The sequence below is a fragment of the Motacilla alba genome, chromosome 20 (assembly GCF_015832195.1).
Source record: "Motacilla alba alba isolate MOTALB_02 chromosome 20, Motacilla_alba_V1.0_pri, whole genome shotgun sequence".
In the NCBI taxonomy this organism is placed as follows: Eukaryota; Metazoa; Chordata; class Aves; order Passeriformes; family Motacillidae; genus Motacilla; species Motacilla alba.
In genome coordinates this window covers 3401858-3513361 of record NC_052035.1, presented here as the reverse complement: position 1 = coordinate 3513361, position 111504 = coordinate 3401858, and the positions used below count along the sequence as shown (strand labels likewise).

General features: G+C 50.3%; 3 protein-coding genes across 6 annotated transcripts; 1 reads left to right on the top strand and 2 right to left on the bottom strand.

Moving 5' to 3' along the window:
* Positions 1-9666: 9666 nt before the first annotated feature.
* Positions 9667-37477, top strand: MYH7B (myosin heavy chain 7B). Of its 4 annotated transcripts, XM_038158579.1 has the most exons (43): positions 9667-9786; positions 10516-10670; positions 11401-11504; positions 13159-13302; positions 13383-13539; positions 13640-13667; positions 14567-14663; positions 15523-15546; positions 17218-17310; positions 18030-18093; positions 18193-18291; positions 19256-19359; positions 20200-20338; positions 21409-21527; positions 22276-22425; positions 22757-22927; positions 23608-23787; positions 23872-24004; positions 24449-24525; positions 26091-26178; positions 26451-26568; positions 27098-27221; positions 27584-27720; positions 28114-28369; positions 28878-29120; positions 29496-29672; positions 30021-30166; positions 30696-30786; positions 31353-31742; positions 32128-32254; positions 32560-32678; positions 32879-33075; positions 33646-33995; positions 34485-34609; positions 34873-34988; positions 35114-35306; positions 35383-35586; positions 35688-35813; positions 35925-36095; positions 36376-36480; positions 36780-36875; positions 37027-37164; positions 37367-37477. In XM_038158579.1, exons 2-43 carry the CDS (start codon positions 10574-10576, stop codon positions 37370-37372), a joined length of 5823 nt encoding a protein of 1940 aa, XP_038014507.1. In that variant the 5' UTR covers positions 9667-9786; positions 10516-10573; the 3' UTR covers positions 37373-37477. The 4 variants fall into 4 exon arrangements, with proteins under 4 accessions (XP_038014507.1, XP_038014508.1, XP_038014509.1 ...); XM_038158580.1 differs by lacking the exons at positions 9667-9786; positions 10516-10670; positions 11401-11504 and adding an exon at positions 11527-11867; XM_038158581.1 differs by lacking the exons at positions 9667-9786; positions 10516-10670; positions 11401-11504; ... (1 more) ...; positions 14567-14663; positions 15523-15546 and having other exon boundaries at positions 13430-13539.
* Positions 37478-37802: 325 nt separating this feature from the next.
* Positions 37803-73602, bottom strand: LOC119710059 (transient receptor potential cation channel subfamily C member 4 associated protein). The gene is made up of 19 exons (XM_038158583.1): positions 73446-73602; positions 62651-62779; positions 62278-62394; positions 59831-59888; positions 58809-58864; positions 57155-57283; positions 55874-56075; positions 54197-54385; positions 53007-53149; positions 48697-48828; positions 47939-47997; positions 45839-45940; positions 44431-44514; positions 44042-44132; positions 43211-43351; positions 41989-42097; positions 41675-41787; positions 41251-41457; positions 37803-40328 (listed from the first exon to the last, which is right to left on the bottom strand). Exons 1-19 carry the CDS (start codon positions 73575-73577, stop codon positions 40191-40193), a joined length of 2331 nt encoding a protein of 776 aa, XP_038014511.1. The 5' UTR covers positions 73578-73602; the 3' UTR covers positions 37803-40190.
* Positions 73603-74648: 1046 nt separating this feature from the next.
* Positions 74649-84310, bottom strand: LOC119710060 (ER degradation-enhancing alpha-mannosidase-like protein 2). Its single transcript, XM_038158584.1, has 11 exons — positions 84094-84310; positions 83916-84026; positions 83804-83843; positions 83337-83442; positions 82137-82262; positions 81043-81254; positions 79764-79905; positions 79356-79480; positions 78530-78674; positions 77368-77489; positions 74649-76467 (listed from the first exon to the last, which is right to left on the bottom strand). The coding sequence occupies exons 1-11, from the start codon at positions 84210-84212 to the stop codon at positions 75976-75978; spliced, it is 1740 nt and encodes a 579-aa protein (XP_038014512.1). The 5' UTR covers positions 84213-84310; the 3' UTR covers positions 74649-75975.
* Between the last annotated feature and the right edge of the window lie 27194 nt (positions 84311-111504).

Below are 111504 nucleotides of genomic sequence, written 5' to 3'. Positions count from 1 at the left end.
GGAGGCTCCGGGGGCTCGGCCCGGCAGCGCTGGAGGCTCCGCGGCTGCCGCAGCCCTGCCGGCCCTGCCCGCCCGCTGCGCTGCCGCTGCCTCCCCGCAGCCCCGCGGAGCCTTCGCCGCTGGGAGCGGAGCCCGGGCCGCGCTGCCGGCGCCCTCCTGCCTCGGCCGCTCCGCTCCACGGCCCCTGCCCGGCCCGGCCCGGCCGCTCCGCCTGCGGATCCACAGCCGGGCCAGCCCCGCGCCTCCGGCTGCCGCAGCACCAAAGCCCTGCTGCTCCCGCTGCTCCGCTCCCACCCCGCCGGGCACTCGGCCCGCAGCTTCCACAGGGTTTGCTGTTTCCTTAGTAAGACTTTACAAATACCCTGTGCCTGCCCCACCGTGAGAGAGAGAGTAAGCAGGACCCTCATTGACTCTGCTCAGCTCGATAGCTTTTGGAATGGTGTTTTGAAACCATTGATGGCTGATGAGGAGATGCGTGTGTGATGCTTGAGTGTAGCCAACAGAACCAGCCTGACATCTGCATCTTTGGACTTCAGTTTTTACCAGTGCAGCTTTGGAAGTGGGATGAGTAAATTCACATATGATGCTCAGATCCAGCAGTCACAAAATTGAGAGATTTTAGATTATTTAACTGACTCTAGAGTGCTGCCATTGGATACTTATTTTTTTCTGTCTGCTCTACCAGCAGGGATTAGCTCAGACATTTCCTGCTGTCAGGGGGGTGTCTGCTCTCTAATCCAATCTCCTGCTCCAGTGGGAGCATTCCTAGAACAAGAACTGAGCAGCCATGGCTTTATTAACCCCACCTTGAGAATCTCCCAGGGTGAAGATCTCCCCATCCCCTGCGTGACCCTGTCCAGAGCTATGGGATGTGTCACTTGCCTACCTGTGAGTCCTTTCCTGATGTGACCACTGGCTTGCTGGTGACCTTGGGCCAGTGACTTTAACCTTTGCATCAGCTGTCCTGAGTGCTGCTGTTAGGCAGCAGCAAAAGCAGCACCAAGTCTGTCACTGCGCTAGTGCCAAGCCCCACAGCATCAGTGCTAAGCCTCACAGAAAGCCCTTTGCCCCAAACCTGTCTGTACAGGAGGGTTCCTGACCCACCCGACCTGCAGAGAGGCTGTGGGTGGGTTGAGGACAACACCCTGGGTAGGAAGGGAAAATCTCAGGAGGGCACTTTGAAGTGGGATGAACTAAGAGGAGGATGAGGAGGCAGCCCTGACCCTGGGATGTGCCTCCAGCAAGTTGGACAATGCCTGTTGTTACATTTGCCTTTGGTCACCCTCCACAGAGAGTTCATCACTGTGGGACAGGCTGGGACATGATTGGCTCTTTATCCTGCTTCCTGTGCCAGGAGTTGTCCAGGTCATTTTGAGCCTTTTAGCTCTGTTCTTTGGGATCTGTCACCAAAATGAAGCTCTGTAGTTACAGCTCTCCTGGGAGGTCGGAGCAGAGCCATGAAAATGCTCCAAGGGCTGGAGCCCCTCTGCTCTGGAGCCAGGCTGGGAGGGATGGGGGTGTTCAGACTGGAGAGGAGAAGGCTCTGGGGAGACCTCAGAGCCCCTTCCAGTGCCTAAAGGGGCTCCAAGAGGGCTGGAGAGGGATTTTGGACAAGGTGATGGAGTGACAAAACCAGAGCAATGAGCTTCCCACTGCCAGAGGGCAGGGTTGGGTGGGATATTAGGAAGAAATTCTACTCTGTGAGGGTGGTGAGGCCCTGGCACAGAGTGCTCCATCCCTGGAAGTGTTCCAGGCCAGATTGGACAGGGCTTGGAGCAACCTGGTCTAGTGGAAGGGACATGGACATGGATATGGAAGCGACAGGGACATGGAATGAGGTGAACTTGTAGGTCCCTCCCAATCCAAATAGTTTTGTGATTCTACAAGCACGCACCCTGTTTGTTTTCGGGGCAGAGAATCCTACTCTTTCCTCTCTACTGCCCCATCCATCAGTAACTGTGGATTCACACCTTAATTAATGCAGATCCAGGCTGTGGATTTGGCAGCTGGTAATCCAGTCTTATCTCACTGGAAAACTGCCCTGGGTGAGAATCCAGTTTAGACCCCACCAGAAGTGAGGAACAAATTTTAATGAGGGTGCAGAAAGACAAAGTTTTCTCAAACAGAAGCACTTCCCTTCTCAATCCTCATTTCAGGGTCCTCCATCTCCCCAACCTAATGTTTGCTCTGAGAAAGAGCATAAAAAGCCTCGATTTCTAAGCAAAACATTGCAGAAATAATCCCAAGTTCATTGCAAAAAGCTTGGGAAAAAAGCTCTTGCCCTTTCCTTGGGAGTTCCTGGAATTAATGTACCCTGCTCAGAATAGGAGAAGTATTTTATAGAGAGCTATGACTTGCATTTTCTGTCGTGTTTTCCCAATTGATTCTGGAGAATGAGATTTTTTTCAGAGTAATCCAGTAGCCCGGGGAGGATCTGTACATGCAGATTGCTCATAATCTCTGCTACAGGGTCAGAGAGCTGCAATGCAGCTCAGAGGAGGTCGAATCATAAAAAAATATGGCAGACATGGTAAGTATTTGGCATGTTCCATCCAACAAAAGATGAACAACAGCAACTGGGCCATTATCTTTATTTGCTAAAAATAGAGTCCCGCAAAGTTTAAAGAAAAGCATTTTATATTTGTAAACCTCTCCTCTCCCTGTTAAAGAGCCTTCAAAGATGGGCTTTGTGGCTTTGCGCTGTCGCATCCCCTTTCAAAGGCTGCCCTGCGCTCAGACAATTGAAACTCGAGACAGCCTCAGCCACAGCGGGGTGGGGGAATGAATAGCTGTGCCGTGACCCTGCTGCCCTCCCTCAGCCGAGCCTGACACGAGAATGGCAGCTCTGCAGCAGGTACATCCCCGGGCAGTCGCATCCCGCCCCGCGGTGCCCGCGGCACACCCCAGCTCCCCGGCCGTGCCCGAGGGCACCGGCAGAGCCACCAGAGAGGCAGCAGCTCGCTTGCCCGCAGCAGTGCCGAGCTTTGCACGGGCATTTGATACCCTGCAGCTGCCGGTGGGTGCAGAGCCGGGCGCTGGCTGCCCCTCCACGCCTCCAAGGAGCTGCTCATCCCTCGCACACTCGCTTCCCTGGTACCCTGTAATGAGGAAAAAAAACCCAAAGCCACTTTGGGTTCTCCTTTGCATTTCCAGCTGCAGAGAAACCAATTTAGCCCAGTCTGAGGTTTTGGGCAGCTCTGTTTTACCTCAGGGTATTTGGGCATCAGTGCAGAAAGTGCTTGCAATAGAGCAGCCCAAAGGCACGGCGGGAGGAGACGCTGTGATGCCCAGCACCAGACCCTCAAGACAGAACAATAGGGCTATTTTCATGCAAGAGAGTTCAAAGATCTCCTCGGGGAGCCAAACCTCTTGCTGGCCCATCATCCACTAGAAAATCAAGACACTATGGAACCCTGGCTTCTCTGCGGGATAAGCACCAGCTTCAGTCAGGGTGTGACAGAAATCTGGTGTCTCTAAGGCTGTATTTCTACACAAAACGCTGTGGTAAAGCCAGCAATCCTCCTCTCCCCCACGTGGGGCTATTGTTTGAAGTGCAGAACAATTGAAGGGTGCTCTCATGGGCTAAAGATAGAACGGCAGCTGGTGCTGTCCCTTCCCCTGTAACTGAGAATAAAACAATGCCCGAGTATTGTCTGCATTGCTGGAGCGGTGACATTGGACTCTCTGCCAAGGAGCATCTAAAAGATCAATGAAACCCGGGTTTATTTATAAGTGGGTAGTGTCATTTCTTCCCCAAATTAATTTCACTTCCTTGGCTTTTCCACCAGACCCTTCTGTGCCGTGAAGTGGCCGTGGGGTGAGGTATAAATAGCCGGAGCCTGGCTGCCAGAGGGGCAGCAGAGCCAGGGGTAGCAAATGGAGCTGCCGTGCCAGGCTGCACCTTGCTCCCCTGAGCTGTGCCCAAACCTCCACAGCACCAGGATGGGGACCAGCCACGGGTGAGGATCCCCTTCTGCCAGCAGGGAGCTGGTCCCTGCAGGCACAGCCCCAGTGCAGGGACCCAGCAGCTGGTCCTGGGCCCAGATCCCCACCAACACCAGCCCTCACTGCCTTGGGGAGCTTCTGTAATATCCCGAGCTGGAAGGGACACACTGGGTTCGTCAAAGCCCACCCCTGGCCCTGCACAGACCCCCCAACAGCCCCACCCTGGGCATCCCTGGCAGCGCTGTCCCAACGCTCCTGGAGCTCTGGCAGCCTCGGGGCCGTGCCCATTCCCTGGGGAGCCTGGGCAGTGCCAGCACCCTCTGGGCAAGAACCTTTCCCTGCTCTCCAGCCTGACCCTCCCTGGCACAGCTCCAGCCTGTCCTGTCCCTGGTCACAGAGCAGAGATCAGAGCCTGCCCCTCCACTGTCGCTCAGGAGGGACTTACAGACTTCTAGGGAGGGTTATTTCACTTACCAGCTGCTGGATTATGATTTTTTTCTGATTAAGGTTTTTTTTCTGGATGTTGGATTATGTTTTTTTTTTTTTCCCCATAACCAACAACAAGCCACCAAGCGGGGGGGAGCACGGACTCTGTGTGTGTGTGCGCATGTGTGTGTGTGTGTGTGTGCCGTGTGTGTGTGTGTGACACATGTGTGTGTGTGACACGTGTGTGTGAGAGACGTGTGTGTGTGTGTGTCACACGTCTGTGTGTGACACGTGTGTGTATGTGTGAGACCCGTGTGTGTGAGACCCATGTGTGTGTGTGACACATGTGTGTGTGACACGTGTGTGTGTGACACGTGTGTGTGTGTGAGACCCATGTGTGTGTGACATGTGTGCGTGTGTGACATGTGTGTGTGACACATGTGTGTGTGTGAGACACGTGTGTGTGACATGTGTGCGTGTGTGACATGTGTGTGTCACACGTGTGTGTGTGACACGTGTGTGTGTGTGTGTGTGTGTGTGTCACATGTCTGTGTGTGACATGTGTGTGTATGTGTGAGACCCGTGTGTGTGAGACCCATGTGTGTGTGTGACACATGTGTGTGTGACACATGTGTGTGTGTGACACGTGTGTGTGTGTGAGACCCATGTGTGTGTGAGACCCATGTGTGTGTGAGACACGTGTGTGTGACATGTGTGCGTGTGTGACATGTGTGCGTGACACGTGTGTGTGTGACACGTGTGTGTGTGTGTGTGTGTGTGTGTGTGTGTGTGTGTGTGTGTGTCCAGCTCAGCTGCTGTGCTGGGATGCTCAGGAAAACCCTGAGCCCAAAGCCATGGGACAGAGCCTTGTTTAGGGACAGGGGATGGTTTATAGAGGAAAGCAGTCCAGACTAGAGACTGGATACCTGGAACCAGACATTCACTGGGTTTTGACACAGAAAAGCCCATCTTGGCTGATGTGCCATAGTGAGGTGAGAAGTTCTGCTGTCGTGATGTGAGGACATGCAGGAATATTCCTCCCTCCTGGGTCTTGAGAAAGGTCCAAGCTGAGCAGATCCCATAAAGAGTTCCCACGCCGGTTGCCACTCCACTTTGAACAATTGTCCTCTGCCATGAGATGGACTGAGCTCAAGCTCATGTGAGGGTTGATGATCCAGAGCCGTGGGAAGGCTTCCCATGGAGAGAGGGAGAGGGTGCAAGAGGGATGGAGATAGCAGGGGGCTGGGATGGGATCATCCCAGGAACTGGTTGTGTGGGCTTGGTGTGTATGTGCAGGACAAAACCCACCCAACCTCCTCCAAAAATCTCCCAAATCTGCTCCCAGATCTCACAGCAGATGAAAACTGGTGCACAACCAGAGCAGCTGGGCCACTGCAGGGGCACACTGTGCCTGCCCACAGAATGTTGGAACTGCAGCCCAGCTCTGGTTCTGATCAGCCTCTGCCCCTCCCTTGCAGCCTCCAAGGCAGCTGCTGGTCGTGATTTCCAAAGGCTGCGGTGTTCCAGGGTCTGTCCTGGCAGGCCAGCTGCAATTAAGGTGCTCTTAAGTATTCAGATGAACAGGGCAAGATTCTCTTTGTTTTGAAGTGCATTGCCAAAACCCCACTGGAGGCTCACACATTCCTGTAATTTTGCAGTGTTCAGTACAACCTTCATTCCTACAAGATGCTTTATCATGGCAATCCCCAAAAGAAAACCTCCAGAACCTCAAAGCTGGAAAATTCAAGGCCAACAAAGAAAATCCCTCCAATTATCCCAGTCTCCAGACCTCACTCTCTCCATGCCTGCATGTGACCTTGCTTGCTATCTCTATACAATAATTCCTCGTGCCATGTCTCTTTCTCATTCCTGATACTCATTTTGGAGGCTCCCTATGTGGAGGGTCAGCCACCAACATGCCTGTGCTGCCCAGGGCAAGGTGGGAACCACTGCAGGAAGGTGCTCACGGCAGCAGCAGCTTTGTGTGTGTGTGTGTTCATGAAGGGCTGGAGAGGCAGCACTGCCAGCCAAAGGACAGCCAGCTCAGGATGGGTCCAGCACTGTCCCCAGGGTGGGACATCCAGGCAGTACCCATGGTGGGAAGAGCTGTGAGATGAGGGGATCCAATGCCAACCCCATCCTGAATCCCACAGGAGCACGTTGCCTTTGGGATGCCAGCAGCAGCATTGCTGCTGCCCGCATCTCCTGCTCACTTTGAGGGGGCTGTGCTGGGCTGGTGGCTGCTGTCTCTGTCACCCTGGTGGGACAGGGCTGGGGGGGCTCAGGGGTTTGCCTTGGAGGGGGCCTTGCACGGCAGGCTGAGCTGGAGGGATGTGACCAGTCTGGCAGCACTGGCCTGTCACCTCCTGCAAGCAGACATTCCCACTCCATGGAAATATGCCTGAAATAGCCCCTCTGCAGATTGTCTTTATCTAATCAGCCGCCTTTGCACCCCCCAGTGCATTTCAGGGAGCTGATAGTGGGGATATGTTAAGTGTGGAAACCTCTAGCGAGCTGCCCGACACGGAGAGTAATTCTCCTTCCTGCCACTTATCAGGAAACATTCCTCCTGGGGGTCAGGGAGCAGCCAGGGGATTTCTCTGGAGAGGGTGGCGGAGCCCCTGGCACCCTCCTGGCTCTCCAGGGCTGGGTAGGAGCTGGTCTGACCACAAAATGTTCACTGAAGGGCTAAAGGGGCAGCTCTGCTGTCTGGTGCTGGTGGTGTCCTGTCCCACAGGGAGAGGCTTGTCCAGTCCTCGGGGGCTTGGCTGAGGAGCCCCCTCCTTTTCCATCATGTCATGGGGCACCAACACCAAGCACAGAGCCCAGGGGGAAGAGCAGAGGTGTCTCAGTGGTCGGGGGAGATGATCTCACTGCTGAGGGTGGGCATGCAGGGCTGGGGGGCCATTTGGGCAGGCTGTTCTCTGGGCAAGAGCCACCTAAAGAAAACTCCCCTCTGCTCAGGCTGAAACCGTGAGTTCCTCATTGTGCCCATGGGATTTTTTGGGAGGTCCATAGGATCCTACTGCCCTGTCCCACCTGCCTGAGCAGGGCACAGCTCAGGCCTTGCCAGGCATACAAGCATGAGCTTGCCACCATCCAGAAAAACCACATCACAAACACCAGCGCCAAAACCTGGAGGAAGAAGCCTTCAGCAGCTGTTGGAGTGACCAATTCACATTTCCCCTTCTACAGATCTGCTTGGCCTTTGATAGACCCTGCTGGAACCTCTTCAAAGAGGGAGAGGAACCAGGGTGAACAGAAGGAACTGCAGGAGGAATCTCCGAAAATAAAATCGCTTTAAAGAGAAGGCAGGGGAGGGGATGAGCAGAGTGTGGGGCGAGTACATGCCCTGAGAAGAATGTGTGAGGCTGGGCCAGCTGGTGGGTCTGGGCCAAGGGCTCATCCCACTACCGGGGCGCTTGTGGCAAAGGTACTTGGCACAGGATCCACCAAAGCCTCGGGTCCCTCCAGGGAGTGGGTGGAAACCTGACTCTGAGCCCAGGACGGAGAGGCAGAAGACCACCAGGGTAACATCAGAGGGCTCTGTGGTCCCCCAGAGCCTGTGGCTCTTCAGGACACTGGAACTCTGCCATCTTGGCAAGATTGAGCATGCCATGGTCAAGAGGGACCTCAAGATTGGTGTCCCCATGGTCTCCCCTGGGGGTTTGCAGCAGATGTGTTGGTGGAGTCCAGCTCTGCACCAGCTGCTCACAAATCCAGATGAGGATCTGCACTCCTGAACACTAACCTGCTGAGGAGTGCTCACATGGGACATGGGGATGGGGCCCCGCACCCTGTTTTATCCTGATGTACCCAAAGGCCTTGTTCACACTACAGATTCCCCTCCATGGGAGCATTTCAGTTCTTGGGGGAGTCTGGCACCATGCAAAGCACTGACATTGCTGCCAGTGAAGGCAACATCTACCCATCCCTGAGCCCAGCCACCCTCCCTGCTGGGGCTCAGCCCACAGAGGATGTCTCGACAGTCCTCCTCTGTGTCTGGAGGTTTTCTCAAACTCTTGTTTCATGTCCTTACTTGCTATACTATTGTAACTTTTTCTACCTTCAGACTTTACAGCTGTAGCTGATTCTCTGCTCTTTCTGTTTCTAAAGCCTGCTTTTCCAGCTTTCTGAAATCTTACCTTTACTATTTCCCACATTCCTCCACCCCATGAATCTCCCAGACTTCTCTCCAAAGCAGGGTGGGAGGGCAGGGACCTTTCTGTTGGGGGGTGCAGAGAGGATGGCACTGGGAAGCCAGACTGGGGGGTGTAGCAGAAAACCTGTGCGCTGGATGGAAAGACTGACTGTGGCTGGGGCTCGGGTTCAGGGCACGTGCTGGGGCTGCAAAAATCTCTCTGCAGCCTCGGCTGTGTGCCCAGGCTGAAGCCACATGCCCAAAGCAGCCTCTGGTGCTGCTATTCTGGCTGTGACAGAGCCTGTGCCACATCCAGCCTGGGCACAGCACTGCACAGCTGATCCTTAACCACTCCCTGCCTCAGTTTCCCCCACTGTCAGGAGGCTACAGCAGCCCCAAGTTACTCTGGGGTGTGAGAGGAGCTGACTGGGGAATATCAAACCCTGCAGCCATGGGCCCTGGTTCTCCAGGGTAGAAACCTCAGTGCACTTTGGATGCCAGCAGCTACGTGGCTTTTCCTTGAGCTGGCACAGCCCCAGGGTGTCCTGTTCCCATCTTGGGCAGCCCATGGTGGTTGTGTGTGGATGGAGGTGTGCTCCAGGCTGCGATCACCGTGCTGCACACAGCTCTTCTGGGTGCTGTCTGGGTAAAATGGTGTGCAGGAAACCCAGCAACCTCTCTGCTGAGAGATTATGAACTTGGCCTAGCCACAAAACCAGCTCCCATGCCAAGGTGAGGAGTTCAGGGAGCAGAACCTGGAGATCAAGCTCCAGGGTCCTTCCCCTTCCAGACAGTCTGTCTGGGAGAAGCTAAACCAGAGCTGAGCGAGTAGTTGAGATGTTCCAGCTGGAAAAGCCAGCAGCCACACACATCCCACCAAGCAGCAGCTCTCCTGGCATGGTGGGAGGCAGGAGCAACAGGCTTGAGTGCTCAGGTGCAGGAGGAACTGGCAGAGCTCTCATTCCTCAGCTCCCCACTGCAGCAGGCAGAGCAGGCTGGGAGGGCTGTGCTGCCTTCCCAAGCTGCAGTCTCTCACTCTGCCTTTGTACTCGCCTGACAATACAGGAATAAAAATAACCAGGCTGCATTTGCAGAGAGATAAAAGTGAAGTTTGCCTTTTGTGTCTGTCCGGGCAGTGGGACAGCAGCACCAATGGAGCTGTGTGGACATGACACATGGGAATTTCTGACATATCTTTTCCCACTCTGACCTTGACAGACACAATAAAAAGGGGCTTTGCAGCATGCACAGAGCCACTCAGTCCTAGCACCAAGGTCAGTAATACAGAGCATGTCTGTGTGCACGCGTGTCCCCTGTACTAACCCGCTTCACCCCTGCAGGGTGGCTGATCCCAGAGGACAGGGGCTGGCTCTGCTGGCACAGGGGAGGGTGGGACAGACCTGGATCATGAGCATTTTTGCTGAGGACTGTGTGTTTTGCCAAGTTGTGGCTCCATCCGTGATGGCAGCGGCGTTCCAGAGCTCTGCAGGGTGGCGTTGCATTAGATGGATATTAGGAAGCACAGTCATAAAAGTGCTTTTCCAAGCAGCTGCCACACCAGCCTTCTAGAAGGGTCTTCCCAGGGATATTACACCCAGACTTGATTTCATCTTGCTGCAGTATCGCTCGGCAGAGCAGCCCTGGGTCTTTGTGCAGGGCACCAGGGCTCCAGCGGGTCTGAAGAGCTGGGATAGGTTTTAGCAGAGCTTATCAAGGAAAGGGGTGTTATTGACAATCTCACCTAAAGCGGGAATGTGGATTTGGATAACAAAGTGATTCCGGCTCACCCAGCTGGGACTTCCAGTGCGGGGATGACAGCATCAGAAGGGAAAGTATCAGTAATTTTCTCATTAATATAATTTTTATCAGCTAGCATTGTTGTCGCTGTCTTCTCTCACTCCCTAAAATCAAAAGCTAGTTTGGTGACCGTGCCACTCGTGGTTCCCAATCCAGCGGCGGGCGCTTTCCCCATGCACTGACCTCTCATCCTTCCCTCCTTTCAGCGCTGAGGTGTCTTTCACTCTTCCTTTGCTGCTGCCAAGTCTCCCTCAGACGGACAAGATGTCTCTGCTGGACATGAGCGAGTTTGGGGAGGCTGCTCCGTACCTCCGGAAAAGCTACACGGAGCAGCTGAAGCTTCAGACCATCCCATTCGATGGTAAGAGCCCTGGGCTGCCGAGTCCCCGAGCCTGCCCCTGTGCCCTGGCTCTCTCAGGAGTCCTCCTGCCCTTCTCCCTGTGCTGTTCCTCAAGGCATCACAGGCACTGCAGAGCTCCCCCAGCACCCTGGAGGGTGAGAAGTTCTCACAAGTGAGAAAAGCAGGTTTTTGACTTTCCTGTGGTTTGCTGAGGTGTGGGTGGAGGTGATCCTTCATCTCCCCGACCCTGAGGGAAAGGAGGGCTGGGGGACTGGTGTCAAAGCCACTCTTTCATTTTGGAGGTGTCCTCTCTGTCCCAGCCACCCTGCTCTTCCATGGCTTGCCACGCTCAGGATCCAGGGCCCAACTTGCTCCTTGCAGTTTGGCAGAAGAGTTTTGCTTCCTCACACTGTCTCTTCTCATGACGGTCTGAGTGCAGGCACACATGAGGCAGCAGATTTCTGTCAGGCTAGAAGCTGACCCCATCAAAGTAAAAAGCTTCCAGACATGAAGAAGGCAAAGAAATACCAGCTGCTATGACCAAGAACATAGGAAGGAATAACCACTGTCCTTCCACATTATCAAAATGCATTTATGTGGCTTTCAGTTGACAGTTTCATGTGGTCTCCCACATTACAACCTGTATTGTGTCTCCCTTTCCTTTCCTTTCCTTTCCTTTCCTTTCCTTTCCTTTCCTTTCCTTTCCTTTCCTTTCCTTTCCTTTCCTTTCCTTTCCCCATGTCTCCTCCAGGAAAGAAGCGAGCTTGGATCCCAGATGAGAAAGAAGCCTATATCGAAGTGGAAATAAAAGAAAGCTCTGGTGGCAAAGTCACTGTGGAAACCAAAGATAAGGAAGTAAGCAAATACCTTTCCTTTTCCAAGGGAGAGCAAGTGTGTGTGGAGGGGGATACGTGTGACAGGATCACGTCTGAAGCCGTGAGCTCTTGCTGATAACCCTGTCCCGCTGATCAGTCGCGCCCCGGGGGGACACACACGGCACTGTCAGCACACGTAGGCCAGTTCCTTGCCAAGAGTGGCACCAGTTCAGCATCTCCCACCGAGGGGCTGCTGTCACAGCCCTGTGGGTGTCCTGCGGGACACACCGAGGGCACGGTGGGGCTGGCCCAGCACAGCTCCTGGATGGGGGAGCACCCCCCCAGCACAGCCCTTTGTGATGCTGAACCAGTGCCCGGCTCATCCCGGAGCCTGAAGCAACAGGTAAGGGGCCAACTGGCCAATTCCTGCTCCTTTTAGCCCAGGTTTGCAGTGGGGTGAGCTGTTGGGAGGACAGGCTATGACGGCCGAGAGGCTCCAGCTTTCCGTGGCAAAACAAGCAAGGACCAGCTGGTATTTGTCAAGATAATATCCAGTGCAATTAGCTGCAAATGAGCTTAATTAATATTCCTTTCTTCACTATGGAAGTCTCATGACTCTGCAACTTCACTGCAGAGCACACTGGTATGAAACTGGGGAAAAGAACAAGGACCTCACCAGGCGGTAGATGACAGACTTTATTATTTCCATTTCTTCTCTAGTCAGAATAGTACTAAAAACAGTTTGTGCCTGCTAAATGTGAAAAAAGATATATGTAATTGTCTTTGAAAATTGTCAAGGCTTTGAAAATATTTTTGTCTGAATTTTGGAAAGCAAGTAAAGAGATTTGCCCTCTCCAAAGTGAAATTTGTCATAGAGGAGTTATAAATTCTAGAAGTTTCTTCTGTTATTTAGAACACCTTCCAATTCTGAGAACGGAGCCATTTCCAAACCCTATTTGCTGTTTCCTCTTGAAACTATCTTTTTAATGGTTTGTCATGGATTTACAAAATCAGAAACTATATCAGCTTTCCCTGGATAAGCATTTCCCGCAGAAAGTTTTAAGACATAGAGCCCTCCTTTATCCTTCTGTGTACCCTCCTGCTTTTAACACCTGGTGCCTTTTAACACCACGCGCTTCATCTTCACCCATGAAAAAGATAAACCTCTGAAAGGTTTCATTTAGTCTTTATTAACAAGACCATTTGCTAAATCCAGCTTCTCCATCCAGGCCAGATACGTAACGTGATATTTGCCCCGTGCTTGGTCTTGTGGGATTAAATAAATCCAGATTTAAGTGATGGAGTACAGGCTTCAGCTGTTTGCCCAAATAACCAGGGATGTCTTTGGAGCAAAAGACAGCGCTGGCAGGGGCTTTTAGGCTGGGAAGGCGAGCACAGGATGGGGGTGTCAAGCACATTTGGGGGAAATAACTTGGACTCCTCTCTCAGGCTCAGCCAGAGCCTCTCTCCCTGAGGAGGGAACAAGCTGGGCTTTGTGGTTGGGTGCTGTTGGGGCTGCCCCGGGCCTGTCCCCCCAGAACGCTGGCTAGCCCTGCCAGGATGACAGCAGGCGCAGGGACCAAGGCTGTCCCCAGCACAGGACTGTCAGGGTGTCCTTCCACCTGGCAGGTTTTGGGGCAGAGGGTGCTCGGTGAGGACTGGGGTCCCTCTGACGTGTCCCCCTCCTCTGACAGACACGGGTGGTGAAGGAGGACGAGGTGCAGCCCATGAACCCCCCCAAGTTTGACATGATTGAGGACATGGCCATGCTGACACACCTCAACGAGGCCTCTGTGCTCTACAATCTGAAGCGCCGCTACTCCCACTGGATGATCTACGTAAGCCCACAGCACCTGTGGGGTGGGGAGCGGGCATTGGGACCCCTTCATCCCTCATCCCACCCGTGTTCCCCCTGCAGACCTACTCGGGGCTCTTCTGTGTCACCATCAACCCCTACAAGTGGCTGCCGGTGTACACGGCGCCCGTGGTGGCAGCCTACAAGGGCAAGCGGCGCTCGGAGGCACCTCCGCACATCTACTCCATCGCCGACAACGCCTACAACGACATGCTCCGCAGTAAGCCCTGCCCTGGGGGACCCCATCCCGAGCAGCCCGGGCTGCGGGGACACGGCCGCGCTGGGCAGCGCTGCCCTAACGCCGGCTCCTTCTCTTGCAGACCGTGAAAACCAGTCCATGCTCATCACGTAAGTGCCCCTCCATCCCCGGCCCGGCGCAGCCCCGCTGCGAGCCGAGCCCCCCCGTGCCGTGCTCCCTGCATGGGCACCCTGTGCCCAGAGCGGCCCCCCCGGCGGTGTCCCCTCCCCGTGCCGCCAGCTGTCACCCTTCCCGCCACCGTGCCAGGTGACAAAGCCCCGCGCGGGCCGGGCTCCCCCGCACCCCGACAGCTGCGGGAGCCGCCGTGGGGCGCCCCGAGCGCCGGCAGCGGCCGGGAGCCGGGGGAAGCAGAGATGGAGGCCAAGGCCGCAGGGAGATGGTGGCCGGAGGGGCGGCGGCGGGGGAGAAGGGTGATGTGGGAGGGTGGAGGCCAGGTTGATTTCAAGTGACATCTAGATAAGGGCTATATAAAGGACTCTAAAGGACCCTTCGCCGCTGCCAGGAGCCACGGACATTTTTAGCCTCGGCCATGGCCTAATTAGGAAAGGCAGGGGCTGCGGAGCGATGCCTGGCGCGTGTCCGGTGGCGGCCGCGCTGCCCCCGGCTCTTTGTGCTCTGGGATTACAATGGCACAGCGGCTCTAACTATAGGCATGAGCTCAGCGGGGCGCAGCCCCCCGCAGCGGGCACCCTGCAGCCCGGCACCGTGCCGCTGCCATCCCCGGGACGCCCCGGCAGAGCCGGGCTGCTGAGGGCCGGGCCCGGACAGCTGCAGCCCCGCGGGCAGGCCCGGGCCCGGGCGGAGCGCACGGACAGCCCGGAGCCGGCTGTGGCTGCCGGGGCAAGCCCCGAGCACTGGCACGGACCCCCGCGGGCTGGGGGCTGAGGGAGAGCTGCAGCCTCCCCATCCGCCGAGGCTTTGCTTTTCTGGGGTGGTTGTGCCTGTTCTTTGCCTCATGCCCTTACCTGTGTATTTCTGTTACTCTAAGCGGAGAATCTGGTGCTGGTAAGACTGTAAACACCAAGCGGGTCATTCAGTACTTTGCCATTGTCGCAGCCTTGGGCGACACACCGGGCAAGAAATTAGTAAGACCTTCTTTTCAAAAAAGTTCTTGTTGTTTTCTTCCTTTCTTTCCTTTTTTGGTTTTTAATTTTTTTCCCCGCTTTCCCCTTTCTTCTTACTTTTTCTTCCCCAACTTTTTGCGTTTTGGTCTGACCCACCCAGGGCTTGGCTTTTCCCTGACTTTTGAACAAGCAAGGCTTGAAATTATTCTGCTCAAAGGGAAATGGAATTTTTTTTTTTTTTAAGTGGTTGCTCAATCCGTGCAGCCTGGAAGAAGTACTTGAGTTGCTCTCTTTCTCTTCTCTTCCTCTTTCACACCCCAGTGATCCTCGTATGGAACATTAAAGGGATGAAGTAAACCTTCCATTTCCCACCTTGCCTGTTTTAAGCCTTGCTTTTCAGCATTTTCTCCTTTTTTTTTTTCCTTCCTTTTGTTGATTTTGACCCTTTTCTACCTCGTGCTTTTCTTGCTCTTGTTTTGAATCTTGCTTTTCTTTGGTGCTGGTTATTTTTGAGCTGCCCTTGCAATTGCTTATTTCTTCTGGATACTTTGAGGCTCCAGCCTGCTTTCCCCTCGAGGAAGCAAACTGGCTGCTTTAGGTATCAGACAAGCAATACTTCAGTATTATTTTCTTTCCTCTTCTTCAAGTTTGAATTTAACTGTTCTTGCTTTTTGACGCATTTCTTTATTTTCTTGAGCTAATCTATTTAACAACTTTTTGGCCTCTCCTATAAAGTTTAATCCTCCGAGTTTTTTTTTTTTTTTTCTCTTGGACTTTTTTTGGCACTAAATGGTCATGCCCTGCTTTTCTGACCATGCTTCTTGTGGTTCTTGCCTGGCTTTTCTGGATTTCTAAAGATAATTTTCTCTCCTTTCTCTAGGCAGCTCTTGCCACTAAAACTGGGGTAAGTGTTGTGGGCTCTTTAATGCTGAGGACAGAGTTCTGCTGCACCCCAGATCTATGATGGGGTGATGTGTGGGGCCTCCTCCTTAGGTCTGGGAGCAGCACCTGGGCAGTGTTTAGTTCTCCACTTGGCTTTGTATCTCCCTCCTTCCCACGGCTGGAAGCTTTGCTGTTTCATCTCTTTCTGCTTTTCTGATTCCAACCTCTCCTTCAAGGGATAATTACTCTGGATAGAAACAATAATTTCTATCCAGTGTTTGCCTAGGAGTAGTGCAGGCTCCTCCAAAGGTGAGGTGAAGCCTTCACACCCTGAAGATCCCCTCAGCCTCAAAGCCCAGCTGGGGGTGGTGGTGCTGAGGGGCAGGAGAAGACCCTGTGCCCCAGGCAGCCCTGTGCTCCGGCTGCAGACCAGTGTGCTGCTGGTGCCCAGACTTGCCACCCTCTGCCAAGCCCTGGGCTGGCAGTGCCAGCACTGCTGGCGGCTGATGTCCCTGCCTGGGAGCCATTTCTGAGGTGTTTGCTCCAAGGAAACCCAGCAAAGGTTCAGCCCCTGCGGCTCCCAACGCCCCAAGGGCTCAGTCACACATCCTTGGTTTCTCTGAGCCTTTAGCTGGCACACACCCTTGGCTGGGGATGTTTATCATCACAGGAGTGGCCACTTGGACAAACAGAGTGAGGGGGCTGACCTGTGGGTCTTGAGGCTGCCCAGGCCAGGCTGAATGTAGAGATAAGAGCTCAAGGGACGCTCAGGTGATAGTGTGTTGGTAACTGTGTGATGCACAGCTGCTCCCTGTCTCTTTTGCCCTTCACACAGCTGGAGCTGCAGAGGTGGGGAGCAGTTGTGGTTCCAGCATTGGAAAGAGAGGGTGGCTCTGGGTGGGCAGAGCCCAGAGCTGGTGTTCTCCACCCGAGGAAAGCCCTGTGGATTGTAATGTGTCAGAGTATGGGCAAAGCTCTCATGAAAAGTCCTGTAGGTGTTTGTGCCACCAAACTCTGTAGCAGTGTCAAACCCCACCATCCTTCATGTGGTGTCGCACCAGTCTCTTGCTCCTCTCCTCAAACCCTTGTCCTGCTTTACCTGCATTAGGCAGAGGCTGGCTCTTTATCTTTGAACAGAGAAAACACACATAGGAAAACAAGGCTGGGAGAGGATTCATCTTAGGGCTTGCTCAGGAGAGCCCCAGTATTCCCAGCAGATCATGCCAGCTGGCACTTGTGGTGATTCCCATCACACTGGGACCCTGCAATGCATTTTGTTGGTGTAAGGACCTTGTTTCACAATGTGCTGTTGGTGTGAGCTGTCCTAGACTTTGTTTGTGGAAGGGGAAATGCCTGACATCGGAGAGCCTGAAATGATTCAGCCTGTTGTGACACGAGCTTGCTCTTGGTTTGCATAGTGTAGCTCCTAAGAAAGGGGTAAGGGCTGCTGTGTGCAGAGGGGACAGCAGCCTGGGGCCCCAGTTTAGGTGGGGAGAAGGCCACAGAGGGCACTGCTGCAACCCCGGCTGTGCTGATAACAGAGCTGCATGGCCTGGGCACACGGAGATGCCTCAGGAGCAGCAGGACCCACGGACAGCTGAGGAGGGCAGCAAGCAGCCCCTGGCACTGCTCCGTGCTCTTGGGGACAGATCCCCTCTGGCTGTGTGACACACCCTTTGGTTTTGTTCTCCAGGGCACCCTCGAGGATCAAATCATCGAGGCTAACCCAGCCATGGAGGCTTTTGGCAATGCCAAAACCATAAGAAACGACAACTCCTCGCGTTTTGTGAGTGCCTCAGCGGGACAGGCAGCTGTGGCTGCTGGGGTGGCAGGGATGCAGTGGGTGGCACTGTGGGCTGGTGCACTGGGAGCCACAGGCACGTGGCAGGGAGATGGAGCTGCTGCATCTGGCTGGACTGCCAGAGCCACGTTTTTCTGGTTGCATCAGCGCAGCAAATGGTGGCCAGCACGAATGGCCCTGGTGTCACAGCCTGTGGCTGGAGAGACATCCTTGGTGGAGCCAGAGCTGAGAGGGACAGTGAGCCCAGCCTGGAGTGCTCTGGGACAGACAAGTGTCCCTTCCAGGAAGCAGCACCGTTTTTGCTGAGCCCAGCCTGGCTCTGCTGTGGCAGCAGAGCTGCTGTGCCTGGAGGGCAGGGAGGCACTGCTGGGGACACATCCTGAGCCCAGCACGGAGCAGGGGCTGCAGGCAGGCTCCGTGTCACAGGGCCCTGCAGAAGTGGTCAGTGGTAAGAATAGATCTGAGGACAGGGGTTTATCTGCTGTCAGTGAAATCTCTGCCTGCCTGGTATTTAAACCCTTGGGCAATGCTCTTTGAGCTTCTTCACATTACAAAGCAGAGAACTTCACCCCTTTATAGAGGCCAGGAGTTGCCTGGCATGAGCAGAAGCTCAAGAAGTGAGAAATTAATTCAGTTTCTAGGGGCTGTTCAGAGCTGTAGCTCTATAGGCAAGCCCAGCACTTACCTCCTGTGGGTGTTTTCAGGGCAAGTTCATCCGGATCCACTTTGGCCCCTCAGGGAAATTGGCCTCTGCAGACATTGACATCTGTGAGTAGCTGCCCTGGGGAGGGAGTTCATCCCACCATTTGTGCTCAGCTCTGGGGAGGGACAAGCCCTGCTTGACCCCTCTGCCCTGCTTCATTCTAGATCTTCTGGAAAAGTCCAGAGTGATTTTTCAGCAACCTAAAGAGCGGAGCTACCACATCTTCTACCAGATCCTGTCTGGGAAGAAACCAGAGCTGCAAGGTAAGGCAGCCAAAGGTGCAGCACAGCCCTTAGAGTAGGATGGCCTGAAAACAGCCTCAGAGAGCTCTGTTGTCAGCTTTGGGGTCCACAGGAATGAGCAGACCCAGCTCACCGTGCAGGTTCTGCCCTTGAATGCTTTGCTAGCTGTGCAGGACCATGGGGTTGGTGGAATTCAGGGTGGAAGAGATTTCAAGAAGTCATCTAGCCCAGTCTCCATTATCCTCACAGGCTGAGGAGCCAGGCTAAAGCCCTTTCTGCCACTGGGTAGGAGCAGAGGTCACCCAGGGTCTGTCTGCAAGGTGGGAATGTGCTTTGCAAAACTGCCTTGCAGAGTCCTCGTGGGGTGGTGGGTACAGCACTGACCTCAGCATGTGCAGGCTGCAGGTTTACTTATTTTGGGATAGAGGGAAGTGTTTTGCAGCCTCCTCAGCAAGTGAAGTGACCTGTTTCAGGTGAGCTTGGACACAGCTGCCCACCTCTCTCTGGGCACTGGTGTAGATGTGATTCAGGACAGCTCCTCCTGATTTGAGTTTGTGCTGGGGCAGCTCTGTGCTCTGAGCAGCCTCCTGGTGCCACATCACACTCAGGAAGCCTTTCCCCACGCAGAAGGATGGCTGGCACAGCCCCTGGGGTGGTCAGCTCTTGGCTGAGGGCTCCTGAGCTTGGTGCTGAACAGCACCTTATTAGGCAGGTCTGAGGGAGCAGTAATCTTATCTGCAGTCACAAGGGCATGGTGGCCACTTCTAAATCAGTCTGCAGCCAGGCCATATCCCAAGATAGCAAGCAGGAGGCAAGCACAGACGAGGTGGACCCACGTGTGGGTCCTGTGCTGGAAGAGGCTGTTCCTCCCCCAGCTGGTGAGGCTGGGGAAGCCTTCCTGCTCCATCTGTGTGCAGGGCTGTCCCTCTGCCCAGGGATGTCCCTGCCAGGCTGGCCTCACCCTCTGCATGTCACCCCCCTGCAGATATGCTGCTGCTGTCCCTCAACCCCTACGACTACCACTTCTGCTCCCAGGGGGTGACAACGGTGGACAACCTGGATGACGGCGAGGAGCTGATGGCCACAGATGTATGTGCACAGCCCTGGGCCTGGGGAGGGCACAGCCTTCCTCTGGGCAGCTCTGGGGATGAGCCCTGGCTTCCTGTGTGTCCCTCTTTAAATCAGTTGGGAATTCCCTCTGGTTCATTGGTGGCTGTTGTGAGCCTACAAGAAGGGGCAGGGTGACTGATCTGCACCAACAGCCTCATCCAGGCAGGGAAGGGAGAGTCATTCCCTGCATCAGGAAGGGTCTGAGGCATATGAGCACTTCCCATAGTGCCCATGAAAAAGAAGATCACAGAATCTTTAAATTTGGGAAAGACCCCCAAGACCATAGAGCCCAACTTGTGATTTATCCCCACCCTGACACCCAGCCCAGAGCATTGAGTGCTCCAGCCCTTCCTTGGACACCTCCAGGGATGGGGACTGCCCTGGGCAGCCCCTTCCAATGCCTGACAGCTCTTTCTGGGAGGAAATTCCTCCTGATGTCCAACCTGAACCTCCCCTGGCACAGCTTGAGGTTGTTCCTTCCCATCCTGTCCCTGTTCCCTGGGAGCAGAGCCTCATCCCCCCTGATCCCTCCTGTCAGGGAGCTGTAGAGATCAGTCAGGTCTCCTCCTGAGCCCTCAGCTTGGAGAACCTCCTCCTTGTGGATGCTAGGCTTGTTCTTTTGCTTTCAGATGGGTCTTGTGGGAGCTGGAGCCACATTCCAACCCCAGGGGCAGGATTCCTGGGTTAGGTGCCCACCAGAGAGGGCACCCTGCCCAGCCCCAGGACAGGGAAAGTATCTTAGGAGACAGCGGGAGAAGCACCAACCCTCACCTCAGCGTGGTGAATTTGTTCCATCTCTACTGCTTTGTGTCTCCTCAGCACGCCATGGACATCCTGGGCTTCAGCAGCGATGAGAAATACGGCTCCTATAAAATAGTGGGGGCCATCATGCACTTTGGGAACATGAAATTCAAGCAGAAGCAGCGGGAAGAGCAGGCAGAGGCTGATGGCACTGAAAGTGAGTGGGGCTCTGTGCTCCAGACCTGCCCAGGCTGGGATAACTCCCCTGCCTGGTCTGTGTGACCCTGATCTCCTGATCCCTCACTGACTCAGGCCCTGCTGCAGTGCACCAAGGGCTTGGCCTTGAGCAGGAATATCTGGGACAGTCTCTCTGCAAGGTGGTCTCATCTGTGTCAGGCTTGTCTCAGCAGCACCACAGGGTGTCACACCCCTGCTGGGCTTCATCTTGTGCAGTGTCCTCCTGCTCTTCAGCTCCTGCACTTCACTGGACAGCATTCCAGGCAGGGCATCCACAGAGGATGAGCCAGGCTGGGAGCAGGACCTGCTCAGCTCACAGCCTCCTGAAGAGCTGTTAGAGTAGGGCACAATCACTGCCTAACAGTCTTCCTGGTTTGTTGCTCAGCAAAATCCAATGCAATGCACAGATCTAAGAACAGTCAGGCTGCAGAGCAAACCTGAAGGGAGAGAGTGACTTTCCAGCACGTGGGAGGGTGAGAAGGGGGAGCTCTGGCACGTTCTTGGAAGGTTTCAGCAGGGATCCAGCAGAAATGACTACCTGGATCAGTCTTTGTCACATTAACATTCATGAAGGAAAAGTTCTCTGTCCCTCAAGAGTGGCAACACAGGCTTTAGCTGCTACCTGGTAATTAATGAAGGTTTTGATATGGCAGTGATTTCCCTGCAGGGGTGATTTGCTAACTACAGTCTGTTGTCAGGAGTTTATGAAAGACAATCACCTCTCTTCTGGCCAGTTCAAATTCCCTGCGTGGAAATTCAAACCTCCACTGGAACATGCATAGGGAATCCCAGATCAATAAGGCTAAAACCTGATAAGCACCTGATAAGGGGCAGCAGGCCTCCAAACAGTAACTTCTCAGTCAGGAGGTTCAAACTTTAAAGCATCATAGACTATCCAAGATGGAAAATCACAATAGGCACTGGAGGAGGTGGAAAAAACAGTGTGGTTAGCACTGATCATCATAAGAGTAGGTAATTTTTTATTTTGGTTCCTTTTCCCCTTCCCAGACCCTCCTTGCAGGTTCCTCATGCCTTTGTGCTGCTTTCCAGGTGCTGACAAAGCTGCCTATCTCATGGGAATCAGCTCAGCTGACCTCATCAAGGGGCTGCTCCATCCTCGTGTGAAAGTGGGCAATGAGTACGTGACCAAAGGTCAGAACGTGGAGCAGGTGAGTGACAGGACGGCAGGACACGTGTCCCCTGCTCACACTGGGGTGCCACTGGTGCTTCAGTTCACTGTCTTGGGTGTAGGAGGAGACTCCAGAGCAGCAGGAGAAGGTGTATCCACAGGTCTTGGCTTTAGGAGCAGGGAAAATGGGTGGCAGAGTTGGCTGATAGCTTTGCACATTAACCAAGGCTGGAGATTCAAAGAGTGTCTTTGAAATGTGGGTTGCACCCCAGCCAGAGCAGGTCCAGGTTCTGTGGGTCTGCTTCAGAGACAGTCACACTCCTGTGAAGAGTTCAGCCCTGAAAATTAGAAAACTCTGGATATCTAAATGCTCATCTGAGTTGATCTTGTAGAAGACTCAAATGCACCAAACTTGTGTCTTGTCAGACTCCAGCCACACTCAGCTGGGATTGAGACCTGGCCTGAATAGTGCAAGCCAGTCCTTGAGCACAATTCAGGAGCTGGTGTCCTATCCAAAGTGGGCTGTAGGCCCTGGCCAGGCACAAAGCTTCTGAAAATGTCTCTTTAAACTGAATTTATATCCTAAGACCTCGGAGGCAAGATAGGCCAGGTAGGCAGGAACACACTTGTGAGGAATGCAAAACTAATTTTGGAGCCTGTGCTGTAACCACGAACTCCTTGGATGTGTCTGTCCACCCTTTGTGTGCCAGGAGGAGCTCTTTCTCAGCCTGTGGCTCCTGCAGGAGCAGGGAGCAGCTCACTGTGTGCTCTGGGCTTTGCCTTGGCAGGTGCTCTACGCCGTGGGGGCCCTGGCTAAAGCCACATACGACCGCATGTTCAAGTGGCTGGTGGCCCGCATCAACAAGACCCTGGACACCAAGCTGGCCAGGCAGTTCTTCATCGGGGTGCTGGACATTGCAGGCTTTGAGATCTTTGATGTGAGTTCTGCAGGCCCCTGCAGCAGGTTCAGGGAGTGTTGTAGGGGCAGCCCAGTCCCCTGGGGTTTGAGAGCCCTAACTCCTCTAAGGAGGTGCTTGATGAGAAAGGGGGCTCTTGTCTGAACTGATGTATCTGGAGCAAGCAGGCAGCTCTCAAGGAATGATTTAACACTGCTGTGGGCACATCCCTAGTGATTGCTGGCTACCTGCCGTGGTTGCCACACAGCTGAACCTGGCAGGGATCACCCTTCACACCCAGGCAAAGCACAAGAGTGAATCCCTTCCCTTCTGGAGCTCCTCCTTCTGACTCAGATTTGCTTTGTTCTTGCAGTTCAACAGCTTCGAGCAGCTGTGCATCAACTTCACCAACGAGAAACTGCAACAGTTCTTCAACCACCACATGTTTGTCCTGGAGCAGGAGGAATACAAGAAGGAAGGCATCGAATGGGTCTTCATTGACTTTGGCCTGGACCTGCAGGCCTGCATTGACCTGATTGAAAAGGTAGATTGTGAGGCAGGGCACAGCAATGGTACTGCTGGGGGATGGTTTGTTTGCAAAGGTTGCAACAGAGAGGTGCTCTGCTACTAAAATTTAATTATTCCCTCCCTGGTCAGTGGCAAGTGCTCAACTTTTTTTTCCCCACACTTACAGCTCAGAGCCTCCAGCCTCTTTGAGACTTTTTCCACACAAATTTAGACTTTACGAAAACATGGAAATTCTGTTTCTACCCACTGGGGAGCCACAGAACCTGGTGCAGCCTTTTCCTCCAGAGAGCAATCATCTCTTCCCCTTTTTTCCTACCCACTTGCAGCCCATCAGTGCCTCTTGAGCATTCACCGATTCAGAGCAGCTGGTAGAAAATATTTCCACCATTGCATGAAGGAAACTCTTTTTATTTTTTTTTTGGAAAGGAGCAATCCTGGAGAGGTTCCTTTCTTCTCAACAATCGGTTGGACCAGGGCAAATCCCCCATGTCTTGCAGGCCTGGCCAGTCCCACATGGAGGTCAGGTGCAGCCTGGAACATGCCAGTGACAGCTTGGCCCTATGGGCGGTGTCTTGCACCTGGATTAGGATGGGATCTCCCAGTCAAGCCCACGCTCAGTGGCACAGAGCATCCCTACTTTGGGATGGGGCGTGGCAACGCTGAGCTCAGTCCTCTTTATTCCCCCTCTCCCTGCAGCCCATGGGAATCCTGTCCATCCTGGAAGAGGAGTGCATGTTCCCCAAGGCCTCTGACATGACCTTCAAGTCCAAGCTCTACGACAACCACATCGGGAAGTCGCCCAACTTCCAGAAGCCGCGGCCGGACAAGAAGCGCAAGTACGAGGCGCACTTCGAGGTGGTGCACTACGCTGGTGTGGTACGTGCCTGGCAGCTCTTCCCAGCCCCCACACCTCCCCCAGGCAGGGACAGGGCTGGCCTGACCTTCCCTGTCCTGGGACAGGTGCCGTACAACATCGTGGGGTGGCTGGACAAGAACAAGGACCCCCTGAACGAGACAGTGGTGTCAGTCTTCCAGAAATCCCAGAACAAGCTCCTGGCCTCCCTCTATGAGAACTATGTGGGCTCTGCTTCAGGTGAGGATCCCGCTCACCCCGTTTTTTACCTCAGTCTCTCCCCTCCTCTCCTCCGTGTCCAGCTGTTGATGCAGCATCCCTGTCCCTGGCAGCCCAGGCAAAGGGAAAACCCACATTGATCCCTAAAATCCTAGTAGGTGGGTGCTGGTTTAATGGCTTGTGTGGGGTTTTAGGGTTGTTGTGGTGGCCCTGTGACTTTGGGAGTGTGAAGGGGTGTCTTGCTACCAGGAGCTGAGGAGCAACACCCAGAGCTGGGTGCTGTGGGAGATGGCTGCTGGGTGTTTTTGGTGGTCAGTGCCTTTGTTTTGCAGCAGGGCACAACCACCTCTGCTTTAGAGACAGCAGGGGCTGTGGGAATTTTAGGGGTGTTTGGGGGTGCCCCTGAGTCCTTCAAGGGAGGCAGATGTTTTGCTAATGTAAGTAATCAATATTTCAACCCAACAGAGGAACCTCACAAGCCAGGGACCAAGGAGAAACGTAAGAAGGCAGCTTCTTTCCAAACAGTGTCACAGCTGCACAAGGTGAGAGCCAGCCCCTCATCCAGGGCCATGAGGGAAACGTGCTGAGGGTCCCACTGGCAGTCACACTTCCCTGCCAAGACTCTTGGTTTCTTGCACCTCTTGGGGCCTGAAGGACCGTGAGAGCTCCTGAGGGACCACCACTAGACCAAAGCCCCCAACTCCCTCTCATGCCTGGCCAAGGGGGCTGTGCCTGGCAGAGTGGCAGCCCTGTCCCCGTGCTCCCAGGGCAGGACACGAGGCTCCAGGCTGGCAGAGCTCCCTTTCCTTGGAGCTGGGCTCGTGCTGCTCCTGCCCTCGTGACGCTTGCGGCAGCTCCTCCGCCTCTGGGAGAGAGGCAGTTAAGACTTGTAGTGATGTTTAGATTATTAATTCCATGAACATCACTTTAAGTCTGTGCTACTTCTCTCCTCATTCCTGTCAGCTGGAAGCACAGCCTTTGGGCAGAAGACAATGGAGGAGGATCTTGCAGGTCTCTGAGCAGGCAGGTCCCTGCCCAGGGGGGTGAGCTGGCCCATTTTACAGCTCAGGATGTCACACAGCTCCATCCCATGCTCACCACTGGAGTTATTTGTCCAATCCAGAGCTCATCTAACTGGAAGGCAGCACAGAGGGGTGTGTCCTGCCATGACAGCCTTGTGGTGACAGAGCAAAGGTCACAGCCCTGAGGCTGCCAGAGCTCCAGGAGTCTGGACAACACTCCCAGACATAGGGTGGGGTTGTTGGGTGTCTGTGCAGGGCCAGGAGCTGGACTGGATGATCCTTGTGGGTTCCTTCCAGCTCAGGATATTCTGTGATTCTTTGCCAAGGTGCTTGCAGAAGGCAGCTCTGTGGCAGAGCCCCTGTCGGGGGAAAAGTGTGACTTTCTTCCTTCTAGACAAGTCACAGGCCTTGGGGAAAGGTGCCTGTGGTGAGGAGTTGCCCCATGGTGAAGTGGAGCTCTGGGAATGTGTTCTCTTCCCTGAGCTGGTCCTGGACAGGCTGAGCCTGTACAAGCAGGGAAGGCAGCTGGGAAGATCAAGGGTAGAGTTGCCTTGGAGAGAAATGGAAGTGCAGTCTGGCACAGCAGGGCCCTCTTTCACAGCCATAGGGGGTGAAGCACTGTGGAGGTGCCGGGAAATCCTGCATATCGTAACATTCTCCGTCTGCAGGCAGTGTGGACACCAGCACTGGAACTGCAGGTGCTGAGCACAGAGCTCTGTACCAGGAATATGCTCTGTCCCGTGTCCCTGGCTCTCCCCTGCAGCAAAACTTTGCCTACAAATACTTGGGAAGCATCTGGCACTGCAAACTTCTGTAGCACAGCCAAACCTGCCAGTGCCATCTGGCCTGTCTGCCAGCCCAGCCCCCTCTGCCATGGGGACAGTCTCCCACCCTGGCAGGAGGCACTGACCCTGCCCCAGGTGGGGACGCCCACTGCCAGGATGGCAGGAGGAAATTCCCTTTCTCCTGCCATAAGGGGCTCTCAGGGTCTGCTCCCTCCCTGCCTGTGGAGGAAAGGAGCTGGAGAGAAGGAGAAGCGTTGCAGGGAAGCAGAGCTGTCCCCTCACTCCATGTCTGCCCTGCAGGAGAATCTCAACAAGCTGATGACCAACCTGCGCTCCACCCAGCCCCACTTCGTCCGCTGCATCATCCCCAACGAGACAAAGACCCCAGGTATGGGACAGCTGAGGCAGTGCCCTGGGGACAGCCACATCTGGGAACTGGCAGGGATTCTTGCACCCACCCCCTCCCCAACCCTCTTCGTGCTGCCACTGAGGCCTGACCCCATCTCAGTGTTGAAACTTCTGTGCCCCAGGTCAATCTCCTCTGCTGGGGAGAATGAGCTTTGCCAGGCTCTCAAGCCACGGGTTCAGGCCTGGGCTGCAGCTCCATCTCCTCTGTCTTCTTGGGCTGAGCACGTGCTCCATGTGTGTCCTGCTCCACAGGAGCCATGGATTCCTTCCTGGTGCTGCACCAGCTGCGCTGTAACGGGGTCCTGGAAGGGATCCGCATCTGCCGCAAGGGCTTCCCCAACAGGATCCTCTACGCAGACTTCAAGCAGCGGTGAGCCCCTCTTCTTCCTCACCCAGCAGGTGTTTTGAGGGCAGACAGACTTGTCCTGGCTCTGACCAGCTCCCCAGCTTGTGCAGAGCTGGTCTGAGCCCCCACGTGCCCCCAGTGCCTGTCCAGTTTGGGATAGCTCTGCTGCTGGCTCTGGAGTGCCAGACATGGAGAGTTTGGGATGGGATCTGGGTGTTTGAGGTGCAGGGGGAAGGTGGCAAGGCTCAGGCCTCTCTGATCCTGGCTCAGATTTCTCCCTGCCCTTGGGATGGATCCTTAGGGTTCTCACCTAAGGGTCCCATCCCTGCTGCCTAGTCCAGGCAGTGGCCTCCAGGCACAGTCTCCCTGATGTTCAGGGAGTAAAATCTGCCAGGGTTCCCTGGTGCCTGCAGTCCTGTGCCCTGGAGCAGTTGGTTCACACACAGCTGTGGTGCAGCCCCATGGCTGCAGTGGGCACTGGCATGCCTGGGGCTCTGGGCTGATGCTGGTGCTGCAGTCCTCTTGCATGGCCTCCCTCTGCTTTGCCCCGCAGCTACCGTATCCTCAATCCAGCAGCCATTCCCGAAGACAAGTTTGTGGACAGCAGGAAGGCCACAGAGAAGCTGCTGAGTTCCCTGGAACTGGACCGTGCACAGTACAAGTTTGGTCACACCAAGGTGGGAGCAGGCAGCTGATCCTTGGGAGGGAGAAATTTCCCCTGCTGTTGCTCTCCGTGCCTGTCTCTGCCTGGCCACAGCCCTGCTGTAGCCCTGCACTCTGCAGGGTCTGTGTGGCCCTCGAAGGCACTCAGGAGCGCAGAGGAAGGTGCAGTCTGGGAAGAGAAAGAGCAGCTCTGAGCAGGTCACTGCTGCCTGACCTTGTCCCACCCAAACATCATCTTGTCCCTGCTGGGGAGCATGATGTGCTCAGGGCAGGTCTGGTTCCTGTCCATGTGTGGGTGCACCTCCATGTTTCCTTGGCAGGCTGTGTTACCCCTGAGCCCTCTGTCCTGCTGGTGACTCCACTCTCTTGCCCACAGGTGTTTTTCAAGGCTGGTTTGCTGGGCTTGCTGGAGGAGATGCGAGATGAACGTCTGGCCAAGGTCCTGACAATGCTCCAGGCCAGGATCCGTGGGTACCTCATGCGTGTGGAGTATCAGAAGATCATCAGCAGGAGGTAGAGCTGTGAGGGCAAAAGGCAGAACTTTGTGTCTCCTTGTCTCTTCTGCACGTGTCCGTGGGTTTGACCTGTGGGGTTTGTCTGGCAGTGATTGGTCCTGGGGATGGAGGCAAACCTGGAAGAGGTCTGGCATGGCCAGAGGAGGATCTAGGTGTGGGGAGCCTCTGGTTTCCATTGGAAGATTCAGAGGGAGGCAGAGTGAAGAGAGCTGATCCAGGCCACCCCACCCATCCAGCAGGGCCAGTGCAGCGTGCAGACAATGTCCCATCCATTCACCATTCTGCCATTTGTCCAGCTGGTGGAGAATGGAGCTGTACCCAGGCCTGCAGAAGCCAGGATGGGACATGGGGAATGTCCACCCCTGATGATGCTGTGCTTGTATTCCCCCAGGGAAGCCCTCTACACCATCCAGTGGAACATCCGCGCCTTCAACGCTGTCAAGAACTGGTCCTGGATGAAGCTGTTCTTCAAGATCAAGCCTTTACTCAAGTCTGCTCAGACTGAGAAGGAAATGTCCAACCTGAAGGAGGAATTCCAGAAGCTGAAGGAGGCTCTGGAGAAGTCTGAGGCTAAGAGGAAGGAGCTGGAAGAGAAACAAGTCTCCATGATCCAGGAGAAGAATGACCTGGCTCTCCAGCTGCAGGCAGTGAGTGCCTCACCCTCTCTCTGGGGATGTTAAGACACTGCAGGGTCCATGGGTAGAAGAAGGAGCACAATATCCTAGAACCCTGTTTCAGCCTCTTGCAGTTCTGAAGCTCCCTCATTGTCACAATCTGTGTGAAACACAACCTAAGACTGCAGTCCTGAAGTACCATCACATCCTGGGGCTGTCACAGGGATTTGTGATCCCCTGGCTCTAGGAAGGGTGCTTTCCTCGCAGGGGAGGGGGAGGGGATGGCAATGTTTGCTTGCCAAATTTTGTGCTGTTTTCCATCCCAGCATGTCCTCCCTCTGGAAAGATTGAGCTGCTCTTTGGCCCTGGTTAGTGTGAGTGGTTGAACCTTGATGACAGGCAGTGACTGGAGCTGTACTTTTTGTCCACCTGAGCACCTTGGGTTTGCTCTGCCCCTTCCACAAGGAGACGGCCAGGACAGCAGGGCTGAGAGCAGAGTCCTGGGGCAGAGGGGGAGCCCTGCTCTCTGTGCCTCTCCCAGGAGCAGGACAACCTGGCAGATGCAGAGGAACGCTGCGACCTGCTCATCAAGTCCAAGATCCAGCTGGAGGCCAAGGTGAAGGAGCTGATGGAGCGCGTGGAGGATGAGGAGGAGATGAGCTCGGAGCTCACTGCCAAGAAACGCAAGCTGGAGGATGAGTGTGCAGAGCTGAAGAAGGACATTGATGACCTGGAGATCACGCTGGCCAAGGTGGAGAAGGAGAAACACGCCACGGAGAACAAGGTAACCAACCCCCCTGCAGGGTCCAGCCTCAGTGCCTGTGGGGACACCAGAGAAATATCTGGGGTAAGGTTGCTGGTGTGGGGAAACTGGGGCAGGGCAGAGGGAGAAGGGGAGTGTGAGAGGAAAAAACCCTCTGTGTCCTGCCTCATTGCTCAGAGGGCTGTGGGCAAATGGTTCTGTGCTGTGGCAAGTGATCTGAGGCATGGAAAACCCACCTGGTGGGGCCAGCCTGGCCAAGGGGAGAGGGGCTGGCTGCTGGTGGGGAGCAGAGCTGCTGTTGCCATGGATGGACTCCTGCCGTTCAAGGGTCAGGCTGCTGGAGTAGCTTTGCATCCCCTCCCTCTGAGAGGCCTACTTTTGTCCTCACTGATGCAGGTTAAAAACCTGATTGAGGAGATGGCTGGTCTGGATGAGATCATTGCCAAGCTGACGAAGGAGAAGAAAGCCCTGCAAGAGGCCCACCAGCAGGCCCTGGATGACCTGCAAGCTGAGGAAGACAAGGTCAACACGCTGACCAAAGCCAAGGTCAAACTGGAGCAGCAAGTGGATGATGTGAGTCACAGGCCAGTGAGAATAAAGAAAGAGAGGTTTGAGTCACATCTCCAGGAGAGCCCAAAGGCTGTCCCTGAGTGGGATCTGGAGTGTGGAATTGTTACCAGATCCCCCTTTAATATGGCCAGTTGATGAATAATCCCATTGACAAACTACCCCTGAAACAAGAGGTGGTATAGAGCACCTTATGGAGAGCAGTCCTGGGCTGAAGGAGTGGGACTGGAGACCAGCTGGGAGACACCTCTGGCCCCCAGGGGATTGGTGAAGTTCCCACAGCAGTGGACATGGGTGAGGGTGGGGCTACAGAATGTCCTTTCCCTCCCTACCCCACCTCCCTTGGTTCTCCAGCTGGAAAGCTCTCTTGAGCAAGAAAAGAAGGTCCGCATGGACCTGGAGAGAGCAAAGAGGAAGCTTGAAGGAGACCTGAAGCTGTCACAAGAGTCTGTAATGGATCTGGAGAATGACAAACAGCAGCTGGATGAGAAGCTCAAGAAGTGAGTGTGTGACACGTGCCTGGGCTCTGAATCCAGATGTGTGGTCTCTGCAGGGACGGCTAGGCCAGGGCTCTGGGCACTGCTGTGTGACCAGTCCAGGCACTGTGAGGGCTTGGTTTTCCTGGGCACTTTGCAGAGAGGCTGAGGAGCTTGTGACAGGCTCATAGACCCGGGCTCACAGACCTTCCTTTGTCCGTGGGGCTGGAGAGGAGGGACCTGCTGGCAGGATCCAACACACTGCTGGGGCCTCAGCTGCAAGTACAGACTTCAGTCATGTCCCATTCTCACTGGGGAACTGGAGAACACCTTGGGACCTTGGAGGGAAACCCTCAGAGCCAGTTGTCTGCCAGTTTGGCTACTTGAGCCCTTCCTGTGAGCCTTCCATGAGCTGCTGCTTATCCCTGCAGTCCCTTTCCATTGTGGGTTTGTTCATCCTCTGGCCTGGGTGTAAGAGTACAGGGAAATTTAGGAGCCAGAAGGACCTGTCAGGACAGTGTCTGATCAGAGCTCTGTCTTTTTGTCTGTACAGGAAAGACTTTGAGATGAGTCAGCTGAACTCAAGGATTGAAGATGGGCAAGTGATGGAAGCTCAGCTGCAGAAGAAGATCAAGGAGGTCCAGGTATGGTGAGAAGAAGTGTTCTTACATCCTGGGAGTCCAAAACTTCCATTAGATGTGATGTGCAGGGGAATCTGCCTGAGCCAGTCCCTCTCTGAGCATAGGGGCATATCCTTGGAAAAAGCTGGCATGGCTAACAGGAGCCAAGCCCTCTGCCAAAATGTGGTGGGTTGAAAATTAAAGAATGAGCTATTGAGGTGAACACTGTCACCAGCCTGAGGAACAGCTTCCAGGATGTAGTTCTCAGTCCAAAATAAAACCTTTAATCCAGTAACCAAACTCTGAAAATCCAAATCTAGGACCCTGGGCTTCTTTCTATCAGAGACAGGTTCCCACAATCATTAAAGTTCCCATGAAAAGAAGCTAATAGCAGCTGGATCCTGCTGGCAGGGACAGAGGAGAGCAGGAGCTCCGAACATGCTACCAAGGAGCACCTGCCTCCCAAAACAGCCCAAGACTGGTGGCTTTTTGCCTCCCATCATCATCAGAGATGCCGCTCCGCTGTGGAGAGCAGAGATGCTGGAGCTTCACCCAGAGCTTGGAGCATCTGCCCTTTTCTGTGTGCGCAGGCACGCGTGGAGGAGCTGGAGGAGGAGCTGGAGGCCGAGCGAGCCGCCAGGGCCAAGGTGGAGAAGCAGCGGGCCGAGGTGTCGCGGGAGCTGGAGGAGCTGAGCGAGCGGCTGGAGGAGGCGGGCGGCAGCACGGCCACGCAGCTGGAACTCAACAAGAAGAGGGAGGCGGAGTTCCTGAAGCTGCGGCGGGACCTGGAGGAGGCCACGCTGCAGCACGAGGCCACGGCGGCCGCCCTGCGCAAGAAGCACGCGGACAGCGTGGCCGAGCTGGGCGAGCGCATCGACAGCCTGCAGCGCGTCAAGCAGAAGCTGGAGAAGGAGAAGAGTGAGATGAAGATGGAGATTGATGACCTCTCCTCCAATGTTGAGTACATCACCAAGAACAAGGTGGGTCCTGGTTCTCCACGGGGCTGGTTGGTCTCTCCTGTGGGCATCAGTGCAGCTGAGTGCAGCGTGAGCAGCACGGCCATGTCCATGGGGTCGTGTCTCAAAGAGCTCTTTGCCATGGCCAGTCCCTGTTTGACCCGTAGCTTGTCCCTATGTCACTACAGGATGCTTTACTTGTCCTAGTCAAGTCTGGAGGCTCTGGGAAGTCATTTCCTGGGAAGCTTGACTGCAGAGAGCCACTGTTAGCTTGGCAGCAAGCTCTGGCGGGCTCCTGCTCTCTGCCTTGTGTTCCCATAGGATCCACCAAGCAGGGCAGGGTATGCCAGGGTGGGAGACCTGCTCTGTGCAGAGCTGAGCTCAGCCAGGCTGTGCTTGGTGCCTGCAGGCCAACGCTGAGAAGCTGTGCCGCACCTACGAGGACCAGCTGAACGAGGCCAAGGCCAAAGTGGACGAGCTGCAGCGACAGCTGACGGACGTGAACGCCCAGCGGGGCCGGCTGCAGACCGAGAACGGTGCGTGGGCACAAACCAGGGGCACCCGGCTGCCTCAGGACTGCTCTGGCCCTGTGTGTCTGGCTGGAGAGCGGGGTTCAGCCAGGCAGGCTCTCCTCCTCCTCCCGTGGAGGGAAAAGCTAGCTGTGCCTCAGGAGGGATTCCCCGCTGTCATCCTTTGCCTTTAACTGGTAGCACCTCTGCTCAGCTTGCCCTGGTGGGGGGACAGCTGGAGGCCACAGGCTCGGGGGAATGTGGGCTAGTGCAGATTGCAGCCCTGCAGCCCTGCAGCCTGAAGTAGCTGTTTTGGCTGTGTTTGAACCCAGGGGAGCTTACCCGGCTGCTGGAGGAGAAGGAGTCCTTCATCAACCAGCTGAGCCGTGGCAAGGTCTCGTTCACACAGAGCATTGAGGAGCTCAAGAGACAGCTGGAGGAAGAGACCAAGGTGCGGTTTCAGGGCATGGCTGGTCTCTGAGTGACACTGTGGCAGTGCCCCAGACCCTTGGACTGCGGAGGAGGGACATACCCTGCACACAGGGCAGCTCTTCACCTGGGAAGAACTGAAGTTCCCTGCTGCTGCTCCCAGTCCTGGTGCCATGGCCTGTGTCCTGGACCTGGAGTCAGCTGCTGCTCTCTCTTCCTCAGAGCAAGAATGCCCTGGCCCATGCCCTGCAAGCCTCCCGGCACGACTGTGACCTGCTGCGGGAGCAGTACGAGGAGGAGGTGGAGGCCAAGAGCGAGCTCCAGAGGAACTTGTCCAAAGGCAATGCCGAGGTGGCCCAGTGGAGAACCAAGTACGAGACTGATGCCATCCAGAGGACTGAGGAGCTGGAGGAAGCCAAGTAAGTCCCATGGCACAAGTTGGTGCTTTGTAGGTGGCGACTTTCTGTTCAGCAGTGGGGCTCTCCCAGACCTGGGGTGACACAGCACGCTCCTGCCTGTTGTAAAATTAGGGTGCCCCTGATGAGGGAAGAGAAAATTATGCATTTGACTCTATGTTTTAAGAAGGTTAATTTATGACTCCATTATACTATATTATTCTATATTACATTACATTACATCTAAACTGAGTCTGTAAGTACTCAACTCTGTTTTACTGCACAGCATCTCGTGACTGTCAGCTGACAGTTCTGACACACACACACACATGGATTTAATTGGCCAGTGAATTAAAACACTTACACTAGAACCTAATTACTAATTCTCTTCAGGTAAACAATCTTTCACAATTCTACTTGTGAACAACACAGGCACAGCAAATGAGATAAGAATAGTGTTTCTTTTCTCTGAGGTTCAGAGAATATGAATCTCAGAATATCTTTGGGAAGTTGTGGCTTGCATTTCTCTGTGAAGAGGCTCTGAGGGGGGGATGGCCCCGGGGCAGGGAGCGCTCACCCCGGTGCCATGGGCAGGAAGAAGTTGGCCACCCGGCTGCAGGAGGCAGAGGAGGCCGTGGAGGCCGCCCACGCCAAGTGCTCCTCGCTGGAGAAGACCAAGCACCGTCTGCAGACCGAGATCGAGGACCTCTCGGTGGACCTGGAGCGCGCCAACTCGGCCTGCGCCGCCCTGGACAAGAAGCAGCGCAACTTCGACAGGATCCTGGCCGAGTGGAAGCAGAAGTACGAGGAGACCCAGGTGGAGCTGGAGGCGTCGCAGAAGGAGTCGCGCAGCCTGAGCACGGAGCTCTTCAAGCTCAAGAACGCCTACGAGGAGTCCCTGGACAACCTGGAGACCCTTAAGAGGGAGAACAAGAACCTGCAGGGTAGGACTGGGCTCAGGCACTCTCCTGGGGCTCTGCCCAGGCTCCTGCTCCTGCCCTGTCCTCAGACACGTGGGATTGGGTCCCTTGTTGGCCAGGAGAGGTCTTGCTGCTCAGCCCATCCACTGGAGGGATGCAGCAGCCCTGCTGGGATGTCCGCGTGTGTCCTGCCCTCATGCTGGGCACACTCTGGGAGGACTGGCAGAGCCACTTGGCTCCTGTCCCCAGAAGGCTCCTATTCCCAAAAGGTGCTGCCAATTGCCATGACGCTGCCTTGGGGGTGTTGCTGTTGGACAAACAGGTCTCCCCAGGTCCTTAATGCCTCTTCTATGCTCTCTCCCAGACTGCAGAAATGTTCCCAAGCACAGCCTTGGCTGCTCTTTGAGGGTCTGAGGGACATCAGCTGAGCCTGGGCAGGGCAGTGGGGACATCACTTGCACAGGGCTGGTCCCACAAACTCCTTCCTGACCAAACTCTTTCTGTCCCTGGCAGAGGAAATTGCTGATTTGACTGACCAGATCAGTCTGGGCGGCAAAACCATCCATGAGCTGGAGAAGGTGAAGAAAGTGCTGGAGAGTGAGAAGAGTGATATCCAGGCAGCTCTGGAGGAGGCTGAGGTGAGCCTGTTTCTCATATGTTCCTGCTGCCCCCAGGAGCCACTGGCCCACCCTGCAGCTCTGGTTGTATGCTGCTGGGGGGGTGACAGTCCTAAGCCAGGCTGTGACCCCTGGGAATCCCGTTCATCAGGGTCCTGCAGCCACTGCAGGCCCTGGGGTGGCTCCACCTGCTTTGACCCCCATGGCAAATGGGCTGGGGGACAAAGCCAGGGTGGGATGGGTGGCCAGGAGGAGCCCCCTTCCCATGGCTGAGCTGTCTCTAGGGAGCCCTGGAGCACGAGGAGAGCAAGACCCTGCGCATCCAGCTGGAGCTGAACCAGATCAAGGCTGAGATGGACAGGAAGCTGGCTGAGAAGGACGAGGAGTTTGAGACCCTGAGGTGTGTGGGGTGAGGGGACAGGCTGGGACGTCACTGTAGGGGCAGAGCTGGCACCGTGGCCCTGGCAGGGCTGCCCCAGGCTGGGCGTCCCCAGGGGCCGTGGCTGATGCTGGCCTCTCCTGCAGGCGCAACCACCAGCGCGCCGTGGACTCCATGCAGGCCTCGCTCGACGCGGAGGCCCGGGCCAAGAACGAGGCCGTGCGGCTGAGGAAGAAGATGGAGGGGGACCTGAACGAGATGGAGATCCAGCTGAACCACGCCAATCGCCAGGCTGCCGAGTTCCAGAAGCTGGGCCGCCAGCTCCAGGCCCAGATCAAGGTTGGGACAGACTCGGTGCCATCCCTGCTGCCAGCCCGGCTCCTGCTGTCCCCACTGACCCCCCGCTGCCCCACAGGACCTGCAGATCGAGCTGGATGACACCCAGCGCCACAACGACGACCTGAAGGAGCAGGCGGGTGCCCTGGAGCGCCGCAACAACCTGCTGCTGGCAGAGGTGGAGGAGCTGCGGGCGGCGCTGGAGCAGGCCGAGAGGAGCAGGAAGCTGGCAGAGCAGGAGCTGCTGGAGACCACCGAGAGGGTCACCCTGCTGCACTCCCAGGTGAGGCACTGCCAAGTCCTGTGTCGGCACTGGTGGGAAAGCCAGGAGTCTGTCCAGCCCTGATGAGTGACCTGGTCACGCTGAACCTGCTCTGTGTGCAGAACATGGGTCTGATCAACCAGAAGAAGAAGCTGGAGGCAGATGTGTCCCAGCTGAGCAGCGAGGTGGAGGATGCGGTGCAGGAGTGTCGCAACGCCGAGGAGAAGGCAAAGAAGGCCATCACAGATGTGAGACAGTGGTGGGGACTGCTGCGTGGGTCTCACAACATCAACACTGAGCCCCGGTCTGGCAGGGCTGCCTGGCCTTGAGGTGATGTCCCCCTCCTCTTGGCCTCGCAGGCTGCCATGATGGCAGAGGAGCTGAAGAAGGAGCAGGACACGAGCGCACACCTGGAGCGCATGAAGAAGAACATGGAGCAGACCATCAAGGACCTGCAGATGCGCCTGGACGAGGCAGAGCAGATTGCTCTCAAGGGGGGCAAGAAGCAGATCCAGAAGCTGGAGGCCAGGGTGAGACAGTAGGGGCAGATCCCTGGCTGTGTTCTTCAGGGGCCAACTCCTGGGGCTACCCCGCTCCCTGTGGCACCAGACTCTGCCCCATCCTTATGAGGACAGGAGGTGGCTCTGGGGGGCCAGGGGACACTCCCCAAGGCCCTGCCAGGCTGGGCCCTGCTCAGGATGGTTTTAGCCTCTGCTGTGGCTTTTCTGATCTGGGAAAGTGGCTTGGCTTTAGCTGGGCTGGCACTGGTGCTCGGGAGCCAAGTGCTGAGCCAGTCTGTGCCCCCTGCAGGTGCGGGAGCTGGAGGGAGAGCTGGATGTGGAGCAGAAGAAGATGGCAGAAGCCCAGAAGGGCATTCGCAAGTACGAGCGCAGGATCAAGGAGCTGAGCTACCAGGTACAGCAGCTCTGGACCCAGGTCCAGCCCTGGTCCAGCAGCACCTGGCACGCTTCTCTTTGCTCGGCCTCATGTTACCCACGAACCCATCCACAAAACCCAGCCCAGCTTGGGCTGCTTCTGGGCTCTGTGTGGGCAATAACACAGAGCTGCACAAGCTTCTCCCTGTCACAACATCCTCTCCCTGCTCTGGGTCCTTCTGCCCATTTCCCAGCAGTGCTGTGTTTGTGACCTGGCACCTCTGGGACTCTGATAAAGGTGGTGCTGGGGTCTGGCTAAGGGAGCTGGGGCTCTTGCAGGCTGAGGAAGACCGGAAGAACCTGGCTCGGATGCAGGACCTGATTGACAAGCTGCAGAGCAAGGTCAAGAGCTACAAGCGCCAGTTTGAGGAGGCAGTAAGTGCCCATCACTGCTCTGGGACAGGGGACAGGGCTGTCCCTCCCTGGCACTGCCTGCCATGGCTGCCAGGGGCCACGACAGCAATGTGGGGACCTCAGAGCTGTCCCCTATGCCCCGTGCACCCTCCCCTCCTCTCTCCCTCCCCAGGAGCAGCAGGCCAACTCCAACCTGGTGAAGTACCGCAAGGTGCAGCACGAGCTGGACGACGCCGAGGAACGCGCCGACATCGCCGAGACCCAGGTCAACAAACTGCGCGCCCGCACCAGGGACGCGGTCATCTCCAAGGTGGGCACCCCTGGGTGGGAGCGTGGCGAGGTGGGCACAGCTCCTGCCAGCCCTGCAGCCAGGGGAGTGACCACAGCCACGGTCACACCTGCCTGTGGCACTGCTGCCTCACCTCCCGCTGCTGCTGGGGCTGAAGGGTGGCAGGGTGCTCCCTGCCTCTGGATCCCCCCTCTCACCACAGCCCTTTGGGGATTTTTTCCAGCATTAGGAGCCTGCCCTGCCCTGTCCCAGCTGCTGCTGTAGGTTGGAGGCAAGCAGCTGCAACAGTCGCTGTCAGCTTTGCACTGCATGAATAAACGTAGATCTGCCAGGACTGGCTGTGTTGTGTGTCACAGGGTAACCTTGGCCTCTGCCCCTGGTGTCTTGGAGAGCATCCTCACAGGGAGACACAGGCAGGAGACAAGCTCAGTCCTCTCTCTCTCAGCTCTATGGCCCTGGCTTGGGATGGGTTTTGGGAAAAGAGCCCTTTCCTCATACCTCCCCAGCAGAACTCATCTCTGACTGCAGGGGACCAGAGCTGAGGCATGAGGCACAACAGACCTCAGCCACTCTTCCTGAGAACATAACAGCCCCTAACACAGCCTGGAGGGGGTTATGGCTTTGGCAAAGGCCCTGGAAAGAAAAGACAACTTCACTCATTTCTTTAAAATAGATTTCTTTAATAGTTTCCATTTAATATGTTTATTTGCAGTTAGCAAATCGGCATTAATCAGGGCAGCACGAACCTCAGCAATCCATGGGGACAGTGCACACTTCCAGAGGTATTTGTTAGTGCCAGGGGTCCCACCTCCCTCCCGTCCCAGCCCAGAGCCCGTTGGCACCTCCATGGGCCTGGTCCCTCTCACCATGAGATTGTTGTGGCATCTGGCATGGACAGGCATCCCAAAGGAACGTGGCCTCAGCTGGGATGTGCCTGTGACCCTCGGTGCACTGGGGCAGAGCCTTTCCCCTGGAGCCCAGCACGCTCCACCCCTGCAGCAGCTGCCAGGGGTTTCTTCCCTGTGCCCTTCTCTGCCCAGGCAGCCCAAAAGCAAAGCCCAGCCTCTGCTCCCAGGCCCGGGAGGAACCCCAGAGATGGCGTGGGCTCAGCTCAGCTTCCCCCGGCCCACGGGCAAGGCCAGAGGCAGCTGGGCCCCAAACTGTCATTAAAACACAGAGGGAGTGAGACTGCAGGGTTACAGCAGCAATCAGTGGATGCACCCATTAACTACGCTGTGGAAAAGGCATCCCTTAACTTAAAAGCCTTTTAATTTGAAGCATTTATTTTAAGTGTACATCTATTACAGTTAAGAAGAAGCAAAGATACACCAAAAACACAAATACCCAAGAACAAAAAAAGTACAGATGAGAAAGAAATGAGCTGAGGGGAGGGAGGGGCAGGCTGGGGGTGACCTGGTGAGGAACAGAGGCGAAGCTGCCACGGCAAGGAGCTCCCCAGGGTACCCTCACCAGAGCAGGATGCAGCTCCCAGGGAGGGACCCCAGGAGCTCCTGCAAGTCTGCAGCTTTATGCACAAGCTTAGCAGCTCTGACCACCCTGTGAGCCCACAGCAGGACACTGAGGTCTGGGAGAACAGAAAGGAAGGGACTTGCTCAGAGACAAGTCCTACTCCTGGGGCTGGAGCCTCCTTCACTCCTCCAGCCCCAGCACAGGGAGCCTTAGGGTGGGGTTCATGCTGCTGGCAACGAGAGGACAAAAGGCTGCAGCTCTGGGACATCCTCATCCCTCTGGAGCCTGGACAGAGCTGAAGTCATCTCGTCAAATAAATTAGAAAATGTTAAAAAAATTCAGATGTGTGTTTCAAAGCTGGTTTCTTTTAGCTGTAGCTGCAAGACATGTTTCTGACTTAAATGTAGTGGCTTAAGGGTAGCGTATCTCGTTCCTGGGTATCGGAATGTGTTGGAGCAACATGGTGTTGGTGAGCAGGCAGGGCACACGCAGGTTTGGCAACCAAGACTGCCAAAACCCCATTCCCCCTTTCCAACATATCCTACAAAGTTACTTTCAACCAGGAGTGTTTATTCCCAGCATTTAACACATTCTGATTAAAACAGATCCAGGAAAAAACTGACATCTCCAGTAAATATTGCACTTTCAAGATTAATGTGTGTGTTGATATTAAGGGCTGAAAGCAGAGACTGACATAAGACTTCCAGGCATAGCAGGTTAACATCAAGAGCAATGGTCCTGAAAAGGATTTTAAAACCAGATTAGTTACCCAAGAAGGGACAAGCCGCAAGTTTAAAAAATTAGTACATTTTAATGCTAGTGCTCCATGAAAAGCCAACCCCTGTTGCAATTCCACCACTGCTGAAATGTCTCTGTTCTCCAGCACTGCCAAACGCCTCCGGATGGGAAGGATCTGCAGGAAGGACAGCAGGAGCAGAGGTTCTCTCCTAATGCACAGATAGATTTAGTACCAAACGATCCAAAAGGCGATGGTAAAGAGGTGACTGGAGCTGGGGCTCTCAGGAATTAAAAGCACACACACGCACACACACTCATGCTCTAACCAACCCCAAAGCCCTGATTCCAAAGCCCGGCGGAAGAGTTAACACCTGCAGGGAGTCCTCGTGGTGGCTTTGCACGTGGCTGGTGGTGGAGTCCTGCTCAGATGGGCTCCTTGGACCTCGCACTTGGAGGGCAATTGCTGTGCTTTTTGACTTGCTCATCCTGGCAGCCCTGAGAGAGCCACACCTCAACCAGCACATACAGAGAAGAGAACCCTCACGCCAGCAAAACCCCTTCTGCCAGCCCCGCCGGACTGGGAGAGAGGAAAAAAAATAATACAGGCTGGTTTGTGCAGGTGATTATTTTTATCCCAGAACAACTGGAAGATACATCCCTGAATGTGTTGCCCAGAGAGCTGTCCGAGTCTCACAGGTCAGAGCTGGGGGCCGGCAGGGGCGGGGGTGGGACGACGCTCCGCAGCTCCGAGCTGCACACGCACACTACACAGCGTATCCCTGAAAATCCCCGCGCTGCGAGGGACCCTCGAGCTGTCCATCAGAAGCTGGAGGCGGGAATTACTCCTCGGAGAAGTCTCTGTCAATGTCCATGTACGCCTCGTCGATGTAGCTGACTATGGCACAGGGGGACGTCCGGTCCGGACTGAGCAGTATCGAAACAGTCTCTTTCCAGTAGGTAAAACTAATACAGGAGCTCTGTGGGCACACACAACAGGGGGTCAGTGCAGGCCACAGCAGGGAACACTTCCCAGAGCACAAAATCACTTCCTGTTCAGCCCGAGTTACCCAGCCTCACAGTGTGACCAACATTTTGGGTTCCCCACTCCGCCCTCTCTCCCTGGGTGTTGCACAGTACACCCTCTACAACCAGCTGCCCACTCTCCAGATGCAGACAAGGACTCCCAGTGCCTCTGGCAGCTGCTAAGAGCAGCACAGGGTGACCCCAGCCTGCCTGGACCAGTACAACCATAATCCAAACTTGTCCTCTGCTGTCCAGTCCAAACACAGACTGGGACCCTGTGGTGCCGCAGATAAGCCAATGCTGGAAGTAGCTTCTGCTCCCGAGATGACACAAAAACCACCACACTCCCCACTCACACCCCTCCTGCATTATTCCCTCAAAGCCAAAAGGCCACCCCAGCAGCCCAACACCAGAGCACGTGTCCCCCACGTAACTGGACAGCTGCTTATTTCTACCCACCAGTGACCCAGGACAAACCAGCTGTGGCACAGAAAGCTGCAGGCTGCTCCCTTGGCTTCCAGCAGCTACATCAGATATTCTTCCTGCACTGTTTGCAACACCACAAAGAGGGAACAGTCTGGCTAAGGTGCTAACTACCCTGGGAACTGCACTCTGTCCTGCCTCCCCCTCCCTGGCCATCCTGCCAGCCCTGCCTCTCCACCCCACTCAGCACTGGCAAATCTCACTTCTGTGTGCCAGAGCCAGAACCTCAGGCTCTGTTTCCAGGGAAGCTCAGCATCTGCCTTGTGGCAGCCTGACTGAGGTGTGAAAAGCACCACAGAGCTACACTGGGGGCAGAACTTCCTCCCTTCCCAACCTCCCATTTCTGCCAGGGGACTGGCAGACAGGTGCTGCCCTGCTAGGAGGATCACATACATTTTCTAAGCAGGTGCTGTCTTTATCCTTGTTGAGGTAATGCTGCTGCCAGAATCGCAGGAGACTGTGGAAGTTGTTCAGGATGAAGCCAGGGTATTTTTCTGTGTATTCCATCTGTTGCAAGGTGCGCAGATAAAAAGGGAGTTTTTCTTTCCTTCGGGCCAGCATTAGGATAACTAAACTTGTGTTCAAACAACTGACATTTTCCTGGAAGTAAAAATGACACAGCAAAAAAATCTAAATACCAAGATAGCTGTTGTATACATGCCCCTATAAAACAAGCCTATGGAAAGCACACAGTGGAAATGTTCCTGCACACGGCAAGGAAAAAGGGACATGGGTGTCCTCCAAGGAAAGGAGGCTCCTCCCTGCTCACCACTGCAGTCCCAGTAAGGCAAGTGCAAGGTCCCTGGCAGCTCTTTACCTGTGTAAGTGTCTGTACATGGATAATATTGATGAGACGGAAGAGGAAGGACATTCTCATGGACATCTGGGACATGTAGGACAAGAGGCGGCACTCGGACAGGACCTCTGCAACTGCAGCAAGAGGAGAAACACAATCACCGGGTGCTGGAGGCTCGGACACACTGATCCAAGCACCAGGGCAGTAAGAACCAGTGCTCAAACCTTCCAGGTGCCATTTCCTTGTCTAACCCCCAAAGTGTCAAAGCCCAGATTTAAATTAACCATTACCAGCCCTGAACACCCCCCAGCCCCACCCCACTGCTTCCTGTTCACCTTTAGCATCAGACTGATTCTCAAAGCGGTCCAGGGACAGCGTGATGCAGCGAACGAGCATGTTTGAGTCCACCAGAGAGCTGTTGATCTGATTTAAAAATATCTGGAACTGAACAGAAACTCTGTTTAGTGTTGAATTTAAAAGATTGAAATATAATTATACTCAAGGTCATTACCTTCAAGGTAAGAGGAGATATCACTCCCAGCCCTGCCTCACCCCACCCAAGCCAACACTGGCACTGAGGGCTGACCAAAGGATCCCTTAAAAACACTATCAATGAAAAATGCCATCCTGGCATCCCTAAAAACTTTTTTGAAGCTATGCCACTCCAATGAAAGTGAGATTTCATACACTGTTTAGAAAGAGGGGGAAATCCTGCAGCTCCATATTCTCCTACGCGGATTTTGTACAAGCAGACAGCGCTAGGGGAGGAATACAGTGAGGAGTCACACAGAATGAGAGCTAAACCAGTCAGAGATCAATAAACAGGAAGCACAGAGGAAATTTAAAGATATCCTCTAGAATGTTTGAGTTCATTTACTAGAGAAAAACCCCCAAAACAAATACAGCTTTCTTTTAAATACTTTCTCCAAAGTCTACCAGGCCTAACAGCAATGAGAGGAAAAATTACAGCAACAAAAGCAAGATAAGGCCAATCAGAACCTCCCCACCAGCTGATGGTAAATGTCCAAAATGCACAAGAGCATGAAACCACTTTGCATAGAGCTGCCCATTGATGTGCAGCTCAATTTTACAGTTAATTACATAAGCCATGGCTTCTGAAAGTGTCTCTAAATGCAAATAACATCAAATATCAACCTCTGTTTGCAGTATCAAGTATTTTAAGCCTTACTCATGAAGGAATTCCCACTGCAAGCTCCAGTAAAAGATTTTTTTGGACCTGTCTCAATGTCCACAATTATCACTTAACCACAAATCTGGCAACTGCACAGGAAATGTTCTGCTACCCTTGAGCCTGACCTTAGGCCTGCCTGATGATGGAATAGGCAATGTTTGCTGACCAGCTCAGCACTCACTGTCTCAGGACAGCTGGAGCACTGCTGAAAACACTGAGGGGCTTTGGCAACCCAGCCCTTAGTGTTTACTGTGCCCCGAGCTCTGAAACTACACCAAACCCAAATGAAGCTGAGTTTTAGTGCTATGTTTGGTTATAAAAGGGTGTAATTTGAACCACAGGGGACAGCTTTTACAAATATTTACCTTCTCATCTGTGTTGATGTATTTGTTGAACCTCTTGAATGCATCAATATTGAATTTCATCAGCTCTCCCAGAAGGTCAAAGTAACTCTGAAGCACATCCCGTGACTTGCACTCACTATCAACAATGCAGTAGAGAATATGCTGGCAAGGGAGGAAAACATGTTATTGCCACAGCAGCACAACACAGACTCTGATTTAATCAGTATTTAAAGCATTTATCTGCAAGTTCTTGGGCGACTCAATGCCACGACACCAAACTAAATACAACAATTCAGATGAGTCTCCTGTTAAAATGAGTTCCCAGTGATGCAGGTTATACAAATGGCCACATCTGGCTGCCACAAGCAGAATTCACAGGTATTTTTTGTAAGTGTTCCCAGTATTTGTCACAGTTACACAGGAATAAGGGCCAGTTTTTTCATTGATTATTATTGTCTCATTTATTATTATTGTTTCATTTATTATTATTATAGTTTCATTTTATTATTATTGTTCACATTATTATTAATGTTATTTTCCATATTATTGTTCATATTATTATAAATGTATTCATATTATTGTCAATTTGTTTATTATTTTATTATTATTATTGTTCATTTATTAGAGGTATCGTTCATTTATTATTATTGTGATTTCTCCAGTGATCCTGACTGATCTCCCTGAGTGTTCATTCCCCCACTGCTGCAAGGGGGCAGCTTGAGTGACTTTCATCTCCCTGCTGAGTTTTAAACCCAGCATAATATTTAACACTACATTTTTATCCATTTTTGGTTCACAGCAGATAAATCCTTCTGGATTGCTACGGAGGATGCCTGACATAAATTTACTTACCTCCAGGAGTCCTCTCTTGAGGAGGAACATCTGGTCTGCATAGGAGGTGGTGCCTCGCAGAAAACTTTCCACCGCCCTTGCTTGCCAAAACCTGAGAAAGAGAAGAAAGGAGGTGTTGGTTTTGGGGCAGAGAAGTACTTGATCACAACTGCAATTTAAATCCAGTTTCCTGAACTGTTTCAATCCACTCTGAAGCTGGAGGCAGACCTGTTGATCCTGCAGAAAATCACTGGCTGTGATTTCTTCACACCTGCACTGCCATCACAGCACAACAGAGCCAGACCTTTCCACAGCTTATTCTCCAACACCCTCAGCTGTTCTAAGCTGGACAAAACCAAAGCTACCTGCCAGGGGTCTCACACAGCTCATCAGAGGCAAAGTGAACCCACCTGAAGGAGGATTCTGCTGGCTCCTTCTTCATGACCTGAAGCAGTCTGGTCAACAAACCTCTCTTCCCATCACAGACAAGGCTCCTGCAGCAGGTGAGAAATGACAGCTGAGTGGAAGGGCTGGGCAAGCATTGAGCACTGAATCCAGTCACTGCTCCAGAGCTTTTGATGGTCAAATCTCAGTACTGAAGCAGAACAGTACAAATATTGTGCTAGTTCTACCAGCAGAAGAGCTCTCCTCACTGCCCTTGGTAAATATCTGCAATACCTGCAACATGACTTCCAAATATGTTCAAAATAAAAACTTTGTCTCCAAATTTTAATCATTTCAGAAATACCAATTCACACCTTGTGTGAAATCAAGAAAAAAAAATACGACATTCAAGCTTAGGACTGAAAAAAACCCCCTTTTTTCCCCTCAAAAAATGTAAAGGAAAGTCTAAATTCCATTTAGGAGGCAGAGCAGAGTATGGAAAGCTGTGTGGTGCATTAGCAATTTTACTTGTATTAAACAGCACCTTCAGTGAGTATCCACCTGCATTAAACTCATACAGAAATACTGCCTTGGTCTCATGCATCAAGAAAAGCACCATGAAAACTAAATGCTAAGGGTGAAAAAACCCCTAAGTTCTTCCCAATTAGACACAGTATTATGATAATGACTGTAATCTAGAAATCCTCTTAGAGAGTCCCTTTTGGAGCGAGGTAGATCTGCTCTGTGCAGACCAAGTCCCTGCTGATACCCTGGGAGCATTCTGACAAAATAAATTCTGCAAACAACTTTCCATCTGCTGAGCTTTATACATCAGAATCACGTATTAAAGAGATTATTAGATCAGAACAGTCCATCTACCAGATACTCAAATGCAACAGAAGAGGTTCTGTAAGTGGTTTAACATGTTAATCTAATTTAGCTTATTCTGGTTATTAGCTGCTCTTAAAATACTCTGAGCAGACACTTGGATGTGTTCATGCAGCCTGGAAATGGACATTTATGTGTGCACACACTGCTCCTGAATGCCAGAAGTAAGATTTAATAGCAATTACATGATTTGAGGGATGGCAGTTTACTTTCCAGGTCTGTGTGCAACGCCCAGCCTGAGGAAGGCCAGAGAGGCAGACCCAGCACATCACAGTGATGTTTGAGCCATGAACTCAATCCCCCTTTTTTAGGGGTTTTAAAGTTGCTTTTGTTTTTAAAGCACCTTATTCTGAGCACGAGCACACCTGAGATTTGCTAATGACCATCAACATCCCACAAGCCTGGACACCTCCCACTGAAAGGAGTCACTGAAATCAAAGTGTGGTGGACAGACAGAGGTCAAACAGAACAGCTGATGTCCAACTTACACTGGAAGCGCTTCCAAAACTCTTGAATTGCTGACCAGCACCCTCAGTCCCCTCTCACCTGTCAGTGTTGACCACTGCATCCACTTCAGGGATGTTGGCTTTATGGGAGATTGCACTCAGCTCATTCAGCTCCTGGCTGTTCAAAAGGAGATACTTGTTCCTAAAGCAAGACAGTGGGGGAGGAGGGAAGAAAAGCACGATGGATTCAAGAAGCAAAAATGCAATTTCATGAAAAGCAGAGGCACAGGACTACAAGGGCTGCAGGACTGGGCAAGCTTTCTCCTGGCTGCCCTTCACAGCACTCCCACTCTGCTCCCTGTACCAGGCCAGCCAGCTGCAGCTTGGGAAAACCTCTTCCAAAATTTACCAAATGCCACTTCCAACAGTGACCAGCTTTGAGATAATGGTTCTTTGCTGACTTTTTTGGGATCTTATGGTTTGTAAATATTTTCTTCTGGATAATGCTTATTTTTTAAAAAAAATCTAAGCAACATTTTGCTGAATTTCAGACCAAAATAAACATGAAATAGCAAACTTTTTCACAATTTCCTGAAATTTTTCTCCACCCTATAGTGATTGCTCTTTTTAAGTAACAAATCTCTTTCTAAGTAAGAAAGCAGAAACTGCAAAAAAGGACTCAGTCATCCTAGTCTTTTATTATCTGAACAAACCTTACCCTGGAAATATTTAAAAACATCATGAAAAGTAAAGATGCAGATAAAAATGAATATAAATCCCAGAAATGTACATAAATTCTTTATCAAATACTGAACTTTTCATAATGAAAATACATTATTTTGTCTGTAAAGTGAACTAACTGCAGAATAAATCAGACAGAGTAGAATTGCAGTCCAGGGGCTCCCTTTGCCCAATGGCAGTGTGCTCCCTGAGAGTCTTTCTGCTTGCAAGTGTTCAAAATCAGACAGCTAAGATTCTTTTTCAGGGAAGCTCAGGGGGCAGAGGATGCAGTGATGAGTGTGAGGTTCCTTCTTGTTCCCAACACTGTCCTCAGGTAAGTGCTCACTGAGGCTCTTGTGTAAAGCTTCCTTTGATGTGGACTGAACAGGTTTCTGCAAAGAGAACAGAGCCCTTCTCTCCCTGCAATAAACAGCTCTGCAAGTCTGCTTTGGACAAAGTTTCACTGAATGAACATCAGCATACAAGTACTTTGCTCTCATCTTGTCCTCAGTTAACTCAGCTTATCTGTGACTTCACAGAAAGTTCATGTAATTATTTAAATCGCCCAATAGATTCCACACATTCCACTTGCTCAAAAGTTACAGCTGGGAGCTGTTTTCTGCTCAAACAAGCTTGAGATCTTTGTAGCAGCCACTTAAGTAGTAACATCACCTGTAGAGATTTTATTGGAAAACCTGGAGTGACTCCCAGGCAAACAATGTCTAGCATGAAGTATTTACAAGAGGTCAGCATTCCTTCCCTATGTCCAGCAGCTCTGCATTCTCAAAGCTAACATTCCACAATCAAAAAGGCTGATATTTTGATATTTGAAATCTATCCAAGAGGACTAAAATCCTGCACAAAAATACCAGCCTGGCTCTAGCAATGAGCAGCACCTCAAGTGCAACATGCCTCTAACACAGGAGTTTGTAAGGGACACCATCTCCCAGGACTGAATGAGAGCAACACTGATGGAATGCAGGATGCAATTCCACAAGTCTCAAACACCTCTGTACCAGCAGCACAGCATTAAATATTAAATATTAAATAACCCCAAGCAAACTGCACTACCCCTCCAATTATTCCAGCACACCCAAGTTTTCCTAAGGATTTATTTTGAAGGCAGACAGGAGATTTCTTTGTATTTCCCTGGCTCATTGTCAGCTCTCAGTAGAAGGCAAAAAAGAAGAAAGCTGCCTCCTTATTCCTTCAGCCAGAAAGTGTTAACTCATCCTGTGCATGTTTCAGCTCATCTCAACACAAGAAAAAATGGGCTGGGTTTAACCACACCAGACATATTCAGACATGCCCACCACAGAGCAAATTCTTAGGCTGTTACAGCAAGAGCTGAAAGGAACATGAAGTTTAGGGACAGTACAACATTCCCTTCATATGGAGCCTGCCCTGTGCCCAGGACACCTGGAACCACAGCCAGGCAAACAGCACCAAGCCACAACCCACCACAGCTTCTCATACTCACTCATGGTGGTCACTGAAGCTCTGAAGAAGCCTCAAGAATTGTATCTTTAAAGTAATGTCCTAAAAGGAGACAAGAAAGGTAAAAAAAAAAAAAATCACTGCTTTAGTATTTTTGGCAATCATCAGTTACCAAGCAGGCATGAAACAGCTAAATGGAAAACCTTTCCAAATCAAACTGCTTTGGACAGGAGAGCAAATGACTTGCACAAATGGAGAGGCTGCACTTCCCAAAATAGAAGTGGAGATTGCCTCCAAGCCTATGCACAAAACAGGTAATAATTCCTTCTCACTGCAAAGGCAAAAAAAGCTTAGAATTGTACTGATCAATTCAGAATGTCTAGGTTTGGAAAACTAACAAACAAACAAACAAAAAGAGTCAAACACAAAACCCAACCCCCCTAAACCTGACTGTGGCACAATTTGTACTCTGTGCCTCTCCTAGGTATCATTTCTTTGAATTTTTGTTGTCTTCTACCTCTGGCCTCCAGGGTCCAGAATTTACTCCTTCCTCAGTTCCCAAAACGGACATGTTCCTCAAAATCAACAAACTAACCAGGAGAGAGGGGAGAGGCTAAATTGGCCCTGCTACATTGCTAACATGAGCTAAGGACAGACTTCAGTGAAATCAGTAATTCCCCAAAATCTGAATGCTACCACCTCTCAAGTCACTGATTATACAAACACCCAGTTACTCAGCACAGCTCCTCAGAACTGTGTGCCAGGATGAAAACCCACTCCACAAGTGCAGAGGTTCCTCACCGGGCTGCAATCACAGTTCTGGTTGTGTCCATGCAGAACCAGGGCTGAGGCTGAGTGCTTCCTCCAGATGAGTTTGTCAAACAGGTTATTGAGGCCAGGAATGAGTCTGAACTCTGCTATCATTTTATGAACCTGGGGAACAAGAGAGGTACAAAGACGTCAGCTCCAGTCTCAAACACAGATTTCATGTAGTCTGCAAACAGATGGGCACAGTGATGTCATCCTCTGACAAAAGGATGTGAATGCTTGTCTCAAACAGCAAGTGTTTGTGTTAACCACAGTGCAGCAGTTTCCATTTGGTGGACGTGGACAGAAAACAAGACTTTGCTTTGGGATAAAGCTCTTCACCGGTGCTTCAATTAACCATCATGTCTCTGGAAGCAGCTTTGGGCATCAGGACATCACTTCTAGCACACTGAAAATGTATCTTACACCAAACAGCTGAGCTGGGGATATTCTGCAGCCACTCAATTCCCTGAGTGTCCTTTCCCTTTGCACACACAAAGGTGCAGCTCAGGCAGGCCTCTGATGACAAAAAACCCATCAATATTGGTTTTGTTCATGTGGCCTGAGCAGGAGTCCTGAGCAGAGTCCAGCAGTAACACAACCACACTACACTGCTCCTTCAGGTTAAAGAGGAGCTGAACTTTAGAGGAAAAAAAGTTAAATTGGTCAGGTTCATTTATCAGTCTGCCTGGAACATATTTTTTATTCATATAAAAAAACTAATAATTTTGGTGTGAACAGCTGCTTCAGTCCAAGCTGGGATACTTTTAATGTAAGGAATTTAGAAGATGAGGAGTAAGGGAAATAAAGTGGGATTCTTATTAGCTGTAGGCCTAGTACAAGCATTATCCCTTGAGATGTGGTTTCAAATGAAAACCACATGACTGGAATGTACAACATTCTGCAAAAATTAAGTGCCCAAGCAATGGACATGTTCCTTAAAATTAGCAAACAAAATCACTTAAAAATACCCCAGGATGTCCCAAGATCCAGAACTGTAACCAGCAGCATTTCAAGCAGATCAATCTACCTTGTTCTATTTATTCAAACACCTAAATGAATCAAAATATCTTAAGCTGATGCTGTTTTATAGGTTTTAGCTCTTGTTTGCAGCCCAGCTGATGGCTTTTGCACTCCTCTTGGCTGTAGCCACCAGGTGTCCCACCTTTATGGAAATCACATTCCTGTTGCTGGACACCTCAAATACACACCTGAGGAGCATCCAGCTCCTTCCCACCCACCCACACCGCCCTGACAGACTGCTGAGCTTGGAGTCCTCTGGTGCTCCATTATTTTGAAACGCTCTTGGACACTTAGGTTTAGTCACAGAAGCAGCTCTGAGGAATCTCTCTGAACAAAGTGCTCCCTGCAGTGCCCCTGTCCCTCCATGGCACAGGCACAACAGGAGGAAGCCAAGAGCCTGAGCTGCTTGCAGGAGCCTCAAGCCTCACTAAAGGAACAACTCTCTACACTCAGTTTTGACTCCTGAATCTGCTCCTTTCCAGATGACTCAGATTTCAAATCTGTGCAGTTCAGTTTGCTCAGCTCCGAATGCTCACCTGACCGAGCTCCTCAGTCATGCCACTGCCTCTGCATCAGTCTCTCCCAGAGCCCAAACTCATTACAATTACTCTGCCTCAGGATGCCAAGACAATCCCTGCTCTATATTCAACCTTCAAGCTACTTTGGCTTTTTCCTGCTGCCATTCAGCTTCACAGGAATTGCTCCGTTGCTTTCCCAACACTAAAACTGTCTCTGCTAAGCTGAGTTTCTGTGTGTGCAGTGTGGCTCCCTACAGCAGGAGCAAGGGAATCAGCTGATGGCTCTTCACCACAATACAGACACGCAGGACAGCCTACAAAAATACCTAAGGAGAGTAATTTAGGGTGTGACCATAATGAGAAGGCAGCGAAGGCCCAGATCTGCAGAGAAACACCACTTATTCCCAAGGGTGCGATCATCCCCAACATGGCAACAGGAGGAGCCAAGTCACTGCTACCACAGTTATCAATTTATGCAAATTAGCCAGCAATCAAGTTTAAACCAAGCATTCAGAGATTCATTTGGGAACAGGTTGAGTCTGGGAAGCTGCACCTTGCTTCAAGCAAATGCCAGACTATTATGTCAATTATTATAGCAGACTGAAGCAGGTTTGTGATGCTCTTATAAAATTCTATGTGAAATGAATCCAATCTAAAACCAGCAAGTCCTTTGGCTGCTCAGACTAGTACCACAAATCCTGTGCTTTTATTCCTTCCCAGAGAAGAGAGACTAAAAAGCAGCTGAAATGCTTGTCTGAGGGTGCTGCTGCACGCTGCTGTGCCTGCATTCCAGAGCTTCCCATGGAGAACAGCTCAGCTCCAGTCCTTCCTGTGCCTGGCTCTCAGGAAGGGCAAGGGATTCACATCTGCCACACAAGTCTTATGCAGATTAAGGAATGAAGGATGTAGCATCTGTTTTAGAGGTAGAGGATTTCATAAAACAAAACAAAAAAAAAAGGACAACCCGCCCCTCCAAACCAACTCCCCCAAAAACAAAAAACAAAACAAAACAAAACAAAACTCTAAAACAAACAACAAACAAAAAACCCTGGCTCTGGACAAAAAGTGTTTGGGAATGCAGTAATCAAATCCTTCCAAGAATTCAACTGAAGTCCTGAATCAGTCCTGGGAAGAAGTGAACTGCAGGCCACCTTTATCCTTAGTTTCTCCATCTGCATGGGGGCAGAAATAGCAGATGAAGGATAAGAGTTGTGTTCCCAGGAAATTAAAACATAACTTCATCTTCAAAGCTAGCTGCTTCAGCAGCAGATTTTTTGCCTTGTCAGATTTGACAGGAACACACCAGAAGTGACCCAGGGAGGGAAGGAATCCAGCACCTCCAGCTGCAGCAGGATGAGTGCAGGGAGCAAGCAGTTTCTGCAGAATCTATAAACCTGCATTCTTGTGGGGAACTCAGGCAGGAATGAATTATCTGCCCTGATACAATGGAAAAGAAAAAGTCCTTCTAATAGATCCATGTTCTGCTAGCTTCAGTTATGTTTTGGGCTTTGCTTACGTTTTATTTCATGCCTAACAGAAACAGCACTTCTAAAAGGAATGACAATATTATTAGGAGTTTTTTATGGTAGTGACTGTGGTTTCTGCAAGAATTACTGGTCCTCTCTGCTTCCTCTTATGCAGAATCTGCTTCTCTAATGCCAAGTGTGTGCTTAGAATCACAAAATCCCAGGATGGCTTGGGATGGAAAGGATGTTGAAGCCCATCTCATTCCCCTGCCATGGGCAGGGACACCTTCCACCAGACCAGACTGCTCCAAGCCCCAGCCCTGAACACTTCCAGGGATGGGAGGTCCTCAAGCTCCGCTGTAGGTTTGGAGGAACAGGTGAGTTTTGTTTGGGACTGAGCTACAACAGCACCTGTATTCAGATTGAGAGATTTAGGAGATTGCCCTGTGACTGATACCCTGGGAGGTTACTACCAGAGAACAAAATAATCCAGATAAATGTGCCCCAACCCCCGCCCACAACACAGCCTCTGCTGCCTAACACAACAGCCTTTCAATAACTCACACCAGCCTGGCCCTCCCAGCGTCCAGGACATCTGAATGCCCCTGCTATGCCAAGCTCTGCTGAGCTGAGCAGACTGCCAAAGCTGGAAACCTGTCAAAACTTCACCAAGGATTGCTTTGCTTTTCCCTTCACAACCTGCTTTTGACCCATTTAAATCAAACTGCAGCTGAGCTGCAGTGACTGGTTCTTCATAAGCCTGTGTGAGGCAGGGAGCAATTTTGGGTTTTTTTTTAATTTCAAAAGGGAGAAAGGCAAAGGAACAGATGAGTGGGATTTGCAGGCAGTGACCAGTGCAGACAGCACTGAAGTGCACCTTTCCAGCTGGGAGTTTAACAGCATGCTCACACTTTGCCAAGTCATGGCAATATGCTGCAAAAATCATCCAGAGCATTTCCAAAAGTGAAAGCAGCCAAAGAAGGGTAAGGCCTGAAGGGGCTCCATCCAAACTGGCCACCAGGAGAGGGGGAGAACACCTGACTGCAGCTCCTGCAGCATCCAGGTACCCACACACTTCCTGCATCCTCCTGCACCAGAGCAGAGCTCTGCAGAGCAGGGTGTGACCAGCCCTGGTCCCAGTGAAACGCTGCCTGTTTCTGGGCAGGGCTGCCAGGATGGACTGCCCAGCTTTGTACCTTGAGCTCTGCCCTGGCATTTCCGTGTCCACGACCTCACTCATGAGCACTCAGGTTTAAAGAGACACCAACTGTGAGTGTGAGCATCTGCTGGGGCTCACCTGATTCCTCTGCCTGCCCATGAGCAGCACACAGAGAACATACAGCACCTCCAGCTTGTACATGATCTCGTGCATGATCTTCATGGACTGGGGCAGCTGTGTCCTTGTGGAGGTGTTGGCCAGTCCACTCTCATCTGAAGACTCTGGAAAAGATGGCAAAGATGTGAGGCTGAGGCAGCTTCAACAGGAAAGGATTTGTTACTCTAACACTGAACACTGCAGACGCAGGAGCAGCACACATCTGCTGGAATTTTCTTCTTAACAAAAAATAGTAATGTACAGCAAATAACCAATTTGAATTACATGCTAGAGAAAAAATATAGCTGAAAATTTAGAGGAGATAAAATCAGATTTTAAAATTCTTTTTCCATACCAAACTAAATGGCAGCATCTCCTTGAAATAAATAGGCTCACCTAAGGAATTAATAGACTACTGCACCAGGGCATGGCAGAAAGGTAATAAAAGTAGATGGGAGATTATCAGAAGCACTTACTATTAAATCTATTTTCATTTCATACCTCAGTACCACTTTTCTTAGGCCACAGTTAAATAAATTTCATGACCTTAGAGAGAATTACCCTGCTAAGAGCAGAAACAGGAATATGAAGTACTTTGAGTTCTACCAGACGTACACTGCATTTTTGTCATACCAAAGGGTGAAGAAACAAACCACACATCCACACATGTGCTCCAAAGCATTTTCCTAAGGTTGTATTAACACTTCCACTAGAATAATTGTTTTTTTTTCCAATTAACTTCCTTAATTTAGCTGGAACTCTCTTTCCTTTTTAAAGAAGGGGCCACTTGCTTGGTATGAAGCATATGAACCCAAAGTCACGAGCCAAAGTTTTAGAATAAAATGCTGGTGAAGCCACTTACCTCAGGAGGGTTATTTTACTCACTCCAGAGGAGATCAGGGCTGAGGATGCACAGCCCTTCAGTGCTAGTTAGGCATGCAAAGGGCACACATTGCTGGAGGGTCTCTCCTTTGGCTAATTTTAATTCAGTAAAAAAATCAGTGCTACATGAGAACAAAACAGCAGTCAGACCTAAATGTTGATATGTGAGTCCTCCGTGCAAGAAAAGGGGAATCAGGAGCACATGACAGGAAAAGCAACACGTGGCAAACCCTGAGCAAGGTTAAGACATGCCTCAGCTGCTGCTGGGTGGAGGGATGCAAGCCAGGTACCTGTACTGCTCTGCTCTGCCTCTTCATTTGCCACTCTCATCAGTGCATCCAGCACCAGGGCATTGTCCAGCCACGTGTACCACTCCTCCAGCTCCTGCAGGAAGCTGGAAGTCCCTGTTGTTTCAGACACCTTCCTTGTGGCCAGTTTGCACAACCTCTCGATGAAGCCTGGAATATTCAGAAGTGTAGCTGAAAAAAATAAAGAGAAACAATTTTATTACAGTGTAAGATCACCACAAGGTACCAGCACATCTACTTTAGGAATACAGAAGTGTGTGGTTAAAAAGATCTGGTTAAAAAGATCTGAAGATGGAAGAACTCAGCACACTCTCCTGTTAAGGACTGGAAGAGAGCATCCATACCCCAGCAATAATTCAGCTGCTCTCCAGTCTTACCAAGGAACTGATGTGGCTGAAAACCAAGCTGGCAAAAATGAAGCAGCAGCCTTTGGAAGGGGCAGCCCCACCTCCCCTTTTCTCCTTCTTGGTGTTGGTCTGTAGTGACTGAACTGGCCCCCTGCAGCAGTGGGGAGGAAATCTGACAGCTTTTCAAGTAAAAGGTTCCTGAATCAGCTCCTCATGGAGCAAAACAGGTGGAGAACACACCACAGCAGCCCCAGGTGTGGGGGCTTTAACTGTGGAGCTGCACCCTCAGACAGAGCAGTGCAAGGACAGAAGTCACTGCTCTGCGAAATGTTTGGGGAGGTGCAGTTTGCCTTCAAAAACAACTTAATTACAGGACCTGTTTATTAAAGATACATGGCTAAAGCTTCACTTCCCACTTGCAGGGGCAAGGAGAAAAGGACAAAGATTTTGGCCATGAATATTACATGAAAGAGTTGCATCTCTGAAAGAATAAGCTCCCTGATAAAATTTTTAAAATAGAATATACTGTACAGCCTTAGAATCAGTCTCTGATTGTGCCCATAAAAAATGATTAGCTAAACATTTGCTTGGCATGGGCCTATGCAAATATCTGCTTCAGAAGCCCAAAAGCTGTTCAGTACAGCAAGAGCTGAAAACAGCAGATTCTACATCTGATGGTACTTTAACTTTTTCAATTCCCACTCATCCTTCTAGGCAAGACTTCTGCACCTGAGAAGTACTCAGCACAATAAGCAAAGCTGCACTGTGCCCAAAGTTCAGGCTGAGATCAGCCCCACAGATTTCCAAGGCTGGTTTGTTAACACTGGGCAACAAAACTAATACCAAACACACTACTCTTTTTGATAAAGACAAGACATCCTGTTCAGGACAACATCAGATAAAATCAGAGAAGGAACTGCTCTAACAGCAACCACACTGCAGGCAGCTTTAGTTCAGGAATTCATATTTTATGGAGGACACAGAATTATTGAGAGCTGATAATGGGAAGTCCATGGATGTGGCTAAGGCACAGAAAACAAATCCAATTATTTTAAGCCACTCAGAGAATGCTGAAATGATGGAAGTTAACCCACCTAATTACCAACACCACATGAAACCAAATGCTACAAAGTTTCACTAACAGGAAACATTATTTTCAGGAAACAATCTGAGGGGAGTGAATCAAGAAAAATGCTTCGTAAGACACAACACTTCCAGTATCTTTCAGAAACATAACACTGTGTGACATTGAGAAGAGGAAAACTTTAAACATTGCTGAGATTTTTCTGATTTGTTACAGCACAACAATTACCTTGATTAATTTCAGCTCGGGAAGGGCCCAGGTTTTTTTTCTGCTGGGCATTTTTGGCCAGAAGCGTGTGCTTGTCATCACTGCCCGTGTCGAGCTCTGAGATGGTGACAGCCAGGATCCTGCAGAAGTTGGCCAGCTGCTGCTGGTCAAAGCTGGACACCAGGCTCGCCAGGTTGGGAATATCATCCAGCTGGATCATTTCCTGGAGGAGGCAACAGCAGCTCAGTCACATGGGATGGTCAGTAAGAGAACACAGGCAGATCCTCCCTGGGGAGCTCTCTGGGTTATTCCAGTGTAGCAAAGGAGAAGCAGCTGGGATTTGCAGAGGTTTAGCAATTCCAAAAGTACAGATATCCATATTTTAAATACTATTTTTATATTTACAAAAAAATGTGGAGGCCTTTTTTTAACTAAAAAAACCCACAAAACCACAACCTGATTTAATACATAAATTATGATTAGGTATTACTTCAATTTTGTTTTCCAATCCTGTCTTTTCTTTGAAACTCACAGATAATAACTTCTAAATTATTTCTCAGTCTTTTCATCAGAAGTTCTTTTTAATTAAAAGATGTTGAAAACAGCTTTCAGAAAAAAAATTGTTCAGATAAACTAAGCTTGTTTCCTATTTCAGGAAGTACATCAACCTCAATCTTATTCTAAATAATAAAGTATTAAGTTACAGACTCCTGGCCTTCTCCACAAAATGTACACAGACTCTATTCAGTCAAGGTTTTCCCAAGGTTACACCTCGAGTATTTTACTTGCATCACATCAGGGCACTGAGCTGCAACTGATGCTGGCAAATAAGTGCAATAACCTGGTTTGTGCAGAAGATTTAAGCACCCTGTGTCCCCAGCCTACAACTTCTCACAGAGGTGAAAAACACCCAGGAATACACAGGATACCTCCCAGATATGAGGAAGACAAGTGAAGTATGTCAAATACAATCAGCAGGCAAGGATGAAAACTGAATCTACATGAGGTTCATTTTCTTTGTGATACGGGCTATTCTTGAATGACTCAGGGCATGGGGGGACAGCTGCCACCATTCTCTGAACTGGGTAAAAGCACTACAAGTATGACACCACAGGAATAGTTTGGCTTCTTTATGAGAAGTGATTGAAGTTAATTACCACTGTGAACAGGCAGGTTTCAAATAAGCTACAAGAAGTGAGAATGGCAGCTTAGAGGACCACCCTCAGCAACTCTTCAAAGAAACAGCTCTCCTCCACTGGGCTGCAAAGCCATACAAATGATATTAAGAAAGTAGTAACTAACCTTTTTAACTCCCAGGATATCTTCAATAAGCGTTGCAGTTTGTAGGAATGTCTTTTTGTTTGTCATCAGTGTAAACAGGAACAACACAAAGTCGTTTCTCTCTGCCAGCCGCCTTGTGACTCCTTCCGTCTGGAAATGAGCACACACAGGGCCCGGTGAGAGCCCATCCCGAGCAGCCACACGGCACAGCACAGGCAGGACAGCCCTACAGATGATGTGGTGCTGAGCCAGCTGCTCCTGAAACCGGGGAATGTTGTGTTTGTGGCAATTGAAATACTCTCCAGACCTGGTTTGGAGTCAACGTGGCGCTGGCAACAATGCCAGGATGAGAGGCTTCACCTCGAGGCAGCTCTTTCCCTGTCTGAGTCTAAAGCTAACCCTGCCTGCCTGGGCACACACCACAGGGGCTGGGCTCTGCTCTGCACACAAGCTGTGACCAGCTCCATGCCATGGTCTGCACACACAGCAGCTCCTAAACCCTCAGCACTGCTGTCTGAGCAACCTGGATCAAGCGCCGGCCTGAAAGAACGGGGTGACGAACACCAGAGTCAGACTGAGGCATGGAAAGCCAAGTCTAAGGCTGCCTCTCATGCTCTGAGCTCTGCTGAGAGCACAGCCAGGCTTTCCTGGAACTCACAGCCACATCCTCACTGCTTGCAAAGCTGCGTCTTATCCATGAGACATATTCCCAGTGCTCACAGAACCAGACTGGCAAAGATAATTCCCCAATATTTACAGATAAGCATAAAAACAGCTAATATTGCCCCCAGACCACTTCTGTGATCCTGGACACTTCTCCAATCCCTGCAGTAATACCAAAGTGAATTAAAACAGAGCAGCTAGTCTAGAAATTACAAACTTGTTTTTTAGCTTATCATGCTATTCTCAGTTTGCAAAAGTTGCATTACCTGAAGTTAAAAAAATAAACCATCCAAGCCAAGGAAAAAAGTGTTCCCTCTCTTCCCTGTCCCATGTGTACACAGATCCTTATCAGTGAGACATGATCTAGTTAGACTCAAACTCTGGAGATTAGACTGATGTTTTTGGAAGAGCTCCAAGCCACTAACTGGCTCTTTTTAAAATTTTTGTTAAACGATGTTCCCTAGGCTCTGGCATAATGAGGTGTGTGATGAAGTAAACAATCCTGAGGATGTTCCCTGCATGCATAATCTGAGGCCTTTGCTTTTAGCTTTAGGATTTTAATGACAAGGTATTTCCAGAGGCCTTTAACCCAGCACCTTTCTTTGCACTGATCTGCCATGACTGGACTGAACTAAAATCCAGCACATAGAATTGCAGGATCAAATTCAAAACCCTTTGCCAGCCCCAATTGTGAACAAGACCAGCTGTAGCTGGGCTCAACAGGCATCCATTCTCAGCTTCGGATTTTAAGCTATAACATTAACAAAGGATGGCACAGCTTTCCTATGGAAACACAGAGACAGAAAGATCCAAACAAGGGAACTTAAGCTTGACAATGCAGGTCAGAAAACAAATTATTTGAGCAACACATCAAAATACAGAGTGATGCTGTATTTAACTGAAAGAATTTTAATGTAAAACTTCAGAGTAAGTTTAAATTACACTTAAAAGAGCCTGTTTACTGTCTTATCAAGTAGCACATGTACAAAGTGACCAGAAGAGCTGTACTTACACATATACAGGTGTTGTACAGTATGCTTAAACAGTCCTTGATGAGGTCATCGCTTACTGCAAAGGAGAGAGCAGGCAGTCAGCAGCCATTCCCTGCCAAGGAACACCACTGGCACGGGAGGGACATGGTGAGCTATGGGATGGGTGACAACTCCAGGCTGCCAGCTCAGAGCACACATGCAAATGCCTTATGGCATAGAAGCCACAAGAAACACTCTACACCTGACCCGTTCACATGTTAAATTATTTTTGTATGGGGAAAAAATGTCAGTTCATGCAGTTTTCTCCACTGGAAACTCACGCTTGTTTTCTCAGCACCCAGACTTCACAGAAAAACTTCCAATCTGCTTTGCCACAGCATTTTAATATTTAAATATGTTTTCAGTACAGACCTTCAGTTGCCTAAAGCTCCAGTTCAAGTCCCTTCACCTTTGAAGTTCCCTGGCTAGCGGGCACAGGGTGCACCACAACTTTCCCTTCCCTCAGCAGGGCTCAGGGAACCAGCAGAATCCCAAACAGGGGAAATGAAAGCACTGCAGCCAAGCTGCTCCAGCAGGAAACTGGAGCTGAAGTCACTGCACCTCCTGTCCTTACAGCAATGTGGAAATGAGCAGTCATGTAACAAAAAGTGTGCTGTTTTCCTGAGCTGCTCATCTTACAATCTCTGCAGCTCCCATTACATAAACAATGTTTTGTGGCTTATTATTAATAATTTCTCACTGTAGCTGTAGCCACAGGAACAAGAAGAGTTTCCAGTGATTGCAGGTTTAGTGCTTTGAGTCTAGTGTGCTGTGCTGAGTGTGTGAAGCTCTGGAACTGTGCCAGAAACAGGTGACTCTCCCAAATCCCAGCACGAATCAGTACCACGGAGAACAAAGAAACCAGTGATTCACTCCTAAATGAATCAACAGGAAATTGCTGGGATGGAAAGAGAATATCAGAAAAATAGAACAATTTCTGTCTGAAGCAGAAACACCAGGCAAAACTGGGGAAAAGAAAGAGATAAACCACCTAGTTACTTACTTTTTTGCTTCTTTTTCTGTGTAATAAGAGTTGGTCTCATGAGAATTTCTACCAAAAGCTGTAAAAATAAGACAAGGAATTAAGGGAATGATCACTGAGATACAAATAACCAATTATTTTGTCAGTGACAAACCCAAGCCTGTTTCTGCTGAAGTCACGGAGGTGAATAATGAAGGCTCTACAATCAAACCTCCACTGGTGTCAAAATCATATTGACACATCATAGTTGCATTTATCCTGAAGAAACAGTAAGAGCTGTACAAAATAATCTCCCACTGGCAATTTTAAAGAATTTGAGCTTGCAAGGAATGTTATTTCACATGTCTCCTGATAACATCAAGATGGTGATCACACCCCTCTTAAAATAAGGAATCTTTAGCAATAATCTGCAGAGACACAAATTCTGCAAAGGCTTTCCCTAAACCTTGCTGGGCTTCAAAAACATTTCAGGTCCAGACAGAATTTAGCAGTTCCAGATTTTATCTCAGCACTAAGAAGCCACTGCTTGTGTACAGGACCCTGAATGTATATTTACATCTATATTTCTATTTAAGGAATGTAACAATCAGCTTTCCAAGGACTGTGGTCCTGACTGATGTAGAACTGATCTTTAGTTGCTCTAGTCTGTACCACTGGTTTAGCTTAAAACATTTGAAAAGACAGTACTTCATTTGATAACTTCTGCAAGAACGACTGCAAATGCTGCTGGTTTTAAAATTTAGTTTAAAGTTGTTGACAGCAATGCAGGCATCACCCAGTCAGTGCCAACTCACAAGATATTCAAGAGTTTACAACTTGATCAATTTGTCCCATCTTCTTTTAATGAACTATTGATCCAGACACAGAGGAAACCACCTTGACATCACTGGAGGCTACATTAAAAGCACCAACAAATAAATAAATAAAGAGGCAGCTTTTAAGAGGAATATACATTTTAAGCAACATTTGTAGTAGTAGCTGTAGCATTAACAGGGTAGAGAAAAATGACTGCAGTAATACAGATCTCATATTAATGGCTTGTGTTTTAGGAGGAGAATGCACATCTCAAAGTTTGAGTTTTATGGGTTAATGCTTTAAATCTTGGGTTTTCTGCCTCTGATGAGAGGCAGAAGGAGCAGAAAAGGAATTATGAGATCGTGTTTCTTGGGATGGGGTTCCATTCAGGAATAAAATCCATGAGGTTTGTACATTTGCACTCTCAGGTCTTATTTTACATGGATTCATATAAAGGGAGGAGCCACCGAGCTGGTTTTGTTCTTCCTCAATGTAAAGGCTGTCAGAATCCAAAAATATTTTAACTCTCCCATATTGTAGCCTAGAGAGTACACTGCAAACTGAGTGTCTTTCAAAGTTACTCACGTTCCACAGCTCAAAATATTGCAACATTAATCAGCATGTGGCACACACAGCACCAGCAGATCAAACTTCTTCCCTTTCAAATCCTAGAGCAGGATTTTTGAAAACACACAGCACTGCCTTCCATCACTGCCTTTAATCACATTAAACCCACCTCCATCAGCCAAATCTCTGACCACAGCACCAGGTAATTACAGTGCATCTGATATTTACCATCAAGGGCAAAAAACAACCAAGCCCCAGCTAACCAAATCAAACAAAAAATTTGTCCCCAACACACACAGACTCTGTTAAAAACATTTACACAGAAGTACCACTACTTCCTTTTAAAAACAAAGGAATTTAAAACTTTTTCATAGTGTTCTCATTTCAAAATGACACAAAGAGCAGCTTGAAGTAAAAGCAAGCTAAGTGTGACAAAAAATTAATAGCAAAATGTGTTTAGTTAAACTAAATAAAAAGAGAATATCAATTAGTTCACTGGAAAATACAAATAATACATTTCTAATGAAAGCCAAGCCAGAGTCAGGCACCATAAAACAGAGCAAATGTGTATTTGTGCAATGTAGAATTAAAGCAAATAAAGAAAATGATAAATTGCCAGCATGTCCACAGAAACCTTCCAGTTCTGCTTAAAAACTTTGCCAGAGATGAAGCAATAAACACAGACAACCTGGTTAAGACAGAGCCCTGGTGTGCTTAAACTGTCACAGATCCCCCAGTGTTAAGTGAAATTCTCACTGCTCCAATGGCAATTGGGTTATTTTATCTCACAACCAGGAATCATTTGAAACTGTCTTCATTCAGATCTAAAGGGCTGATCTTTTTTAAGGTAAAAAAAGACTGACTAATGAACTGCCAGGTATTCTACATCATATAAGAACAAAACGCCTCACTTTGCATGTAACACCTTGAAAGCACACCCTTTTCCAGTTTTGATTAACAGGAAATGGCACAATTCTAATGCTTAACACTAAATTGGTAAAGCCATTCTGCAGCTTGCATTTAGGAGCTTCAAAGACCTCACTGAAGAGCTTTTTCAGTGAGATGATTATCATGCAGATCTTTTGATACTGAAAAAACACACTTACATCGACTCCTCCAAACAAATCAAATGTGTATGTGTTTGGGAAACTGGACTCTTGAGCAGCTTTTCTGTCCTCTGTGACATAAACCATGGCTTCCATCGAGAGAAGTGGAGAAATTTCCTGCATGTAGGAGAAAAATAAAGAGATGGTTCAAAAAGAAAGCTGTTCATCACTATAAACACAATTATCTTCCACTATCTGTGTGATCCACTGACAAATCATTACCTGCACCCCCAGCTCTTACTTACCAGCCAATTTTTGACAGATACCATCATGCAGACAGCTTAAGAAATTAATACAGAACGATCACAGCAGACGTTAAAGAAAGCCACAACAAAATTATCTCAAGCTTTAGGAAGAAGGGTGCAGGCAGTACCTTTAGGATGCTTTGGCACTGGGAGAAGTCGCTGTTTGGGTGGCTGTGCTCATACAGCTTCTGCAACAGCAAGGGGATCCCATTCCATTTTGCCTGTTTATCTCTCTCCTTCAACAAGGCCTCTGTGATCTGCAATGAAGGAAGAATGTGATTCCATGAGTCCAGTGCTTCATAACCAGGAAAACAACCTTACCACCTTCCTGGAAAAAGAGCTCTCAAAATCCAGTATCTCCTCCCATGCAGCAATTTATCCAGGACAGGCAGCTGCAGAATTTTACAGATGCAAAGTATCTTAAGCAGCACGGAGCTTAAAGCAGATGTCATTTAGAGTACATAATCTCATTCTGTATTTCTCTATTGATTGTGTATTTTAAAATGGCAACGCATTAGTCTCTAAACAATTCCATTAGCAGAACTCCAACTGACAGGTCAGTGAAGGAGGAAATGGGTGCCCTGACACCATCTCAAATTACACTGGTCTAAGGTGCAGAATACCGAGGATGGGAAGGCTTCATTACTTGATGCATTCAGCTAGAAAGGAGGATTTCCTCAGCCAAGTCCCTGAAGTCACAGCAATGACCCAAACCACAAAGGTTTACAAGCAGGAACGTATCAAAGAGAGAAAATTGCCTCTGTAGTCTTGGGCTGGCTGTAAATGGAGATCACCAACTAAATCAGCAGAACAACAACGCTGGCATTATTCTGAGAAACAGGCTGCAACCACTAAAAAGAACATTTGGCATTTGCTACTATAGCTGCCCAAACTTTCTTCAATGTTCCTTCTTTTTCCCTAAAGTAAAAAAAAAATAATTTAATATTCATCACTGTGTTTAACACCTGAAAAAAAAAAAAGTAGCAGCAGAAGACTAAAATATTCTGCTTAAAATCCACAAAAGATGCTTTGAAGTCTGAATACTTCCAGGTTAATGCCAGGAGATCTGCCAAGGAGGAGCTTAGGACATTTAATTAAAATCCACCATCCAGTCAATGCTGACTAAACTTTAACTCCTTTCCTCTCTGATACTTCAGAGGTGCCAACACCAACCCCAACACGGGGACTTATCCTTGTACACAGGAGAAGGTAAAGTAGAAAACAATTCCAGCAGGATTTTTGCCTGGGTTTACAAATGTTTTATGGGCCCTCCAAATAAAAACAACTAAATAAAGAAAACCCCAATCCTCTGGCCAGCACCTCCAGGCAAACCTTAGAAAACAGAATGTCCTGAGCTGGGAGGGACCCACAGGATCACCCAGGGCAGCCCCAGCCCTGCCCAGACCCCCCAGCAGCCCCACCCTGGGCATCCCTGGCAGCGCTGTCCCAACGCTCCTGGAGCTCTGGCAGCCTCGGGGCCGTGCCCATTCCCTGGGGAGCCTGGGCAGTGCCAGCACCCTCTGGGCAAGAACCTTTCCCTGAAATCCAGCCTGACCCTCCCCTGACACATTTGTGGGTTGGCTCTTACTCCCAGGCCTAAAGCCCTAAGCTGCTCTCATTCTGCACCTTTCTGTGGTTAAGTGACATTTCCCTCCCAGCTGCTTAAATCTCACTTATTCTTTCAGCCAAGACATCGTTCTCAGACACAGCTCAGTGCACAATTCCAAAGGGCCATTCAATTCCTGATTAGACAATTATATGCAAATATACTGCAACTCCTGGCAGAATTTAACCCCTTGCTCTCTGGTTATACAGGAAGATCAGAAAACTGATTCAAGCTGAGAAGTCAGCCTGGCAATGTAGCTAATGTGGGTCCTCACCCTGTTTGTAAGATTCCCAAGTACTCAGGACTCTTTTCCTTATGAAATGCCTCAATTTTTAGATAAATAAGAACTTCAAGGTTCTTGAAGTACCAACTTTTCTTGCTACAAGCAGTGATTGAAGCAGCATGAGCACACTTGGGACATAAAATTCCCTCCAGTTTTTAACTTTTCTCTGCTTTCTGAATCAGAGGAATCAACCAGCACTGTGGGAGAACGACACACTTTCCTTCCGAGCAGGAGAAATAGCAGAGCACCAAACCAGAAAGCCAAAATCACTTCTCGTCATCTGGGCTCTGGGTCAGCTCCTTGGAAGTCACAGATTCCAATTCCCCTTGAGAAACCAAGCACAGAGTGAGTCAAAGGAGCTCTACCACTGCCCCATCCCAGGTGTGGGAGGACAAACCCACAGGCAGAATGAGGAACAGGATTCATTGCTGGGCAAAGCGCACAGAACACACAGCAAAATGCCAGGGAAAGAGTCCAACTCTCCAGCTCCAGCTGATGAGGAAGATACCACAGGCAGGGATGATGTGCACAGGCTGCCATCACAGGTTCCAGCAGCACAGAGCACAATTCAGCACTTCAATGCTCTCAGGAAAGGCCAAAAGCCTTTAATTAACATTAAAACCTTGTGCTTGGTTTAACACCACACTGTTAATCACATGTATGCTTCTTGGTTTGGAGCAGGATCCATCTGAGCCATCTCCACTCCCATTTCTGTACTAGCAGGGCTTCCTTCTCCTGCCCCAGGCTCTGAGAGGCAGTCACAGGAAACTTTCAGAACTGAAATTCTGAAAGAGTGAAGCAACTGTTTCCTTGCTCTCATCATCTTTTATCTGCTTTCAAAAGGAAAAAAATTAAGAAAGGTTTTCTTTCTCTTGATTTAACACATCTTTGGTTTCACTGCAAGCTCTGGCTTGTGGTCCCTGCTCTGTATTTGAGGCTACCCTGGCTCTGGATATTTCCATTGTGGCCGGGTGGTATTTGCCAATGCAAAGATTTTTGGATTCTGGGAAGGGATTAAAATTCAATCAGACTCTGTGGAGCTGTCTTTCTTCACAGGCATTTTGGTTAAAAATTGCATCTCCTGTTTTCCATAACAGCAGCTAGTCAATGCTTTTCATTTATAAGCAAAAATGGTTTTCTCTTTGGGAAAATTCTACTGAATAGTCATCAAAATCAGCACTGGGTCTTTTGGGGCCCCTTTCCTCTGTGGAATTTGTTGGTCTCATTCAAGCACAAAAAGTGCAATCCAACACTGATTTTCTTCATTCACTGAAAAGCTCTGGATAAAATACCTGAAATCTTGCAACAAAACTTGAGAAGTTAGGTATAATCTAGCAGGAAGTAGAGGCTGTAGCAGCCCAGCTGGAAGAGGTATCCATGAAAAGCCAGGAGCTCCCCAAGTGCTGGCAGCTGGGTTTGGAATTGTCATGCCTTACTGGTGTTAGGACACAACAGAATAAGGATCACTTCTGAGAAAACAAGAGCAGCAGCATCCAAGCTTCTGTAAGAGCCAGGTACAGCAAACCAAACTGGTACAAACACCAGGACTGCACAGAGCCACTTCCCAGACTGCTGCAACACATCCCAGTTCAGGCTCACAAACAGAGAAACCTGAGGACAGCACACTGGGGCTCTCTGGAGTGGTTCTGCTCCAGGCTGATCCCTGAAAACACAGTGGCACACACCAGCTCATCCAGAGCTCCCAAGCTATGTCCCACTCCAAAGCTGTCTGTACAATCCTGCTTTTACACCTGCGGTTTCCTGAATGCTGCTCCCCAGCCAGGGGATCACCACCTGACAGCACCATCTGTGTCCCCCTGCTCCAGCCGTGCCACGAAGCCATGGCATCTGCTGGAAGGGCAACCAGACACCTTGCAGAGGATTTAAATTCAGAGATGCACACCCATGCCTGCAAGGCAGAACTGAGTGGTTTCCTCTTTAAAGACTCCTAAGGAACTGGAGCTCAGGATTTCCCAGGAGATTACTCCGAAGACTGATAACTACCATAGGAACACTTTCCAACTACACAGTTCAAATAACTTCTGTGCATAATTTTCCTTGACAGTATACAAAGGGCTGAAAAAAGACACTGCACACAACTGTATTTATTTTAAATTTCTTTCCAATCCTACTGTCTTTTAAATCCTTTCAAAAATGACAGAATAAGAAGCACAGAATGTCCCATCTTGGAAGGGACACTCATGGACTGTCAAGCCCAGCTCCTGTCCCTGCCCAGACCCCCCAACAGCCCCACCCTGGGCATCCCTGGCAGCGCTGTCCCAACGCTCCTGGAGCTCTGGCAGCCTCGGGGCCGTGCCCATTCCCTGGGGAGCCTGGGCACCCTCTGGAGGAAGAACCTTTCCCTAATATCCAGCCTAAACCTCCCCTGATGGCATCAATTTGCATGATAGTCAATAAATAATAATAAATAATACCTGCATCTTCATGAAGTTATATGTTAGTATTTGCCTAAATCCATCCCTTGATCAGTCTAGTCTCTCTTTTACTTGTGCCCTCTGCTGTGCTCATCCTCCAGGCACTGCAGTTCCAGCAGCACAGGAACAGCTCTTCCCCTTGCTCTGTGTCCATGCCTTGGCAAGAGCTCAGCATTGTGCTATCAGCATTGCCAAAATATTTCTAACTGCCCTGAGATCACTTGTTGCTCCCAAATCCTTCCCCTTCCAGAGAGGATTTTCCTTCCCACCTCTGTTCCCACACTGTGACAATTTTCCTTGCCCTACAAAGCAAACCTGTGATTTTCCCAAGCTTGCCTCCACCCCTGTGCTGAGCTGTGGTCAGTGACACCTCCCTGTGTCTTCCCAAAACTGCTGACCACCAGTCAACAGCAGAAATACCAGGAGCTAAATCCTCCCTTTGCTCTCCAGGGCAGGGCAAACAGTGTCCTGATAAAATTGTGTCTCTATTTCACAGTTTACCCTTCAAACATTACACTGTCTTGCTGAGTGCTCGCTACAGGAGGGTGTTTGCTGTCATCTTTCAGAAAGCAAAAGCAGTGACTCGGGTGTCCAGGCACCCTTCACAGCACTGAAGGGTTCCTGCTGTGACAGACTTCACAGCTATGACACATCACTTACAAGGTTTTTTTAATTCAACTTCTCATTGCAACCATACATTAAGACAGAAAGTGCTTTTAAAAAAAGTAGAATTTCCATTCTCAGGATTTTCCATGACCACTTCTGAAGTATATATTCAAATGTCTTGAAAGTTTAAAAGGAAACAGGCACAAGATTATGGACCTCAACAAAGAGATGCAAGCACATGGTCTCTATGTATTCCTAATAAAATTGAAGCCTTTGCACATCCTTTCCTTCAAGCCTTTAAAGCTGTACCTTTATAAAAAAAACCAAGGAAACTAATATTTGTGCAATTAAATGTTTAATTTTCCTCTGAACAGTAATAACTTAGGAAGTCATCTCTGACAGACTGCCAGGAGAATGATTATTCAGGATTTTGGGGAGTGCCCCATCATTCCAGCTCTGTATTGCATTTTCCTTTCCAGTTGCTAACAACCATCCATCAGCCTGGCTAAGCTGTCTCCTTCCTCACACAACTTTTCCCAAAAAAGCCTGTAACCAAGGCAAATGACCCTGCAAGTTTTGGTTTCAACATATCAGCTTTGCAGGAGCACAGCTGCTGGCCCATGGAGCAATTCTGGAAAGCATTCCAAGGGAGAAGCTGAGCACTGCAGCCCTGCAGCTCCAGGGCAGAACACACTGTGGTCAGTCACCAGCTGAGCTCTGATCAAACACAGGGCAGAGCCCCACAAATATTAATCCTGAAAGGAAACTCTGCTGAGAGAAGTCCATGTAAGAGCACTTATGTCCAGCCTCTTTCCAGCTCCTTGATTCTTCAAGTGCAGATCAAGATTCCCTCAGCTAGATTCCCTGTCTCTCCATCCTCCCCAGCCCTGCACGGGGCCCCCCATCTCTTCTCCTGCCAACCCAAAAGCCAGGCATGAACCCAGGGACACACTGTCCTAGGATAAAACATGCCAGAGCTTCCAGCCAGGCCTAACCATTCCCACAGCTCCCAGACTGCAGCTCTGCTCACCAGAACTGAAGAAGAGCTGATCTACCAAGACAAGGAACAGGTCCCCTGGATCTCCAATCCCCACAGCACTCCCCAGAGCAGGACAATTCCAACACAGACCTTTAATACCAGCAGCTCTCCAAACCCGCTACAGGATCAGAACAGAGCTACCCATATTTGCTTTGCTGACCTTACTCTCAGAGAAAAATAAATCAACTAATATGTATAATTACACTAAAATTATATTAACTTCTCAGTTATTACTTTTCCTTGGAACTTCCTGAGTTTCTCCTTTATTTTATTTTGAAAGAAAACAAAATCTGTAGGGCTGTCTAAGGAAAAGCAGAGGGATAAGGAGTTATCACATCTTTTTCTCACTCATCTTCAGCCGCACAAAAAAATCAGACACCAACACAGTTTAAGTCCAACACAGCCACTTTTTGAGCATTTCTAGTGCACGACAGAGCTCTGGTCCTGTTACATAACAAAAGCATGTCCAGGCTTTCCAACACTCCCCCACTGTCCTCCCCTGAAGAGGCCTAAGCCTGCTAACACCCACACAATTAGAGCGACTCAAGTGGATTACATTCACGTGAATGTTGTTTTGTTGATGCTCTTGTAAGAAGGAAACAAAAAGCTAACTCAAAACCAAAACCTCTTCTCAGGGTTAGGAAGCTACTCCTGCTGATAACCTGCAATGGCAGGAGGTAGAAATTTGGATGTCTGAGGCAGAAAATGTTTTCCTCCCACAGAATTTTTTTTTAGAGTGGATAGGGACTATCCTGCTAAGGGAAGTGTCTGCTCCTAGGGATAGCAAAGCATGAAATACAGCTGGAAAAATGGACTCCTTTTTTCCATTCTGATTGTTTCAGCTAAGCCCTGGCAATCCTATGAGGGTGAGAGCAGTGCTGACACCCAGCTCTTGGGAATGCAGCAGGAGCACGTTAGTTTGCCAACAAATCCCTGGTTAGTCCATTATTACACCGCTCTGTCCACAGGGATTCCCAGAGCTGCACCTAAATACCTTCTGGTTTCATGCCATATCCATCTGTTCACAGCTGCCTTGCAGCAGATGAAGTCTGCACCTTCTTGCTAAGCAGATTTGAGATTGATCAGCCACGGTGCTCCTGGCTTTCAAGGAACAGCAGCACAAAACTTGTGCCAGAGCCTGTGATCCATGGCCCAGCTGTGTCCCAAGAAGGACAACACACCAGGCTCCTCACAACCAGTATTCTTCCTTGTTAGAAATGTGTCACTTCTGGAAAGCTCTTCTGCCACTGGGTCACCAGCACCTGCAAAGCCCCTTGCACTGGCTGCGTGCTCAGGGCAGGGCAAATCCTGATCCAAGGTTATGCAATCTGACACCAGCGCTGAGCCTTGCATGCAGGGCAGCAGCTGATGCCAGCAATATGGATAAAATGGATACAAGAACAAATAATGGCAGTATCTACTGAAATCTGCTTTAGCTAATCAACTTCTTATCACAGAATCATTTCGATTGGAAAAGACCTCCAAGACCAAGAGTCCAACCTGTGACTGATCCCCACCCTAACACCCAGCCCAGAGCATGAGTGCCATGTCCCGTTGTTTCTTGGAATATCCAGGGATGGAGACTCCACCACCTCCCTGGGCAGCCCCTGACAATGCCTGAACCATCCTTTCCAGGAAGAAACTCCTCCTGATGTCCAAACTGAGCTCCCCTGGCCCAGCCTGAGGCCATTCCCTCTCCTCTTGTCCCTGTTCCCTGTTCTCCTTGTCCCTGTCCCTGAGGCCATTCCCTCTCCTCTTGTCCCTGTTGGGCAGAGCCCAACCCTCACCTGGCTGCCCCCTCCTGTCAGGGAGTTGTGGAGAGCCACAAGGTCCCTCTGAGCCTCCTCTTCTCCAGGCTGAGCCCCCTTCCCAGCTCCCTCAGCCACTCCTATATGACTCTCCAGCTCTGTTGCCCTTCTCTAAATAATTTATTACTACTAATAAAGCAAGACACCACCTGGCAAGGAAGCCAAGGGCTCTGGGTAGGTGAGCAGAGCAGGAACACGCAGGGATCCAGATTTCAGAGCCTCAGCTGACCTCAAAACTGCCAGATATTCAGGGGGCTGTTGCTGTCAAAAATGCTTTTATGTCACTGTAAGATCAGAGTGATGAACTTTTAGATGCAGGCCTGTCAACAGTGATCCTTCCCAGCTCACAGCTAAGCCCCTACTTTCCTCATACAAAAATGGATCTTGAGATCACCTAAGAATAGCACACAAAGCTTTGTTCAGGGCTAAATGCCACTGCTGCCCATGGCAGGCACCCCAGCAGGGAACTGTGCTCCCCAGTCTCCCTGAATTAACATCTTGAGAAGGGCTTCCCCTCCCTGCAGGACACCAGCAGTGCAGTCCAGGCAGCACATGACCCAAAACTTCCTTCCAAAACACAGCTAGGAAGTGCTTCAAGGACACTCATGACTTGCTCTACACCCCAACACAGCAACCTGACCTGCTCTCAGGCTCTGCAGGAGCAAATCAGTTGAGAAATGTAAGCAAGGGTTCCCATGCTGCCAAAGAGGAGTCAACTGCAGGAAAACTGGGAATGTTTTGATAAAAAATAGAACTTAAAGAAAAAAAAAAGCAGCCAAAACTGCCTTGTGCTTCTCTAAAAGTTACATCAAAGCGTTTTATATTTAGATTGTCTACAAACAAAAAAACTAATTCAAGGTAGAAGTGAAGAGACACGAATTTCAAATTTCAAAATCATTCAGGCAGTTTTTATTCCCGCTGCCTCAGCTTAAGTGAATCACAGAATGGGCTGGATTGGGGAGGACCTTAAAGCTCACCCAGTCCCACCCCCCTGCCACTTGCAGAGACACCTTCCTCTGTCCCAGGGTGCTCCCAGCCCTGTCCAACCTGGCCTTGGACACTGCCAGGGATCCAGGGGCAGCCACAGCTGCTCTGGGCACCCTGTGCCAGGGCCTGCTCATCCTCACAAGGAAGAATTTCTTCCCAATATCCCATCTAACCCTGCCCTCTGTCAATCTGAAACCATTACCCCTTGTCCTGTCACTCCATGCTCTTACACAAAATGATTTAAAATACCCTCCTATAGCATTTATGAAGTTGTGGGAACTCTATGTGTCCAAGCTCTAACTCTCAGGGCAGAACAAGGATGCCAAAATTTTTCAAATTTTTCAAACCAAATCCCAGAAACAGAAACTCCACCTCAGTTTTGGGCATTATAAGGAGGATGCAACCAGCAGAGGTTTCCTTGATTGCTCTAAAATCTTAAAAGTCCAAAATGAAAACAGTAGCACTGCATTTTCCAAGCAAACCAAAGCCCAGAGGTGGAAGCACCATCCTACAGGCAACAGAGGTGCATAAGGTTGGTACAGGTTTACCTGACTGAAACGGCAGTGGCTGAGGAGGCGCACGAAAGAAAGAGTGCAGAGGTGGACAGGTAAGGCAGTGAGACAAAGTTTGTCCATGTGTTGTAGGAAATCCACTCCTAAATCAGTCCCAAGGAGAAGAGTCAATACAGGTTTATCTTGATGCAAATTACTGGCTCTTCTTAAGGATTAACCAAACTAGCACTGAGGAAGCAGCAAAATAAAGACAAAAGAGCTCTAAAGAAATACCTGCTCTTTCACCTCTGTTAGAGAAAGAGGCACGGGCATTCTTGATGAACATGATGCCTTAGGATTTGAGCTTTTCTATTTTCCATCTATTTGTGACCCTGCAGTTCTTTAGGGTATAACTCTAAACCCCACACACAGTGGGAGCTGCTGCTTTCCCAGTTTGGGCACACACAACAATTCCTCTCCAGGCCTGGCAGCCAAGGACACCTCACTGCCTCAGGCCCCAGAGATGGAAACAAAAGTGAGCTGGGGGGAGCAAACCTGGGGTAAATGGCTTCATTAGCTGAAGATGTAATTGGCAGATTAACCCCCAATATGCAAATGGACCAAACTTAGAAGTGTGAAAACCACTGACCTGGGGTCCATTTTATGGGTGGACCTGGGGGGCTTTGTCTGCCCTGTATGTACCTGAAGGCCCTTCAATAAATATAACTGCTTTTTACTCCCTAATTCTGTCTGGCTTCTGTTTTTAGGTAGTCCTGAAAAGGCATCAAACAAACCTTCTCTTAATAATTGCTCAGAATCCTTGTTTATCAAGAAAAATGCTGTTGTCTGCACTAGCAAATTAGAGAAATGCCATTTTTTATTCCATCTGACCTCTCTCAAGATACTTCAGCTCAATAAATCAGCACCTGAATGCAAGTTCTGTACCTCATGTTTCATTTTCCAAGTCTTTGCACCATTTTGTGTTTAATCTGCAAGAAAAATGCCAATTATTCTCCATAAAAGTAAATTCATAGTCTATAATCCTTGAGCAGCTTTTCGAAAAAAACCAGTATCAGCACACGACAGGCACAGGCTCACAGGGGTAAGAACTGATTTCATTCCTTGGTATTTCCCAGCATCATCAACTGGGAAAGATGACAAGAAACAGACCTGGAGCAATTTCTCATAAAACCACCTGCGTTACAGAGCTAAAATGTCTCCTAAGCCCTAATACCACGAGGCTGCCTTTGTCCAGGAAATACGTTTAAATTTCGATGCTGCATTGTTACAGTTCCAGGCAGAGCTTCCTTTCTTTGCAGGGAAGGCCACACCGACCGAAGAGGCTGTGCAGACGCCGGTGCCGCTCCGCGCTGCTCCCCGAGCCCGGCGAGGCGGCGCACGGAGCCCGAAGGCACCGGGGCACCCTCGTGCCGCCCCTCCGGCGCCGGGGCAAAGCCCGAGCACCTCCGGGGAGCTCCGGAGCGCCGAGCCCGGCCCGGGAGCGGCCGTTCTCCCCGAGCAGGCCCCGCCGGGCTCTCCCCGGCCCGCAGCGCCGCCAGAGGCCCGGGCAGGAGGCGCTGCACCCCCGGCCCCAAACCCCTCGGGCCCCGCGGCCTCCCCGCTTCGCCCGCCCGGCCCGGCTCCCACGGGCGGCCCGCAGCGCGTTACCTGCGCCCCGCGGGTCAGCCCGCGGCCGCTGAGCTGCCCGTGCCGCAGCTGTGCCAAGATGTTGGTGGTGGCGGCGCGGGCCCCGCCGGAGCCGGAGCCGGGCCCCGAGCCGGCCCCCGCCACGGCCGCCATGGCCTCCGCGCTGGGGACACAAACAGCGAGCCCTCCCCTCGCCCGCCGCCCGAGCGCGCAGCCGCGGCACGCGCCAACATGGCGGCCGGAAGGGGCGCCCGCCGTGTGGGAGGGAGCGAGGGACGCCGCGGCCTCTCGGCGCCGCTGCTCCTCCGCCTCTGCCTCCCGCCCCAGTTCCACCGGGATGCCTGTGTTTCCCTCAGCAAGGCCCAGGCACACCGTCTTGCGTTCGAGGAAAAGCTCACAGAGGACTCCGATCACAGTTCGTTTTTGTTAAAATAAAGGCTGTGTGACGTGGAACAGCACTGGAACAAGGAACAGCTGAGGCTGCTCTGTGTTGTTCTGAGTCAGCCAGCCCACAGCACTAATCTGAGATCAGCTCAGTTGGTCATAATACCAAAGTTTCAGTTCCTGTCTGGGCCACTGACTTGGAGTTGGACTCGATCATCTGTCTGGGACGAATCTGGGAATGTAATCGAGATCCATCGAATTACCCACAGTAGCCATGCACAGATGAGTTCTCTCAGCTCCAACCATGCTGAGGAACAACCCCAGCTCCCCAGCCTACAGCTCCTTGGTTCTGCTGCTGGAAGTTCCTGGATGAGGGTACCAAAATGCCCTGGGCAGGAGAGATCTAATGAGTCAGAGATCTGCCCTGTCCCATTATTTACCTCTATGTCACAGCTGGGACAAGGCTGAGTGTCAGGAGCTGACCCAGCACTGAGCAAAGCTGCTGGGAAAGGCCTGGGGTTTGTTTTCTGCAGATTAAACAATGAAGAGTGTGTGAGATGTGAACAGCTGGAAAATAAAAAGATAACCTATGGTGACAACAAGGAGCCACTAACAAGAGCTTCATCGTTGTCCAACAATGCCTGGTTTTGGGTGCTCCTCTCTCGGTAGGGCTGCAAGGGCTGTGTCAGTGCAGAATTCCTGCACTGTCCCAGCTGCCATGGGAAAGAAGGACACAACCAAAAGCTCTGTAGCTTACCAGTCCTTTCAATATGCCTGTCCAACACTGCAAGTGTCTCTTACCATAGCTCATTCACAACTGCAACAGGATTTCTACTCCAAAGGATAAAATGCAAATTTTATTTAACTTCACAGCATTAGTACAGGTCAAAACAACAAAAATTACTTTCTCAAGGCAACCACACAGCAGCACAGAGTGGGCACTGGTCCAGCTGTATTTAAATATTTCCCTGCTCACAGGGATTTATTTCTCCTGTACCTCTAGCCCACTCAAATGATTGTAGCTTGCTCCAGACTCCTCACTTTCCAGTGGGCTTGAAGAAACTCCATCACTTTTCTGCCCTGCTTTTGGTTTCTCCTTTAGAAAGAAAACCTCTTGGCCACACTGATCCCTCCTTTTCTGGTCACTGCACACACCTGCTGCAAAGACACTAACAATGTATTTACAGGTTTGGATGTGCAAGTCAGCTGAACACCAAGAGGTTCACGAACATCTGTTCAGCTGCCTGCTGCACCAAGGCACAGCTGCAATTTCAGCCTGGGCTCAGCCCCCTTCCAGCCCAGCCTTGTGCATGGCTCGTGTTCAGCTCAGCTGGGCACCCCAGGGGTGGCTGCACTGCCTGAGGTACAGCGAAATACGTGGGGACCAAAGGGAAGTTAGAAAGAGGAAGGAAATGGGGCAATAAGAGATAAGCATTCTTTAAAAGGAAAGCAAGCTACACTGTGGCATCAATCAAACATTTCCTAGTCCACCCTCCAGCTCGGTTTTTTGTCCAGACATTACCTGGACATTTACAAAAGTGGTTTTCAGGCAGGAGGTACCAACCCATGCTGATCTGAAACAGAGGGACTGGGCACATTCCCAAGTGCTCCTCTATCCCCACACCATCCTTCATGCCCAACAGAACTGCCAGAGCAACAAATCTGAGCCTTCAGCTCAAAATAAATAGGTTTTCTCCACTGGGCAGCAATTTTTCAGCATGAACTACACGTTTATAAAGTGGCCAGAAATAAAAGAGGAGCACACAGAGAGCTGAAGTGAAGCTACAGTAATCCCTGCTTTTCCCCTTATGACATGAAACTCAGGCTCATATTTATAGAACAAAGTAAGCTAGTATCTTTCTATACGCCTGTAAATATCACAAAATGCAATAAAAAGGTACATTTACCATGTAGACCTTTCTTTTTCTGGACACCTGTTTGACATTCAGGCAACCAACTGCTTTGAGACCAGCAGCTCGACAGCATTAACAGCTGGTATCTGAGTCATGGCTTAGAAAGGAGCAGTAGCAGAATTTAATGGGAAGTCGTTTCACTTCATAATAGAATTCACATTGTGAAGTACCACACTTTCCATTATGAAACTATAAAAATATATTCCCAGAATCTGAAACGAGTTCAATAATTTAAACCAATGATGCAAACAGGATCAGGTGTTATCTAGGAAGACCTGTCCTAGTACTGCAAGCTTGGAGTTAAAAGATTGACTGGGGCAGCTCAGGAGGGAGTGGGAGCTTTTCTTAGAGTTCCTCTTCTCTCCAGCTTTCTCTGAAGAGGCACCTTCCGAGTCTTTTGCATTTTCCCCTTCACCATGGTCAGGAGCTCTTTTTAAAGTGAATTTCTTGGTTTGCTTCCGTGAGTAGAACTCCCTCATCAAGTCTTCCACCTCCCACTGCTCTTCTCTGCGCTTCCTACAGCAGTGCAGGGCAGCAGGGTCGATGGGATGAGCCTCGGTGTTGAAGACGTACCCTCCAGCATTCAGGACACACTCCCCGTAGGGCGTCACCACCACTTCGAAGTCCGAGCCGTCATTGTGGATGAAGTTGTCTGGGTCAAACAGCAGGTACAGGTATTTGATTGTTTCAGCCAAGAAGAAGGATTCCATGCGGTTATCCAGCCTGTGGTCCCTCAAGTCTTTGATCTACAAGACAACAAACAGAGTGGACTACAGTTAGATCGAATTCAGTAAGTTATGAATTGAGGGAGAAAAATAAAACCAACTTGGAATTAATTTCAGTTAAACAGCACCGTGTGACACCAACTCACCCTGTATCATAGAAAGGCTTGGGCTGGAAGAGACCTTAAAGCCCATCCCATTCCATCCCCTGCCATGGCAGGGACACCTTCCACTATCTCAGGGTGCTCCAAGCCCCATCCAACCTGGCCAGGGACACTGCCAGGGATCCAGGGGCAGCCCCAGCTTCATTGGCCAGCCCACCCTCACAGGGAAGGATTTCTTCCTAACATTTAAAGTCACCTTCAGTTCAGTCTGGGCAAGGAGAAGAGATTCCCATCATTTCCCCACTAAAGAAAAAAAATCATAAGGCTTTTACCTGCTTACTTCCAGTATTTTTAAAGAGTTTTTTGTAAAATAGAGCTTGATAGTATGCTTGAAATCCTCTATTAAATAATATATAATCACTCACTGCACTTCTCATGGGTTTGACCAGATTTTCAAGGCACATTGGGAAAGCAGAATCATACACCTGGCAGGAGCAGCCTGCACGAGAGTCCTCCTGCTCAGCTGCAACACCTACTAGAAATGCAGGAGAAGCTTCTGGTGCTTTCCCATGTTTTGGGCTCTGGGGCAACAGCCCATGATAGAATTTGGCCCACTGTGAGGAAGCTATGACCAGAAACATGACCAGAAATTACTAGAGCAGCTTCACAGAGAAATACAAGGGCTTTTTTGGGAAAAAAAGTCATGTTTTGCCCAAAATGATTGCTTGAATCAATGACAAAACATCACTCATGAGAACACCTTCTGAAAGCTGGTTTTTAGCAGCCCTTCAGGTGCCACGGCAGATGATTTAGCACTCACAGTTGCAAAACCACAGTCCACCTTGCTGATTTTCTCTATGGACTCCACGGCATCTCTCCCCAGCTCCAGCAGTGTGGGGTCTCTCGTGGCACGGTACAGATACATGGCGCTCTCAATCAGCTCTGCAAAACACCCAGACATTGCCAGCACAAAGATGATCAAAACATCCACACGGAGAGGATGAGCTATTCCTTGAACTAATTTTAAAATACTTCAGCATTATCAGGTGAACAGCCTGGCTTGCCTGGCTCCAAGCACAGATTTTCCTTTTCCTAAGGATGTGCTACAAAGAAATTCCCTCTAAGCAGCCTGCAGCAGCTCTGGTAAAAGTGACTAATGCTCCCTCCCACATTCAGCGAGTGGGAGAGAAGCAGGAGACAAAAAGATTAATACTCACTTGTCAAAGTTAAAAAAAATGCTTCTGGAAAGGATTACAAACAAGAAATTCAATCCTCAAAACAGAGTTTTTAAACAATAGAGTGGAAATACTCTATACAGAGCACATAAGTGCCATGCTGTGTTTACTTACTAAAGGAACAGGTCTTTATACTTAAACACCTTTGATAGTTAGGGCTGATGAGTATTTTTGGTAGATTTGTCCAGTTCAGGGGGATGTCACCTGAACACCCAGACCAAAAGGAAGTTAATTATTCTCCTTTACATTTATGGACCAACTAATCAGGTTGATTTTTTTTTTTTTGTCAGACTTGTAAAAATGAGAAAAAAAGAGAGATAATTTCCTTACAGTATCACAGACAACACAGAATCTCTCCTAGATGCAGAACTGGAACAGTCTATTCACACTCACTTTCATTTCCTAAATTTAAAGGACACAAGCAGTCCCTTTAGCATTTCACGTGACTGCAGCACCCCGTGCAGACAATCTAACACTTTAACATGTCAAATCCCACACTGTGAACAAAATTTATTACCAGGCCACCTTTCTATAGTAACACTATGGTTTGCTTCCTGTTTCCTTCCTGTCTTTGTGAGTGGGGGAAAACAAAATGTGAGGCTTTAACTCTGGAAATCCCAGCTCAAATCCCAGCAGGAACTGAGTCACAGCAAAACTGGGGAGGAAAGTGTGGTGTTACTAGCATTTGATCTCTCAACCAGAGCTAAGGCAGGAGCTCATGTCCCTTTTAATTTCAGTTCTGCTTACCAGGCCTGAGTGGATATCCTTCCCTCTTGTCCACTGTGTATCCCTGGGGAATGTTGTAGAACTCGGGCAGGCCCCCAAACTGCTTCCAGACCGTGTAATAGTTGAGGAAGGTGCGCATGGCATTATCCACATCCCCAATGAGGCTCTGGAGACAGCAAAGAAACATGGAGTGAAGAAAAGCACAGGAACTGATGCAATAGCACTGCTCCAGGCAAAGAAATACCCAGTGACAGAAAAGGGTACTTCAGCAGGTCTGAGTGGTGTGACTGATACTGGGCACGATGCCTTAAGAACAGGCAAGACTGAAAACGCTGCTTTTCTGGTGGATCACATTCCCACACCTGAAATAATATGAAGACTGATTTTTTTTTAAAGAAGGCTGTGTTTCTTCAGTCAAATGTTTAGTCAATCACAGCATCCAATCTCTTAGTTAGGAAACAAAGTCTCAGTCCAAACAACAAGACTGATGAGAAAGCAAAGCTCTTGATGGGAAAATATTCACACAAATGAAACATTTGTGAGGTGACAGAAAAAGAGGTGCAAGTTTCTTTTTCCTCACATTCCCATTTGGAGTATGGGAGCACTGTCAGTGGAGTTTGCTACCACAGAAGTGCCCTCCCATCATGCTGAGTGGGAGACTGTAAATAAAATCAACATTTTCTTCAACATCACCTTTTATAGGCTCAGGCTACTGCAGATTTCATCAGAGATCAAACCAAACTTTTAAACCTGCACAGATGAGGGTTATATTTGTAACTTTTTCTTGAAGACCAGCCCCTGACAGATGAACAGAATCACCAGATGCTGCTGGTACTACAGCTCTTACCTGCAGGCCTGGCCAATAGGCCTCCAGAGACTGGAACACAGGCATGGACACTGTTCCTTTGTACATCTGAACCCACAGGTACCAGTCATCAAACTTGGTGTAATTCTTGATAGCTTTGTTATATTCTGTAAAGAAACAGATGGGTAGGTAAGCCATCTAAAACAAAAAGGAAAAAAAAAAAAAAAAAAACAAAAAAGAGTTTATTTTTAAGAATGCAAGAAGCCCCTTTTTCACTTGAGCCACGTTCAATGACTTCTCAGGGTGCTCGCTTTGGTAGCTCTGTTATCACTGACTGTTCAAGAGAATTACAACAAAGCCTTCAGAACAGTCCTGAATGTGCCCCATGAGATCCTTCATCTCCCCCTGCCACAGGAGCTGGGCCCCTTCCCACAGAAAACAACCACTCACCTAAAAACATGGACATCAGCTCCTTGTCCTGCAGGAGGATGGCTCCTTTAACCAGGTACTCAAAGTAGGAGTCCACCCCTGCCCCGATCCCAGCATCCTGGGCCACCCACTTGGCAGTGATCACATCAATGTGGTTCCCCACCTGGAAGGGGGGAAGGACAAGGAGAGAGGGGTTTGAAGTGACACAAGAAATCCTGATTCTTTTTTTAGACTATCAGTTTCACAGACATACAACGTCCATTCCAACCAGCATTTTCTCCATTAGGACACATTTATGAGCATCAGAGAAATACAAACTGTAGAAAATACAATTTTCATGCTGATAATGTATTTTATATATCTAATAAACATTTTATGCTTCCAATATCAACGCTTCACTGGCCAAAACAACACATTATAATGCTACTGTAAAAATGCACAATTTCAACATGAAGTGTCTGCTCCTAATTCTGATCTTACAAATGAGTAGAGAAGGATGGAGATGTGCAGATACAGAGACAGAGGCCAAGAATGTCCAAGGCACAAGAGCTGTCATGTTAATATTTAAATAGATGCTGGCACTCTTCAGCCTGTGAACAAACCCAGCTGATGGACAATTAAATATACAATCATGTCTTTCTTAGCAAATGTGAAAAAAAGCCAGCAATGATCGAGGATTTGGGGTATAAATCAAAAAGAAACAAATCCCAGAGCAAACAAAGGGAACATTTCTTTATACAGCCTGTGGATAATTTGTGGCAATAAACACAGTGTATAAATAAATCTCTTTCAGTTCACATATGCAACACCAACACTTCACAGAGGTTAAAAAAGCAGCAATAGAAAAGAGCAGGAGACAGTGAACAGAGAGATAACACTCCCAGCTCTGGGTATTCCTGAACCCCAGAGCTGTACAGGCTGGTAATAGCTCAGTGCACTTGACTCCTGTTCTCTTCCCGAGGCCTTTGTCCCACCAGGCATCAGACAGACCTTTCATTTAATCTGCTACAGCTGCTGCCACCAGAGCTGCAGCACCCAGCAGGAGGCATTTGTCTCCCAGCCACATCTGGTGTGGGCCAGAACAATGGGATAATGTTGGGCTGCTGCAGTAAAGCAGGGATGTGGATGCTGCAGGTGTTCAGCAACAATGGCAAACATGAGCCTTCAGCCCAGTTAGAGCTGGATAAATAACCACAGTGCTCCTATCTCCTCTCTGTTGATGCTTTTTCATGCCTAGAATTGCATCCACAAAGCTACAGAAAGAGCAGCCCAGCACATCCTGAGTCCATTCCTCACTCACCAGCCCAATATCCGAGCGATTTTTCCACAATGCCTTCAAAGCCTTCCTGGCAACGTCCTCGAACACTGGGTCACCAGTGAGGTGGCTTAAGGTGGCAAACTCCACTATAAAGGTGCCAATTCCAGCAGTACAGGTGACTGGGGTCTCCCCAGGGTTCACTCCATGCAGCAGGTTCACTGTGCCATAGGGCATCCCAGTTGGGGTCTGGAAAGCTGAAACACAGGATTTTGGGGTCACAGAAGTGCTCAGTGTTGTGTTTAGCAGACTCTCAAGAAAACACGTGCCTCACATCCCGCTGTACACGGGCAGGAAGGGGGGCTGGCGTAACTGCAGAGAACAAAATGAGAACTTGAGTGTGATCCTGGGAGGGTCTGAGAGGGTATGCCAAGGTACACACAGTCCTGGGGATTTCTTCCACCTTGCCAGAGCAACAGAGTGCATCCCCACTTTTTTTTACAGCGCAAGCAAGGTGGTCACTAAACACACTGGCCAGCAAAGTGCAAACAGCGAGGCTGTGATCACCCATGGGTGCACACAAGGGAACAGTGCCATGCCACAGGGCACACAGCCCAGCTGCAGCCCACAAAGAGCTCATGAGGCAGCATCTTCTTGTCTTGACAAGCTGCTGTCTCTCAGCCTTTATTTATTATTTATATTAAATATATTTCCCCTCAACAAGCAACAAGCACACTGATGTGCTAAGCACACGCAGCACTTGGCATGCACACATACAGTACAGATTAAACCTGGAGCATTGAGCTTGGAGCCCAGGGATGCACACATACAGTACACATTAAACCTGCAGCATTGAGCTTGGAGCCCAGGGATGCACACATACAGTACACATTAAACCTGGAGCATTGAGCTTGGAGCCCTGGCATGCACACATACAGTACACATTAAACCTGGAGCATTGAGCTTGGAGCCCTGGCATGCACACATACAGTACACATTAAACCTGGAGCATTGAGCTTGGAGCCCAGGGATCACAGGACTGCTTTTTGAGCTGGCTCATCCAGCAGTGCATCTCCCATCACAGGCAGCAGGCAGCTCCTGATCCCCAGCACAGCCACACAGAGCAGACAGGGGCTCACCTGGCAGCAGTTTGCGAGCTGCTTCCTCAGCCATCCTCAGGAGAGGTCCCGAGCACGGCCAGCCTGCTTCCACTTCAACCCCAGCCTTCCTGGAGAGCAGGTGAGCAGAGAGGAGCCCTCCCACCACTGCAAGGACACATCAGAATCCATTACACCATGTGGGGAGGAAGAAGTTTAGAGAAGAGAAGGGTGATTGGTTTCTTGCTGCTTGTTTGCAGGGCAGCAGAAACGTGTGGAGGGACAGGACAAGGGGTAATGGTTTTAAACTGCCACAGGACAGGGTTAGATGGGATATTGGGAAGAAATTCTCCCTGTGAGGGTGGGCAGGCCCTGGCACAGGGTGCCCAGAGCAGCTGTGGCTGCCCCTGGATCCCTGGCAGTGTCCCAGGCCAGGCTGGACAGGGCTTGGGGCAGCCTGGGACAGTGAAAGGTGTCCCTGCCATGGCAGGGGGTGGGATGGATGACCTTTAAGGTCCCTTCCCACCCAAACCACTCTCAGATTCTATGTTATATTTCTTTTTTCTAGGAAGAGTCAAGAATTTCTGTGTGACGGCAGCTATTAGTTATTAGCTATATTTAGCTGTTACTGAGCTAGCTAATGCAGCTATGTTAGCTAATATTAGTTATTTCACAGGCTTGTCTATGGTCACATAACAACCAACTGCTGCAAAAACTGGCACAGCGATACTCGGCAGGACAAACAACAAAAGCATAACTAACAGTTTTGCATAACTAACAGTTTTAGGAAACACTGTTTTTTTAAAAAAACGTGTTTTTTAGCTAGATGGCACTGAAGCAGTCAGGCATTCAAGGTGCAAGGCTCCAAAAGCCTTTGTGATTTTGAAGAAAAAAAAGAATTATTCCAGAAATTGATAATCTCTACTCCAAAACAGCACGCAAAAGACAACAGCATAAAATCTGTACGCTTGTAGTGAAAGCTATATTTATTCCAAAGCTGAAAACCTCACATTAGAATACTGAAAGTGCCACATCTACGTCTGCTTGTGTTGAGACAGGAAGCAAAAAGAGATGTGCAAAGACTGAAAGGAAGTGACGTTTGTTTGGAGTTTTTCTCTCTGTTTTTGGGTCCTCTTACTCTGCATCCCAATTCCCTCTGACCACCTCCTCACCAGCACCTCTGAGACTTGTACAGGAAGGAAACCCAACACAGCCCCCCCCCCCCAGAAAACCCCACCTCACCTCGAATGTTTGTTTCAAAGACAGATGCGTTGACATCAATATCGAAGTCCACCCCCTCCTGCAGCACGTTGACAACTCGCTGGAACTCGGAAACATTTCCCAAGATCTGCAGGGAAACAGAGACTCAGGCTTAGAGTTCATGGAAAAACAAAGAGCAGCTCAATATTTGGGGCTGATTTTAGTTAGTTTTACTATTTTGCAAAATCATTAACTATAGACATTACTAAAAAACTGACAGTTTTATCTTGTTTCAAAAAACTTTTTTCACATGTTTCAGGTCTTTACTCCAGAAGGTGTCAAGAAAGGGGCGCTCTGCCACCCCTCCCAGGGGTGATGCAAAGGGAAATGGAAAGTTCTCAGGTCAATGAATAACTGACTTCTGGCACCACCACATAAAATCCAGGTGTACAGGTGGCACACAGAGGCCTTGAGCAGGCTGCGGGCACTCAGGGCTGCCTCCTACTCACCAGCAGCGTGTCCAGGGCGTCGATCAGAGTCAGGGAGAAGCTGCGGAGGAGAGAAGCGAGGTGAGACCCGGCGGAGGGGGCGGCCCATCCCCGCCCCGGGACCAGCCCTTACCTGCCCCAGGTGTCCTGCCCGTCGCACGTCAGCGGCCGCAGCTCGTCGTAAGGGAAGGCGCTCTCCAGGTAGTGCTCGTAGGCGTGGTAGAACATGGCACGCACCCGCTCCCTGCGGCACAAGCAGGCGCGCTCAGCCCCGGCCCGGGCGGGCCCCGCACCGCCCGCTCCGTACTCACCGGTAGGAAGCCACGTCCAGCCCGCGGGCGGCCGAGCCGCCACCCGCCGGGAGCCGCAGCGCCAAGAGGCACAGCAGCGGGCCGAGGAAACGCCGCATGGCCGCGCCGGGGCCCCGCATGGCCGCGTCCCGCACCGAGCCCCGCACCGGGACTCGCCTCTCGCTCCCTGCCGAGCGCCCTCACGGCCGCCTCAGCCCGGGCCCCGCCCCTCCTCCCACTCCAGCCAATGGCAGCGGCCTGCACCCCTCCTGGCCCCGCCCCACCCATCCGTCTAGCCAATGGAAGAGGTCTGCGCTTCCTTAGGCCCCGCCCCACCGCCCCCTCCAGCCAATGGGAGCGGCCAGGCGCCGGCGGGGCCGCATCCGGGGCGGCGCGGGAGCGGCCTGGCGCAGGCAGCGGGGCTGCCCTGCTGGGCTCGGGGGGTCGCTGCCGCCTCGGCCGGGCTGGGGGCCCTCACTGCGGGAATTGCCTCCGGGACTGCTCGCAGAGAAGCGGGAGGTTCCTGCGGTGCCTCTGCGGAGGCTGCAACTCGCCCTGGCGATGGCAGGAACGAGCTGAGCGGGCAGGGCAGGGCAGCGCTTTAGGTGCTGCTGTCAAGGCCCACAGTAAAGATGACGAGTGCTGTGACGCTCCGCAGAAGTGAGGTGGTGCCACCCGCCAAGGGGCCGGTCCCGTGCGGGACGAGGCCGTGGTGCCTGGCCGCGCTCCTGTGCGGTTCCTGTGGGAGCTGGGCTGGAAATGGCCGGGATGGGTGAGAGGCAGCTGGGGCACTGCTGGCCTGGAAGCATCTCCTGACACACCTTCCTCACGCTGTTCTGTGATTCAAACCCTGCTCCGGGTGAGCTTTGTGTGATGCAGCAGAACCTGCTTTGGAAACCTGATACTTTAGGTTTTGAGTTTTTCTGTTCAGTTTTAGTGGGCAGCTTTTAGCTTTATATTAATGTTACTAGGATCTTTTAACAAAACAATCCTATCCTAGCTGGAGACTCAAGGACAATCTCTTCAAACTTCAGGCCCAAAGCATAAACAATGTGAGAAGAGGAGGGCAGGCAAGCATCAAGGAGGATGAAACCTCATCATTTGAGGCTGCTAATTGGGCAGGTCACTCCTGTAGGCAAATGGACTAAAACGTACAGAAATGTGAGATCTCATGACCAAGCTCTCTTTTGCTGCCATCTGGGCAGAGCCACGAGTGTGGCTCGGTACTGCCAGGGTGTGGCCTTTGAAGGCCCTTCAATAAATCTCCACTTTGTTCCCCTTAACTCCATCCAGCCTTCATTTCAGCTCCTCAAGGCATCAAACCGGTGCCCGAATCTGTGCATGGAGTCCTGCAGTGGTGCCAGCCTCCTGCACTGGAACTGGGCTTCCAGTGTGCTGTGTTCCCCTGTCTCAGGCGAGGTGGACCCCAGACACAGGGGCTGGTCCCCTGGGAGGGCTCTGAGTCCCCAAGACACAGGAGCTGGTTCCCTGCGAGGGCTCTGAGTCCCCAAGACACAGGGGCTGGTTCCCTGGGAGGGCTCTGAGTCCCCTGGGGCTGTCCATAACCTCCCAGAGGGGCTGTGGATACTGGATGCCTCATCCCTGGCAGTGCCCAAGGCCAAGTTGGATGGGGCTCGGAGCAGCCTGGGACAGCAGAAGGTGTCCCTGCCATGGCAGGGGTTGGGATGGGATGGGCTTGAGTGTCCCTTCCAACTCACCCTGTTCTGGGATTCCATGGTGAGCTGTGGCTCACACCAGGAATGGTCCCCAGCCTGCCCTCCCAGCACGCCCACGCTGATCTTGGCACCCTGCAGTTTAAGCAGTGTGGTGAATTTCAACATCAGAGCCATTGGCTGAGCTCTCCCTCCCCCTGCATCTCTAGACTTGCATTGATCCACACCAAATCCCTGCTGTTCTTCCCACCTATGCCCATAAATGAGGAGGGGTGACCCAGGCAGGGAGAGCAGAAACAAGAGAAGTGATGAATTAACCCTTTAGGTGGCAGAGGCGCAACATTTCAAAATCCAAACAAAATCACTTTGCTTGCAGGAGAGGAAGGGTACGAATAACCCAACACTGTCATGCCACAGCAGCTACAGACTCCTAGAATGAGTTGCATTGGGAAAGACCCCAGAGGTCACTCAGTTCCAACCACCCCGCCATGGACGTGGAGGTTCAGCATCAAGAGTGATGCCTCAAGGAGCTGGAGCAGAGGCCAGACAGAGTTATGAGGAATAAAATGGATATTTATTGAAGGGCCTTCAAAGGCCACACCCTGGCAGTACCTGGATGGCTCCAAGATGGAAGTAAAAGAGGGCTTGGTCATGAGATCTCACATTTTTATAAATTTTAGTTCATTTTCATGCAGGAGTGAGCTGTGCAATTAACAGCTTCAAATGATGAGGTTTCATCCTCCTTGCTTGCTTGCCCTCCCTCCTCTTTTCATGTTTTTTGATGCTTTGGGCCTGAAGTTTGAAGAGATTGTCCTTGAGTCTCCAGCTAGAACAGGATTGTTTTGTCTTCACCACCCTGTGGAAAGATCCCAGTAACACTTAATACAAAGCTAAAAGCTGCCCGCCAAAACAGAACAGAAAAACTTAGAGCCCAACGTATCAAGAGGGGCTGGCTGTTGATATTCTTTAAGAAAATAACCCGGTTTACCCCCTTTGGTCTCAGCCTGGGGCCATCCCACTAGGTGTCAGTGCACACCCAGATACCAGCACGATAGCCCAGACAAAAAGCCTCCGAGTAATTTTCAACATTCTGTTCATTTGCTGCAGCTGTAATTTGGGCTTCTGGGGCCATTTATCATAAAAGCGACTGCTTGCTGATGCCATGGCTCAAGGCTGTGGGAGTATCTTGCTGTATTCCAGCGAGAATCAAACAGTTGGAGCTGATTTCACGAAAAGCTGTCACAATACGTGACTGGAATGCTTTTTATTAAAGTTCATTTTCCAGACTCAGGTTTCACAGTGTTCTAGAGCACTGCTGTTTGCTGTATACTGGATCAGTAATCTCCCTATCAAAGTCAGTTACTCAGCTCTCAAAGCTGACTGCAATCTTTTTGAAACAGATGTGAGGAAAGCAGGACTGGACAGAGCCAGAGCCGTGCAGAGTGCCCCTCCTGGCATCAGAGGGAGGAGCAGTGTCCCCGTCCTGGCATCGGGGAGAGCCGGGAAGGTGGGAATGCTCTCCGAAGAGGAGGTGGGCTCGGGGAGGCAACATCCCAGGTGCTAATTGCACTAATCAAACACCAAAAGGGGGTGAACAGGGGTGGTGTAAGTGGGACTGAATCCAGGGACTGATGGGCAAGAAACCAACGGCTGGCAGAGCCAGCTGGATCAAAACTGGTTGGGAAAAACTTTAAAAAGCTGGGTTTGGTGCAGTGGTCATCACCCTCCTTACTGTTTCTTTAGGCAGCTAAGCACCCTGTGGGTGGATCTGGGGGCAGATAGGGCTGTCTCCTCCCAGGCACCTCCTGAGAGCTACAGGCTGATTACAAACCCCACAACAGAGGGGCTGAGGAAAGTCTGTGGGAAGCCAGGGGGCTGGAGGGGACAGCACTGTGCTCAGCGTGTCACACAGCCCAGGCTGCTGCAGCTGCACAGCCCCTGGGTGTTGGAGAAACAGCAGCTTCCATGGCATGGAAATCTCCTGCGTGCTCATTAATAAATAGAGCTGGTGGGCTGGAGATTATTTGGAGGCAGGGATGGCTTTCATTGTGGCATATTCTGGGAGATATTAATGTGGTTTGCACATAAAGTCATGCAAGTTACATAGGCTGAGCTGCAAGAAATCAAAGAAGATGCAGGGAGTGCTGCTTCCAAATGGGCAGAGCACGTTGCTAAAATATTTAGGCTGCATCAGAGTTAAGTGCTGCTTTAGGTGCCCCATTCCAGGCTTTCTGTCTTTATGGAAAGGCTACTGGCAAAATCATCTGAACTTTGGTTTGGATATGGGAGAGGCTGCAATTACAGGGGCGTTTAACACTGGTTTATGGCCTCTTTAGGCTGAGGACATGTTTACTGCTTGCTATTACCATAAGTGGTGCTGTTGCCCTGCTTGCAATTTTGATGCCCATTAAGATGGAAACTGTATGTAAATCAGGATCCCTCGTTATTATTTATATTGCATGGTGGGATGTAGGAGTTTGTCTGCCATGAGAAGAACTGTAAACAGGAGGTTTATGAACACTGAACACTGTTGCTAAGGTGGTTCTCTTGAAATAATTTTCCTTTGCAGCCGAACATCAATTCTTAATTTTAGTAGCACACGTAGCAGGATGGAAATGATGATTGATTTTTCTCCAAGTGCTGTGGGCTGCTTAAGTTGAGATTTCACTATAAAAGACTAGACATTTCCAATTGCTTTTTATAAGTTCAGAATTGATTTTATTTGTTTAGCACCTGACTAACATAATAAAGGAGAAAAATATAGTTGGACAGAAAACACAGAAAAGTGATGGGCTGCCTGGTTTCTGGCCTTCCTTTAGGCGATGTGATTTTAAGCCATGCTCCTGCTCTGAGTCTCTTCCAAACTGGGTCATACAGAAGTTTTTGCTCTGTGTTCACAAAGAACTGTGGCTCTGTGTAGACTTTGAATGTTATGTGCCAGTCTGGCTTGCTGTTGGGATCTTGACAAGTGAGAAAGGAAAAATAAAACTGAGTTAGCATCAGTGTGTCTTGGTTTTTAATATGGGGACTTGTGGCACCCACATTACCTGACGTCGGTAAAGTCCAAAACTGCCCTATTTGCATGAATGAGGCTTCATTTTCTTTATCCAATATAGGATTTTCCCATGTGGAATGTCACTTTGATATTTTTTCACCCAGCAGATTTGGAGGTGAGTGGTGCCTGTAGGCAGAGAGGGGACAGGCAGGATTTCTGTGACATAAATCCATCATGTCCCCATAGCCATGGGACAAGTCCTCAGGGGTGAGGTGAGGGTCTGTCTGCTCTCAGCTCCTTGCACTCTGGTGGTCAGGAGGGTCTGCACAGGCTCCTACTGCATAATTTGCTTTTCTTGGTGGGCTTGCAAAGAAAAAAAAATTGTCAAGAAGGGTTATTTAGCCTTACACATATTGGGAAAGGGGTGGAAAGTTTGGTTCGTGACTCCAGCTCAGCCAGAATTTGGACTTTGAAGTTCAAAATGGTTGTTGTGTTGGGGAGAATCCCTCACCTTTCACATGAGCTCAAGAAGGGCCAAGTTTGATAAGAAGGGCTGAGTTTGATAAGAAGGGCTGAGTTTGATAAGAAGGGCTGAGTTTACAGCTGGAGAGAAGCAATGAGAACAAATTCCCATGGCTCTCTGGAAATATAGGTGGCAGAGACATTTTCTTCTCTGGTTTATGGTCATGTAAAACAAATTCACTGCAACTTGTCAGTGAGCAAGGATCTCCTGCTGCTAGGTAAAGGGCAGGGCAGGGGTGGGTTTGTTTCTCTGCTGCAGACAAGGACTGTGTGCAGGAGTGTCTGACTCCACACTGTATTGTATTTGCTGGGAACACCCTGACAAAGGCAGGAATGATGCATCTGACTCCATGTTCTCAGAAGGCTAATTTATTACTTTATGATACTATATTATATTAAAGAATACTATACTAAACTATACTAAAGAATGCAGAAAGGATACTTACTGAATGCTAAAAAGACAATAATGAAAACTCGTGACTCTCTCCAGAGCCCTGACACAGCTTGGCCCTGAGTGGCCAAAGAGTGAAAACAACTCCCAGCAGAATGCAATGAAACAATCACCTGTGGGTAACAATCCCCAAACACATTGCACATGAGCACAACACAGGAGAAGCAAATGAGATGAGAATTGTTTTCCTTTTCTCTGAGGCCTCTCTCACTGCTTTTCAGCTTTGCAGGAGAAAAACCCTGGATGAAGGAGTTTTTCCAGAGAATGTGAATGCCACATGTCTTACAGCGGGAACAAACCCAATCCCCAGCCATGCTCCAAGGTGTCCTGTAAGGGAGGGCTGTGGCTGCCTGCTGGCTCAGCCCTGGTGTGTCACATCCCAGCCCCCTGGGCACTGCTGCCACATCCACAGGCTGTCACCTGCAGGACTCCTCTAACACCTCAGCTGTGCAGCTCCCAGTAGGACCACAGAGACATTCTGATGTCCCCTTTTGCTTCCTGGTAAAAGCTGTGGACAAGGACAGCTTTTGATGGAGCTAACCAACCCCTCACTGGCCACGTCTGGGGCAGCCTGGACAGGTATTCCAACCACAAAATGAGGTACTGACCAAGGTGTTGTTGTTGAAACCTCTCTGGGAAATGTTTGGTGGTTTGTCAATGATAACTGTGCTTTAAAAGCAAAACTTTCAGTTTCCAGTTGTTACTTTGAGATTACTGATAAAAACCAAAAATGTTTGCACTGGCAGTGGCTTTTCTGAGCAGGATTTGGTGGCTAACCACTTGCTCCCTGCACGGTCTACCAGAACTGTTTTGAAGGCAGCTTTGCACCCTTGAGTGCCTGCCTTGTGTGCCCAGAGAGCTCCTGTCCCTCTGGACAGGGCTGTGGGACACAGCCCCAGCACTGGGACTGCACCATGGATGTCCATCTGTGTCTGGCACAGGAGAGGACATCTCTGCTGCTGCCTGTGTCCCTCTGGGTCAGCACCCCTGGCTGTTCTGGGCCCTGGGAGGGACACTGCTTTTGCTGTGCCCTTATGGGATGTGACCCTGCCCCTGGGGACACCTCTGGCTGCTGTGCCCAGCTCTGGCTCCTCAGCACAGCAGGGCCAGCAGCTCCTGGAGCTGGGGAAGGGCCTGGAGCATCTCCGTGCCCAGGAAAGGCTGAGGGAGCTGGGGCTGCTCAGCCTGGAGAGGAGCCCCAGTGAGAGGGGCCTCAGCCCTGGCTGGCCCTGGCTGTCCTTGGGTGTCCCCCTCTGTCCCTGTGTGTCCTAGTCTGTCTGTCCCTGGGTGTCCCTGTCCATCCCTGTGTCTCTCTGTCTGTCCCTGTCCATCCCTGTGTGTCCCTGTCCATCCCTGTCCATGCCTGTCCATGCCTGTCCGTCCCTGTGTGTCCCTGTCCATCCCTGTGTGTCCCTGTCCATCCCTGTGCCCCCCTGTCCATCCCTGTGTCCCCCTGTCCATCCCTGTCCATCCCTGTGTGTCCCTGTCCGTCCCTGTGTCCCCCTGTCCATCCCTGTCTGTCCCTGTCCATCCCTGTCTGTCCCTGTGTCCCCCTGTCCGTCCGTGTGTCCCCCTGTCCATCCCTGTCCATCCCTGTCCGTCCCTGTGTCCCCCTGTCCATCCGTGTGTCCCCCTGTCCGTCCGTGCCTGTCTGTCCGTGTGTCCCCCTGTCCGTGCCTGTCCGTCCCTGTGTGTCCCTGTCCGTCCACGTGTCCCCCTGTCCGTCCGTGTGTCCCCCTGTCCGTGCCTGTCCGTCCCTGTGTGTCCCTGTCCGTCCCTGTGTGTCCCTGTCTGTCCCTGTGTCCCCCTGTCCGTCCCTGTGTCCCCCTGTCCGTCCGTGTGTCCCCCTGTCCGTGCCTGTCCGTCCCTGTGTGCCGGGGTCAGAGCAGGCCCAGGCTCTCTCCAGGCCCAGCGATGGCCCCAGAGCCACGGGCAGGGCCTGAGCCCGGCAATTCCCCTGCCCGGGAGGCAGAACTGCTGCCCCGGGCAGAGCCAGCCCTGAGCAGAGCCCAGAGAGGCTCTGGGGTCTCCTCCCTGGGCTATTCCAGAGCCACATGGACACACTGCTGTGCCCTGTGCTCTGGGATGGCCCTGCCTGAGCAGGGAGGTGGCACCAGATGAGCCCACCGTGGTCCCTTCCAACCTGACCCATCCTGGCATTCTGTGGTTCTGTGATACTCTGCTCTCCTTTCCTCCCAGGAAAAAGCCCATTCTGGTGCTGGCTGCAAGCACAGGAATGACCACAGTGCTGCAGCTGACACAGCTGCCAACATGAAAATAATTTTAAAGGAATTATGTGTGTCTTTCCTTGTAAGTGGTCCAGTAGTGTCCGTGTCACGAGAGGACAGTTTTCATGGAGTTCTGCTGCTGCTGTCTGAATACTCAAATGTCACTGGGCTGGAGGGCTCCTTGTTCTCTTATTTGAAGTTGATATTTATTTCTATGATATTTATTTTTTTCTGTGCTGATGTTATTTGGAGCCTTCTAGAGAGCCTTGAAGGTGAGTGCTGGCTCGTGTTCATGCCAGACAAAATGTGTGTTTTGAAGCATCTGTCACCTCTCTAGCTGTGCAGCTTCTCCGAGGCAGTGAGGTGGCGTGGTGGCAGTGGATTCCCAAGGACAGGCTCTCAGATGGGGAAATGACAGGCTGGCAGTGCAAAACTCCCTGCAGTGACCTCCCCAAAACAGGTTCCTGTTGATCAATGTGGCAGGAGAGCTCCTGAAGGTTGCTGCCCACCCTGGGAGCAGGACCAAGCCAACTCCTCAACCCCGCCCCATTTTTTTTTTTTTTTTTGTTTTTACTGGTGTGCAAAGAAGAAAGCAGCAGTGATAAAAGGAACTTAGCCACCAACTGTGGCACCATTATCTGCAGCTCAGAGTAGGTAGAGGATGCCATGGACAGTCCCACAGGATCTTCTCTTTGATCTTTCCTACAGTGTTTTGAGGATAAAATGCATTTCTAATTTGTATATTATTTATCACTGATCAGCTGTAGCCTCACGAGTCCCCATTCCAGCCTGTGTCACACCTGCTTTTCCACGCCAAACATCTCAGGGCTGTGGCTTGCACATCTCAACTTTTCAGTTGTGATTTCTCGTAAATTGGATGAGCACCAACAGAAAAATAACAATAACAAGGTACCACCCTCCCACAACAATGCTCTGCAACTTTGGGAGCAAGTTTGATAGGATGCTTGCCAAATCTGAGCTGAATTTTGCTCATTTTGAGATCTGGTTGTTTGGGCTCATTTCCTGTCTTTTCTACTTTCTTGTTTTTTGTTTGGGGTTTTTTTTGGTGGGGTTTTTTGGTTGGGTTTTTTTTTTTTTTGTGGTGTAACACAACTCAATGAAGGTTAACGAAATGGGTTAGAAGTTTATGGGACTGTGCTTGGGTTTTTTGAAAGGCATCTTGGAGAACATCTTCATGTATCATTCACTCAAAAATATAGTGAATCAAGTGAAGTGTTGTTAAGATTCAGATGATGCTTATCTATGTTTTAATCCATTTTGTGGGTAATACCTTGCACCAACACCCAATTTCTGAATTTTTTTTGCACATGTATACAGCTGAAAGAGCTGCTTTCATAGCTGAAAAGGGAAAAGATGACCTTTCAGAAATTGTGGAACTTCCCTCTGCTCTCTGAAAATAGGAAAAAAAAATCCAATGAAAAACACTCTGAGAGATTTATTTTGCAGATTATGGAGAAAACTTTTAACATGCAGTCAAGGAATGCTTAAAGTGTCCTCTGCAAAGGTCCTCACTAGTCTGTGCAGCAGATGATAAATGATCCCTGTGTTAGGTTTGAGGGCCCAGCAGGACACAGTGATCAGGATATGGGCTGCAAAATTATAAGGTTCTAAAACTTTTGAGCACTGCCTGTTTTCCTCCTTGTTTCAGAGACTTAAAGGATCCAAGGTCTTTTCAAACTTCATTTTTCTTAGAGACAGCTGAGATCTTTAACTGGATGGCATCACCTGGGCTGAGATAGAATCAGAGAATTATGGAATATCTTGGGCTGGGAGGGACCCACAGGATCATTTAGTCCAGCTGGACTGCAACAACCCCACCCTGGGCAGCCCTGGCAGCGCTGTCCCAACGCTCCTGGAGCTCTGGCAGCCTCGGGGCCGTGCCCATTCCCTGGGGAGCCTGGGCAGTGCCAGCACCCTCTGGGGAAGAACCTTTCCCTGATATGCACCCTAATCACACAGCTTCATGCCAGTCCCTTGGATCCTGTCACTGCGTTCAGGAAACAAAACAAGACTCCTGGGAGCCACCGGTGCTCGGCCAAAGCAGTGGAAGATGACGGCACATCAGTGCCTGCTCCAGCCACTGCCACGTGTCTTGAGATGTTAAGCAACGTTGGGATGGCACCAGAGCATCATGGACAGGCCTGCACTGCCTGGTGTGGAGCCTCTGGGGTGGATGTGGAGCACCAGCAGCCCAGTCTGAGGTTTGCCAAGTCCCCTGGGATTGATCACCTCACAGGTGCTGCAGTTGTGGCTTTTTGGGGTCTGCTGGTGTCACCTGAACAGCACAGTTTGCCCCAGAAGCAGCCCGTGGCCTCCAGCCATGCTGCCAGCAGAGGTGCAGCGGGAGCTGCGAGGTGAGCGGCCAGCTCATCTCACAACTGCTGTCACTGCTGTGGGGATGGGAAACGCCGGCACTGCCACCAAGATCAGAGGTGCCTGTGCTCCTGGGGCGGGTGAGGAGCAGTCACCCCGCTCTGCAGGCTGCCTGTGGGTACAAACACGTTCCCACTGCGCTGCGGCGGAAACCTGCCTTTCTCAAGTTTCTCATGAGAAGCAAGACTCGTCCTTCCCAGCCAGGCTGGCTCGTGCCTTCTCACCTGTGCTGTCTCCTGTTCCAGACCCACCTGGGAGCTGATGTTCCCTGTGTGGTGTTTCCCTGGGAGACTCACTCCCATCCACCCCTCACTGAAGTGAGAGTCACGCACAGTCCCCAGTCTCCACTCACCACCCCCCAGTTGTATAACTAAGGAGGGTAAATGCTCATTTATTGGCTCCTGCCTGCATTTTTCCCCACCTTAGGGACAGGGATGGATGTGCAGCCAGAGTAGGACGTGGAACACCATGTGTCTCCTGGCTGGGATGCTGGTGCAGGCCCTGGGGAAAGGCGTTTCTCCATAAGAGCAGCCATGCAGTGCCTCTGCCTGAGTGATTTGGAGGCTGTTGGCCTGCCCAGCAAGTGTCCAGGTGGGCAACCCCCACAGCTCACCCAGGAGAAGGGCTTCTCCATAGCTCCAGGAAGACTTTTTTCCCTTCCAGTCCTTGTCTTGAGTCTTAAAATCACAGAATGGTTTGGGTTGGAAGGAACATTAAAACCCATCTGATTCCAACCCCTGCCATGGGCAGAGACACCTTCCACTGTCCCAGGCTGCTCCAAGCCCTGTCCAACCTGGCCTTGGACACTGCCAGGGATCCAGGGGCAGCCACAGCTGCTCTGGGCTCCCTGTGCCAGGGCCTCAGCACCCTCACAGGGAAGAATTTCTTCCTGAAATCTCATCTAGCCCTGCCATCCCCTGGTGGGAAGCCATCACCCCTTGTGCTCTTCAGCACAAGACCTTCTCCTGCACTGCCTCATTCTGACACTGGGAAATGCAGTCATACATCAAAGCCAGCAAATAGGGAATTAAAAATGAGGTTTAAAAAAAGGCTCCTGAGGAAACAAAGCTTCCAAATCTATTATAACCCCTCTTGTCCAGGTTGGCAGCAGCATGTGAGCTTTGGATCCTTTGACCACAATTTTTAAGGTGTAAAACATAAGCTGTATTACAAAACCATCACGGTGAAGTGGCCCTTTCTTTGGGAAGGCTTAGCAAGGGTTTGGAGCCTGGGAGCAGATGGCCATTTTGCTGTGGGGATAATATGTACCACAAACCTTTGGCGAAATCTCATCTAGCAAACACCCCAAATGGAAGTCAGGGGTTGTTTTGCATCTCCCATCTACACCAGCCAAGGCTGGGAAATGGATTCCCCTGCATGCACCTTGGCTCATTCCTAAGTACTGAGGGAGCTGGGCTGCAGTGAGGAAGAGGAAATAAGAAAGTATAAGACAAAAAGATTCCAAACCACTTCCCATCACTGGAAGTGTCCAAGGCCAGGTTGGAGGGGGCTGGGAGCAACCTGGGATATAGGTGTCCCTGCCATGGCAGGGGGTTGAAACAAGATGGTCTGGAAGGTTTCTTCCAACCCCAACCATTCTGTGATTCTTGTGAGGAGCTGGGGCTGGGCAGCTGGGAAATCACCTGGGGCAGGGAGCTGCGGTTGGGGTGGGAGCAGGGTTTGGTGAGACCCACAGCTTCCTTGGCAGAGCTCTGTTAAGTTTCCATCCCTGCTAATAAATCACATGAGCATGATGATAATGACAAAGGAAATAATTACTTCTCAAGAAACTCATCTCCTCGCAGCCCAGGGCCCGTGTGTGGAGCAGAGAGGAGTTTGCAAGTCCGGCGCGTGGGAGGGAGTCGAGACTGACAGAACTCGGGTCGTGTGTGCCAGGTGTGAGTGCAGGGGAGCTGCAGCAGCCGGGCCTGCGGAGCTGCAGGTTCAACTAGGTCATTCAGAAGTCACCTGAGATTGGCAAAAACCTGTGAGCCCAACCCTGAAAGGTCCTAAGGCATCTCTTGGTTATGTGGCTAATTCCAAATCACCCTCAGGTCAGCCTGTGACAACCTTCTGAGGGCCCAGGATCAGCAGAGTTTGACCAGGAATGCCATTGCTAAGCCCTTAGTGGGACAGCAGCTTCAGAGAGCTGATCTGTGCCTGGCTGCTGTATAAGAAATGACTTTGCTTCCTATGTGTCTATCTCAGCCTACCATTAACATTTAAAATAATTCCTTACCGATAGGAAACAAAATACAGCTCTGAAAAAAAAATCTATCCTGGTGATGGGCTTTGTTTTGCATTTCTTTGTGACAAAAGTGATTAAACTGCTAAATCACAGCTGCTTTTCTCATAAAAAAGACAAAGCATCTTTCAATCCCTCCATCATTTCAAGAGCTGCAGAAAGCTCTAGGTAAATGGGAGTGATTTGATCTATCTTGGCTTTATCACTGCATCTCCTACACCCACAGGCTCCCAAGCAGGGTGTATTTGCTGTCTCATTGCCTAAAAGCTTCCCGTGTTACTCATAACTTAAACACCGAGAGAGAGATAAGGGATTGGGTTTGGTTTGTTTCCTTTCAGAAGAAATGAACATTAATAAATATCTCATTACCAGAAAGTGTCATAGTGAAAGTACAGCGCTTTCTCCCGTTCCACAGTTGGCTCTTTAATTTTCACCATGGTTAAAGAGCAGCATGAAAACCCTGAAAAATGATCCCAGTCACACTCAGCTGAGTTTTCAATAACTGCTGGATCAGATAGGCCCAAGCTGCTATCGTGGGAGATGATCAGATATGGGGCAGCAACTGCTGCAGACTTTGCTCGGCACAAATTATTCCCTCCTAATGTCCACTGAAAGGTGAAAATCTGCTGTTGTAGCACCCATGATCTTCAATATTTCAGAAAACTCCTCAGGCCCCGAGGTTGGTTGCAAGGAGCCCTGCTGGTCCTGCTGTGAGCCATTTCCCATTACATTTCCTGTCACAACCATTGCTCCAGAGAGAGCTGCTGGAGAGGGTCTCCTCCACCAATGCGTTTCAAGGAGAGGTAGATGTTGATGCCCCTAAAGCGTGGGCTGGCTGTGGAGGTGGCCAAAGGATCTGCTGCACTGGAGGGCAGTGGTGGAGGCCTAGGCTGATCTCTGGCCAGCAGGCTCATGGTTATCTCCAAGGTGGAGACAACCACCTCTGCTGTGAGGGATGGCTGAAAAGGACACCAAGAAAGGGGGCCCAGGAATCATGGAATCAGAATATCCTGAATTGGAAGGAACCCACACAGATCATCAAGTCCAACTCAATGAATGTCCAACTCCAAATGAAGCTCCAAGAGGCAGAAAGGGAGGAGAGAAATGAGCATCAAGCTGGGGTGAGATGGAGCAGTGGGAAAGGAGCTGTGAGTCCCCAGGCAGAGGATGGAGAAGATCCCCAGCAAGAAAACTGTCAGTTATCCTTCATCCATGCTTGGGGCACAAGTGACTCTGCATCCATTCCCTGGAGTGGAGAATGGAATCATTGCCAAAATCACCCCACAGAGCCTCAAAAATGGCTTGAGCCAAAGAGACAGCACAGCCTGTCCTGGATAACCCCAGCAAACCCACAGCTGATTGGAAAAAGCAGAGAGCTGCCATGGAGCCTGTGCTTCTGTGCACTGTTCCCCATCAGGGAAGATCCCTGCCTCCCAAATCCCACCCGTAGCTCTGTGCTGGTTCTGGTTCTGGTGGTGGGAGTGATCCAGTGTCTGGGTTTGCAAATGCTTTGGGGCAAATTTTGTCCTCCAGCAGCACAAGGACAGGGAAATGGATAACAACACACAGCCAGGAGTGGGGACTGGAGAGGGAAGCTTGGAAAATGGGTGAGAGAACAGAAAAAGGTCAGAAAGCAGAGAGGTCCAACTCCTGAAGGGGGAAGATCTCATGGCTTTTGGGCCAGTCTTCAGACAAGAGTCCAGATTTTAGAACATGTAGGGTTGGAAATACTGTGGTTTATTTGCTACAAATGATTTACAAGGCCCTTCAGTGGGAAATAAATTTCACAGGACAATGCCTCCAGGGAAAATAATATGTGTTTGGATGGGTGATTCATCATTCTGCATTAAGCCCATAAGCTCAGCTGACATCGAGGTATACCTGATAATCTCTTATCTAAATAATTTCCCCTTGAAATCCTCCATCTGTGCAGCTTTGTGCTGCTGATGGGAGGATAAACTGCTGGGCCAAAACTTCTGCTGGGAAAACTGGCCTTGTAGTGGCTTGGTCAAGATGGGGAGATGCTGAATCCTGCTCAGAAGATCCCATAACATATTGGGTTATGTGGAAGGCACCAATGGTCCCAGGCAGCTCCAGAGAGGTGGTGGAGGGTAGGGGTGGAGGGCTACTCTGCTTTATTTAAATGTGGGTCCCTTTAAAGCTTCTGAGAATGTCCCACCTGGTCATGTCTTGGCTCCTGACCAGCACCAGAAGGCTAAGAGCAGAGCTTTCATCTAGCTTGGCCAGCCTGGAATTGCCTTCATGCTAAGACATTTCACCAGAATTCTCCAAATCTCTTCCTTGCTGCTCCCAGTTGGGTCACCTTCATTAGCCACCCTGGGATGAGGTCAGGCCCCAGTGCTGAGCTCCCAGAACACCTTCCACCAGTGTGATGCTGAAAACATCAAACAAACCCCAATCCTTCCACAGCCTCCCTCAAACTCCATTTTTTTCCTTCCTCTCAGCATCCCCTTTTTTCCTGCTGCTGCAGGCACAGGGGTTTCTCCATCACAGGGCTCCAGGGGCTGTTCTTTGGTGTGGACATGGATGATGTGCAGATCATCATCACTGCATGCTGTGTCTTAGGGCAGGACAGCTCCATGGGATGGGGGTAGAGCTTGGGATGTCTGTTGTGGGTCTGCACATGGGTCCTACAGCACCTTGCCATCCTTGTTTTCACAGCTGTGCTGCAAAGCAGGGACACCCGTGGGGAATTGTGGCCAACCTGCCACTGAGGCCTGCTCGCGGCACCTACTGTGCCAGGCTGATGTGAGCTCGTGCTGCTGAATTCACCAAATTAGTCACTAATTATAGCAGCCGCCCACGGTGTCCCCAGCACCCGAGGATCTGCGAAGGTCACGAACCCCATGATTCAGCCGGGAATCCGCGTGTAACTCTGGTGAAATAACAGGAAATACGGGCACAACGAGGCGGCAGCCATCGCTGATTGTGCCGATAGCGCCTTCCCTGCTTCTCCCTTTGCCATGGAAACGGGCTGGGATGGCACCCAGAAGGGTAAACGCTCTGCAGCTGCCTCTCTCCTGCATCCAGGCCCTGGGTTTGCCTCCTCTCCTGGCTGGCAGGGATAGCTGAGCCCCACAGCAGCTGCCCCACAGCTCCCAGTGTGCCTCTGCCAGCCCTGAGAGGTGGAGAGCACTTCTGCAGGAAACATCCAGCCCAAATGACACCCCCAGTCCTGGCCAGCCTGGAGAGGAGGAGGAGACTGAACGCATGGTGCCCATCCCTCTGCCTCACACACAGGGTCCCACAGCCCTGTCCACCCTGGAGCAGCTCCAGGATGGAGAGCTGGGAGCAGCTTCCCGTGGTGCTGGTGGCTGGGTTCTTTCCACTGGCACAGTCTGCCAGTCAACAGAATCACCGGAGCCTTTCAGATGTGGGTATTTTGTTCTCCTCCTGTTTCTCCATGGGGAAAGCTGAGAGCAGAGCTCTCCTCCAGGAGTTTTGGTGCATCAGAAGAAGGGGCTTGCAGCCCAGGAGTGCATCTGAGTGTCTTCATGGCCTTGTAGGGAGCAGGGATTGGTCTTCCTCTTCCCTGCAGCAGCTCTAGCACTGGTGGTGGGCACAAAAGCTCTGTGTGCCTGTGTTTGGGTAGGTTTCTCTGCCCCTAAGCTACCTCATGAACCTCATCACCCACACCCATGGAGCTGCTCAGCCCTGACTCTCCATCTCTGTGACTGCTCATCCTCTCCCAGCTTCTCCCACCTCCTCCTGGCACCCCCAAGCTGTTGCCTCCCTCATTTTTCCCTCTCTGACTCCTCAAAGCCCATCTCAGTTCCCTCCATGCTCCCTGCCCCTCGCCCAGACTCCGTGGCTGCAGGATTATCTCTCCAATAATGTGCATTTCAGCAAACCCAGAGCATTTTGGAAGGGCTGAAGGGATCTGTGAATTTGCTTTGAATATAGCAACGTGTTTTGGCTAAAGGGAACAAGAGAACATTTTGAAAATGTCAAAATATTTTGTTTAGGCATTTTTTGAACAAAATGTTTCACTTGGTAGTTGACAAAAAAAAGAAAAGAGAAGAAAAAAAATCAGTTCAAAATCTCCAAAACAAAATCTTCCCACTTTTATTTTGAGATGGCACCTGCCTGGGAGAACTCAAACTACAAAGGCACAAAACCCATTTCCAACGGTAAATAATGTCCTGGCACCCAAGGGAGTTTCTTCAATGGAAGTCAAAATGTTTCAAAGGGAGTCAAAACATTCCCTGATTTTATTTTTTCCCTATTTCACTTAGGTGTGGGGGGAAAAAACTCCTGTCCTTGCTGGGCCTGGATCAAGAACTCGTGTTCATTTTTATGTTCTGCTACTAAGCAGAAATATTTATGGCAAAAACTTGATAGGCAGCTCAGGTCTGCTTCTTGTGATAGAGAGGGAATTAATGCTGGGATCAAGTCGTCCTGGTGATCCTTCCTCTCTGCCCCTCTACATTGGCTTCTCATCCTGTAGGATGAAGGGTCCAGAGAAAATCTTTTTTCTCCATGTTTGTCTAAGTTTGCTCCCACCCCTGCCCTGCCCTGGATTTTCTGGAGCTGTTTCTGAAGGGAGCTGGAAATTCCTTTGTGTTTTTCACAGCCTTTCTTATTTCACAGAATCTGGTTTGGGTGGTTTGGGTTGGAAGGCACATAAAATCTCATCCTGCAGCGGGCAGGAACATTTTTAACTGGACCAGGTTGCTCAGAGCCATATCCAGTCTGACCTTGAATGTTCCCAGGGATGGATCACCCACAGCTTCTCTGAGCAACCAGGTACATTTCCTGATGGACCTCTCTGTCTGGCCTTGTCCTCCTGTCCTCTGCTCCCCAGTGGTGGGATAAAAACCTGGAGTCATGATCCAGTTTCCCCTGCCCAGCACTGGGGGCACTGAGCTCCTGCTGAAAACAACACACATCCCATTTTTTGCCTGCTTTTCCGTGTGCTCCAGCTTTTACAGCTGATGACTAATTTCAAGTAAACTTGCCCAAAGACTTGAAGGTGGGAAGTTCCTACCAGGACACTAACAACTGGGAGTGGGGAGAACCAAGTGGGAATGGGTGATCTCAGGGTGTTTTGCCTCCTGGTGGCACCTCCAAGGCTTGGGTGACTCTTCTGGTCCTTCTAACCATGAACTGTAGTATTATAAGCACCATTGAAACAAAACTGTTGAATGACAAGTATTTTTGGTTAAACAAACATGTGAGGAGTGGCTGAAGGAGCTGGGAAAGGGGCTCAGCCTGGAGAAAAGGAGGCTCAGGAGGGACCCTGTGGCTCTGCACAGCTCCTGACAGGAGGGGACAGCTGCTAGAGGATTGGGCTCTTCTTCCAGGGAACAAGGGATTGGGTGAGAGAAAACAGCCTTAAACTGGGAGAGGTTTGCATTGGAGATTAGGACAAATTTCTGCCCAGAAAGGGTTGGCAAGCACTGGAAAAGGCTGCTCTGGGCAGTGGAGTCCCCATCCCTGCAGGGATTCAGAAGCCCTGTGGATGTGGCCCTTGGGGACATGGGTTGGTGGTGGCCTTGGCAGTGCTGGGGGAATGGTTGGACTGGATGATCTCAGAGGCTTTTCCAACCTGAATGATTCCATGGTTCTCTGACAATCCAACCCTTCCAGTAAATCCCACAGCCCTCCTTGCACAGCACCCTGGTGGGGTGGTGGGAAGGAGACTTTTGTGTCGAGCTGAGCAACATCTGAGTTTGCCAGTGCATATTTTCACTGCAAGAATTACAAACATTTTGATCAACATTTATTAGTCATCAGATAATAGACACCCACAGATTTTTATCTGCTGTCTCTTATGGGCTTTTAGGAGGTTTGCAGCAGTTTTGTAGATCACTATCTGATGTATCACCTGGGACCAATATTTTTCTGATAGCTGAAGCTCCTGGAGCTCCACCAATGCCAAAAATTAATGTATACAGTTAGAAAACGTTCTTCCAGTGGAGCTTGGTGAATGTTTTTGTACAAAACTCTCAGGTGGGGAAATGTTCAGTTCATCTAAAGTGCAGCTGGTTTGTGAACCATGCACCACAAAGATTCAGTTTTTATTCTGCATCACCTTTGTGTCCTGGTGTTTGCAGGGAAAAGCACAAAGTGATGTGGATGTAGTTTAAAGGAAGACAACCAGAGGAAACCCAAAGGATCCTTAACTGTGAGAAATGTTAATGTATGTATACCTCTAAGCAACATTCAGAATTCTCTTCTTCTCTTCTCTTCTCTTCTCTTCTCTTCTCTTCTCTTCTCTTCTCTTCTCTTCTCTTCTCCTTCTCCTTCTCTTCTCCTTCTCCTTCTCCTTCTCCTTCTCCTTCTCCTTCTCCTTCTCCTTCTCCTTCTCCTTTCCTTTTTTCTGTCATCCTGCAGTCAGTAAATCCCCCTTTTCCCCCTGCCTGGCCGAGGAGGTGGCTGTTTGACAGCTGCTAAAGCTGCTGGGATTCCTCAGTGCATGAGTGCCTCCTTTCCCCCCGTGGGAGCTGCCCCACGTTAAGCTGCGTGTGGATCACATGGCATAACTGCATTTATGGCCAGAGCAGCCTGGAGATGTAAGGACCAGCAGGGTTTTGGGGCTGTCTGTGGCCGTTTCCTCACTCACTCAAGGCTGGTGGATCTGATGTTTCTGCCCTGGTGCTCTGCAGAGCTGCCCCAGCAGCTCCACCTGGGCTCTGCCAGGAGACCCATCCCAGCTGGGCACTTCCCAGTGCAGGACTCTGGGGCAGGGCAGATGGGTGCTGAAGGTGGCAGCTGCCCAGGGAGAGGAGTGGGGGTGGCAAAAAATGTATTTGAAAGTGTGGCATGTTTCTGATGCACCAGGATCTGGAAAGGAAGAGGAATGAAGGATGAGATCCCCTTGGGAAGGAGGCAATCCTTTGGAGGTTGAGCGGGAGGGCAGGAGCCAATGGAGGAGCTCAGCAGAGCAGGGGGCAGTGCTCAGGGGCTCTTGCCCTTGTCCTGGCTCTCCAGGAGGTCCTGTGACCTGGCCCAGGGACTGAATACCTTAAAGGATCATCTCCATTAACAAATACAACCATCATCAGTGCTGGATCCATCAGCAGAGAGAGCTCTGGAGGCTGCATTAGAAGACTTTAGTGGTGCCTTTTAGACCAAATTATCCTTCCAGCCCCGAGATGGGGCTGTGTCAGCTGCTGGGCAATCAGATTCCCCAAGACTGGATCTCAGCAGTTTCTTCCTTCCCAGTGAGCCTTAGGGGCAGCTTCCCCTGCTCCCCCCTCCTGAGAGCAGCAGGAGGTTCCTCAGGCAGGGTGGGATCTGGCTGTGCTCCCTTCAGATCTGCCAGAGAACAAAGCAAATCTACACATGTACTACTGATTTCAGCAGAAACAAGTCCATGCCTCTGATTTTCCCTTGGAGCCCAGCCCAGGAAGTCCTCGCTCCTCACTTTTGGGATCTGCTTGGTCAGACACCTCTGATGAATCAAATGATCCCACCTGCCCTGTGTGCCCAAACCAACCTTCCTCCCTCCTGAATTTTCATAGAGGAGCTGGTTTTCATCTCAAAGTCTCAAGATGATTCCCCCCCCAGTTTTGTCCCTCTTCCTTCTGGATTCCAGCCCATTTGGACCCAGAGGGAGCCATCAGTCAATGTGTGGTGTCCATAGATTCCCCAAAGCACCACCCAGCCCCAGAGTTCTGCTGGATTTCAGTTCCATGGTGCAACTTTGAACTTGGTTTCACAGGGAGCTGGTTTGGTTCTGCCAGAAAGGAACAATACAGAAACTCATGGGGCTTGAGATGGGAGAGAAATCGAGTGCAAACCAGCACTGGGGTTAGGTATGACATCCACAGAACAACAGGTCATGTAGATGTGTGTATATAGAAATACATGGGCAAATAGATATTTATTTGTGTGTATAGAAATACATGAAAAAAACAGACATATATGTGTGTATATAGAAAGCATGAACAGACATATACGAGACTGGGTATATATTTTATTTTATTTTATTTTATTTTATTTTATTTTATTTTATTTTATTTTATTTTATTTTATTTTATTTTATTTTATTTTACTTTAATTTATTTTAAACATGACTGATATCATCTGTGCTGTCCCCATTGCTGTGACAGCTCCCGAGTTGCCATCACACAGCATTTGCCTGTGCCCACTAGAGGCCAGTGTGCACTTGAATTAAGATGCCAGTGCACTAATTAACCCCCAGCCATCGGGAGGACCGTGTTTCCTGCGGGATGAAGCCCTGTTGCACGGGAGACGGTGGCCAGGGCAGGGCAGGGCAGGTGGCTGTCCCCGCAGGATGGGTAAACTCTTCCAGCTGTGAGCACTGTGGAAACGCTGGGGAAATCCTGCTGTGCTGCCGTGGCCGGAGCATGGGACCCGCTCAGATCCCTTCTGCAGCCCTGCACAGCCAGGCAGGCACATCCTCTGGGTGTGCCTGGGGACAACTGGGACGCTGTGGTGGCTGAGCAGGTCCCACAGCTTGCTGTGCCTCTGCCACTGCCCCCTGGACACCAGGCTGGAGCTGGGCAATGAACCCTCCGTGGCTGCAAACAGCGAGGTGTGCATGGCCCTTTGTGGGAACCCAGGCACAGGGAATATTTCTCTCTCTGCTCTGGGGTGCCCTGACCCTCAGGGGAGCACTGACTCTCACCCCCATTCATGGAGAAAGTTTTTTAAACTTCAAGATGGACTGGAATCCACAAAAGTGTGAAATAGATTATAGAGAGTAGTGTAGGTCTGTCACTCGGTGAGAAATTGAGGTTTTGGGATTTTTAGTATGCTGTGGATGGAAGCAAGATGGGAGGGCACAGGGTGCTGTCCTGGGTTTCTTCTTCATGCTTCTTCTTCCTCCTTCTTCATGGGTTTGGGTGGCATTCTGTAATTGGGTGGGAAAATCCACATTGTGGGCTCTGTGGGATCAGTTATTGGGCTAAAAGGGAAAACAATCCAGGTGTCAGTTCCTAATTGAATAGTTTAATCTTAAAAGACCTTGGAACGAGAGACTGTTGGCCATTTCTGTGCTGCTTTTCCAGCGCGCTGAGCCTGGTGTGGACAGCGTGCAGAACTTTAGATAAGATAATCATAAACAAGAACCTGAAGACTGAAAAAATCCAGTGTGTCTCTCTTTCCTGACACAAAACTGCCCAGGAGGGCCTCCCCTGACAGGGGAGCCCCCAGGGAGGGCCCAGCCTGAGCCTCAGAGATTGGGAAACTAACAGCTGGTACCCCCACAGCCCTGAAAAGTGAAATCAGCTCCTGAGGAAAAAGGGAAGCCCATTGCAATGCTTAGTTGAACTGAAGATGGAGTGTTTCATGTTGTTTCACACAAGTTTTCACCTCAGTGTGGGCAGCAGCAGCAGCAGCAGCAAATTGAGACTCCTTTCTCCAAACGGGGTCGTTCTGATGCAATAACAGCGGAGCCTTTGGTTAGTGCATGTCAAAATGAAACATGCAGCTTTTAAACTCTGGCCCCAAATCGGTGCATTTAGCCCCAGTTTGCGAGTCCCAGATCCATCTGGAGTGCCTCTGAAAAGGGGGATGAGGGCAGAGAGGGGGATGAGCCAGGGAGGGAGGCACTGTGTGAGTGGGGCTGAAGGGCAGCGAGGGGAGTGGTTTGCTGTGTGAGCTCCTCGACAGTGCAGCTGTATTTTGGGAACTCTTCGCTTACAGTTGGTGGTTTTTAAAACCTTCTTTATTGCTTGGCTGCCTTTATCTTTAGGAGACAGAAAATGAGACCAGAGTTGCTCCTGTGGGTAACAACTTCTGTCTTTGGCCAGCCTGGGGGAAACTGGGATGTCCAGGAGTATAACTTCATGTTCTGTTGGAAGCCCAGACCCAAATGCTCAGTCCTAAGTCCCTTTAACTCATTTTTTCCCTCTGTGGGGCACAAATAAAGACAAGAAACAAAAGCAAGGCAATATTTTCCCCAGAATCCTTCCAAAATGTATTCTTTCTGCCTCTTGCACTCCCATTCACAACTTGGATGAGCTGAGATTTGCTTCAACATGGCCTGGCTGATGTTAAAGTCCCAGGAATGACCCCAAGGATTGGGATGGAGGGTCCCTCTCAGTGGTCAGAGGCAGACACCAAAAAAGCAAGAATGGAACACGTATACATCATATCTCATGTCGACCTTCCTTCTGTCCTCAGGTTAGGGGTGTTCTTCTGCTTGCTTAAAAATGGGCATTTTCCCCTTGCCCCATGCCCCAGAGCAGAGAAAACCAAAGATTGGTACTGTTCAGTGCCAGCACACTCAGGCAGGATGCCCTTGAGGGACTGGAATCACAGGATCTGCCAAAAAATAAAACAAAAAAATGATTACTTTTTACAGATAATCCACGTGAGCAAAAGCCTCTAGGGGAGGATTTGGGGGTCACTGTGTCAGGGATAGAACAAGTGGGGAGCAGTCCTGAGGAGAAAAAACATCATTAGACCCTCTTTGCTGTCACTCCCACACCCCAAAGCACAGCCTGAGGTTTAGAGGGCTCCGATGGAGGGTGGGGATTCTGGGGCTGCATCCCCAGGCACCCATTCCCCAGCCAGAAGTGTCTCAAAGGAGTGCAGCCACCCAGGGGTTAAGCAGGATCCTCTCTCCATGCACAGCTTTCCTGCCAGCCTGCTGAAATCCACTAACAGAATTAGCACTGGAAATTTGTGCACTCTGCTATGCAGGGGGAAGGAAAAAAAAAAAAAGGAAAGAAAAGCACAAAATATATTTAATCTCTCATTTCAGAATTGCATTTGACATCTAAGTTAAATAAAATGTTCCTGAGGTCATTAAAAATCAGAAATAGTACAAGATTTGGGTTTACCATAGTTTCAGAATGAATCAGGTTTCTGAACTTGTTTTAATCTCTGTATAATTGCTTTTCTGTATACGGTAACCTTTAGAAAATGAGTTTAATAATTAGTCATCTCAAACTAGTTAAGGACAACATCCTGCCCTCAGTTCAGTTTTATTTTCAACAAAAAAACCAATGCCAAAGTAAATTCTTCACTATGGTTGGAAACATAGATTCAGGCTACATGTTCAGCAGGTGAAACAGCTTGCATTAAGTTTGAAAGTTCAGCAATTCCTATCTTGATGTCTTTTCACTCTCTCTCTCCAAGAAAAATGGGAGGAGAAGAGGAAAACAGGAAGAAGCAGCATCAACCATGGCTGGTCCCTTGGCTCTGCCCCTCCTGGGCACAGAGCCCCAGAACAGAGCAAGGAGAGCGTTTTACAGGAGGGTAAGAGGACCTCATGGCTGGAACCTGCTTTTCCCAGGATGGCAGGCCTGGGCAGAATCCAGGAAGTTTCCAGCTCCTTTGGGCCCATTGCTGGTGCCTGTCTGGAGATCACCACAGCTGCGTCATGGTCAGGGCTCTCCTCCTGTTCTCACCACCATCTCCCCCTTTCCTTCAGCACTTCCCTCACTTCTAGCAAAGTCTCATCCCTTTCTCTCTCCCCATCCCACTTCAGACCACCATGCAGGTGTGGATCTGTCCTGTGTTTTTCATTTCTCAGTGCATACAGTTCATCCTCCCTGGTGGGTTCATCTCCTCCAGGTCAGTGGTTCAGCACTGTCACCATGTCCCACAGAGCTGCCCTTGCCCTCACGAGCCAGAGCTGTATCCCAGCACTGCCATCCATCAGCTGTCCCCCTCTTCTTCCCCCTTGATTTCTGGCAGTCTGCTGCAAATCTGGACCACAGGTTTCCCTCAGTATCCTCCTGCAGACTCTCTTTCTCCATCACACTGGAAAAGGCACTGCAAATAGATTCCTCTCCATTGTCATGTGTTTAATGGAGTTTAAATTTCTAAAGGTGTGGACCTGCCACTATTTCCCTGGAGGGATTACTCCAGAACCTGATAGATCTCACTCTGGGGAAATTACTCAAGCTTCCTGCTGCCCAGCTTATATTCCTATTTCATCTCATTATGACAAAGCCTCTGGCTGGTTTTGTAGGAGCTCCTGGTTTGCTGACCTGGTCCTTCCTGCTACAGCCAGTGGTTTCCATGGTGCACAGGCTGATGGCAGGTGCTCCTGGCTCAGAGTGGCCCTGCTGGCCATCCTGTTTCCCCTGGAGGGACAGTGCTGCCATCCTGCTCCCCTGTGTCTGCAGAAGGGGTTGACCCACCCTGGGAGCTCCAGGTTCCTGCTGCAGCTCCCAGCCTGGAGTGCTCACTGAAGCCATGCAAAGCTCCCATCAGGGGTGGGCTGAAGCTGTAATCCCACAAATGTGCTAATATTTGGATCAGGAGCACTCAGTGCTTAAATGTCTCTCGCAGACGGCTGAGAGTGTGTTTTGCTAAAGCAAACTGCAATTACATTTAGTATCTTCAATTTAGCTTGACATGTTGCCTCTAGAATGAAGAGATGTGTTGTGTTCCGGGCTCTGCAGCACTGGCAGTGTCTCCTCTGGAGATCCCCAGCCCCTCTCCTGGGCTGCTTGGCCAGAACTGAGCTGAGGGCAGCAGGGAGGAGCTGCTGGTGCACAGCTCTTCCTGTCACAGCACGGACCTGCGTCCAGCACTGACCAGGGAAATGAAACCAGAGCCTGCGTGGGGACCAGAGCAAATCCAGGAGCAAAGGCCAGTTGGGAACAGTGACCTCAGTACCTGAACCAGGGCAAGCAGCTCACCAGAACGCAGAGACAGCTCCAGGCTGGAGCAGCAGGATGAGGGAGCTTTCCCCAAGCTGAGAGCTCACCTAGGATTCAGATTTGGATTTGCTTTTCACTGTCTTCATGGAATAAAGGTACAATTAACACATCCTCTCTCTTGTCCATGCAGAGGTCAGGGTCTCCTCACTCTTCTCAGGGGAGAGCAACAGACTGCAGACAAGATGATGAACTAGATCCACTTTTGCTGCCTTCAGAAAGTTGTTTTCGGCTCAGAAATATTAGATGAGTTCTTAACTCCTGGTAAAAGTAGCAGTCAGGTTCCCTGTCCAGTCCCACACACCAATATTCACAGTTGCCTTTTTGCCCCACCTTCCCCTCTCCCTTTCTTATTGCAATTCTCAGCTTTCACAGTGAAGGAGGCCATGAAGGTTCTCATCAGTCCACTGTTATACTGGACTTTGGAAACAGCCGTGCCAGAAGTAAAGGTCCCCTTGGGCTCATGGCAAGGAGCAGAGTCCTTAATGGGCCAATCAATACTCCCTCATCCTGTCAGTCCAGGTTACTTGCAGGAATATTTCTGTTGCCAAAGTTTTCTATGATATTTTTTCAACCCACTCATAGCTTGGGCCAGTTTTTGACCCCACTCCTACCCCATGGTCCACACACACAGCACCCACCACTCGTGGCGTACAGGTGTTCCGCAGATCCTGGACCAGCCATTCAAATATTCTCACTGGAAGATAAAAAGAAAGCAGGGGTTTGTGAATAAAGTGCCTTAAGACAGAAATCTAAGGTGCCCCAGAGTATCAGGAGGGAGTGGTTCTCCCATAGGCCCCACTGCATCCATGAGGAACTCTCAGCTGTCCCATCTCTGTGGTAGAACATACCTGTGCTTAGATATCCAGTCTGTCCCTGGGTTTCTGGAGCTCCGGGGCTCCTCTGGAGCTGCAGTGCTGTCTGTTTGTACAGACCTCAAAGACAGAGCAGCTCTGGGTTTTTACAGGGAGTTTAGGCGATGGGAATGCTGATACCTGGAAGAGCTGATGGCTGACAACAGGGGTTTTCTGGGCTGCTTGCTGTGAAACATGTTTTCAGGTCCAGGGTGAATGTTGAACATGAGGAAGAACAAAGCACTCCAGGAAAAGAGGCAAACACGTCCCCAGCTGGGCAGCACTGGAACATGGCTGGATCTGGATCACACAACCCCTGCTGCTCCAGAGAACGTTGTGAAGGGGAGATAACTCAGTGATCTCTGTCCAACATGGGCTTCCCACAACCCAGGGATGAAAGCGCTCACTGGTTGGTGCCCATGGTGCTCTGGTACTTGCTCATGTCTGACTGGTTCCTAAGGCTGCACCTGCTCCTCTTCTGAAGGTCTGGTGGCACAGCCACTGCCTGAAAGCACCACATCTTCCTGGGGCTGTCAGACATCCTGCTGCCAAAGCCTCCTTCCATCTCATTGCAGTGTTTCACATCATTCTGCTCAGCAAACCTCAAAGGCACCTGGATGTGGAGGGTCCAGCTGTCCCACCTGGTGCCAAAATCACCCTGGGCTTGGATGGCCTGTGTGACTGGTGGGAAAGGAGGTGTGGGAAGTGGGAGGGTGAGGCATGCGAGAAACAACTGCTCACTTTGAAAATTTAAAAAGTTTATTAAATCTTGACAAAAATACAACAAAAGGACCATATACGGAAAACTTCACACGTGGCCAGTTCACTTCAAAATGGATGCTCAGTCTTTTATACCCCTGGGAGTGGCATCAGCCAGCCCTGGCCCCTTCCAAAGTCTGTCAGTCAGCTCTTCTTTGCCATTTTTCGGTGGGGATGGCTTTCTTGTCACTTCGTTGGAGATCAGGTGTTGCCATGCCACACCCCCTAAGCAACAAGCCTTTCCATTCCCAACTGCCCCATGCAAGGGGCACATGTGCACGCCTTCTTCCTACCTGTCCTAGACAACCCCGGCTGTCTGATGGTAACAACACAGAGGCGGGTGGGGAAGGGAACTACGGGGAGAACAGAGGACATCTAAACTACAACAACATAACAATACATCATGAAAGCTTTTCTTAATATTCGCACAATAGTTATCCCTTAATTGCCAGAGCCAATCATCTCATTACCCATCTATAACAGGCAGGAATGGCACTGTCCTTGGCCTGTTGTCACTCTGTCATGTCTAAATAAATGCCGACAGACTCCAAGCACTGGCCCAGAGGAATTCACCAAAGTCAGCATCTAAATAAGGAAACACTGGACTTAGGAAGCTTGTCTGTGGTGTGTGGAAGCAGCGTCAGCACAAGAAGGTCCCTTCCCCCTCCCTTCCTTGTTTGCTTTCACTTCACTCCTGAACAAA

Excerpts from the sequence above, each read along its gene's own strand:
- MYH7B (XM_038158579.1), top strand. The coding sequence starts at position 10,574 with ATGTCTCTGCTGGACATGAGCGAGTTTGGGGAGGCTGCTCCGTACCTC. Across the intron at positions 19,360-20,199 it reads AGGAGCTGATGGCCACAGAT|CACGCCATGGACATCCTGGG; the intron begins GTATGTGCACAG and ends GTGTCTCCTCAG. Across the intron at positions 36,876-37,026 it reads AGCGCCAGTTTGAGGAGGCA|GAGCAGCAGGCCAACTCCAA; the intron begins GTAAGTGCCCAT and ends CTCCCTCCCCAG.
- LOC119710059 (XM_038158583.1), bottom strand. The coding sequence starts at position 73,577 with ATGGCGGCCGTGGCGGGGGCCGGCTCGGGGCCCGGCTCCGGCTCCGGC. Across the intron at positions 56,076-57,154 it reads ATATCCTGGGAGTTAAAAAG|GAAATGATCCAGCTGGATGA; the intron begins GTTAGTTACTAC and ends TGCCTCCTCCAG. Across the intron at positions 40,329-41,250 it reads ACAGCACCTGCTTAGAAAAT|AGCTCCTGTATTAGTTTTAC; the intron begins GTATGTGATCCT and ends GTGTGCCCACAG.
- LOC119710060 (XM_038158584.1), bottom strand. The coding sequence starts at position 84,212 with ATGCGGGGCCCCGGCGCGGCCATGCGGCGTTTCCTCGGCCCGCTGCTG. Across the intron at positions 84,027-84,093 it reads CTGGACGTGGCTTCCTACCG|GGAGCGGGTGCGTGCCATGT; the intron begins GTGAGTACGGAG and ends CTTGTGCCGCAG. Across the intron at positions 81,255-82,136 it reads AGCTCGCAAACTGCTGCCAG|CTTTCCAGACCCCAACTGGG; the intron begins GTGAGCCCCTGT and ends CCTGTGTTTCAG.